The sequence below is a fragment of the Ursus arctos genome, unplaced genomic scaffold, assembly GCF_023065955.2.
Source record: "Ursus arctos isolate Adak ecotype North America unplaced genomic scaffold, UrsArc2.0 scaffold_9, whole genome shotgun sequence".
Taxonomy (NCBI): Eukaryota; Metazoa; Chordata; class Mammalia; order Carnivora; family Ursidae; genus Ursus; species Ursus arctos.
The window spans coordinates 69,789,487-69,933,665 of NW_026623111.1; the positions used below are offsets into that span (position 1 = coordinate 69,789,487).

The 144,179-nt window shown below is 40.5% G+C and overlaps 1 protein-coding gene across 1 annotated transcript; it reads right to left on the minus strand.

Annotated features, from left to right (window-relative positions):
• Positions 1-53,252: 53,252 nt before the first annotated feature.
• Positions 53,253-114,687, minus strand: GPRIN3 (GPRIN family member 3). Its single transcript, XM_026509726.4, has 2 exons — positions 114,365-114,687; positions 53,253-57,336 (listed from the first exon to the last, which is right to left on the minus strand). Exon 2 carries the CDS (start codon positions 57,220-57,222, stop codon positions 54,877-54,879), a length of 2,346 nt encoding a protein of 781 aa, XP_026365511.1. The 5' UTR covers positions 57,223-57,336; positions 114,365-114,687; the 3' UTR covers positions 53,253-54,876.
• Between the last annotated feature and the right edge of the window lie 29,492 nt (positions 114,688-144,179).

The following is a 144,179-nucleotide window of genomic DNA, read 5'->3' on the forward strand; positions in this document are numbered from 1 at the left end:
AATCTGGCGGTGTTATTTTTAGACTCAGGCAAGGAACCTAACAGATGTGAGGAAAATTTTGTTGGCTTTTTTGTTTGTGTGTAAACTTGAACTCATTGTGGGAAAAACATTAAGAAGGGAAAGCAGAAGTAGCAAGAAGGAGAGAGGTTTTTTCCCCAGAGTGAGAAGGGCCTAGAGATCTTTGGGGACCCAAGAGGAGCAGAAACCTGAGCCCAGATCCATGGTGGTGGGTGTGGCTGGAGGGGGCATGAGCTCAGTAGGCACGTTGCAGTGTGCTCCTCACAGGCTGGACGCACACACCCAGCCTCCCGGCTGTGAGACATCCCCACAAGCAGGCTGGCACAGACAAGCTAGGGCTGCCTGTTTTCAAAAGACCAAAGGGTTTGAGCAATTTTATGAGTGTTTATGATGGCAGCAATAAAAATGGACCAAGGAACCAAGAAGCTGTTTCCTGTTTTCTGGAAATCACACAAACTGTACTTATTTTTGGGTGACCCCCCCCCCTCCACAGGGAAGAAGTACAACTCAGTAATGATTGAGATCGAATTTCCTAATCAGTTTCACAGGGTTGGGTTTGGTATGTAATCCGATTTTAAAAATATAGATATATAACTCTTTTTTAAAATGCCAGGTTTATGTACATAGAACACTCAGCACAGTGCCTGGCAAATAATAAAGCATTTAATCAATGACACCTACTATTATGGCATCTTTAATTTCTGTAGAAAGACATTTTTATTACCTTAACCATCCTAAAGTATTAGCTGTGTGGAAAGCTTGTGAAACTTCCCGTGCAGCATTAACCACCAATATCTGAGTCGTGCACGTGCTGCAAAGTATTGTAGAACCGATCTAACGTCCAGGTTGTAGCATAACAAGAATGTAAAATATACCATGTTCTGTTTAAGTAGGGTATTTTGAGTACGTTAAAGATATGGAATGGGAATTGCCAGGTATCTGAAGTCATCACCCCACTGTCAGCTAAGAGTCCAATTCGCGTGCTGATGTTAATGAGTCAGAGCTTTTCCGAAGATTCCGGGACAAGGCATTGAAGAGATCTGTGTGTGTTTCTCTGGTGTTTCTGGCCATCTAATTGAACTTTGCCTCCCTATGCTGGAAGAGATATTATGGGGGGAGGGGGGGACAGAATAAATCCCCAAGGGTTCTAACCAAGTCCAAGTTTAAGCCAGCTGCAGGAAAGCTCACTTAACTTGCAGATCTTTGCATTTGCTTCTGACAAGCTCTTCCTTCCTGAGGACTGTATTGTCAGCATTCATTCCTCACCCTCACCCAGGGAATGGTCCTCTGACACACATCCAGGAAACAGAGAAACACAGAAGTGAAATCCAATGGCTGTGGCACTGCCGATATGGAATCACCAATAGTCCAAAAGTCAGAATGCTCAAAAAAGAAAAATTTAAGAACTCTACTTCCATTGTTGCTCAAATTACTATCTTTGAACACTTTTGTCTCTGTTGGACCTGATTAAAGTAAGAAATGTCATTTTGTCAAGTGTTTCAAAGTTGGTAATTGCTCTGAAAGGAACATTTGGGAAGCTTTAAGTTGACTAAAATCTTCTCTTTCTTCTGTACAGGTTGGTACAGGTTTAGTTGGAGAGACAGTATTGTTTTTAGGAAGGTCCAGGGTGGGCAAATCTGACCTGAACAGAGAGGTGAGAAAATGGAGGCAAGCAACTTGCCCAAGGTCACGCAGGTCAACACTGGCAAAGCACACGTGTGGATGGGACAGTACGTCTCCAGAGCTCTGCACTCAATCACTGTGCTATATGTGTGTTTGTTATTCGTATTTCACTTTGTGCCCACTGCTTCTTGTTCTCACATCCTCATATCCTCAGAAATACGTCAAGTTCTTGGAATGTTAAGCTTTTGCCAAATACTTGTTGCAAACATTTTCTCCAGTTTGTTCTTTATCTTTTACATTGTTTGTGTTTTGGGAGTTTTAGAAGTATTTTGTTATTTAAATTTTTTTTCTTTTTTTAAAATAAAGATTTTATTTTTTTATTTGAGAGAGAGAGAGAGACAGAGCAAGTACGAGTAAGGGGGAGGGGCAGTGGGAGAGGGAGAAGCAGACTCCCCCACTGAGCAGGGAACCCGATACAGGGCTTGATCCCAAGACCCCGAGATCACAACTTGAACCAAAGGCAGACACTTAACTGACTGAGCCACCCAGGCACCCCTAAAAAAATTTTAAAGGCAACATCAGCCTTTCAACAAATTTTGAAAGCATTTTTACTACTCTTAGATTGTAAAAACTAATATTTGCATTTTGCTTTTACAAGCTTTCTTTCTACTTTAATTCTCTAATCTCTCTGGGATTCATTTTGGTAAAAGGCAAAACTCCAACTGAATTTTTTTTTTCCCAAATGACTATGCAGTTATACAAAAATAAGTATTGGTTAATAAATCTTGTAACTCTGATTAAAGCTACAACTTGTATTGTATATTTAATTCTCATACATAATTGGGTCTCTTTCAATACTATCTCTCCAACTAAACCTGTACCAATATTGTGTTATTTTATGATTTTGTTTTTATACACTATAATATCCAGTATGAAAAGCCTTTACTTCATTCTTCTTTTTCAGAAATAAGCTGCCCTTTCTGAAAGTTTATTATTTCAAGGGAATTCAAGAATAATTTTATCAATAATCTCCCCCAAATTCTACTGGAATTTTTATAGAGATTGTATCCATTTCGTAAATTAACTTGGTGAAACTGAAATCTTCAAATTATCAAGATTTGTCATCCAAGACCTTGGGTCTCTCTAACCACTCAAGTTTTTTGATAGTTTTTAATCAGGTAAGTATTACATATTTCTTATTCAATTTATTCATAGATCTTATCTTGTGTAGCTGTTGTGAATAGTTTCTTTGTATTTTCTAATTTGGTGTTGTTTGTACAAAGTCAAGTTTTTTATTTTTATTTTTTATATATTTGTATTTTAGCTGTGTTACTGAACTCCCTTTCTATTTCCAATAATTTTTCAGTAGCTTTTTTTGTCTTTTCAGGTAGACGACTAGACTACTTGCAATGCTGGTACTTTGCTGCCTATATATATTTATAGGATTTTAAAAACATAATTTTATTGATTAGCATTTCTAAGCCCACCATAAATGAGCAGCCCTGTCTCTATCCTGACTTCAATCAAATTCTATTAAGGTAGCATTTTTAACTTTTCCTTTTCTTTTTTAAAGAGTCATTTATTTATTTGAGAGAGAGTGTGTGTGTATGTGTGTGCATGCACACGCACAAGCCGGGGGGTGCAGAGGGAGAGAGACTCTCAAGCAGACTCCATGCTAAGCATGGAGCCAGACTCAGAGCTCCACTGATCGACCCTGAGATCATGACCTGAGTTGAAACTAAGAGTCCCACACTCAACCAATTGAGCCACCCAGGTGCCCCAAAATTTTTTAACTTTTCAAAAGCCAAAGCCCCTAATTACCTTATCATTCTACCTTTTGCATTTCTCACACCAAATAAAACGTCGATTTTTGCTTTCTGGTGTTAAAGAAAAATTTAATTATTCACAATGCTTGTTAAAGAATGATCAGGCAGACTATTCAGGGGGGCTATTGCAATAGGTGTAGGGAGCACCACCATGGGATTTTGCAAGGGTCCAGAAAGATTGGGCTCAACTTCAAATATGACAAGGAAAAGTGGAAATTTATAGCCAAGGAACGGGGCGGGGGGAGTAGTGGATGGACAATTACCAAGAGGAAACATCAGGAGGAACGGGAGATTCTGGCTAAATCAGCCTCACAAGATTCTTGCTGAAGGCAGACCTGGGTGATCAGACATACCCTGGGAGATAGAGGAAGAAGAGCAATTTGATCAGATATTGAGGGTAGGGGATTCTCACTAAACTGACTTAGCAGAATTTTTGCTAAAATTGGACAATGTAGAGACAAACATGGAAGCCCAAAATCAGGGCCTAGGTGAGAAGAGAGCTCAGATTGAGCCTGACTAAGGTTTGGTCAAGGAGAGATTCTTTGTCACCAGCCCTTTTTTTTTTTAACTATGAAAACAATAGATTGCATATAGATAGATAGAGCGCATATATATATACATATATATATATATATCCGAAACACCCTAGCAGACCAAGTCAGAGGCTATGGGTCAGAGTCACTGTTCAACTTTTCACCATATAGTCTGATTCCAGTGCCTGTTTGCCGAATCTTTAGTTATTCTGAAAGGGTTAGTACATAGTATTAGTCTATCTTATAATCTTGAACTATAACCATATTACTGGAATGCACCCTTTATTTATATGATACATTGTTCTTTCAATATAGTGTGACACTTAGGGGTTTTACTTTAAAGTAAGACATTTCCTGTAGCCCCTTACAGCATGTAACAAATCATAAATCTCTTAGAAAAATGGTTATAGGCAAACTGATTCAAATAATTGATTAGATACCTAGAATCAATTTTTGATCAATTAGAAGTAAAAGGAAAAGCAGGAATTCTGAAATTATAAAAAAGAAATCTGATTTACAAAAATCTGAGCTGCTTACATTTTCTATGCATTAAATAGCTTTGAATATAACTATTTGAGGGATAATTCCCCAAATTAAGCACTTTGATGGGTTTCCAAAACAAAGCACCCAGAAGTTTGAAATGGTTCTGCTTACTAAGTCTTCAACCTACAGAACAAGAAACACAGTGAAAACTACAAGAATCATGTTTTATTTTAAAAAAAGTGAAAAAACTGTAGTATTAGCTTGGAGAAATGAAAATTTCACGGACATTTTCCAAACCTCTTAACTGTGTTTTTTTTAAGATTTTATTTATTTATTTGGGAGAGAGAGTGTGTGTGAGAGAGAGAGCATAGGCAGGGGGAGTGGGAGATGGAGAGGGAGAAGCAGACTCCTCACTGAACAGAGAGCCCCATGTGGGGACTTGATCTCAGGACACTGAGATCATGACCTGAGCCGAAGGCAGACGCTTAATGGACTGAGCCACCCAGGTGCGCAAAAGCTCTTGACTGTTAAGTTTAAATCAGTCATTCCATCAGGAAGATTGTCAATTACCTTGGCATAATAAAGACTGAGTTGGTCAGCACTTTCCAAGACCGTCCTGTGGTTGTCTTTCTTTAATGGCCCATTTAAATTCTAAATCCAGTTTAGTTATCTCAGACTAGTTTCAATATAATTGTCAGACTACTTGATGTTTTAGTCCAGTCAGGCTGCTATTATAAAATACCAGACTGTGTGGCTTATAAACAACAGAAACTTTTTTTTCCCCACAGATCTGGAGATTGGAAGTCTGTTATCAGGGTGCCTGGATGGTCAGGTTCTATGTCTGGTGAGAGTCTCCTTCGTAGCTCATAAATGTTCTTCTTTTCCCTGTAACCTCACATGGTGGAAGGGGCTAGGGAGCTCTCTGGGACCCATTCTTTAAGGGCATTAATCCCAGTCTCTTTGTCACCTCCTGAAGACTCCACCTTTGGGGGGTAGTACATCTACTTTGAGGGTTGGAATTTCAACATTTGAATTTTGGAAGACAAACATTCAGACCGTTGTATTTAGTTACAGCAGATGGCCAGACGACCATTGTTTATTTTGTCTTGGAGGGGGGGGAAGGGGTAAGAGGGTGAAGAAGTGGAGTACATTAAGGAATACTTAATGCTCTACTTCTCAGAGAAATGGACAATTTTCAGATAAATGGATGCATTTCTGGATTTTAGGATTAAGAGCTATCCCTTCACTTACTTATAGGACCTGGAAGAAAAACAGACAAAAAATAAAATGAAAATAATCTGAAAGACTTAACTTCAGTTAACTCAGTTTACTCAAAATTTTTATAAGCCAGTGTTTTTATGTCAAAGAACAGAGTTTTGTGGTATTTTGACTGATGTACATGCATTTAAGGAAGTTGGTGGTGAAGAACTCATAGCATTTAAAGTGAATTTATTTCAGTTAGAAAAATAAGGAGATGTGGTTTCCTCTTAGCATGATGGGAGGGTGGTATTAGAATCTGGTGTGACAGTACCAGTACAACTTTAGTTGGCGGAATGAAAAAAGAATCTGAAGAGGAAGGCGAAAAGTCAGAAGAGAGAGGAAGGAGTAGAATTGTGAAGAATGTTTTTCATAATGCTATAATAATAAAGAGGACTTCTAAACTCAACGCTGTAAAATATATGAGAATACCCTAGAGATCACTTGGAAATTGTTATGGGCTGAATTATATGCCCTCCAAAATTCAAATGTTGAAGTCTCAATCCCCAGTGCCTCAGAATGTGACTGTATTTGGGAATAGGGTATTAAAGAGGTATTTAAGTTACAGTGGTCCCCAATCCAATATAGCTGGTGTCCATATAAGAAGAGGGGGACTCAGACACAGACATGCACCAAGAGACCATACGAAGATAGAGACAAAAGATGGCCCTCTACAAGCCAATGAGAGAAGCCTCAGAAGAAACCAACCTGGCCAACCCACTGCCCTCAAACTTCCAGACTTCAGGACTGTGAGCAATACATTTCTGTTGTTTAAGCCACCCAGTGTGTGGTACTTTTATGGCAGCCTTAGCAAACTAAAAAAGCAAAGTTACATACCCATCTGTGATAAAAGTGAAAAAAATGTAACAATCGGAAAAAGAAGTGATAAGAAACTACCCTTGATTCCACATTCCTTTTTCTTCCAATGAAATTTCATTTTTGGTTGATTGCTGTTGTAGGTCTTGAGTTGGTCAAGCACCAAATAATGTCATGGACAGGGAGGGGACGATTACACCATCATGATGGAGTCCTCTCAAGCCCAGGATGACTGTGGCCCCAGGTCAGGGTTTCCAGGACTCCACCTGATTGAATCCAGGCAGTCTTCCCTGAGAGGACAGAGGATGCTGAGGATGTAGCACTTTGAAGAAAGAAACCGAGTCTTAGGAAGATCTACAGGAGACTCAGAGGTGTAGTAGCAGCTTGGTGGCTTGCATGTTAGTTCAAAATATAGGGTTCTCTTTGATGGAGCTCAGGACACCCTACTTCAAAATATGGCTCGTTGGCATATGAAACATTTTAAGCTGAAGGAATTTGAGAAAATGGCAGAATCAGGAAAGAAATGGAACTGAATCAGATCATGAAATCCTCATGGGAGAGATGCTCTCCCTATACCTGGAGGAAAGGAACTTCCTTATCTTCGAAGACAAAGCGATACCAAGAAGAATGTGAACAAAGAGGCCTTGCTAAGTTTCTCCCAGTTTAAGACACTCACCTCATACTCCTTAACCTATCACATAGTCCTCCATGACCATTCGCTTTTCATCCAACCTAGTATAAAGCAGATGTGTTTCTGTGTGTCTTCATTTCCTTATGAAGGATCTGGAACTAGATAAATTTGTAAGCTTTTCTTCTGTTAATCTGTCTTTGACAGTTTACTTTTCAGACCCAGACAGAGACCCTCAGAAGGCTGAGGAAAACTTTTTCCCCCTCTACACCTTGATATCCTTCACATCTAAGTAGAGCTTTTTGAACTTAGAATTCCTCTAAGAGAAACAGCTTCCTCATCTCTCCTGATCAAGAAAGGGTGCTGAACACAAATGAGTGGTAAGAGCACCGGCTTCATCCATGTTCCTCCCCCTTTTTCTAGAGACACCACCCAAGGTAAATGGATTGAGGTAAGAGGGTGTGTTTTGTCTTATTGCCTTAGGAAACTAAGTCAGAGTGGTATCTGTAGAAAAAAAGGTTTTCTTCTGACCCTGCTGTGCATCTTCTTACATCTTTTTCTGTTGACAGTGAAGACTGTCTTTGTAAAAACAGAATTCTTGCAATATGGGTAAGTTGGTGTGACCTTCAATGACCTGTCAAGTAGATGTCTGTCTCATTAGACAAGTTTGCTGGTCTGAAGGCAAATATGTGACAGTATTATCTGCTCATGCTGAAAAGCAAATAGAACATGGGTGACTGTGCATATGAAAAAAGAATAAAAGGAGGCTTTGACAAGGCACCTGCTTTGTCAAGCATGCTGTGCTACCTACCTGTTCTGCATTTTTAGATGCAGAAATCTGGGTTACTATGGCTTCCAATAGCAGTAATAAAATACAAGTTCTTGATGTATGTTTGCTTGTAATAAAATATAAATATACATATTTTCTTTAAGCACATCAGAGTAAGGGGCTCCTTCTATTTAGGTTTTGCTAACACTTTTGCAAACAGTCGTCCCCTTTTTAACAAACTTACCAGGCAGCACAACATGATCGCCAGCAATAGCCAGCCTGTGGCACCCCCTCTTAGTTCACATATTTTCTTGGTTTTTAGACTATTTTTTGTGCTTCTTAACACAGACTTTATTATAGTAACCCAAATTGGGATTCAGGTTCTGACTACAGGCCAGCTTATAATAGATACTGAAATACTACTGGTGCATTAAATTTTCCCTGGAAATATACTGACATGGAGAAAATTATACTCATCAGAATTCTTCCTAGGGAGGGGTTCCGTATGCAATTGGAAACATACTTTGATATCGCACCCTCCAGTTAGCCATGCACTTTGCACTTGCCAGGCTGCCTTTCAGAAGGGTGGCCCTGGTCGAATGGAAGATTTGATTTTGCTGAGTGGGGTATTAAGTGGAATGCTAGAGATCATAAGAGAAAGGCCACCTGCTCTCCATGAAGCTTTGAGCATCACTTCTGTATGACTATCAATGAATATGAAAAAATATATATGGCCCAATAGAAATATAGAGAAAGGATATCGAATTGGCAGATCCCAATTCCCCAAGAACCCAAACAGCAAATAAACACATGGAAAGATGCTCAACTGCACTGGTCATCAGAGAAATGCCAACTAAAACCACAGAGATATCGTTTTGTATTCGTCGTATCATCAAAGTTAAAGCTGATCATATTAGGGTAGACAGAAGTTCATTACGTTATTCTCTATAAATTTTGCTTTGTTTGTGAAACATTTCAGCATAAATGGATTTGAAAAAAAAAAAAAAACACCACCTGATTTGAAGGGGCTGTCACGATGCCCAGGTGTCTCAGTCTGGCTCTGTGCTAACCACTTGTTTCATTTGACCTTGTATCACGGCAGGTGTAGGAAACACTCTCACCAAATTCTCTCACTGAAATGCTTTTAAAGCACAAGCATTTTAGGTTCCAGGCATTTTTTAAAAAAGATCTTATTTATTTATTTGAGAGAGAGAGAGAGTGAGCACAAGAGGGGGGAGGGGCCGAGGGAGAAGCAGGCTGCCCACTGAGCAGGGAGCCCAATGTGGGGGCTCGATGATCCCAGGGTGACCTGAGCTGAGGGCCGATGCTTAACCAACTGAGCCACCCAGATGCCCCAGTTCCAGGCATTCTGTGAGTAGATGGGGTCTTAAGGCTAAAGGTAAGGGCGCTAGAAATAGAAGGAAGTTCCCAATAGGAGACTAAATGTTTTCTTGTTTTCTGTGAAATTTCAAAAAGAGAAAGTTAGAGATTTTGTGTTGGGTTGCATATCTTTATGATTCTTAAGAATTGTTAAGTAGGTACTTAGAGCTTAAGTGAGAAGATAAATGAAAATATACTAAAGGCCCCAGTAGGAGATTATTGCATAGTCAACACTATATGTTCACCAAATCATTTTGTTTTCCTTCTGGGTACAAGGAGGCTATAGTTATGCCCTTCTTTCTAGCTACTTGTGAGCTGGTGACTGAGTTCTGGCTGAAACAGTAAGTGGAGGTGATTTCTGCCACTTCTAGCCTTGGCCACGGGCCATTTTGGGCCATCTTCTACCCTATTTCTCCCTGTCCATGTTCCTGGAAATGGAGGATTGTGAGATGGTAGAACAATCACATGAAAAAAGTCTGGGTCACTGAGTCACCACTTGGAGGAGACCACCCAGGAAAGCAAGATAACTGGGGACATCTGCTTTGGGACTGGGGGTGTATGCAAGAAGAACATCTTTCTTGTGTTAAGGTGCTCAGATTTGGGGGCTGTCACTGAAATGAACCTATTTTGACTTTCCCAGTAATTTCTTATAGTAAAATACAGTTACTTAAATGTCTCAGGAAGCCCTTCAAATGTGCCAGGACAGCTATCAGCTAACTTAGAATTGTTTTTATGATTAGCTAGACATTTAAAATAAAGGACTTGAAATGACTCAATCTGGTTTCCTCCTGCCATGGTCACTATAGGGGAGAGACAATGCCAGGAATTTGACATCCTTTACGAAGAAGTGACCAAAAAACAAAAAACCTGAAGAGGAAACTAGATTTTTTTTTAATCTATTTTATATGTATACAGAATTAAGCAGTGGAAACAAGCAGAAGTATGTAACATGATGCATATAAATCTCAGTATACATTCTTTAGAATATACAGGAAATTTTATTTATAAGGAAAGAGAACCTTATTGCATTTCTTTGGGCTAAATTTTCTGACACTAGAGGGGGTTTAATCATTCACTTGTGACCTCTCTTTCTTCATTTCATTTCTTTTTTCTTTTAAAGATTTTATTTATTCATGAGAGACACAGAGAGAGAGAGGTACAGGAGGGAGAAGCAGGCTCCCCACAGAGCAGGGAGCCCAATGAGGGACTCAATCCCAGGACCCTGGGATCATGACCTGAGCTGAAGACAGACGCTTAACTGACTGAGCCACCCAGGCACCCTCTTCATTCCATTTCTAAAGAGAAACTCTGAAAGAGGACTGGACAGAGGAGCAAATCTAAACTACCTTGGAGGAAACTAGATTTTTTAACTCCACTCTATTAAGGTTTGGTATTAGTATAAACTTCCTATCTCCTTCGATGTGTTCTGTGCAGATGATTTCCTGGGGCATGCATGGGTCTGTCTGCTCCTGTTCTTGCTAGTGGTGGTGGTTCACCCAAATACATTTCTGACCGATTTGACTTCTTAAATTTTATCAGAATTTAGCTTTGGATTATAGCTGTGACTAGGAGTTGGGATTTTAGTTTTGTTTTATATGGGAGGGGGGTTCACTTTTCAAGTTGGGTGACAAGATTTGAGAGGTAGTGAATTTTTAAGGATAGATCTGAGCAAATCACACCAAAGTTTAGATATTGACTGGAGCATAGTTCACCTGAGACCGGAAGGGAATATGACTCACATATCCAACTGCCTCCTGAGCACCTACCCATGGATGCCTAATAGTCCTTTCAAAACTACATGTTCAAGCACGGGATTTGGTTCCCCCTCCCACATACTGGTAAACAGCCACTTCATCCACCTCCTTATCATCCTTGACTCTTCTCTTTCTTTCTCCCTTCTCATCCACTCTGTCAGGATAGTCTGTGGTCCTTCTTTCAAAATATATCCTAAATTAAACCCTTTCTCAGTCATCCCTTCCACTATTTCTTTCCTGGATTATTTTAATAGCTTCCAGACTGTTCTGCCTGTTTCTGCCTTCGTTCAGGGTATTTCCCATGTCACTTGGATAAAGCCAATGCTTCCGGGTTTTACCTCATCTGTGCCCTTCTGTCCTCCTAAGCCTTCTCTACCTCATCTGATCCCTCACTCAAGCACTCACTTTGTTCCAGCCATGCTGACAGCCTCGCTCTTTCTAGGACATACCAGATGTGACCCATAAACCTCAGGGCCCTCTATTTGCTGTTCCCCCTATTTGGAACACTCTTCCCTCATTTATCCATGGAGATTAAATGTCACTCAAATGTCACTTCATTGGTGAGGACTTCCCTGACCTCCCTAAACCTAGCAAATCCTTTCTTCAGCACCCCATCCTCTGGAGCCCATATCCACCCTGCCAATAGGTGCTTCCTAGCTCTTCCTACTTGGTTTATTTTTCTCTGTAACACTTATTCCCATCTGATATTCTTATGTTTCCATTTGTCTTTTTGGGGTTTTTTTGGTTACCATCCTAATCATTTTTAAGTATACAGTTTAGTAGTGCTAAATATATTCACATTCTTGTACAATAGACACAGAAAACAGAAAGGTTCTTTAGAACTCTTTCATCTTGCAAAACTGAAAATATCCTCATTAAACATTAGCTTCCCCTCCCCCCAGTCCTTAGCAACCACGTTTCTACTTACCGTTTTTATGATTTTGACTACTTTAGATACTGTGTATGAGTGAAATTATATGGTATTGTCATTTGTGATTGGATTATTATGCTTAGCAGTAATATCTTTGGGAGCATTTGTGTTGCTACATGTGATAGGACTTCCTTATTTTTTAAGGCTACATAGTATCCCATTGTATGTATATATATACAAACATATATATACATATTTGCTTTATTCCTTCATCTGTCAATTGACATTTGAGTTGCCTCCCCCTCTTGGCTGTCGTGAATAATGCTGCAGTGTACGTGGGTGTCTACATATCTCTTTAGGATCCAGTAATTCTTTTAGATTTATATACCTAGAACTGGGATTTGATGCTTTTCTTTTAAATCTATTATCCTACTATAGAATGTAAGCCCCAACAGGGTAGGAATGCTCTTTTATTTACCACTCTCTCCCCAGTGCCTGGCACACATAGGCACTGAAAACATACCTGTTGAAAGCCAAATATTATCTTTTTGTGTGCTGTCTGCCTCTACTAGACTGCAAGCCCCCAAGGGCAGAATCACTGTTTTGGTCACTGCAACAGCCTTGGTGCTTAGAACAGCACTGGGCTTCTGGTAGCTTGTCAATAAATGTTTTTAAAATGAATTAATTAAGTTCTTGACATGGGCAGATAGATAGTAGAGAAATAAATTTAAGTTGCCACAAAAATATGGAAAAATAGTCATCCTCGCCAGTAATAAAAATGCAAATTTCAATAACATCATTTTGACCTATCAAATTAGCACTTTTTCAAGCATGTTTTTTAAACTTCAAACTTTCAAGAACAGTACAATGAGCACCCATATACTCTTCAACTGGATTTGCCTTTGTTAGGAGTATGCCAAATTGGTTTTTTTTTTTCCTCTTTCCGTGTGTGTGTGTGTGTGTGTGTGTGTGTGTGTGTGTGTATAAACAAAAAAACAAACAAAATTCACTCTACCATTTGAGAGTTTGCTGTAGACATCATGCTACTTTATCCTTAAGCACTTTGGTCTGTGTCTTATAAGAAAAAAAAACACTATTCAAAACCACGCTCAGAACATTTATCATTAATATAATGCTACTATGTAACATATAGCCCATATTCAAACATCACTAGTTGCCCAACCATGTTCTTTATCAGTATCTTTTTCAAACTAAGATCTAATCAAGAATTATGCATTACATTTGCTTGTCATATCTCCCCAGTCTCCTTTCATCTAAGGCAGCCTCCCACCCCTTTTCTTCCTCTTTCATGACACTGACATTTTTTTTTTTAAAGATTTTATTTATTTATTTGACAGAGATAGAGACAGCCAGCGAGAGAGGGAACACAAGCAGGGGGAGTGGGAGAGGAAGAAGCAGGCTCATAGCGGAGGAGCCTGATGTGGGGCTCGATCCCATAATGCCAGGATCACGCCCTGAGCTGAAGGCAGACGCTTAACCGCTGTGCCACCCAGGCGCCCCATGACACTGACATTTTTGAAAGTCCAGGCTAGTTGCTTTGCACGATGTCTCTCAATTAGGATTTGTCTGAATGCTTCTTTATCATTATATTCCAGTTGATCAATGTCTTAGTCTATTCAGGTTACTATAACAAAATTGCCATAGACTGGGTAGCTTATGAACAGCAAAAATTTTTTTCTAATAGTTTTTCACAGATCTGGAGGCTCCAGTTGATCAATGTCTTAGTCTATTCAGGTTACTATAACAAAATTGCCATAGACTGGGTAGCTTATGAACAGCAAAAATTTTTTTCTAATAGTTTTTCACAGATCTGGAGGCTCTAAGTCCAAGATTTAGGTGCCGACAGATTCAAATCTAGTGAGGAACTGCTTCCTGGTTCATATACAGCTGTCCTCTCATTGTGTCCTTATGTGGCAGAAGGAGCTCTCTGAAGCCTCTTTTATAAGGGGCCCAATCTCATTCATCAGGGCTCTGTCCTCATGACCTACTCACCTCCCAAAGGCCCCACCTCCATCACATTGAGGTTAGGATTAATTTTGGGGGGTCATATTCAGTCAGTGGCAATAATTTTGGGGGAAATATTATCTAATTGGTATTGCATCCTCAGCACATTCTATGAGGAGCACATAATGCCAGTTTGTCCCAAACTAAAGAACGATTAACTCCAGGCTTAGCCAGAGTGCAGTTTATAGACTCATATACTGCTGTGCATAAAGCTCACCGATGATGTCCACATTATCAATTTTTTAAAAATTGCATGAATTTTAGATAGCATATTTAGCAAGTAGATCTTTTCTTTTGGAAGAAGCAAGGTCAATTGTTTCTCCTCTCCTCTGGTAACAGAAAATGGAAAAATTTGCCAAGCAGACACTGCAAATGTTAGCTAAAGGAATTATAAATCTGAGATTCTGAGCATTGTAATAATTCCTGTCATTACTGTCCTTGGACAAGTTATTTAGTTGTTGGTCACCTTTTTCATTTTCAAAGTAACGGAAAACCATGCTTGCTGCTTACCTAATCTATCTCACAAAGGTTGTATGGTCTGGGCCAAGCAAAGGCATTAAAGGGGGCACCAATTTTGTAATTCAAATGAAAGACACACAGAGAGGCAACACTCCAGTATTATACAGACTGTTTTCATAATTAGCTTAACAGCATTCCTTGGAAACTGCAATTTCAATACATTGTACATTTACTAAAAAAGTAAGCAACAGATGAGACTGGGACAAGCATATCGTCAAGAGAAAATAAAACATTTATCTCCGAAATCTCTCCTACAATTAAAAAATTACCATCTAAAATACAATCCTGTAATTAAAATGAAGCCCCTTTTTAGTAAGTTTTTTTGTATAAGAGTAGTTTATAAGATGAATGGATCAAATTCTGCCAGAGTAGATATTCTCATAGTCCCAAGTGTCAAGGCTTTGTTGCGGGGGGGGGGGGGGGTGGCAAGGGGGTGAGAGTGGGGGTGGCAGCATTGCAATTGCAATTATTACACGGGAATCTGTAGAAAACAGACACCAGGTAGTTGAACAAAATTAACCATGTTTTAGCCACTTACTTTCTGAGATAAGGTCTATATATTTTTTTAAATTGCACCCAACTCACCTAACTATTCACTGCCTTGACCAGAATTTGATTCTTGACAGAGGATATTACTTTCTATGCAGCGATTTGTTTTCCCAGATCTCATGTTCCAAAAGGTCATAAGTGAGTCTGACACTCTTCTGGCTGTCCTTTGCTTCCAGACTTTGGCAATTCTACCTTTGTGAAGCTTAGGCATCTAGCTAGAACCACCAAAGTCCCTTTTCTCTCAGTGACCTGACAAGCTGGGTTTCCCAGGAAGCAGGTTTGGAGATGCAGATTAGCATAGAGGTTTATGGGGATTGTTGTTGGTGTGACCACTGGGTAGGGGGAGAAACTGGGTTCTGATGCAGTTTCAGTAAGGACCTCCCTGGCACCACAGGGAACTCTGACACCAGAGTGCCCTTTAGGGTTGTCCTAACTTGAGGCAAGGGACCCAGGCTTCTATATATAACTGTTAACTGTTACCAGATGTGAGATTCCCCAAGAGAACAACACAGCCTTGGGAGGGCTGACTCCAGCCAAGGAAATTCCATAGAGAGTCTACAGCTGAGGGTTATCTCACAGCGGTTAGGGGAATCTGGGCGGCACACTACAGCATCCCCTACAACTATCCACCCAACCATTTAGCCCTTAATTCTTCAAGCATTATTCTTTTACTAACCTCAAAACATTCCAGGGTAATTTTTCATTGTGTGGACTGGCTTCACTTTAGAAATCTTTACGTCCTCACACCTACTGCTGTGGCTGAGTTAATAAAAATTATGTTTGCCACACAATTTTCTCTTTCTTGGGACAAAGAAAGTTACCTTTCCCTTGTATTTACGTTGAAACTGAGTCCTTGTCAACAGAAATTTGAGTGAATATAATGTGTCGCCTCCCATTTGAGACAGTTAAAGGAAGGTGTGGGTTCCACACACTCTTTTTTTTTTTCCTATTAATTGGATATAAAGATCCCCAGGATGGCAGAGGTACAAGATAGAAGCATTCCAGGTCCGTGGGTCACTTTTGGAAGGCACCCTTCAGGGACAGTTGTCTCTACCATCTTGGACTGTGATGACAGTGACTGAAACACTGCTTTTCCACTTAAAACAAACAACAAAGAACATCAGAAATAAACTCACATTTGTATGGTCAATTAATTTCAACAAAGGAGCCAAGAACATGCAATGGGAAAAGACAGTTTCTTTAACAAATGGTGGTGGGAAAACTGGACAGGCACATGCAAAAGAATGAAACTGGATTACTTACTTACACCATACCCAAAAATAGACTAAAAATGGATTAAAGACCTAAATGTGAGACCTGAAACAATATAAATCCTAGAAGAGAGCACAGGCAGTAATTTCTCTGATGTCGGCCATAAAGACATTTTTCTAGATATGTCTCCTGAGTCATGGAAAACAAAAGCAAAAATAAACTATCAGGACTACATCAAAATAAAAAGCTTCTGCCCAGCAAAGGAAACGACCAACAATTCTAATAGATAACATACTGAGTGGGAGAAGATATTTATAAATGATATATATCTGATGAAGGGTTACTATCCAAAATATATAAAGAACTTATACAACTCAACATACAAAAAAACAAATAATCCAATTAAAAATGGGCAGAAGACATGAACAGTCATTTCTCCAAAAAAGGCATACAGATGGCCAACAGGCATATGAAAAGCTGCTCAATATCACTCATCATCAGGGAAATGCAAATCAAAACCACAAGGAGATATCACTTCACACCTGCCAGAATGACTAAAACCAATGACACAAGAAACAACAGGTGTTGATGAGGGTGTGGAAATAAAGGAACCCCGTGCACCGTTGGTGGGAAAGCAAACTGCTACAGCCACTGTTGAAAACAGTATGGAGTTTCTTCAAAAAAGGAAAAATAGAACAACTATATTATCCAGATATATTCTGGGGATTTATCTGAATAAAATAAACCAGTGCTTCAAAAAGATATAGGCACTCCTATGTTTATCGTAGCATTATTTAAAACAGCCAAGACACAGAGGCAGTCCAAGTGCCCATCAGAAGATGAATGGATAAAGAAGATGTGGTATATACGATGGAATATTAGCCATAAAAACATGAGATCTTGCCATTTGCAATGACATGGATGGATCTAGAGGATATAATGCTAAGCAAAATATGTCACTCAGAGAAAGACAAATACCATATAATTTTACTTATATGTGGAATTTAAGAAACAAGCAAGGAAAAAAAGAGACAAACCAAAAAACAGACTCTTAACTATATATAGAGAATAAACTGATGGTTACCAGAGAAGGTGAATGAGGGGACGGGTGAAATAGGTGAAGGGGATTAAAAGTACACTTATTGTGATGAGCACTGAGTAATGTGTAGAATTGTTGAATCACTATATTGTACACCTGAAACTAACACAATACAGTATGTTAACTATACCAGAATTTAAAAAAAATAAAAATGAATGACTTACATTTTGGGTTTTTTCCCCCTGCCTTGCCTAGAATTCAATCCTCAGCTCAACTAATAAATGCAGAAATTAAAAAAAAAGACAACCTACCGAATAAAAGAAAATATTTATAAATCATATATCCAAGAAGGGGTTAATATCCAAAATATGTAGGTAAAAAACTCATTCAACTTAATAGCAAAGGAACCAAACAATCCAATTAACAAATGGGCAGAGGATCTGAATAAACATTTTTCCAAAGAAGACATATGATGGCTAATAGGTACATGAAAATGTGCTCGACAATATTAATCATCAGGGAAATGCAAATCAAAACCACAGTGACATAATCTCACACCTGTTAGAATGGGTATTATTAAAAAGATAAGAAATAACCAATGTTGGCAGGAATGTTGCATAGGGAACCTTTGTGCACCACTGGCAGAATGTTAATTGGCAAAGCCACTATTGAAGACAGTGTAGAGGTTCCTCAAAAAAATTAAAAATAGAACCACCATATGGTGGTTCCAGCCATTCCACTTCTGGATATTTACCTGAAGAAAACAAAATCACTACTTCAGAAAGATATAGGCTCACTGCCACATTATTTACAGTAGCCAAGATATAGAGGCAACTAAAGTGTCCGTCGATGAATGAAGGGGTAAGGAAGGAGTGGTACAAATGTACAATATACAGCCGGAAAAAAGAAGGAATCTTTCCATCGCACAATATGGACAGTCCTTGAGTGTGTTATGCTAAATGAAATAAAGACAGAGAAAGACAAAGACCACATGCTCTCACTTGTGCTGTGGAATCAAACCGCCAGCAACCCACCAAAAAACATTGAACTCGTAGATACAGAGAACAGATTGGCTTTGCTGGAGGCAGGGGTAGGGTGAGGCAGAATGGTCAAGGGGGGATCAAAAGGTACAAAGTTTTAGTTGTAAAATAAATAAGTCATGGGGATGTAACATACAACAAAGTGTAGTTAATAAGACTGTAGAGCATATTTGAAAGTTGCTAAGAGAGTAGACCTTGAAAGTTCCCTTCACAAAAAAAAAAAAACACTCTAACTCTGTGTGGTGATGGATATAAACCAGACTTCTTGTGGTGATCACTTTCCAAATACAAATATCGAATCATTATGCTGTATACCTGAAACGACTATAATGTCACATATTAATTATATCCTTCCCCCATCCCAAAAAAAGGAAGGGAATTAATGTGCCGTCTGGTTTGAGCTGCTCCACTTTAGGGCCTCTTCGTTATCACAATTTAGCTCATACTCTAATCCATGCCATTCATTTATATGAATTATATTTTAAATTATTGTAAATGTTTTACTTATAAGTATTAGAAAAATACATTGTTTCCAACTCTTTGGTGCAAATTCATTGTGAGGCTACACATTTGTATTCCATTATGATTTGCCATTATTGTGTCACTTCCTTAATAAGGATATATCAGATTTTAAAATATGAGACTTTTATTTTAGGAACAAAATACATTATGTTTAATAGGGAAAAAAAAAGAAAAGAAAGAGGCCACCTCTTTGGAAAGGAGAAACAAAGCACAAATTTATAACTTAGTTGCATTTACATCTATCCTGCTTTCCTTTCTCTGGGTTTAAGGTAATGTAGTAATCCTGACTTTTATCTTATTTTTTTCTCCCATGAAAACTTGATCAGGAATGAATTTTCTTTTTGTAGCATCCTCAACACTTCTCTCTTCTTTACTCATCCTAGAAACATGTCTAAGTCTCACCCTATCTAAAAATTGCCCTCCAACTGCATGTCCTTTTGAGTATTGCCCACTTCTCTTCTCATATCCAAACATCCTCAAAGAGTCCGTGTTCACTTGCTTACATTCGTATCCATGCCTTAATACCAGCTGTCTTCTGACCACAACTGATTGAAAGTGCAGTTGTTAAGCTCACTTGTGACTTCCAGTTGCCAATGCCAGTGAAAACATTTTAATTCTGATTTGGCTAGACTACTTCACTGCATTGGAAATTGTTGATTAGCAATTTTTCTGGGAATTCCCTATACCATTTCTATTTACATCCATAATCTTTCTTTGACTCCTTTGCTGGCTTGTCTTCCTCTGGAATTAAAAAAAAATGTTGGTGAGTCCCAGGAATTGACCAAAAATCACAGTTTTCTCATTGTATTTGCTCTTCCTGGGTGACTTTATACATTCTCTTACTTTTTTTTTTTGAAATTGGTAAAAGATGGTTAAAAAATTTATATCTAATATCTTTTAAATTAGAACACCCAGGGGCGCCTGGGTGGCTCAGCCATTAAGCATCTGCCTTCGGCTCCGGTCATGATCCCCAGGTCCTGGGATCGAGCCCTGCATCAGGCTCCCTGCTCCACTGGGAGCCTGCTTCTTCCTCTCCCACTCCCCCTGCTTGTGTTCCCTCTCTCATTGTCTCTCTCTGTCAAATAAATAAATAAAATAAAAAATCTTAAAAAAAAAAGACAAAATAAAAAATCCATACCTTTAAAAAAAAATAAAACACCCAAACCTGAGGTCTCTGCAAAGGTTCAGACTTTCATTTCCAGTGGTCTCTTAGGCGTTTGTGCTAGGTGAGGAACAAACTTACTCTCAGAAACCCATATGTAGACATATGTGGCAAATTCCTAGTGCCTTATGATGATATTGGTATATTACTTAAAAATACTGTCTCATAGATACTGTGAAAGTATATATGTGCTGAATATTTTAGAGATCTTGACCAAACGTTCATAAACAGAGCATCTAAGTTTAATGAGCCTTATAAACTGTAACTTTTGGGATGGTGTTCTAAGTTTAAGCTCTAAAGTGGCCCACAGACCTCAGATAGTCCAGATTCTTTGACACCATATATTAAAAAATAATAATAATAATTAGCCAAACCCTATCTCTGGAATGGTATTACACTTGCCTCAGGTGAAGCTTTTCATGAAAAGTATTTTTGGAGCAACAAAAAGGACAAAGAGCTGAGACTTCATCATTCTTAAAGAACAGGTTACATATCTCTGTTGTGCTGGTTTGCTAATTAGTGGTAGGTTGTATTTTCCATGGAAGACTAAATAATCTGTAATGTGACCTTGTCACTCCCCCATCAAGTTACAAGAGCTTGTTTCTTCACCCCGTTGAATATGGATAGGCCCTGTGGCAGCGCTAGTGATAGAATATGGCAGAAATGACTGTGTACATGGGTAAAGCCTTTAGTTGCCCTACTTTCAGACTCCATGCTGTGGGCAACCCACACCACATAAAGAGGATATGCACAGGTGTTCTGGCCCTGGCTGAGCTCCCAACCAAAGCCAGCATCAAAACCAACCATGTGAAGAGCCACCTTGGATGTTCAATCCATCTGTCTCCAGAGCCCCAGGAGACAGGACTCCTGAGAGGCTCAAAGAAAAAACCACCCAGCTGAGATCAGTCATACCTCAGAATGATGAGAGATTAATAGTAAGATTGTGTTTTCAGTCCCCTAAATTTTAGAGCCATTATGAGAATTGATAGCCTAACACTCATGCCTGCATTTACAGCAGAATTTGGTCTGAGACTTGCTTTCCTTCTAACCTGGTGTTGAAGTAGTGGGGAGACTTAGCCTTTATCCACCTACCTCCAAATATCGTTGGCTACTGAGATACAACAGAAAGAACCTAAGCGTTGTACGTGACCCAATGGACTTGGGGAGATAAGGCATTTCCACCAGTGCTACCAGAGCCAGGATTTCAAGGCTCAGAACCTAGACATCAGGCCTGTGCAATGTGGTTGTGGAATAGCAGAATGATAGCTTCAAATGTTACCCTAAGTTGCTGGGTGCTGACACGGCTGGGAGTAAAAATGTCAGTAAGCCCAGAGATCTAGAACTCCTTTGTCCTTGTGGACGAAGGGTCCCTATAGATTGCTGAGATTCTACATTTGCACTGCATTTCCTTGAGGTAAAAAGAAGACAACGAGGAACTGTATCAGCCATTTTCATCCTTATGTTTGCATTGCTAATTTGCTGCTTCCAGAGAAAGCCAAAGCAAGAGCAACCCTGAATGTGTCCAAGTCAATATTCTCATCCATCCTTAAACCTGGGCCAGGTGGCCTGGTATAATATCTCCACCTGAACACTCCACAGGCATCTCAAATGCATTGTATTCCAAACTAAGCATATCAAATTTCCTCCTGAACCTACTGCCATTACTACTGTCTCTGTCTCAGTAGGTATTAATCTCCATCCACCTGTTCCCCAGATTTCTCCTTCAACCTCTCCTGCCACGTCCAAACAGTATCTGAGGACAGCTAATATGACTTCCTTAGCAGTTTTTAGGAATCTCTTCCTAATGTTTCAAGATTATGGCCTTGATCATGTCTCATTTGGATCTTCTGATTCATCTCCCTGCTCCAGTCCTGTCAATTTAAACCTCCCCCTCTACTCTGTTAGCAGAGAAAGCTATCTATGATGTAAATCTGACCATGTTATATCTTTGCCCCAAATCTGCTATCCTGACAGCGGCACATGGCCTCCTTGCTCTCCCCGTTGGCCTCACTTCCCACCACTGCACTCAGAACACAGAAAGCATACTTACAACGCTGCCCTCTCACAAAACCGAAACCTGTCTTAGGCGTCACATACCAAAATCTTTCGTGCCTTTGCCTAAGCTGTTCTCTGCCTGACATACCTTCTCTCCATGCCTGTCCCCACCTTCTTTGTTTTCAGCCTGGTTAATCTCTGCTTATTCTTTAGAATGGTAGAGCTTGAAAAAGTGCTAATGCCTGGGCAATACCCCAGGCCAATATGACAGAATTTATGGGATGGCTCCCGGGACTGAGTATTTTTTCAAAGTTCCCCAGGTGATTTCTGTGGCAGCTAAGGCTGAGAACACTGCTTCAGAGTCATGAAGCTCCTGTTCTCTCCAGATTGAAATGCTCTTTTACGATCCCATAATGTTCTGTAATATCTCTATTATTGCACATTTCACAATGCATTCTAATGAGCTGTTTACAAGTTTGTCTTCCCAGAGGATATGAGCTCCTCTAGGGTAGGAACTGTGTTTTTTTTTCAAATTTGTATTTTCACTATTTAGCTTACTGGCTGGAAGGTGCTAAACAATCAATCGCTCTTTATGAAGGAATGAACGAGAAACAACGAATGTTAACAAACATTTTCAGAGTAATATTCATATAAAAAGGGAAAATCTCATCCTATTTAACACCAACACTACCCATTTTTTGTTAAGTCCCAAAGCACAGAGAGGCATGAGTAGGGTTAGAATACACAGTTTGTTTTATGATTAAGAATGACTGTCTTAACAAACCAAAGCAAGCATGGCAGATTTTGAGTGGGGTTCCCTCGAAGAGGTACTGACAGGCGCAAGAATGTGACACAGGATAGTGAGCAGGCCGTGGGAGATAAAGTTGCTTCAAAGACAGAAATAGAAAAGGGAAACATTTAGGGCTTACTCAATAACTTTGTAGGGGGAAAAAAAAAACCACTCTTCTCCTACTTACTGTAGTTTGATGAGAAACTTCTGTGGGTTGGGCTAGATATGATAGAACATGAATGTGAACCGGGGATGTACTGTATGGTGACTAAGATAATATAATAAAAAATCATTAAAAAAAAAAAAGAACATGAATGTGTACTTTTGAGAATTGAAAACACCATAAAGAAGACGATAACAATTTAGAGCAGAATACTGAATAAAATCAGAATGACAAGCTTTTGATACCTGTAGAAACACATTCTGAAACCATTTCAATTCACTAACCCATTTCTGAGCATCTGCATTTCAAGTTTCTGTGAACTTGAACAAGAAAGTCCCTGACACCAAGAAACCTAGTCTAGTAATAATGATAATGGGAACAATAACATAAATAGCTTGAACATTACTATGTGATAGGCTTTGTCCAAAGATCTTTATGCATATATGGCATCTGACTGTGGTTAACTAATTATTTTTGCTTTTTTCAATGAAGAAGCTAAGGCTAAGGGAGATTAAGGCATTTGCCCAAGTTTGGTAGAATTAGGATTTAAATTTGTTGTTGTTGTTGTTGTTCTAACCCATTCTGCCTGCCTAATAGGGGACACTGAACATGTACAGAAGTGATAAAAGTTAGAACATGATATGTGCTTAAGGAAACAGAAGGTCATGAGGGTACATAATGTCAGGGTTTACCCCTCACCACCAGGGTTGGGGAGCGGATCAAAGCCGACATCATGGGGAAGAGATCTGATTCAGCTCCTACATGAGGAGTAAAATTTTGTTATTGTTGTTCTAAGTTTAGTAGCTGTCCTCAAGTTTTTTTTTTCTTTAGTTGGTTTTATTATGAAATATATTTAGATTTACAGAAGATTTGCAGAGATAGCACAGATAGCCCCCTGGCACCCTTTTCCCAATTTCCCCCACGTGAACATCTTACGCACCCTTGGCACAATGATCAAAACTAGTAAATTAATATCGATACAGTACTGTTTACTAAACTACATCTTTTATTCAGATTTTCCCCACTAACGTTCCCTTTCTGTTCCAGTCTCCAAGGAATAGAATTTGATCAGAAGATGGAAAAGGAAAATATTCCAGGAAAGGAGACATCCCTGAACAATGAAAACCAAAAAGGTCCAGGGCACTTCTTCTAAGATGATCAATAACATTTATTAAATTGAAATTATTGTTCTAGCAAGTGGAGAATTCCCCATTGCTGTTTTCCTTCCTGTCAGTCAGCTCTGTCTGGCTGAACATAAAGTGATAAATAAAGAGGAAAATAATTTGTGTTATTCCCTTGCTGTACTTTCCTTCTGCATCACCAGTAATGCAAAATGAGGCTGTGCACATTTCCGTGTTAATGCACTCTCAATGGCTTTTCTGTCTTGCTCTGACAGCTCTAGCTTCACGGCAACATATCACAGATCTGAGAAAAATATGCCAGTCTATGCTGTGTTTCCCCAAATAACTTTTTCATTTTGCAGGGTAGAAGGAACCTGCTCTACCAAAAAGGATAAACAAAGCTATTAAGTTCATTGTAGGTCTTTTAAAAGGCTTTCAAAACAGCCATATTAAAAAAACAACAACTAAGAGCCCCATAGGGCAGTAATACACTAGACATAAATTTAGAGAATGTCTCCATTGAAAACAACTATGACAGAAACATTCACCTAAGTCTCTGGGAAAATATAAATGACGGGAACTCTTAACTTTGCCAAGTTCTATGTGAAGAACCCAAAGAGTACTTTCTCAGAGAAATAGCAAATATGTCTCCAACTAAACTTCCTTTGTTCTTATTGGATTTGATGCATTTCAGCCACATTTACCTACTTTTCCATGTTGCCCTGGAAATGGATCATCGGTTTATATAACTGTAAAAGTGAATCAAGAAAAGTTTATTTTTTAAATAGAAAGGTTACTGTCAGCTTCCCTTCTTTGACTTTAAAACATGTGACGTATTCTGGCATGATCCAATGCAAAGGCAGGGCTGCGAGCCAGGTGGACCCACGTTATCATGGACAATGATTCAAAGGTCACCAGACATCACTGTTTCCTGTTGTTGGTGAAACTGCAAACGGGCACATTTTTAGCGACATTACTCATAACCACACTATGGTTGTTTAAATTGGAAGGAATGATAATGAGAGTAATTTGTGGGTAATTAAGCCTCTCTTTTCCACCTGTCAGTTATGCAAACTACAAGGACACGAACAGCATAGTCAAGTGTTGCTTCAATTAGGAAAAATTTCATGAGGACTTTGAATAACATGGGGAGTCTACTGGAATGTTAAAGAGGAAAAAGGTCAAATCTGTTACACTTTTAAAAAGAGTTTTATTGAGATATAATTTACATATCAGAATTCACCCATTTTAAGGAGATAATCCAATGAATACTAGTATGTTTGCAGTGTTGTACAATCATCTTGCATAATCTAAATTTCGAACATTTCCATTGCTCTAAGAAAAACTTTGTGCACATTTAGCCACTCCCTTTTTCCCCACCTCCAATGCTTAGCAAACCGCTGGTTTACTTTCTCTATAGTTTGCCTTTCTAGGACATTTCACACAAATAGAATCATATGTGTTGATGTTCTTTTGTGTCTGGCTTCTGTCACAGAGCATTTGAGTTTCGTGCATGTTGTGGCACACATCAGAGCCTCATTCCTTTTTATCCCTGAGTCGTTTTCCATTCTTTGGATTTACCACATTTTATCTATAAACCACCCGATGGACATTTGAGCTTTGTCTGCTTTCTCACTATCGTGCATCATGCCGTTACGAATATATATGCACACGTTTTTTTGTGTCGACATAAATTTATTTCTCTTCGGTAGGCACCTAAATGGTAAGTCTGACTTTTTAGGAAACTGCCAAGCTGTTTTCCAAAGTGGCTTACTTCATTTTATGTTCTTACCGGCAATATACGAGGATTCCGGTTCTGGCAACCCTTCTTATTGTTTGGTTTTGAGGTGTACTCATCCGAGTGGGTGAGAAATGGTATCTCCTTATGGCTTTGATAGGCACTTCTCGAATGAGTAATGATGTTGAGCATCCTCTCCTGTTTCTATTGGCTTCTCGGTACAGTTTATTGGTGTAGCTTCCTTGGTTCTGTGTCTATTCAAATCTTTTGTCCATTTTAAAATTGGGTTATTTGCTTATTTCATCTCCCTGTCTCCTCCTGGAGGACAGCCCTACCTCAAATTTTAGGGCTATTATTCCCTCACACCTAAAAGTGTTTTCATAATGTATTGCATTGAAAAATTATTTTATCATGAATTCCTAAACAAAACATTGTTCGGCTCCATCTTAAGTTTTAAAAAATGGATTTATGTTGTATATAGTCTTCATTAATAGAATCTTAAATGTTATAAATTCAATTTTCATGTTGGGTAAAACGAACTGTTTTCCAACAGTGGTAGTAGAATATTTAGCACAGAAAGTTTTTTTCTTTTTCTTTTTTCTTTCTTCCTTCCTTCTTTCCTTCTTTCCTTCCTTCATCCTTCCTTTTTCTTTTTTTTAAGTAGGCTCCATGTCCAATGTGGGGCCTGAACTCACGACCTTGAGATCAAGAGTTACATGCTCTACTGACTGAGCCAGGCAGGCACGCAAAAGTTATTATTTCTTTTAAAGATTGTATTTATTTATTTGACAGAGACAGAGACAGCCAGTGAGAAAGGGAACACAAGCAGGGGGAGTGGGAGAGGAAGAAGCAGGTTCATAGCGGAGGAGCCTGACGTGGGGCTCGATCCCGCAACGCCGGGATCACGCCCTGAGCCGAAGGCAGATGCTTAACCACTGTGCCACCCAGGCGCCCCCAAAAGTTATTTTTAAGTATATATATATATATATATATATTTAAAAAAAGAGTATAAATGAGAACATGTAGCAGCTGATTCTTGTCTTTTGGAAGATTTAACAGAGTTATTATAAGTGACAAAAGTTGCCCCCAGATGCCCCTAGAATTTATGAACATCAACTACTGTACCAATTTGTTATTAGAATGTAAAGCCATTTGCCTCTAAATAGTCCTATCTTCCTGGGGATTTTTCAGTTTGTGAGACTAATTTTTATAGTCTTCTCATCTCTTTTTTCTCTGAATCTGATAATTGCATCGTTTAGTCCTCTCACTGCTTTCAACCTGTTTCCTACCTGACATAGATTTAAAAAACAGATAAGCTAGAATTAGATTCAATGTTTAGGCTCTGATTAAGAGCCTGGGGGATTCCTTTGGAGATGAGTTAATACACCTTAGTGCATAGATTATGTGAAATATATCTTGGTTGCTGAGGCGTCTTTTTATTTCCTTCTTCTTAGTTTCTTCTGAGGAGAGATTTCAGACTACAGGTTTGAAATTGGATTTGGCTTTGAATTCTTGCTCTGCCATTTGATCAGCTGTGAATAAATGACTCCATTTCTTTATCCTCTAATGAGGATAGAGATGTGTTTATCACAGTATGACATAAAATAAGAGGGTATCTCTCAACAACTAATATAAGCACTCAGCAAATTTGTGGATATTATCATCTTTTTTTATAATAATAAAGAAGCTTATTAGCAATATCAATCTCTCAAATTGCTCTTTGGTGATATTGGAGAGTAGGAAAACCAAAAACAGTGTAGACAATAAAGACTGTACTTCATAGAGAAGATATTTAATGCATGTTAGGCAAGAGAGGGAAGAATCGAGAACAAGTTTTGGATGGTGGGAGGTGGTAGTGGTAGGAATGGTGATAGGGAAGAAGTATTTCAGGAAAGCCGATTAGGAAAACTCCCACTTCTTCGTGAGGACAAGTTAATGCCAGGAGGACCGTACCATCAAGAAGGTCCTGAAAGGGGGCTTAAGCATTATCCAGCTCAGACTTCTCAAATTTTATCACCACCAAGATTTTCTTTTATTACTTCTTCCTCCACTGACTCCATTGAGTAAATCTGTTCACCAAGAGATCTGATGTGCCAGTGAATTAACTAATTTGTGTGGCTGAATGGAGTTTAGAGAGAAGAATGATTTTTCCCCCTTTCTCCTCTCCAGAGAATGAAGAAGGGGTGAGGTAGGGCCTCAGAGACTACGGAAAGCATGGGGACTCTTCTCTAGCTCTCAGCTTGGCTAAGGTCCATAGCTCTATCTGAGCTTTATACAAAGAAGCCATTCCCCCTCCTTCTGTGCTGAATCTGGCTTAGCCTAAGTGCAATAAAATCTATAAAGTATATGAGCTTGTCAGCAATTCAAGGAGACAACCTCAGGAGCTTGGCAGACATCGCTAGAAAGTGTCTGCAGCCAGGGTGGTGGTGTTCGCAATCTCAGACAGATTTGCAGATAGCAGACACCATCTAGTTGACAGGAGGACAAGAACAGGATTTCACTGGTTTGTGGGCATTTGGGAACTCCCCAGGTATTCTCAGAAGTAACTATGGGAGAGATGATTAAGGAGGTAGCTGAAAGCTATACAGATGAGGGTGACAAATCAAATAATTTTTGGCTTCAATGATAACCTATAGTCATTTAAATCCACAGAGAGATGAGGTTCCAAGATTTTTGAATTAAAATTAAAACAAAAATAATCAAATGTATTAATCTAGGATAAAATTATTTTATATATTTTTTATTAAAAATTAGATAATTACAACTAAAGTCTTCAGAATTATAATGTTTTAGTTAGCATATGCATTGTCATTCATGCATAGGCCCTTGGAGTTCATAGATCTTTTTATTACATTCTTGGATCTCTAGGGGTCTAAGGACCTTAAATTGGGAATAGTGATTTGGTTTCCATTCAGACATGGATAAATAGGGCAATGATAAAGTTAGTATTAGAACTCAGCACCCTTTCTAACTCAGTGCTGTTTTCTTTTTCAGTCTCATACTGTTTCTTCTAACCTTTTTAATATCCATACCCCATAGTTGTGTGTTACAAGAAAGTAACTCAGCAAATGGATAGAGCAATGAGTGAATTGTACAGCAATTGTAGCCCATGTCACTCATCTCAGCTGTAAAGATGAAGTATTTTGTTGTTTTGGATGGAGGCGGGGGAGGGAGAGATGGAGCAGACTTGTGGCAGAATGTAACCATGATTAGTAATTAGGGAAAGCAGGAATTCCAAGGTTTCCTTACTTAACGCTGCTTAGGAAGCCACAGTACAGATCTTGGGAGAACAGAGAACCAGCATGGTGGCAAATTGGAGCAGGGAGAATGGAGACAATAGCAAGTAGTCTAGAGAAAATATTTATGGGTTTAGTTGGCTGAGGGAGAGTGGAAGAGAACTGGCATCTGGTGGTCCCAAGGAGTCGCAGAGAGGCTAGCCATCCCGGCCTTTCCGGTAGAGAGCAGTCACAGGTTCTTTTTCTCAGGCAGCTCTTGGTTTCATTCCTTGGCTTTCACTACCAGGTCTGAGCTAACTCTGGAGTCCAGGACCGGGTGGAGGATAGTTCCCTCTCACGCAAGAGGGTGGGGGTGGTGTCTTCCCCAATCTGTAGAGGGGGAAAGAGATTTTTATTGGGGTCTCAAATTCCAAAGAGGATCTTGGTGGAAATCTGGCTCCATTGTCTTGTGCGGGGCATGGAACTGAGAGTCCATCCATACAGATTTTCCTTTTGCTTCCCTGCTTCAAGTTTGATCAGCTATTTGGAATATGTCCATTCAGCCTTCAATGTTTTAGACAAAGGCCTGACTGAAGATATGGTTGCTTAATTAAAAGTGTCTTGCAAGGGAGAAAAATATAAAGATGCTTGAAGGTGGACATTTTTAAGTATTTTAACAGATTTTTTAAAATGTATGAAAAAAAAACCCAAAACCCTACCTGTTGAAGACTTCAGACACCCAGGAGGCACTTGTTTAAATAAGTATTTGGTTGTGATTCTTGATATTGAAGGGTAGCAGAATATGCTATTTAAAAATATGTCACTTTTAGTATATTGATTATTTCCAGCTGTAGGCACTTGAAAAACAGCATACTCAGGGAAGGGCTTTCTCTGGATGCTCTTTGCCTAAAGACAGATCTTCCAAAAGGAACTCAATTATCTCTTTCCAGGAGTCTTGTAATGTGAGAGAAGAGTAGAAGTCCATATCATTCCCAAACCAGCTTTCTCACAAACTATCAGATTTCTCATCTATTCTTCTAAGGGACCATTCATATTTCCTGTATATCATTTATGCCCTCGCCTAAAAAGTCTACTATCCCCCTTTTCTTTTCTTATTGAGATGATATTTAAGCCTGAATTTTAAGTCACCTTGGAGAGTTACTCATTTTTCCCCGGGTTTCTCCCACATAGGTATGAGGTATATGTGTTAATAGCATTTTTTTCTTGTTGATCTATTACTAAAGGGGTCTCAGCTAAGAACTCAGAAAAGTAAAGGGAATATTACTTTTCCTTCCCTATAATAACTTACTTAAGTCCACAGTCTACAACTCTGTAAATTAATTTTGTATTTAAAAATAAGAAAATGGAATGCTATGCCATTCTTACCAGCAACTAGGTTTTAGATCATTATGTTGCTTAAAATATTTCAATCAATTCCTGTTTCTTTCTCTTATTTGAATTTAGGTTTCAGTGTGTATTTTAGCCAAATTATTCACTCTTTTTTTCTGATTCTAAAGGGAAATTAATTCAAGAGACTCACCTCCAATAAATTGCCAAGCAGTTTATCATAAAGTCTTAATTATTGCATTCTTAATTGGGTACATTTAAATGTTATTCTTTTCTTGCCGTACTTTCAGGATGGATATAAAGTTACTAGTTACTGATGCTAAAACACAGTAAAGTAACTCTTTGGTTCCAAATTGTAATATATCGCAAGGGTTCTACACCCAATTACGGGCGGGGGGGGGGGGGGCTGTTCCCTACAGCACCAAGCAACTGGGATTCCAGCTGAGTGTTCTGTAATTCAACTCAATTCTGACACTATCTGCAGATAGCATCATATCCCACAGGTAAAGGGCTCAGTCTACAAGATTGCCCCCTTCCCCTCCCCTTTCAGGTATGAATTTCAAGGCCAAGTTTTCACCGGTGCTTCTGACCAACTGGCTATAGATAGAGGTTCCAAACAGTCTTTCCTTGGGTTTGATTAATTTGCTGGAGTGGCTCACAGAACTCAGAGATACATTTTACTTACTACCTCACCAGTTTTTTATAAAAAGATATAAATCAGGAACAACCAGATGTTAGAGATATATAGAGGAAAGTATGGGGAAAGGGTGGGGAGATTTCATTCCTTTTCAAGTGTTTGACTCTCCTTGGAAATTCCTGTGTTCACCAACCTGAAAGCTTGAGCTCTCAACTGTCCTCTTGGGTTTTTATGAAGGCCTCATTACTTAAGCATGATTGATTACGTCATTGGCCACTGACGACTGACCCAAATTCCAGACCCTCTTCCCTCTCCAGAGGTCAGAGGGTGGGACTGAAAATTTCAACCCTCTAATCACATGGTTGGATCCCTTTGTAACCAGCCCCTGCCCTTACAAGTTGGGTCCAAAAGTCCTCATTAACAAAAGAAACCCTTATATTTCTCACCACTTGGGAAATTTTGAGGATTTTAGGAGCTGTGTCTCAGTAATGGGATCAAAACCAAATACAGTTGACTGTTGTATAATACTGGGGGTTAAGGGTGCCCATCCCCGGCAGTCAAAAATCTGCATATAACATTTGACTCCCTAGAAAATTAACTACCAATAGCATACTGTTTGACCAGGTTTACTGATAAGATAAACAATTAGCCATATTTTGCATGTTATATGAAATAGAGAAATAGGCAAGAGAAAAAAATGCTATTTAAAAATTCATAAGACTATGGACTATGAGAAACAAACTGAGGGCCTCAGAGGGGAGGGGGGTGGGGGAATGGGATAGACCGGTGATGGGTAGTAAGGAGGGCACGTATTGCATGGTGCACTGGGTATTATACGCAACTAATGAATCATCGAACTTTACATCGGAAACCGGGGATGTACTGTATGGTGACTAACATAATAAAAAAACATTAAAAATAAATAAGTAAATAAATAATAACCCTGATTTAGCTAGGAAAAAAAATTCATAAGAGAAAATACGTTTACAGTATTGTACTGTATTTATTGAAAAAATGCATGGGTAAGTGGATCCAAGCAATCCAAACCCATGTTGTCCAAGGGTGAACTGTATGTATTTCTTATTATAAATCACAATACCACAATAATCCAATTAGAAACTTGAGTCCACAATCTATATCCTAACTCTGACAACTCCTAACCATAACCTCGGTTTAAAGAGTCCCATCGATGGATTTGGCAGAAACAAGTTTATATACCTCCAGCTGGATATAAATATACGATTTTAAATTTTTTTAGAGGAAATGTTTTGTCTATTCTCGTAAGGAGATGAATATGATTATTGTTCCTACCCTTGAGTAGGAGAGAAAGGCCATTATATTTCTACGGACTGAGCCCTCCGTGCCTTGGAGGGAGGGTGTGACAGATTATAGATTATATTCAATCTCATATGCTTTTCTTACAAAGTGATTAACACTCCTCTCAATGAGGTTTATGCTTCCTTCCCTCCTTGCATTTGGGCAGGGCTTACGACTGCCTCAACTAATGAAATATCTCAGAAGGGATTCTATTAACTTCTAATCCTAAATCATAAAAAGGAAACAGTTTATTCCTCTCTCTCTTCTGGAGGAATATAGGAGTTGTGTTCCCAAGTGTAGGGCGTATTGAGAGAGGAGTGGCATTGATAGCCAAAAACTTCAATATTTTTGAGGAGCCAACTTATACTGTAGGTAGCATAGAAGCTCAAAGGACTTTGGCATTAATTCTATTCATGTTATGAGGGCAAAAACTCTCTGAAATCTATAGATTAGTCAAATAGTGAAAAGAGGAAGCTTGCTCCTCACTGGTCCTTTTAAATTAAACTGAGTTTTCATTTTGAAGACTCTCCAATATCCTAAGAGTAGAAGTAAAGACTGAGAAACAAAACCCAGGCCACGGTAACCTTGTCTTTCTCAGTGACTAAAACGTGGTACACATGAGATAAGCATCATGAGATAGAACTGTGCAACCATTGACCATTTAGCTCAAGGTCAGAAAACAACTGTGATGTCTCTCAAGAACTTGAAAGGACATGTTAGAGAGTTTTCAATTAATGGCATAATTTTTTATTTATTCCTGTTGCTTCTTGGAAACTCATTTTGAGGGTCAACAGGCAAGGCACAGACAGTGAGGAGCCCTGTCATCTGAACGGGCTGCTAACATTCACTGGTATCTTTTACTACACTAGCATAGTTGTTAAATTACTCCTGCCTTAAATCTTCACGTACCAAATTCTTGATGGCTGTGTATGGACGGGAGGCATACTGAGGAGGTCCCGTAATTCCTAGGGGGCATACTGAGCATCTTGGGGTATATTGTACTAGAGAACCTTAAAGCTGAGCACAATGGGAAGTAAACATTCCTGTTTCACTCCATTTTTGTGTTGATCCACATAGCTTCTTCACTCAGGAACATCATGTGATTTATTGTTTTTGTATTAATAAACATCGAGCACTGGCAGGTCATTTTTGTATTCCTGCACTGACATCTGGCATTCTTTGTTATGCTTATGTTCCAGAGATCTCAAACACAATAGATAAACGTGAAAGAAAACAATAGTCCCCACATGTTGTATAGACAAAAAAACAAAAACAAAAACCAAAAAAACCAAAAGGATACTCTTAGATATTATTTTTGGCCAGATGTGTCTTTCTCAACTACTGGTTCCAAACACGATTTAGGAGCTTTGCATAATGAAGTTTCATCTATCTCTTCATATCATATCTCATCCTATATTGTCTCCTCATATTTTATATCTACGCATATTTTATACAATATATATAATTCTATTTTTTTTTTCAGTGTTCACACAATGATTTCTTGGGGTACTATCACTTAAAACTATTACATCTCACCAATTAATGTGTGACTAAAAAAATACATTAAAATTTACCAATATGGCGATATTATACATCTAGTGGCAAATAATTTGTGACATTATAGTACATGATACTCTACACAGTAGTGCAAATATACACTCTCTAATATTCTATGCACTGTCTTTTCCTATTTCTATTTTTATCTTCTTGACTGAACTCTATAAGCAGGGGTTAGCAGTTCATCTTCTGAGCTCCTACAGTAACTGAAAATTGCTTTTTTGTGTGTGTTGGTTTTTTGTTGTTGCTGGGGATTTTTGTTTGTTTTGTTTTGTGTTTTGTTTTTGTTTTTGCTTTTGTTTTTGATACTGTGGTGTCTTATGGTTTACATATCTGGGAACCTCTGAAAGGCAAGATCTGCGTATCATTCATGTTTCTAATACCCGCATGTCACATATGTGCTTGGTGCAGATGCTTAATTTATGTCTACTGAATGGGAGCATGGTTCTTTTGATGTCATTTTGTTTAAATCTATTTTGGTTTCTAGGATTAAGATTCTGTTTGACATTTAACTTAGTGTAGAAAAATTCTCCCAATTAGAGGCAGAGTTGGTATGCCCTGCAAAGTTCTCAGAAGTAAATATAATCTGTTTCTGCTTTTACAAAATTGAGAATTTATCTGCCAAGTCATCTGTGTCTGTGCTTATTTTTTCTAGAATTTCTATTATTTTTCTGAGAAGAAGCATAAATATATTGTGTCTGTGCTTCCTTTCCTTCTTTATCCACAAACTTATTGATGGTTCCTGTTTTATTACATATAACTGATTGAAAGATAAACTAAAACCTTCTCAAAATTAAATGATTACATCACATATAAATTCATAGTGACTTTAAATATCTCAGTCCATACATCTGGCCAATGTTATGAGGATTAATATCTTTAGATGAGCATTTCACCTTAAGGGGGAGAAAGTTACACCAAGCTTAGGTTCTTTCATAAAGGAAGCTATAATTAAAAATTTATACCTTCCAATAATTTTATTAATTCTCTCAAAATATGCTCAAGGCTTGTTCATATGTTTTATGAGTTACATTTATAAAGTTCATAAAAATTTAATAATTAATTATTAAAATACTTTTGAGGGTAGAAAGCAATCTCATTTCTACAACAGATAAGAAATAACTTTCAGGAGAGTAGATCCAAGATGGTGGTGTAGGAAGACCCAGCACTCCCCTCTTCCCACAGACACACTGAATCTACACCTCCATATGGAGCAATTCCTCCTAAGAAAGAACCAATGGCTTCCACACAACAAACAACAGAGGGCCCACATGAAAAGGAGGAGATATGGAGACACAGTAATAGTTGGAACCCCAACCCTAATGCTACAACATGCAGTAGGGATGCATATCACTGAGAGGCCTACACACAGACTTGCTTGCCCTAAGGCACACTGAAAAAACAGTGGTCTAAAGGACAGCTAGATTATAAGTGAAGGAAATGCATTTATTAACCTTTGACTGTCTGCCAAATGGATGAAGAACTGCTGGATTTCCCTCTGGGTTTGGAGGTGTCGGTGAGCACCATTTTTACATTCCCCCTTTACCTTGATAGCACAGGTGCCCTAGTCCACACTGCCCAAGCCCACTCCAGCTCCAGCCTTCCCATCAGGGCACCGCTGGAGTAGCACCTTGGGACACTTCCAGGCTATACCTGCTCTGGACCCAGTTGTCCCACCAAGGCAGTGGCAGTGGGTTCTAGTGAGTTCTAGGAACCCTCCGGACCACAACTGTTTTGGCTCCAGCCACCCTGACAGGGTAGCCCCAGTACAGCATGCCTGGGGACCCCCTGACCTGTGCGCACTCCAGTTCCACTTGCCTTGCCAAAGCTGCCAGGCACATGCAGTCTACAGGGGATGAGCCTATAGAATTCCACTCCTTCGAGACTAGGAGAGGTGGCTGTTCTGTCTAATTTGAAGAGACAAATGCAGAACGTCAAACACAATGAGGAGACAAAGGAATATGTTCCAAGCAAAAGAACAAGATAAAACCCCAGAAAAAGACCATAATGAAATGCAGAGAAGTAATTTACTTGATCAGGTAGTTCAAAGTTAAAAGTCATAAAGATGCTCACTGGACTTGGGAGAAGAATGGAGGAACACAGTGAGAACGTCAACAAAGAGATAGAAAATATTAAAAAGAACCAGTCAGAGCTGAAGAATACAATAAATAAATGAAAAATACACTACAGGGAATCAATAGCAGATTAGATGAACAAAGGAATAAATCCATCATCTGGAAGACAGAATACTACAAATCACCCAATTAGAACAGCAATGAGAAAAACAAGAAAGTGAGCGTAGTTTAAGGGACCTCTAGAACATTAAGTGTACTAACATTCTCATTATAGAGGTTCCAGAAGGAGAAGAGAGAGAGAAAGAAGCAGAAAACTTATTGAAACAAATAATAGACTGAAAACTTCCCTAATCTGGAGAAGAAAACAGACATCCAGGTCCAGGAACACAGAGAGTCACAAACAAGATGATACCAAAACCGGATGATGGTACCACAAAAAAAGAATATTACAGGCCAATATCCCTGAAGAACATAGTAACAGAAATCCTCAACAAATATTAGTGAACTCTATTCAAAAATAGATTAAAAGGATCATTCACCATGATCAAGTAGGAATTATTCCAGGGGTGCAAGGATATTTCAACATCTGCATATCAATCAGTGTGATACATCACATTAGCCAAACAAAGGATAAAGACAAGGATCCCACTCTTGCCACTTTTATTCAACATAGAATTAGAAAGTCCTAGTCACAGAAATTAGGCAAGGAAAATAAATAAAATGCATCAAAATTGAAAAGAAGTAAAACTGTTGCTATTTGCAGATGACATGATACTATATTTAGAAAACCCTAAAGACTCCACCAAAAAAGTGTTAAATCTAATAAATGAATTCAGTAAAGTTATAGGATGCAAAACTAATAAACAGAAATTCATTGCATTTCCATACACTAATAATGAGCTATCAGAAGAGAAATAAAGAAAAAAAATCCCATTTACAACTGCATCAAAAAGAATAAAATACCTAGGAATAAATTTAACCAAGGAGGTGAAAGACTTGTACTCTGAAAACTCTAAGACGTTAGTGAAAGAAACTGAAATGACACAAATAAATGGAAAGATATACCATGCTCATAGATTGGAAGAATTAATATTGTTAACATGTCCATACTACCCAAAGCATCCTAAATGTTCAATGCTATCCCCATCAAAATACCAATGATATTTTTCACAGAACTAGAAAAAAGAATCCTAAAATTTCTATTGAACTACAAAAGTCCCTGAATAGCCAAAGCAATCTCAAGAAAGAACAAAGCTGGAGGTATCAATCTCCCTGAGTTCAGACTATACTACAAAGCTATAGTAATCAAACCAGTATGGTACTTGTAGGAAAGCAAACACTTAAAAGAATGTAATAGAATAGAGAGCCCAGAAATAAACCCATGTGTAAATGGTCAATTAATCTATGACAAAGTAGACTAGACTATACAATGGGGGAAAAGACAGTTGTTCAATAAATTGTGGTGGGGAAACTGTACGGTTACATGCAAAAGAATAAAACTGGAGGGGTTGCCTGGGAGGCTCAGTTGATTAAGCGTCTGCCTTCAGCTCAAGTCATGATCCCTGGGTCCTATAATCGAGCCCTGCGCTCCCTGCTCAGTGGAGAATCTGTTTCTCCCCTCTCCCTCTGCCTCTCCCTTCGTTCGTGCTCTCTCTCTCTCTCCCTCTCAAATAAATACATAAAATCTTTAAAAAGAAAGAATAAAACTGGATCACTATCTTATACCATACACAAAAATAAATTCAAAATGGATAAGGACTTGAATGTAAGAGCTGAGACCATAAAACTTCTAGAAGAAAATAGTCAGTAAACTCTGACAATATAGCTTTAACAATATATTTTTGGCTCAATCTCCTCAGGCAAGGGCAGCAAAAGCTAAAATAAACAAATGGGATTATATGGGGTTTACAAAGTAAAAAACTTTTGGGCAGTAATAGCAACCATCAACAAAATGAAAAGACAATCTATTGAATGGGAGAAGATATTTGCAAATCATATATCCAATAAGGGGTTAATATCCAAAATATATAAAGAACTTACACAATTTAAAACAAAAAAATCCAAATCCCATAAAAAATTGAAAAAAAAAAATAAAAAAACCCAACCCCCCCCCCAAAAAACCAAAACAATAAAAACAAGGGTTTGAATAGACATTTTCTCAAAGAACACACACAGATGGCCTAGGCACATGAAAAGATGCTCAGTTTCACTAATTGTCTTGGAATACAAATCAAATCCACAAATGAGATATCACCTGACATTGATCAGATTGACTTTTATCAAAAAGACAAAAACTAACAAGCGTTGGCTAGAATGTCAAGGGAACCACTGTACACTGTTGCTGGGATTGTCGATTGGTGCAGCCAGTATGGAGGTTCCCCCCGAAATTAAAAATAGAAATACCATATGACCCAGCAACTCCACTTCTGGGTATTTATCTGAGGAAAATGAAAACACCAGTTCAAAGAGATATTTGCTCCTTTACATCCATTGCAGCATTATTTACAATAGTCAACATGTGGAAGCAACCTAAGTGTCTGTCGAGACAAAAGGATAAAGATGATGTGGTGTATAAATACAATAGAATATTACTCAGCTATAAAAAAAGTGAAATCTTGTCACTTGTGGCAACATGAATGGACCTACACGGTATTATGCTAAGTGAAATAAGTCAGACACAGAAAGGGAAATACTCTATGATTTCACTTACGTGTGGAATGTAAAAAACAAAACACGCCAAACAAAAGAAGTAGAAGCAGACCCATAAACACAGAGAACAGCCAAGTGGTTGCCAGAGGGTAGAGGGTGGGATGGGCGTAATGGGTAGTGGGAGGTACAGGCCTCCTGTTATGGCAAGTGTAAGTCATGGGGATGAAAGGTACAGCCTTGGGAATATAGTCACTGGTATTGTAATAGTGTTGTATGGTGACCGATGGTGGCTACACTTGTGAACATACCATAACATATAAACTTGTAGAATTACTGTGTTGTACACCTGAAACTAATTGTATGTCAACTATACTTCAAAAAAAATTAAAGTGATAAATAAGGACATCATTTATTGAGAAATTGAAAAATTCATCAAGATATAACAATTATAAATGTTTATGTAGTAAAGCGGTCCAAAATATATGAAGAAAAATAAAATTGATAGTTGCAAAATAATATTTAGAAACTTCAATATCCCACTTTTAACGAAGAGAAAAACTAGAGCAAAGATCAATAAGGAAACATAGGACTCCATAATAAAGTGATAATTCTCACTTACAGATTGGTGTATATAATATAGTATATTACTATAAGTTTTGAACTTGAGAATATCAATTTCAAGTAAATCACAGGCTCATAAGAAGGAAGCAATATTCATTGTCTGTGACATGTAATTCTGTTTATGGGTAAACAATTCCTCTCTATGAACCTCACATTTTTCCTCTGTGACATGGTTTAATAACCTGTTGTAGATGTTGACGATCTAATGAGCTAATTTGCACAGTATCACCTTTATAACAAACAATAAACACAAGTTAATAAGTATACTATTATTAAAATAGTGGAAAATGATGAAGCATTGCTGCGCATTCTGCAGAACTCAACAATAAAGAATACTGGCCACTAAAACAAACAAATAACAAAAACAAACAACTCCCCCTAACAAGAAATAGCTTTTAGTCAATTTGTGCAAGTACTTCAGGTGACAAAAAAAATAACGCCTTAATACATTGAGATCTTTTTTCTTGTCCCCTGAAAAGGATAAGTAATTTTATAGTTTCAGTAGGTTTTTTTTTTTTAATATTTTATTTATTTATTTGACAGAGAGACAGCCAGCGAGAGAGAGGGAACACAGCAGGGGGAGTGGGAGAGGAAGAAGCAGGCTCATAGTGGAGGAGCCTGATGTGGGGCTCGATCCCATAATGCCGGGATCACGCTCTGAGCCGAAGGCAGACGCCTAATGACTGCGCCACCCAGGCGCCCCAGTTTCAGTAGGTATTCTTATTTTTTTTTTTTTTTTGCCGCCTTGGCATACAACTAATTGTTGTTATTGTGAATATGAGATTTGAATAGAAATTGGATATTTTAGGGCACCTGAGTGGCTCAGTCAGTTAAGCGTCTGCCTTTGGCTCAGCTCATGATTCTGGACTCTGGGGACTGAGTCCTAGGATCGAGCCCCAAGTTGGGCTCCCTGCTCAGCAGAGAGTCTGCTTCTCCCTCTGCCCCCACCTTGTTCATTCTCTCTCTCTTGCTCTCTCTCTCTCTCAAATAAATAAAATCTTTTAAAAAAAGAAAAAAGAAAATGGATATTTTGATACCATAACTTGTTTTTTTCCTTCCTTCTTCCCACCACACTATTTAGAGGAAATATATTTGAGTAAATCATTTTCTTCTAGAAGTAATTGTTTCCTTTTTTTTTTATACTTCACCCTTGACTTGGAAAGATTTGTTACTTTATTAGTGATGCAGCAAGAAATACTCTAGCAGCAGAGTTAATAAAACTTCCTAAGGGCTAAAGGAAGAATGAGTTAGGTCATAATAAGAAAACCATTACGTTTTATTGAAGTGATATCTGATATCCTGTCATGAGCATGTCATGTACAGTAAAGCAGCCATAGTGAACTAGTTAGGTAAACAGATGATGACACCAGGCTTGAGTGGCTTTTGGTCATGCTGCCACCACTGACTTGGTATATGTAATTAACCTCTCTGCATTTCAGCTTTCATTTGTAAAATGGAAAGGTAAATAATAATCATGCTGACGTCATGGGGTAATTGTAAAGAGCAATAGATAATGTATATAAGTACCTTAGAATGATGACTAGTATATAGGAAACACTCAGTATACCTTAGCTATTATTATTAACAGTCCAGAATACGAGGGTATAATCATTTATATACAAATTTAATTGTAACGGAAAAATAATTCCAACTATCCCATTTTGTGAATGGGGAAATTGAGTTATATAATGTCTTTATATGTTTATCCTAAAAGCCTTGACATAAGCACTAGGCCCTGGAGACATCTTGTAACAACCTATTACAGCCTATTTCATACCAGAAGGCTTCGCCTTTACTGAAAATGACATTGTATCACATAGTAAAGAAAATCTTATATGCATATGATCTACATTATTTACACCAAGAAATGTTTTTCAAAATAGAGTACTATCCCTAAACGTAGGTGAGAATAATCAATAATACTAGAAGCCGAAGGGGCATAGCTAGAAGAAGCCAGCCCAATGAGAGAAATTTATCCGAAATCTCGTTTTATCATTTAAAAATGGTGAATGTGTCCTTTGACTCCTCTATCAATCGGATTCTGGTAGGAAACATTTGGCATTTTCAAACTGGGTAATTGGGAAGAATTTTACAAAGAGCTTATGTATAAAGGGTAGGTAGGCTTTAGGGCAATCACAAAGTAGTACCATGGGTCTAGTGACCTCACGCATATCACTCTGAGGCCTGAGAAGTCCAGGAAAGGAGGAGTAACCAGAACCCGGCCTCGTGGAAAGGTCTGCCTGGTAGGGGTTCTGGCTTTGTTGAACACGACACAGACAGCACAAAGCACCCGAAGGGGTGCATCCGGGATATAAGTGTCCCAACCTTCCTTACTCCTCCCTGCCACCCATCTCCAGCCTGCACCGCGGAGAGGCCGAAAGCACTGGGTCTAGCAGCTTGGCAAGGGGGCCTGTGCGGCTGTCTATACACGTCGGCCTGTAAGCGCACACAGCGAGGTGCGTAAGGCTGAACGCGGGTGGACAAGAGCGGCCGGAAGATCTCCAGCACATCGACGTACATTTATGTTTGCTTCAACATCAAAGGGACTTCAGTACTTACCCGTCAAAACTACCATCTGGCGTTTCAGGAAAACTGATTCTTCAGGACGAAAGGGTTCGTGTGTCCCGGTTCGGGGAGCATAGAAAGAAACAAATTCTTGACTGTGAAGTTGATCTTCGCAATTTTGAATCCCTCACTAAGTGCTGTATTAGCTTTCTCTCGCTGTGGAACAAATCACCAGAAAGTCCGCAAATTTAAGCAGTACGTATTTGTTACCTCACAATTTCTGTGCTCGGACGTACGGGTGCGGCATTTCCGGGTTCTCCCGGATGCAGACGTGGGGGTGGGGCTTGCCTGACAGGAATCGGGGTGTCGGGTAAGGGCTGCGGTTTTCACCTGAGTGTGGGGTGTCTCTATCCACGCTCACTGGTCGTTGGCTGAACTTATTTCCTTGTCGCTGTAGAGCCAAGTAGCTGTTTCTCTTCGGGCTACCAGCTGGAGACTGCTCTCAGCTCCTCGAGGGTGTCCGCGGCTCCCTGCCATGTGGCCGCCATTAGCAGTTTGCGGCACGGAAGGCTTGTTTTCTTACGGGCCCGCTGGAGTGTCTCTCTGACTTCCGGGACCAGCTGGGGAAAACGCTCCTCTTAAAGGGCTCAAGCAGAGCCTCTATTTTAGGGTCAACTGATTTGGGACCTGAACTACATTTATAAAATCACTTCACGGCAGTGATTGAGTGAATCACTGGAGGAAGGTGTGTGTACGTCAGGGGCCAAGAATTTTGAGGACCATCCTAGAATGCTGCCTACCACTGTGGGCCCCAGTACATCAAAGTGGAATCATCTGGGACTTTCCTACCACAAGCTCTGCAGGGTCTAAAATGTATGGGATTTTGGGGTCTCCAAACTAGCAAGAGCTGCAAATGCAGATGCTTTCAGGGGCCAGGAAGGTAGCAAGGCTCAGTCACATCAATTTCCAGTATTTTCTGTTCACGCAAAGCTTCATGTCAGGTGGCAAGGTCATGATTAGTGACATCGTTTATTTCAGTCTTGCCCCGCCCCCCAGATTCAACAGATACAGGTCGCTCAAAATTGTAAATGCAGTCTCAACGGAAATTTAAAATGCCCAGTGTCGTGTAATCACCCTTATTTTGTTTATAAAGTTCTCTTTTTATCAGCCCCACAGATTCACATGAAGAAGGGGGTTGCAACTGGGATTCTTGTTTCTTTACACCCCTTTGAGATTCTAATTCTGCCAAATAATCTGGTTGAAGACCAGGGAGAGAGAGAGAAACAGTGGATCTGGAAAGGTCATAATTTCCTTAGTGTTGCACACCCTGGCAGGTGTTTACATCTAACCTGCTCTCATGAGCTGTCTGAAGATTCTTGAGAGAACCCTCCCCCTCCAGTCTCTCCTCTGCCTTGAAGTGTGCATGGGCGCTGCTCACAGGTTTGTGTGCAGGTTCACGTGCCCACACACTCCTCCCTCCCCTCCTCACTCACCTACACACATCAGCGGGGAGCTCCAACTGGCAGATCTCCTAGTGCAGGTGAAGTACTATCTTCTGGCTCTTGGACATAAAGCTCCTAACTCAGCCCCCAGGCATTTGGAAGGTTTCCTCCAACAGCATTCAGCTGTGGGGGATAGCGATTTGTTAGTGCATTGAGCATATTTTCATACATTTATGATGCTTGCTTATAGGGTTTGACAAATCTCTCTGTTGTATTGTTCATCTTTTTGTAACTGATTTGGAGATGTTCTTCCTATTTTTCTAGATTCTACTATTTTGTTATGTACATGACTTCTCTTTTAATTTACATACGAATCCTAGTTATCTAAGTGTTCTAGTGTAAATTTACCAATTGTTTCCCTTTCCCCTCCTTTTTTGAATTGGTAATATTTTTTATTAGCATTTAACTTTTTATTTTAAAAATCATATCTGATATGACCAAGTAAACTGAATCAGAAATCTTTTCCTGGGGCGCCTGGGTGGCACAGCGGTTAAGCGTCTGCCTTCGGCTCAGGGCATGATCCCGGTGTTATGGGATCGAACCCCACATCAGGCTCCTCCGCTATGAGCCTGCTTCTTCCTCTCCCACTCCCCCTGCTTGTGTTCCTTCTCTCGCTGGCTGTCTCTGTGTCTCTGTCTCTGTCGAATAAATAAATAAAATCTTAAAAAAAAAAAAAAAGAAATCTTTTCCTAATTCTTAGAGATCTGACAACTCTAAATGCTTCACTGTATTATCCTCGTGCTTTAAACAAAAAGAGAAATGCGTTTGAAGTCGCAATGTAGGTATTTCATAGTAACATTAAAAGCATTCTTACTATTTATCTAGATTTACTAAATAGAAGAAAGTTTACTAAATAGAAGAAAATGGCAAAATGCCAGCCTTTTTACAACTGAGTGATAAAGTTCAAGCAAAGAAGAAAGCAAAACTGGGAGGAGTAGGGGAAGGAACTCACGTTTGTTTTGCCTATGTTATTGGATCCACCATGCAATTTTGCAAAGTAGGTACTGCTATCCTCAATTTACAGATGAATGCACTGAGCCTCAAAAAGACTAAATGACTTGGCCAAGGAATTTAGCTTTAAAGCTGAAATTTGAAACCAGGTTTCCCTGACTCTAAGCCTGGGTATTTACCGCTATATCCCTTTGACCATCTGATTTATATGTCTCAAGTATCTAATCTGAAAAAAAAATTGACTGGAAAACAGTGTGCATTTATATACAATGCCTCCCAAGAGTGAAGACATATGTGAAAGTGCCCAGCAGAATATTTGGCACATATTTATTATTCTTTGTATTGACTTCGGGCAAAAAGAACATAGATAACAGGCAAATACTTTACAGCCCTTTAAGAAATCTTATCTTGCTTCTGACTACCAGTAATATCTTTGACAATGACATTCTGCTTAGTTTTTCTTTTCTTTTTTTTTTAAATGGCAGGCCAAGGTTCCTGTGCGTTTTGATTGAGAAGTGTCAAGTGGGACTACAAAAAGATGTAGGGAAATAATCATCCCTAAGATGCCAGTACTCCCACCAGAAATCTTTCGAGCACTTTCAGCTTCCATACTGACAATTTGAATTTCAACTATGCTCTATGGTATATTTAGAAAAACTGGCTGCGGAACATTAAGATAGTTCTAAGGGTCTAAAGATTTTAGAACTCTGTACATCAGCTGACTGATAGTCTAGGATGGCGTTGAGGAAAATTAAACAATGTTGGTATTCATGAGTTCATAAAGAATGTGGTAGACCGAATGTGATCCTATGTGGTTTATAAAGGCAGATTCTTTACAGGAAACAAGAGGTATCTTGAGTTCACAATCAGTGCAGTGAAGTCAGATTATGTGAAGAAGGCTGCTCTTGTATTCACTACTCAGCATTAAAGATGTGGATGGGTGAGAACAGTTAGCTGGAAATGGCACCTAATGAGATGAACACCCGGTCGGTGGGACAGAAACAGCTACAGGCAGAAGACAAACTCTCTTGGCCCCCTGAGGACCTTTGTGGGCTCTAACTTTTCCACGAGTAGTATTTATAGCTTTGGAAATTCATGAGTTTTAATTTTGCCAAGAATGAACGTCTATGTATACCAGAGTTAGAGCATGGCAGCCCTATCTTAGGCCAAAATAGTGTGTATTTATACCCACAGAGCAGTTTGAAGTTTTGAAACAGTCATTGTTTAAAGTTCATAGAAAATTTCCTAAATCATTTTTTGAGAGTCTGGGTTCATAAATCTTAGCCCTCTCCCACTCTACAGCTCCTCGATGAAGACAGATTCGAGGAGGCACAAAGGGATCTAAGTATAGTGTTAGTTTTATAATGGTTAAGCTAGATTGGAGGACATGGCTGGGCTTTCTATCTTCTTCTAGGAACTTAGACTGCAGGAACCCAACTTCTTTAGCCAGGAGTAGGCAGAAAGGCTGGAACTACACAGCGCATACCTGGGTGGCTCTGGGCAAGAGGCAGCTAAGCCTAGATGCGAGATGATACCAGCTTTGATATAGGTGCTCCTGCTGCCACAAGAACAGATGCACCCTGTACCCTACCCCCTCTTGTATTTCCATGAATGTCGAGCTCTCACCACTTTCTCCAAGCAAGAGCAAAAGTACCTACGCACGTACGCACGCATGCACGCACGCGCGATAAGCCAAGCACAGGAAAAAGCGCTGCTTCTGATGACCTGCAGGTGGTGGTGATTCTACGCGGATTCTATTTTAATTAAAGGGGGGGAGTTCATTGTAAATACTTTCAACTCCGCTGCAGATTTCTAGCAGACGTGTGTCACGTTGAAAATCAATTGATTCTAAACATCTGGAGTTAAAAGAACATTTTTGACAGCAGTGGCAGAAGCGATAACAAAAAACAAAGTCAGTAAAATTTAATCTATAGTATGTTTATTATGGAAAATGAAATGCAAAAAAAATCATACTTAAAATTTTTTGAGGGTAAAACTAAGTCATCCATTGAATTTCCTCCCTTCATTTATTCAAAAATCAAATCCAAATGAGAGCAGAAGTGTATATAATTCCAAAATCTTGATCTATCCTTATATAAATCTTGACATTCCATCTTTTTTTCGGAAATGAAATTTTATTTGTAGGTCAATTTCTGGAGGATGGGGGCTTTCTTGAATAAACCATTTTATGACTTTCATATACAGACTTCATGAAAAGACATACATTTAGATTCTAATATTGATACATTCATAAATGGAATACATTTTGAATATTACTGTTTCTTCAGAGACTTAACATTACACTATACTTTTGGTCTTTCTCAGCTGAGCATTTACACACATAAATGATTTTCACATTGACAGCTATAGTTTTTCTGGGTGGCATTTAAATTAATACACATCTTACAAAATAATTACGTGAATTTATCTTTTAAGCAATAGTAAATATTGACAAACATCAAGATTTCAGGTAGCCTGCTCTTATAAACAAGTATGTTTTTAGCAGTTAAAAAACATAGCCAGCTGTAGTTACAATTGTAGTGCTATTATTGGTTAACCTTTTATTTTTATCTAAGATATAAAGATGGCACATTCATTCTCTAAAATGTAAGTTTGTATTACATATCATTAATTTTCTACTGAGAAGTGGTTATATTTGCACTTTGCCACACAGAATTCTCTATTAATGGCAACTCTCATATTTCCACTTATATCTTCTACCTAATACCCAGCCAACATAATTTTTGGTGTCGGGGAATCAGGATCAAATTTTATTAGATTTTAGAAGCCAGATCAGACTTTTTGATCTCTAATAGAGTATTTCTTTTTAGAACAAGTGGGAGAAACTCAAACACCATCAGTTCACCAATTGGAATTGTGATAAATCGACAAATGTTTTCCAGTGTTGACGTTCGCCGGCTAATGTCTCTCATCTTATCTAGTCCACACAGTATTACCTGTTATCCATAATAGTAATTTATTTGGGTCCATTTAAGGAACTCCCGAATGTTCATATTCTTTTATCCTACCAACATTATCTGTAGTTTTTTGAAAAAATTTTACCCTGACTTCTCTTTGGTGTTGCTAAACATTATTTTGCCAATCTCAAGAGAATGCCTACTGTCATTTTCCACTTCAAGTGATTATACACGGTTCTGAAATCTAGGGATAGTTCTCTAAAAAAAGTAGGGCTTTTACCAGCCTGTGCAAATAAATACACTAATCAATGCACAAATGGAGCCTACGAAACATAATTGATTTTCCCCAGTGTTGGTTATTACCAGATATAAAATCAGGTGCTTAAACAATAGCATTAAACCTTTGAAGCTGCTCCGGTGCCAGTCTATGCCTGAGTAAGACACTAACTAGATTTTCATAGTGAGGCTGGGCTTTCCTAAGCACCAAATCTGCTACCGGGGAGTATAACACCATTTAATGGGGAGTATTTGATTCAATATTAATGTATGTAAAACAGAACAGTCATGGAAAGATGCAGTTTTCAATTAGTTGTTTTAATTTGTGATTTATTTAAATATTAACAGTATGAATAAAATGCATTTGTGTGTGCGTATATATATATATGAGTAAGCTATTTACAGTTATGCCATGTATACATTTTTATGTGTAGAAAATGAAAATACTCATTGATTAGCCCTTTTGAGGCTTTTGAACAACTTTTTCTTTTTCCTGCTTTCTTATGACTCTTGGAGGATTTAGATAATTCATACAAGGTATGTACACAATCACACCCATAGTATGTACATCCTAGTCACACACTTAACACGGAGAGGATGTGTGAGGAATGTAAATCATCGCGGTGGTCAAAGAACTGACCTTACCTGTGACGAATGGCATGGTTCATTAACCTGGCGTATTTAGTAACATGCCAATGTACTGCCAACGTATTCAGCCTTTGAGATAATTATGTTATCGACTCTCAGAGATGATTAAAAAAAAAAACAACCCAAAACAGCCCTTTCTGACCTTCAAAAATGGAAGGACAAATTCTGTTACTGAAGACATATGCACTTTTCCGTTGGCTTTATTCATTTTTGTACATGTGCCTACTTGATGGCAGAACTGGGTTTTGAAATGGGACACAGAATGTGATTTTTTTTCTACACACAAAAAGAGAAAACCAACCACTCACAGACTGTACACACTTACAAAATGTATTGACATACCACGACCAGCTACAGTATTATGCACGACATATTGTTCACACGTTAATACAGCAGAGATAAATACATTTAGAAATGTAGTAATTATTAGTATATTTCTTTCTTGAGTTTTCAGGCCCAGTTGACCTTTCTCAGCCCCAGGAAAAGCTATCTCCAGATGTCCTTAAAACAAAAATTAGTCTCTCCTCTCCTCTAGGGATGGAGAGCGTGACCATAATACTGCAATCTTCTGATTTACCAACATCGTTTTAAGATGTGATGGAAAAACATTATGAAAAATAATTTACTCAAAGATGTGGCCTAAAATAAATGCTAAGGAATCTCAACTAAAATCATTAAGAGATCCCCATAAACCTGGGTACGCCCCTTCTACCCATTCAACATAGTTTGCTCTATACATAGTCTTTACATGATATTAAAGCAATGATACGAATGAGAAAAAAAATGTTAATTGCTTAAAAGTTTTGTTAAAGAATAGACAATTTAATTTTTTAAAGTAACAAAGAGTAATGCTAGCCACAATGTCAAAAAGCAAGCTATAATTTTCACCCTGCAAATAAATGGATGACATACCCACATCATAAGAGATCAAGGAAGTTAGCATTTCTCTCCCATTCGTTTCTCCTTAACACACTTAAATCAGTAGGGTATTTCTCATCGTAATTATTATCATGCTGGTTGGTCATCAGAATCTTTTTCTGAAGTGTAAAATATGTGACTTATTCCTACTGTTTTGCAGCCAATCGATTCTGAGCTTGAACTGAAAAAAGACTCAATGTAGAATAGTACTTAGAAACGCTCATCTGGAATATCATTTTCTGTAAGGCATTATTCGAGGCCCCTTTTGAAACGAGTACTCATGTTTTAGTTATTTTACATTTGGAACCCATTTTTCCATAGCTAAGGCTGGTAATCCTCTGGGCAGAGTTAACTGAATTGCTTTTCTACACGCAAGTGTCCAGGAAGAGTAATTATGTCTAACCCCTCCATTTCAACAAAGTTTCAGGTTGGAGCTGTCTTGAATTCTAAGCTAGCAAGACTTCTGACTCCTTTTCTGTCTTGGCCAGAATTAAGACAGAGATGTCAACCATATCCCTGCTAATGCTCACCAGTGCCGCACCTGTTTATGGAGCTCCTAAACAAGGTTTTTTCTAGCAAGAAAGCAGAAACTATGCCTTTGCTTAGTTTATCCTGTGGGTTACAGTCAGTCCTCATGGAGCAAACCATATTATAGAACGGTGTGCCCACATAGATGCACTTGCTGGTATAACTGCCTCTTTTGGGCACATTATTGCTTGGCTTTAATTTCATTTTCAACAGTCTTTATTCTCATGATGAGTATCTGAGATATCTGGGTCTTAAAAAAAAAAAAACCAAACTTGTGAATAACATCTTGTTGCACCATTCTGGACTCCAAGGTCATTTCACCAAGGCCCATGGTGATTTAAATGTTCTTTAGAATTATCATCACCTTGATTTAACTGATAGTCGACAGTAATTTTTCAGGATTTTTTGTTTTTTCTATCTACACGTATATACAGATGTACTGGATTTACTTTGAGAGAGGTTATTTGGTTGTGGCAAGTGAGTAGTTTAGCTGGTGAGTGTTCACAGTTAAAAGTAGCTGTAATGACCTCTGGCAGATGTCACTGATTACTTGTGAGACAGAATTTTTCCACCTCAATCCATCTTCATTTATGTCCTTGGTCATCACAAATCAAGTTTATCTGATTTCTGTAGCCAAGGAGAAATTTTTTTTTCCCCAAGAGTAGGATAAAGTTCATGGAAATGTCTCAGTATTTACAAGACTATTTTTTCCCCTTTTGCAAAAATGTCTAAAATTTTGTAGACATCCTTAAGCCCAGGTGTCTGCACGAATGACGTTTATAATTACTCAGCAGTTGCAAAATTTCATGAAGAAGGATATAGTTACAAGAATGGACATGAGATTCAGCATATCACCTGTTACGTGCCAGGTGGCAGCAGCTGACCCACGTTTGGAGAGATTCAACCAAAAGGGCTACACGTGGCATCAAAGAACATTGCTAACAGAAAACAAAATGCTCAGATATCAATATAAAATAGCAAACACTGAAGCAGACATGGACAAGACTTCTGATTCACTGTGTAGACAAAACAGGGGTGGGGACAAGATGGTTAGCTCATTTATCCAAGATACTGCTGAGTTCACCGTGTTATTATCACAGAGGGAAATTCACAGGCCTCATTTCTCAAATACCACTTAGGACAAAGCAGGAGAGAGTAAACAGCATCATCTCCATGGCAGCATTGTAGATGAGGAGTCAATCAGACAGGTAGAGGCCTACACAAGGCTGCAGGGGCCCAATTTTCAGTAAAAACACATATACGTATATGCAAACTTCATCCTAAGGTATTGTTTTTCTTTATACTGATTCTTAAAAAGTAGACAAGGGATGTGGTGAATTATATGGTACTAGAAATGGACAAATTTTTTAACACCTGCACAATATGTAGGAGGAATAGAAGATAATTTTTCACATTTTGGCAGCAAAACAGTAACAGAGTGGATACAGCAAAGGCCAAACAATTTACATTAACAGCATACTCATATATATCCTCTGTAAACAAATTTTAAAGTCACATTATATTATATTCTTCATGTGGTATATACAGGTACTCCCAGAATGATGGGAGCTCCTAGAAATGAGAGGGAAAACATTGGAATAAACTAGGAACAATAAAACCTCAATACTCTCGGATGCAACCAAAAGTCATCTTCTTCTTCTGTTTTCTACTTTAAAATGGCAAGCTCCTACCAAGAATCCGGTTCCAAAATTCAGTCTCTAGTGTATATGTTACACATGCATATTCATACAGTTTATTTAACTTTTGATATGTAAGCATTATAAGATGAAGAATACTGGTATCCAAAATAACAATTATCAGATTAGTCTAAAGATTAAGAAATCATCAAAAATCAAATTATATTCAATATGGCTGAGCTTGTCAAGGTAGGAAAACATACTAATATATTTTATAAATACTTCATTTTGGATGCAAACAAAAAGGTTTCTTTGACCTAACAAAATATTCAACTTATGCCATTGGTCCAAAACACAAACATAAATGAGGATTTTACTGTATGTAAAAGAGTTGGTCTGTGGCATCAAAGCCAATAATCCAGAAAGACATAATTAGGAAAGCACTGAAGATAAACATATGACAGCTGAAGCAATGACATTTTCCTTGTGGTCATTAAAAAAGGAAAAAAAATCAATATTTAAATTCTAGTATTCTCTGGGTATGACGTATAATGTCTTAACATTTTAAATGTCTCATTATCTTCCAGACACTGTGTTCTGATTCATCTCTCTTTTACTACTGGCTTAAGAAATATTTTATATTTATTTACCCAATAAGATATCTCCTCCATATATTGCAATGACTAAAAAGCATTTAGGAGGAGCAAAACATTTAAAAGAAATTAAGGACAAAACCAACCTTCAACCTGTTCTGCGTCATACGGGTAAGCTAAGATAGAGCCAAGCAAGCTCCAGGAATCTGCCACGAAACTGTTTTGCACTTTCATTTGTTGAAGGAACCTAGGGAGTCACAACCGACGTACTGAACGTCAATGCTGTGTCACAGACCGAAGGGAAGGAAAATCTTCAAGTCAAGGTTTTATGCGGTGAGTACCTAGGGTATCATACAGCAAAAGCATGGCTGGCTTCAATAGGTTCCTTATTTCGCCATTGGATGGTCTATTTCATTACTGTTTTGAAAAGCTCTTCCTTCCTTAAGAGTCAATAAACAACCAAACAAGAAAGCTTTTGTACTATTTTGTGACAATCTCTGGAGTGTGGGAGAAGTAAGCATGAAGAGTTAAACAATTAAAGGTTAAGGAGGAAAGCCTAGTTCCAGTACCAAAGACAACCAGTTAAAGGTACTCCATCAAACATGAAGACTTAACTTTGAGAGGCACAACCGCAACGCTAAATTTAGTTTTAAGGAATTCAATGTAATTTTCTTAATTGGTTTGTTTCATGCGCGACACATGCCGACAACTCTGTCAGGCCTCTGCTTCATTTTTAACTTGGACTATTTATAATTTATAAATTTCGTAATTTATAAATTTAGAATTACAAATTTATAATTTAACTTTAGCTATTTATAATTCACGTGCTTACTCCAAACTCACGAAAATAAATATTATTACCAGGTGCTAAATTCTTCTTTCTCTCCGATTTTAATGCGGGAACAGCCTGTTCTAGCCACTTCCCGGCAGAGGATTACCTGGGGCCCACCCATCTGGAGCGGGTACTGCCGACAGCTGCTGCTGTGTACACAGGGTGTTCTCTGCGGATACCCAGCACGTATGCCAACGTGGGAGGGAGACAGGCAGGGAGGAAGTGGGGGGAGATTACATCCTGGCCGAGGCAGCTCCAACAAAAGCCACACGAACACTACTACGAATGGGTACTCAGGGCCAAAAGAGAGAGTTTTAGACTAAATCTCTAACCATTAATAATAATTTGATTGCTAATTTGATGGCAATTTCTACCTCAGGTAGTGTTCTTAAAAGAGGCCAATTGGTAAGAAATGGAAAAATGCACCTCATTAAAAACTCATTGTAAGTTCCAAGGATAACAACCGTAATTTTACCATTCTTAGGCTCGGAGCGCTGTGACTGGAGTCTATTTAGGCAGTCTTCATACACACTCCAATTGCTTTGAAAGAAACCAATGGCTATATACTAATTTGGGTTGTGCCCAGTTTAGCATGTGGTGTTAAAGTTCAGGTACGATTCTTCCCTAGATATGCAGAATCTGCAAAAGAGAATTAAAAAAAAAAAAAAAAAAAGGCCAAAACAGAGAGCGTGAGCTTCCTGCACCAATGGCATTTGTGAGTCTCCAGAAAGAATACCATAGCCAGACACTCTTTTCTGGCTCGTCAAGGGGAACAAGTTCAGACAAGGCAACCGGCGAGCACCCCTCCCACATTGAACAATCTGATTTTCTAAATGCAAGGTGGAGGCCAGCGATCTCTCTACAGTGAATCTAGGAGGGGAAACTTTTCCAGGGCCCTATCTCATTTCCCTCTTCCACACTCCCCCAGCTCTCAAGCCACTGCTGGCCATCCCAGCCCAGTGCCCTGCAAGACACGCACTGGTATGAAGGACACGCTCCTGAGGACAGGTGCAGGCTGCGCTCAGACACTTAACGTTCTCAAAAACTATAGCCCGCCCGAAGCTCAAACAACGTTTTAGTAAAGGCCTCTGTTATTGAATTTGAAGGATGGAATATGATGGTATTTCTCTTAAAATCAGTTAAGTTCACACAGGTTACCTTTGTACTACAGATTAGAAACTTAGCAATTAGATAATATTCGTCTGCATAACAAAAACTGTGAGGAAGCTCGTTCTATTTGGTGTTGACTACATTTCTATTAGAAGCTACTGAACAAGTAGCTACTGACCAAGCAAGTCAAAAGAAAAATAGAAACTGCATCCTGTTTACAGGAGTCGAAATTAAATATATTGCTTTTGTTAGTTCTTTTTTTCAACACAGAAAAGAGAGTGGTAAACTGGCTATTTATAATTCCTTATTGAAACCTTAACAGTTTCAGTAGAATGTTTTTGGAGAACACCTGTACAACACAAACTTTAGTATTATTAATAATTCGATGACTCCTAAGAATTCGGTCGATGTACTTCCTCTAAAGAAATATGAATTTAATCTAGTCAGAATCATAGAGATGTCCCTTGCCTTCAGTGCAGGGGATATCTGTATATATAAATTCATGTTTTAATGTGGGCAGTATTCATATTCAAAAGCTTAGCTAATTTTCCTAACATACCTTTCTTACATTTATTAACGGTATAACAAGGTTTACAAAACAGTTATCTGCAGATGTTTACAAATATTAATTCATGTTTCATATTTTATGCATTTAAATACTTTCACTTAACGTCATCTGGCCTAAGAGTGAGTCAAAATTTGTTTCACATTTTTTACATTTTAGTTCTTATCATCTATTTAAATTTTCTGTGGTCATGGCATTCTTATTGCAATATGACTAGAAAGTCTAACAGTGTTTTTGCTAGTAGTGTTTTTGCTATTTTTAATATTAAGCAGGGATTTCAATGGAAACACCACAGTGTGATAAACTGAGGCAGTAATACAAAATGACACATGTTTAATGACAATGCTAGTTCCAGAAGCAACATCAGAATAAAAAAACCCAGTGAATATTATCTCCTCTTAGTTAAGGTCATTAAACTTCAGTGAAGCTTTCTTCTTTTCTCTTGTTCTTTCTTTCGAATTGAAATATTTATATTTATTGAGCCCCAACCGAAGGACCCAACAATGCTTCATAGCAACCTCCTAGAGTTAATACTTGCTTTCTCCTCCTGGTCTCCCGGAAAATAACTAAGTGAGCTCTGGCATACACAGACACTCGGGAATGCCGTAACTGTGCACAAAGGCTCCCATACACACGTTCCTTTCAATCTAACACAGAAGAAGGGGCAGGACGGACACAGCAGTTGGGGCGTCGAAAGTTCTGCAGCATGGACTGCAAGACGCTGTGCTGCCTTCCTTTGAGCTTTTTATTGGAAGAAGTATCTGAGGAAATGGATCTCCGGGTCTGGCCGCTTTGAGCTTTGATTAATTTCTCGTGTTCCCTGATCTGTCTTTGTAGATGGTTCTGGATCGCGATACCCAGGGACTCCGGGTCCAGGGAGGCGCCGTACACTTCCCAGGTCATGCCCTGCTCGTCCCACACGACGTCCCTGACGCGCTTGGACTGTTTGAGCTTGGAGTCGGCGCCCAGCTGCTTTTTCTTCTCTCCGGGGGTGAGTCCCACCTGCGCGGCCGCCGCCGTCACATTTAACTTCTGCTCCTTGAGGAACTCGCTGACGCGGCTGGCGCGGCGCGGGCTGGCTTTGACCAGGCGAGAAGGGGTCCGCTTGCCGGAACCTGGACTGGAGTCACCCAGGGAATCAGACGGCAGGCTCAGGCTGGTGGCCGGCTTGGTCTGCCGGTTTTCTTCCAGGGTACCCTCCTGGTTCTTCCTGACCGGGGACGGCGTCGGACTGGCAGCTGCCCCCGCGCCGCCACTGTCTTGAGATGCAGGATTGAGCAGCAGGGTTCTGGCCTCTGCGCCGGCCCTGGCATCGAGGCTAGCGGGGCGCCGACACTCCTGTTGTTTGTCTGCGTGCGGAGATGCTGCCTGCTGCTCTCTTGCATCTCCTTTGTCCGCGGGAGCCCAGCTCCCGGGCTGGTTGGCTTTGCTGGCAGGGCCGCAAGAGTCAGAGGGTTTGCAATCTGGGTTTGTTTGGGGACCATCTGTGGTTTTCACTGCAAACTCAGATGGCCTGGTTTCAAATTTCCCCAATTCACGATCTGTTTCAGTTTGACTTCCCGCGCGGATGGAAATCTGGTCAGTGGGGCTAGCCTTCCGGGCGCCAGAATTCCCACCTGGAAGCTGTTTGGAGGTGGGCTCCTCCCTCGTCGGCGTCATTCCTGCGGACCTCCCGTCTTCCTCACACAGACCCCGAGCATTCCCGGGTGCCACAGTGATCGAGGAGATTTGCAGGCGCTCACCTGGTAGGCTCACCAGTTTACATTCCCCTTGGCAAGCGGTGGAAACCGCTGCCTGGATGTGCACCTCTGGCATGATGCCAGGGGACTGGCTCGACTCCGGGGGCGCTAGGATGTCGTCAGACAGCTCCAGTGTGTGGCTCCCATGGCCACCGCCGCGGCAAACGACACGCAGCCGCTCCTGTAGCTCCACACGCTCAGGAACGGGGATCTCCTTTAAGAACGCAGTGAGGATGCTGGGGCTGGTGGAGACGGATCTGCTCTCGACACTCGCCACCGCCTGCACCTCGGCATCTTGCCGAGCCCTGCTGGGAACTTCCCCGACCTCACCTGCAGCGTGGCTGGTCATTGTACTTGCTTCTTTGAACCTTGACACCTGGTGCTGTGAGGGCAGCGGCCCCTTTCCCAGATCTGGAGGAAATGTGGACCCTTGGCTAGTGAGGTGGGGTGGTAGAGGTGTCACAGAAGTCACAGCCTGGCTGTCCGAGGGGGTGGCCAAGGGCTGTTTGTGCCCAGAACATGTGTCTTCTCTTGCTGGAGATTCACAGGACCTTGTCTGGGAGTCGTGAATGGCTCCCGGCCTTTCCCCTTCAGGTCTGCCAACAGGAGAGGAGGTGTGGCTCAACTCCCTGGCCACTGTATTTGCAGTTTGCATCAGTCCCTGGACTGTTTCTTGAGAAAGGAAATCACAGGGCACTTGAGCTTTGCTGTTGCCCCGGCTGCTGCCCACAGGACAACTTGACTTTTCAGGCTGCTCCCCATCTGAGGTTTTCTGTGTTTTCAGTAGTGTATCCTCAGGTCCTGCTGAGGGGCTGGCATGGAGCTGGTCACCTGGGATGCCCTGCTGGGTGTGCTGATTGGCTGGCATTGTAAATGCTTCGTCTAGAATATCCTTTCCTGCTGCAGAACACGGAGCTGGTGCTGTGGGCTCGCTGCTTCCTGGCAGCTGGGTATTGCCAGGAGAGTTGCATGGAGGAGACGCCTTTTCCACCTCATTGAAGACACCAGGAGAAGACATGTCTGGCTGGGTGGTCTCATGCTTGAAGGCCTGCATCAGGGCCTCAGCAGCTGCCCTGGGGCTGAGGACTGGCTCTTCAGGAGGGCCAGAAAGGCCATTGGTGTTCTTACAGAGGAGGGCTGGTTGAGGCCGAGGTGAGGCAGGCTGCACTTCTCCTAGATCCTCTTCTTTTCCAGAAGCTGTGATCAAGGAAGTTTTAGCCGATCTCAAAGGGTCAGGTACAGTCCCCATGGAATTTTTCTTCAGGAAAACCTCAGAGCTCTCCCCAGAGCAGTGCTCCCTCTGGGAAGCAGTATTAGCTCAGAGCGAAGCCTCAGTCAGGGATGATTCATCTGAGGGATCAATCTGCAAATGAGAGAAACAGTATCATTAATATGGTACAGCAGTTAAGGACCGAAAATACACCAACTGGTCATTTGTCCAAGATCTTATAAGCACATTAAAACTTTTTCTCCTATATCTGTTGATATAAAAATAGATCTTGGGAAGAAAGATTTTGAAAAAACTATTTTAATTATACAAGTCTTATTTCGGTACATTAGTATCTGCTTGCATCCCATTGCTGTCTAGGAAATAGGTTTTTAATGTATTTACTTAAGCATATGGTAACTACCCAAAAGTCATTTGTGCAGTCTGATTTACCTGCTATCAGAAAATCCTATAAAGCTACTGTAATCAAATCAGTCAGTATTGAAATAGGCCTAAACAGATACATGAAATAGAATATCTAGAAATAGATCCACATATAAACGAAGATTTAATATATGACAAGAGAGGCATTTCAATTTAGTGGCAAAATGATAGATTATCTAATATAAGGAGGTGGCAAACTGTTAACACACCTGGAAGAAAAGAAAACGAGATCTTTATCTTACACCATCTCCCAAAACAAATCCTAGATGGATTTAGATTGATTAGAGGTTAAAATGTAAAATAAACAATTAAATAAACAAAAATCCTGTAAGAAAATCTAGGAAACGTAAATACAATCTAGGGGCAGAGAGAGTAGGTTTCTTTTGGCAAGGGAGAAAATACAGAAATTATAAGAAAAACCAAAAACATAAGTGATTGCATAAAACCCAAGAGTTCGGTATGGCAAAAGATACCATAAACAAATACGATAGTTTTGGAAAACAAATGTTTAAAACCCTAGAGGACAAAATATGTATAATATAGCAGAAGCTCTTAAAAAGTTACAGGAGATGGGGTGCCTGGGGCTCTGTTGGTTAAGCGTCTAACTCTTGATTTCGGCTCAGGTCATGATCTGGTCATGAGATTGAGTCCCGTGTGGAGATCCACACTGGGTATGTAGTCTGCTTAAGATTCTCCCTCTCTCGGGGCGCCTGGGTGGCACAGCGGTTAAGCGGCTGCCTTCGGCTCAGGGCGTGATCCCGGCGTTATGGGATCGAGCCCCACATCAGGCTCCTCCGCTTTGAGCCTGCTTCTTCCTCTCCCACTCCCCCCTGCTTGTGTTCCCTCTCTCGCTGGCTGTCTCTATCTCTGTCAAAATAAATAAATAAAATCTTTAAAAAAAAAAAAAGATTCTCCCTCTCTCTCTCTCTCTCTCTCTTTCCCTCTGCCCCTCCCCTCCCAACCCCTCTCCCCCACTCGCACGCTGGCTTGCATGTGTGTTCTCTTTCTCTTAAAAAAATTTACAGGGAGACAAAATAGTTCGTTGGAAAAATAGACACAGAATACAAAAATGCAGCTTGCAAAACAGAAAAGCCACACAGCAAGCTCATGGAAGATCAAATTCATTTGCAGTCAAAGGAATGCAAAAAAATAACAATGAAATTTTACTTTTATATCAATAGCACTTGCAAAAACTTAAAAAAAAAAAGAGCTATAACATTATGGCCTGGGGAGACCTAGTGAAAGGCAGTATTTTTAATAATTGTAGGTGCAAACTGTGTCCTGTTACAGCTTTCTTAGGGAAGGAGTTTAGTTTTTAAAATGAAAAATACACATGTCCTCGGTGATCCCAACTCTATCCACAGAAATAAAATACTAGCATGTCTAGATAGAGATCCAATATGCTTGAAGTACTATTTGTAGGGGCAAAAAACTGGAAACAAACTGATCTCCACGAATAGGGGGACTACTGGAACACATCATGACATATCTCTACTATGGAGCGTTATGCAACCATTAAAAGAAATAGCTAATTAGGCTGTAAGTTTTCACTTGGGAGGGATTTCCCCTAGGTCTGCCTGAGCAAGCAGGGCAAGGCAAGGAAAAGAATATATAGGTTTTCATTTTTGTAAAATAATGACCTAAAATACTACACTAACCTAAACACACAATGACCTAAAATACACGCTGTGCGTGTGGGCAGACATATTTGTGTATGAGTATATAAATTCTAAAAATATTTAGAATGAGACATATTAGGTCTTAATGGAAGGCGTGTGATGAGTTGAAGACAGAAGAAGAGAGATGGAGGTACTGAAGGTGGGAAAAGACTAAATTTTTAAAAGTATATCTGAATTTTAAAATATATATCCAGCTTATTTTCTCCTCCAAACAAGCTCTTCCTTGTAACTTCATTATGCATATGAACCGGTTGAATATCTTCCCATCCTTGATCTTGACTACTTTCTGCTCACTCAAACCCTTGCCTCAGGTTTATATTCCATTTCTTCCTTACCGGAATTTTCTGTTGCAATCACTTGCTGGGCCCCAAACCCATCTTCTCCTCTCCTTTCTCACCTGCCTTTAGTATGCCTTTCCTCCCACTCTCTGTTCTCATGCTCAAAAAGCCTATCCCTTCTTCAAGACTCCACTCAGATCTCATTTTCTTTCTGGAGGCCTCTAAAGCTTTCAAGTCATAAAGTTTCTTTCTCTTTTTAAAATCATACAGCTGTGGTTATCTGCATCCTCCTTAGGCACTGTTTTCGTACCTTTGTTACTGGTATTTCTCCAAAAGGACTTCAAGTTCCAGGAGGGAAGGGTACAGGCTTATTGATTCTTTTCTGTTCACTCCACAGGACACAGTGCAAAGTCTTGTGCATAAAAAGGTGTTAATTGATCCCATTTCCCTCCAAAATGGCCATTATTAAAGCCCTGCCAAACGTCCAAATAATAGGATTTTAAATTTTAACCCATGACATGGAATATTAACAAAAACACAAAAGAGTGCTATTTTTGAAAGAAAACGGTTATATCTTATTTATGAAACTTTATCTGCAATTCAGGGTTAGACAATTAAAAGCAAGGACAGTGGACAGCTGCTACAAAAGCTGAAAGGTTTCATGAAGCTGGGAGTACAGAACATCTCCTGTGTTCTATAGCGGGGGCCAAGAGACCTGGTTTGCCAAAGACGACTGTGAAACAGAAACAGCTCAAAGTTCAGCAAGAGAAGTTGGCAGACTTAGAAAAAGACGACGGATTTCAGAAAACTCTCAGAATTCACTGCACTGACTTCCATTTTCCACAGATAGCTAGCTGCTTATACTACTCTAACTTTGAAAGGGTGTTTTCTTTTATTTGTTAATAGAAGTAAAATTATCCAACAGCTCAAGAATCAAAAAGAAAAACCCGATTGCTTGGCTAATACCTGTAATTTGAAATCTCTTGATTCATGGGTAGATAAGAAATCAACATTTCTCTCAAACAAATCTGCTAAAGTAATTGTCACAGCATCTTCATATACCCAGAAAAAAACCCACTTCCCCTCTTTTCCCCTCCTCTCTGCAACCAAAAGCAGAAATCTATCGTCTCCAGTAGGTTAGACAAATAGGACATTTAAAAGTGTAATCACTTGGTGGTTTAGAGTAAGGAGTATTTATCTTTTAAAATCAAGCTGAGTCCATTAAGGTAAGGTTTAATAACCTCTAAAAATGAAATTACAAACAGGTAGTCCACAGGCGGAATAAATCCCTGCTGCAGGTGTGTGTGTGTGTGTGTGTGTGTGTGTGTGTGTGTGTGTGAGTGAGAGAGAGAGAGAGAGAGAGAAGGATAGCGAGCGAGCAAATGCACACATGCGTGAGGGCAGGAGGCCGGGTGTGTACTGCATGGTTTCCCTTTCTCTCCCTTTCTCCCCACCCCCGCCCTGTCTCTTCCCCCCTCCCTCTCCCCTATCTATCTTTCTTTCTTTCTTTCTTTCTTTCTTTCTTTCTTTCTTTCTTTCTTTCTTTCTTTCTTTCTTTCTTTTTCAAATTGAAGAGCTCTTTCATAAAAACTCAGATTTCTCTCTTTTTGTTAATCTTTAAAAACTCAGAAGGCATACATTACCAGACAGCAGCCACTAGGTGGTGATGATGAGGGCTGGCCACCCTGATGAGCTGGACTTCCGGGGTGATGCATTCCCCACCTACCTTGCTTTCCTAGTTAATATTACTAACCTAGGCTTGTGAGGGCAGCTACATTTGAGAACTTTGCTCTAAGAACACTGACAGAATAGACCTCCCAACCTAATTTTTGGTCCTCTGAGGGCAGGTTGGCATTATGTTTAAGAACATGGACCATGGGGCCAGAATTCCTGGATTAGAGTATCAGTTCCACCAGCTAGCTCCAGCTCTGTGTGTTTGGGCAAGAAATTAACATCTCAGGGAAGCCCTTTAATCTGTAAATTGAGGGTAATAATAATAGCACTGCCTCACTGGGATGTTGTGAGGAACAGATTATTTATTTTTAAAAGATTTTATTTATTTATTTGAGAAAGAGAGAGAGAGAGCATAAACTGGGGGGAGGGGCAGAGGCAGAAGCAGACTCCCCACTGAGCAAGGAGCCTGATGCAGGACTTGATCCCACGACCCTGGGATCATGACCTGAGCCGAAGGCAGGCGCTTCACGGACTGGGCCACGCAGGCGCTGCACAGAATAGATTTAGCATTTAGAACAAACAGCATCTTGGCACATATTAAACACCTCATGAGCATTAGTTTCTTTTGAAAACCTCGGTATTTAGGCTTTGATCTGTGGTAAAGAAAAAATTATTCTGACATTTGTGAAAATGGTAAGGAAGATTTTATTCGGGACTATTGGGATAGGTGTCAAGACTATTGCATAAGGAGAGAAAGATCAAGTTCAACTCCAAATACAATTGCAAGAATAAGTGGGAATTTATAACTAAGGAGCAAATGCGGGGGGTGTCAGTGGATGCAAAATTACTGAGAGGAGACATCAATGGTAGGGGGATTCTTACTGAATGCAGGCCAGATGATCAGCTATCAACTAGGGGATAGTGGGAGGGTGAGAAATTTGATCTGTTATTGAGGATGTCAGATATTAAGGGTAGGAGGATAAACTGGCTTAGCAGGATTCTTGCCAAAACTGGACTCTGCAAGGACAGGCATGGAAGCCCAAGACCTAGGCCAAGTAAAAAAGGCTCAGAGGGGGTGCCTGGGTGGCTCAGTCAGTTAAGTGTCTGCCTTTGGCTCTGGTCATGATCCCAGGGTCCTGGGATCCAGCACCACTCGTTGGGCTCCCTGCTCAGCTTCTCCTTCCCCCTCTGCCCCCCACTCGTGCTTGCTCTCTCTCTCTAGTGCACGCTCTCTCTCAAATAAATAAAATCTTTAAAAAAAAAAAAGGGCTCAGAGGAGACTGACTAAAGTCAGTCCAAGAGGAAGCCCTTTTCGTCTTTGTCATTTGCACTGGTGAATATGAATGCTCTTAAGAGACTCTCTGTAACAAAATGAATTCTTTCTGAATTGGCCACGAATCGCATAGGAGCTAATGGCACCTCTGAATTTGTCTTTAAGTTTGATGGGTACTAGACCCTTAAGAGCATGTCCCTTTGCTCCTTCTGCCCATAAAATCATGAGCAAGGATTTAAGGCCTTGTTGCAGCAATGCAGCAAGCCTGCAAGGTACCCATTATCCACCTTTTACAAGGAGGAAACTGAGGCTCAGGGGTTAAATAACCTACTCAAGGCTGAAGACCTATAATTTCTTTCTTTCTTTTTTAAAGATTTTATTTATTCATTTGACAAAGAGTGAGCACAAGTAGGGGGAGCAGCAGACAGAGGGATAGGGAGAAGCGGGGAGCCCGATGTAGGGCTCGATCCTAGGATCCTGGGATCATGACCTGAGCCGAAGGCAGATGCTTAACGACTGAGCCACCCAGGCGCTCCTACAGCTGTAATTTCTATTGAACTGAATTTTAATGGATGCAAATGCCTGGGCTCCTTCTGTGCTGCTTCCTTATTATCCGTAACTGTGGAAAGAAAATGGAAAGAAAGGGGGGGAAATATATATATATATATATCATCTCTAGAGGACAAAGAGACTTCTTTTTTGCAAGTGGTTACAACTCAGGGGCAGCCTGGATGGCACTGACACAGAAACAATGACGTTCCTAACTGGTCACTTTATGAACAACCTGCCTTGTTGAAGGCTGCCACAACCACCATTCATCCTGAAAATAGTGGGTTCCACTACTATGCCACGCTGCCTATTTTCATAACAGACACCCACGCTTAATAAGACAAGCAGCAGGGAATCTCAGCCCTTTGTGATTTGCTCCAAAACTGCTCTGGTGGAAAGAGCATTAGACAGAGAGAACGGAGAGAGGCTTGGCCGGCTTGGACCAGCAGGATGCCGATAGGCTGCGGGTCGCGGGGGTAATCCCGTGGGCAGCAATTAGCCTTGCCTCCTTCAGAACTGCCGCACTGCTAGAACAAGGACTTCAGGATGTCATCGCATCTCTTCAGTGACATTTTAAGCAAGTGTTACAGAAACCTTGGTGATACCTCTGTCTCCAGGCATCCGACAGCAGCTTTTAGCCTTCAGGTGGGTATGCAAAGATGCTTGAAGAACAGGGAGGCAAGAGGTAAGAGACTATTAATCCTTAAGAAAAGGATAAAGAGAAAAATGTCATCTGGCATCCTATTCAACCTGATTTTTTCTTCTCCCTTTTATCAAGAAACTTCGCCTAGATATTTGCATTCTGAGCCCAGCAGATCCTGCCAGTGCACAGTTTTAAGGAGAGGTGATTCAATCCCAAGAAACACCCACAAGCTAGGAAAAGCAACTCATTCTTTCTTTAAAAATTCATACCTTCACACTAACAGCTGCCTCAAATGCACTTCAAAGATACTAGCTGAAACACTGGTTCTTCCCTTCGAACTGCATCTAAAGCAAGTCAGAATGGCTGGAGAGACAAGAAGGCGGCTCGGCTAGTGCCACTCACCGCGCCAGGTAGACTTTCAACCCTAATGGTTCCTGTAATAAAGGCGCAGGAAAACAAGCTCCATTCCTCTGCCTATTCAGTTTTTTTGTTCAATGCTGTTCTAGAAAAACAAACGCACGGCTTATTATTACCTCATTGAATCCCACTGTAAGCAGGGCCCGATGAAAACCTAGAAGGAAAAGAGGGCTCTAAGAAGCATGAAGACCCCAAGTCTATCCCCCCTCTTTTGTCAAACACAAAAACCGGAACAGGCGGCTTCTAAATTCACAAGGGACAGAATCACAGGTATCAGCAGGCGCCTACTGATTTGCTTTCTGTCTTCCAGACACTGTTCTGTAGGTGAACGTGTTTGATCCTCAGAATAACTCTCTGAGGCTGGACCTACTAGGAGTCCCACTTTGCAGGTCTGGAAACTGAGGCAAGACCACACACGTGACCCTCCAACTCCAGAGTCCACAGAAGGGGGCAAACAGGGCACTTTTCATGGAGGCAAGTGCCATGAACCGGGGAGGAAGCATCATCAGACAAGGGAAACAACACAAAACTCAGGAAACAGAGCCTTGAGACTGATGAGGGAGCAGAAGGCAAGCTGAGGGCAAAACACACGCTGACACTCCAGCACATCCCCCCTCCCAGGTGGGACCTGTGTGACATTCCTCAGGCACTGCCCGCTGCCCTAAAGCTAAGGAAAGAAAAAACAGTTAACTTCTAGAGATTACAGTCCTGCAGGACAGGAGTCTCCCTCAGTTTACAAATGTCTTAGCATTCTTATCAATGGCCTAACTTCCAGAAGGAAATGTAGATAAAATTAAATGTCCTTATAATCTGCAGCCCACTGACAAATACTTGAGGCAGGAAGCTCCCAATGGTCTTAAGGTTAATATGCCTTGCTAGAGGGAAAAACAACCTTAACTACAGCAAGGCCTCCAGGATCTCGTAGGTCCTGTTTAGCATATGAAAGTTCTTTGAAAGTTCTTTTGAAAACGTCTCTTTTCCTTACCCCCAACTCCCAAGTATATAATCAGCCACCCCTCCTGACCTCGGTGCTGCAGATCTTTCCACCCGTGGGTCCTGTCCCTGTGCTTTCATAAAACCACCTTTTGCACCAATGACATCTCAGGAATTCTTTTCTGGCTGTCGGTTCCGGACCTCACCCCATCAAACTTCACCGACATTCAAAACTACACCACTCCCACTCCTGAGAGCTTTCCTGTATCCTTGCGTAATAAAACAGTATCGCTTTGCTCACTCTCCTTTGTCCACGAGATTCTTTCTTCGACTCCATGAGACCAGAACCTTGCTCTCCCGCTCCAAAACCCTATTCCTAATTCAAACGAACAGAAGTCATTTGGACATTTTAAGGGCCACAGACTTTTCTGAGAAGCTGATGAAAAATAAGGACCCCTTCTCTAGAAACACAGATGTTCACACACACACACACACACACACACACACACACACACACCTGCAGATAATTTTAGGGGGTTCACGCCTGGAAATCGTCCCCAGACCATCCGTTAACATCCTTTTATCTGAGGAAAAATTTCACAAAACTCAATTTACCTGCCTTGCTTTACTGTTACAGCATTTAAAAGAGATAAAGACAGAGCATAGTTTAGGGAAGATAACAGATAATTATGAATAATTATTATTTTAAAAATTATTATTTTGGCATCATTTACCTAAGAAGGCAGGAACTGTGCAATATATTTTAGGAGTCTGTTTTAAATGGTCCAGCGATAATGTTTACTTTTTATATTCTCCTAAACCCCTGTCTAAAGAATATCATTTGAAGAAGAAACTTTTAGCTAATTCAAAAATTAACACAATAATGAGGTTTTCCTTTTTAAAGCATGTGTGTGTGAGACATGAACTTTTAGGTTCTTAGCAAAATCAAGACTCAGGTTTTAATGACCTGAAAAAGTAACCCATGAATAGCTCCATTTTCCTACCTGTGGAGATAACTCATAGCTAAATATCAAAGCTGCTGTTTAAAAAAATGCCTAAAGTAAGTTTTTTTTTTTAATTGAACTCTTCTGGGGAAAAATGATTAAAACATTTGTTTTGTTATTGTCTCCCTTCTCTAATCAAGCTGGCTCTTCTCATTTCCTTGGTCTGCCTGATAGATATTCAAATCTGAATGTTTTCCTCTTCTTTTGCAACTCAGCTTTGAGGGACTTAGATTGCGAGCTTATTTTAATTGCAAAGAGAATGCAACAGGATCTCGGGGCTAACTGATGGTTAAACAACACGCTATTAGCAATAAACTAAGCAGCTCTGCATTTGCATTTTAAAATCCTATGCGAGATATTATCAAAGCTGCCCTGCATCCCAATATTCTCAGGATAAATTTAGCATCACTCAGCCTTACAAACAAGTACTCTTGTCCTTGCTTCGCTCCTCCCTGACCTTGCCTTTTTCCTTGGCTGCTGCACTTCCCCTCTCACACACCATGGTGATCTCATTAAAACCAGGCCTCCACTCCACCTGCTTTCCCTCTGGCAAAGGCAGCTCCGGTGTGTGTGGAGCGGGAACCTAAGCGGAGACCCTTGTTACCCAGCTGCAGGCTGAAAGCTTATTAGTGATTTCTGCTTTTAGCTCACGTCAGACACGGGCCAGGAGTCTCTCCTCCCACACTTGGGTCTTTAATCATGTTGAACGATGGGAACGTGCCTGGTGGCAGGGCTTGCGGTGAAGGAAACAGAAATGGAAAAAAGCTGTGCACAGAGCTGGTCAGCTGGGGCTCTCGTGCTCCTCGAGAGAACAGGGAAACCAGGGAGAGGGAAAACTCTGAAGGAGACAGATTCCTCGGAACCTCACGTCTGGACCTTCTGCAGAGCTGCCTTTCTGGTGTTTGTAAGGAGAACCTCAGTGCTCTTTGAGAATGCACAGTTTTCTTTGCTGAGGTCAGAATCTTCTTTGGGTTTGGTCTGTGAGTTGTAATTAAAAAAAAAAAAGAATCAAGCAGCCTGTCACTCTCCTGCTTTACAGTCTGTAAAACACCGCGTTAGGCCTCATGAGCTACTTACAAGTTTTGATTTTTGCCCTTAGGAAGATTTCAATCCATTTGACGAGACAAGACAAATGCAGTCAGAAGTTATAAATGAGCAAGATAGTATATAATTAAGTGACTAATACTGTGGTAGGTAATAAACTCTACAGGAGTTCAAATCAGGGGAAAGGCCAATACTTTTTTATTTAATTGACATTTCCTGGTACAATGTTTTCGTAGGCTAGAAGAAATTGCCTGTGTAGTCTAACGAAAAATGGACATTTGAAAGTAAGAGAAAGGTGAAGCAACTAAGAGTAAAAAAAGAATGGTCTTTGATTAAAAAGACTATCATCCCTTAAGTCACATTGAGACAATTAGGAAGCACTGCTAAATCCTGTCATTCTGTTAATATAAGCCGAGTGCCTTCTTTGTGCTAGACATTCGGGATCAAATATAAATAAGACATAGTCACATTTTTGAGGAGCCCAAAATTCCTGCAAATCATTAATTTCAATACAATATAAACGTTGTAACAAACAAAATATTTAAAAAATGTACTATGGAAGCACATCATTTTATCTGGCAGAGAACTTAGGTTAGAGAGAATGAAGAATTCCTAAGGTTGAAAAGACGTATTTAATGTGATGGAGAGGAAGTCGATGTGTATCTAGGTCGGAGTTGCTCCCGCCCGCACCACTGACATTTTGGACCAGGTAGCTCTGTGGGGAGGGCAAGGTGGGTGGACTGCCCCGTGCACTGTAAGAGTTTCACCGCGTCTCTGGCCTCTACCCACAAGATGTCAGCAGCACCACCACCCGCCCATTTGTGGCAATCGAACATGTCTCTGGACATTGCCAAAGGGCTCCTGGGAGGCAAACCTGTCAACCACAGACTGAGCATGTGAGCTTACTCACCTGTGATAATAAGGAACATCCCTAGAACGAAGACCTGTGTGTGAGTGGGTGTGAGAGACTTCGGACTTACTCCAGCTAGGTAGAAATTAATGATGTAGTTTTCTGCTCTCCCGTCAGAGACAGTGTTCTTTGTATTCTACCTGTGAGAATGCAAATTAGTACAGCTTCTACAGAGAACAATATGCTAATACTTGTCAAAAAATACAAGGTCACATATATACACATTGACTCAGCAATTCCACATTAGGTGCTAACCTTATGAGTAAATAAACGTACTTATTGAAGTACGTACAAGGTTATTCATTGCATGAAATAAAAGATTAGAAGCAATCTAAAAGTCCACTAATAGGGAGAGAGTGACTTATAAAAATCATGGTACTTTCATATAATGGTATACTAAGCACCCATATTTAAGAAGGGAAAACTCTTTATGTATTGATATAGAATAATCTCCAAAATATATTAAGTTAAACAATAAACACCCAGGGATAATTTTTAAAAATCTTAAGATACAAAGCAGTATGTTTAATATGCATTTGTATTAAAAGGGGACAAAGAATATCTTTTGCTTGTGTATACATCAAATTATCTCCGCAAGGGTAAGAAATTGCTATCAGAGGAGGGGAACTGGGTCCCTGGGGGACAGGATGTGTGGGGAGACTTTTCACTCTATAGCCTTTTGTACTTTTTGAATTTTAAACTATATCAATGTATTGCCTATTCAAACATAATAAAAAAATTAAAAGCTGGTGCTTCTCAACCGGGCAAAACTGAACATTGACGCGCGCTGAGGCTTTTCTATCAGTGATGATGGACTTATGCTTGTCTCTCCTCCCACACTAATTCTATCTGCTCTTTGCTATGCGAGCAGGTTAGCCTGGCCCTGAAACTAGTTAAAGGAAACCAGGATTTCCTTATCTATCCTGGCTATCTATAAGCTCCAAGCTGAGCAATGTAATTATTTTTCAAAGTCAACAGCTGAAAAGTGCTTTTTAAAGTGATGCCTGTTGGGCCATCAAAAAAAAAAAAAAAAAAAAGTTTACTGAAGTTTCTTTTCCCAGACTCTCTGACTCCTGTTTATCAGTTGATTTCTTTTTCAGCCTGTTTCCTATTGCAGGTAGCTCTGGCGGCTGGTTCTCCAATTATATACATCCCTCAAGCAATAAATCCAAGAATGGCCTAAAGCCAAATTCTACGAAATTAGGTCAAAACATCGATGAAAATGATTATTTATTTTGTCTGTATGATGAGAATTAATTAAATGTAAGGATATAAAGTTTAGAATACATATTTTAATTGTCAGTTGTCAAGTCCACCTCTTCAAACGCCACGAGGCTTCCCTGAATGGATCGTATCTCACAGCAGGGCAATATCAGGCCACCTTACCTGCTCTTGCTTCATCAATTCCCAAAAACTTGCCCTCCACTTGCTGCTAATGTTATCTTTCTAAAACAAACATACAGATACGACCCTTCTCGGTGCAAAACAATTTAATGGTTCTCCATTACCTATAAAATAAGATACACTCTCCTTAGCCCAGTTTAAAAAACTGTCCCTCACTCTCTGATTCATTTCCCTTTCATGACTGGTGTCCTCTCTCATTATCACTTGCCAGACCTTCTATGTTACTTTTCTTCCGACAACTTTCGAAGAAGGTTGATCTTAATTTTTACAGAGGAGAAAACTGAGGCTCTGAAAAATCCAGCTCACCCAAGTTGCTTGTTTAATAAGTGGAAGAGTTGGAATTCAAAACCAAGTCCCAAATCCAAACTCTATTGCCTCCAAGAGCATGGGAATGGGAACTAAACATGAACTCATTATATATGCGGATAAAAGAGAAGATAGCAAGTGAGTAAATTTGAAAAGCACTTTTGAAAGATAGTTCCTCCCTAAGACCTTCTCTGATAACATCACCCAAAAGCATCTATCTGGTCTCTCATCTCCTGTAGCAGCTTCTTTATTGTTTTAGTGCCCTCAAAGCACTGAGGACATTTTGCCTCATTCTTGGTTCTCTAGGCAGGAGGCACAGCCCGTCCCAAGGCAGGAGCTTGTGGGGAAGAGTGAAGAGTTCAGCCTGACAGCTGGAGCTGTGTAGGAGGGGAAGTTAGAGAAGGAACATGGAGGGATCACACAGGGCTTCTTCAGGTCTTTGTGCATGTGTCTGTCACCCTCTCAGGGAGGTCCCTCTAGACTAGGCTACTGCTAAGTTGCAAGTCTTCAGACATCCCACTCTGTCACTTCGGAAGTTCTATGCATACTGGTTTATTTTTTTTCCCATAACACTAATCACTTTTTTTTTTTTTAAAGATCTTATTTATTTATTTTGACAGAGAGAGACAGCCAGCAAGAGAGGGAACACAAGCAGGGGGGGTGGGAGAGGAAGAAGCAGGCTCCCAGCAGAAGAGCCCAATGTGGGGCTCGATCCCAGAATGCCGGGATCAGGCCTGAGCCGAAAGCAGACGCTTAACGACTGTGCCACCCAGGCGCCCCAGCACTAATCACTTTTTAAAATACTGAAACATTTACCCACTTATTGTGAGTATCACATGTTGACTGTCTTCCCCTGCAGGAATGCAGGCTCTAAGACGGCACCACTTTTATCTACTTTTGCTCATTTACATACCCCAAATGCCTAGTGAAATGAACGGCCCATAATAAGCTCTCACAAACACGCTGAATGAATGAATGTTGCCTTTTACATTTTAGCCTACCTTCATCGTATGCCATAGTTTCTATGATTTTCATTTAGTTCCTACTAGCATTTGAAGACAGATTTTTCCTTGAGGACCTACATATATAGCCAAGGTAACCATATATTCTGGACATTTTGGGGGAGGAGTGTAGTTAAAAATACTGAGATATAGTGCTACCATAAATAATCTTGTACATGCCTCAATTTTCATTTAAGAAGATGTGATCTTAACAAAAAGGGAAAAACATGATACGTATATATCTTTTGTTCTTTTCTCCTGTTGGCTAATTTAGACAACAAATTCTATTCCTCCAAAGACATCCACAGTGTACAGAGATGGGCATCTCCTAATTCCAACCCTAGATGGGGTACCTCTTATTTGGGGACTTGTAAGTAACTGATTACAATGTCTCTTTTTGCCTAAAATACTGAGGAAATCATGTAATATACAAATAAATTAACAGAAAAATACCAAGCATTAAACACAATTGTTTCAGATATGTCTTTCCAACCTAGAGAATACTTCTATTTGCTCTTCAGGTCTTTTTTGGAACATTTAAAACATCTTAAAACTTTGTGATCAATTCACTAAGGTAATAGTGGTTTGGAATATATGCTAACACTAAAATCCCAGATCACTATGATTTGGTACAAGTTTAAACGCTGAAATGTTTCTAATAACATTTCAGCTGATGCTTATTTACTATACTATTGTTGGACCAATCTTCCTTCCTTCCCTTTTTCCTTCCTCTTCTCCCCTTCCCACTTTTTTTTTAAGCTGGTATAAATCTAATATAATTTATTTGCCTATATTTTATAATAAATCATAAAGCAAGAAAATAAATTAATATGCTGCTTTTCATTACTTACATTATAACCACCTTATATACTTCGTAGCCAAAATTATAAGACATGAAAATTTTTAAGAAGCTTCCTAGGTAAAGCTGACAAGTCTACAGAGTTAAGAACCACTGTATTATATCATAATATCGTCACATATATTAACACAAAACACCATATTTGCTTATTTAATTGGGAAAGATTAAAAATAATGTTCAATGTTTGCAAGGGTGGGGTGAGAATGCCATTCTCAGTCATGTTATAGGTGCACAAATTGATGAAGAACACTGCAAATATCTATACTCTTTGAACCAATAATTCTACCAGGAATTGAGCCTAAGAAAGCAAACAAAAGAACCGTAAAGGGTTTATGACCAGTGGGTTTCAGTAGGCTTGTAAGTAGAAGCTCTCTAAATAACCTCCACCTAGTTGATGAGCTTTCTACTCCCAGTGTAAGATTTACTGATGGAGCTCATGACTCATGGAACCTTGGCAGTTGGTGAGTCTGCCTGGTTCTGCTCCTGTTACTCATGCTATAAGAAAACTGAGTCAGTGGCTCTTCTTGAATTTGTACCAGTTGTCTTCGTTCTTGTCACCACGTAATTTGACTAGATTACATTTAAAAAGGTGAAACTAGAGTGCAGAAGTGTTTTTGTTTCTTTGAAACTAAGTTGAATGCTTTGATAAAAATCTGACAAAGGTGGGTCCCTGAAAAAATGTAGCTATCGAATTAGGAGTGAGACAGCTGTAAAAGAGGAAAGTAATTATAAACACTTAACAATCTTATTCTTAATTAGGGATACTTTGCTTCACTGTAAAAACTGAAGTAGAAAAATATTGAGGGTCCATTCTAAATCTACGTAAGAAAGAGTATACAAAACTCCAACCAGTGGTTCCATTCTCAAAGAAAATATCTGCCCTGTGTGCAAAAGCTAGTGAATGATGCAAATTCAAATGTTTTAAGTTGGAAGAAAAATCTTGAGAATACATGAATTGTTTTTGTAATTCCTCATTTTTCTCTAATTGCTGATCAATTGTATCAACAAATTATGATGCTATAGGCTGCAAGAAATATACATCTAATATAATATGCAGAAAATATATACAAAGAAAAATATTAGAAGGAAATATACTAAAATATACGGGGCTGATTCATGGTGAGATTATGGGTGATTTTTAAAACTTTATTCTTTTATAGTTTTAAAACCTTGTAAATGTAGTCTTATTTCAACGGTGTAAAATGTAGCAAAAAATGTAAAGAAAAGTAAGAACAGAGAAACCAGATTCCTACCAAATTGGACCCCAAAGCCCCAAGGTTTCACATTTTATAATCTGTGTTAAATCTCCGAGTTTCCCCTTGCTAAGAACATTCACAGTGCAAAAAGTGGGAAGGTTGTTCCTTCTTGAAGCTGCACTTCTACATCTTGTTTTATCTCAGTGTTCTCTCCCAGTTTTCAGATATTACACCTGCTCTTTGCCTAACCCAGTTCTGCATGAGTCCCAAGTATATAATTAGACTCCACTAGGTGTGTGGGAAGAAATCTGGGGTTAAGCTTGCTCTGCTGAGATAGTCCTATACGTTGCTGCTTTAGAGAACTTAACCAGCTTTAGAAGGTCAACAATCACCCTGACCTAGAGGCACGTGATGGCTCTGATTCAAGAACATTAACATGCCTTTCCTGGGGGTTGCTTATCACTGCTTCTCCTTGGTCCTTGACATTCTTTCCTATCTGGGCCCCAGTCAGTCTCTGGCATCTGGTTTAAGCCATTTAGATGCCACAGTTACTTATTTTCTACTTCTGGCTTTAAGAAGTACTATCTTCTCTGTTTTTTAATGTCCGTAAGTGCTCCATGCTTTGACCTTGAACGACTGGGAATCTTTGAACTGTGCGGGGGAAGGAATGCAGAGAAACTCACAAAGAGAAAGGTGCAGATATGGGGAGACTATACCATTCATTTAGGGAGGGCAGGGGTTGCCCTGGAAGTTCAGGCACAGTGTATACTCATCAGCAGGGGTATCACTGAAAATATGTATCAGCTAGTACACACCCGGATGTGCCTGACTTTCCAGCTTGGCTGCTCTTCCTGAAACAACTGATACTGGAATGGAGTTACATAAAAGCGGCTACTGGGAACTAAAAGCTGAGATGTTAGATTGGCAGAGACCGGAAAGTCTTAATGGCATTGTTAACAGATTTGGGCTTTTGGGTAGGCAGTAGGAAGTTATTACATGATTTCCAACAGGCCAGTGAAGCAATTAGGAAGTTTCTAAAGGAAGCAGATTTTAATTTGTACCCACCAGCAGGGAAGAGTCCACAGGTAGGGAGATCAATTATGAAGCTATTGCTACATAAGAGGAAAGGAGGAATCCATTGATGTTGTGTAAATATAAAGAAAAAGGGATAGGAAAACTATGGCTGAGGTGGCACTGGAATGTCTAATGATGGGTGGCATGCAGGAAGCCAGGCTAGGAAAAAAAAAAAGGATGATTCCAAGATTTCAAATCAGTGATTAGGAGAATGTTCAGGGAGGCCACCAAGATGACTCAAAACAGGAAGCAAAGCTGGACTAGATTCCTAACAGATGGCTGTGGGGAGGGTCAGTGAAGCCACTCTTGCCCTGCCGTTTTTCTCTCTGTCTCCAACTCACTCCCAATACACATATAATCCAATAAAAATAGTGCACTTAATATGCAGCTTCCATTTCCAATTTCGTTGGTCCTGCAATTCCCTTTCATATAAAAATTCTGCAGGGCGCCTAGTGGTTCCAACGGTTAGGCGTCCAAAGGCAGCTTTGGCTCAGGTCGTGACCTCAGGGTCCTGGGACAGAGTTCCGCATCGGGCTCCCAGTTCAGTGGGGAGTCTGCTTCTCCCTCTCCCTGCTGCTCCACCCGCCCGCCCCCCGCCCCCTGCTCCTGCTCTCTCTCTCTCAAATAAAATCTTAAAAAAAAAAAAGAAGAAGTAATGACTTTCTCAAAACCTTAAAAAAAAATTCTGTTGCCATGACTAGGGTGCATGAGCAGCGAATGATGGAAGTTGTCGGCTTACAGCCACAGTGTGCTGGAGCTGCGCACACAACTGGTTGTGCCCATCCCTTCCCTACGCTGATCACGAGCACCATCTAGGTAGCCTGAAATGGACCAAGGAGGGAATATTTACACCAAAGAAATTGGCAAACTGCAAATCTGGATGTTTTTCTCCCAGTGAGACTGTTGTTGAATATTTATACCTCTCTTGAGTAATCAGCTATGACATTTTTTTTTAAAGTGAAATTTTATAAAAGCTCTTGAATGATTATAAGGCAACATTTAAAAATATCAGTTGGAAGAAGAAGGAGCAGCACATATGATCTGAGGTATGCTTGCTATACATGGCTATCAAGGCATTTACTCCCACCCAGAGGGATCTCTGAACATTTCTAAGTTAGCCACTGGTTCCCAGAGGGAAAATCTCCTGATTTTTCAAACAGTATTTAATACTCTGGCACAAATTATGTTTTTCAAAGATGACCACCATGGGTGGTTCCTGCTTTCACGTTCCCTATTGCAAAGGTCCTACTGGGTTTCCTCTACAAATCTGGTTAACAATTCAACAGAGTAATAATGAATTTTTTTCAGTGGGCTAGCATGCTGAGTGTGTGAAGCAGTTATTAAGGAGCAAATCACCTCAACACTGTATACCACTAAACGTTTTCAGGGCGCCTTTTTGGAACTAGGTGTGTGCTAAAATGCCCACCGTACCCCAATACAACCTCATCTTCTTGGTCTTCTCCCTCGTCCAAAAGGCTACTGTAGTTTGTATGCACTCCTTATAATGAATGATTTCTAATGCTTAATTCCTCAGCTGTGAAATTTACCACAGAAATTGTTAATTAGAGCAGGAAGGATATAAAAGGTGATTATGCCTGAATGACATTTTGGTTGGATTAAGATAAGATACCCATTATTTAGAACCATAATCTCCTACCCAGGGCAAAATGCAGCTCTTCAAGCCTACTCAAGTATTGGAAAAAACAACAGACTGTGCAATAGGGATTCCCATTTATTCTCAAGGAAATTATTAGGTGCTACAAAAGAATCCAGTCTCTTGCTATGTGGTTTGATACATAATTGTGCTCAAAAATGTTTCTGGAAAGAAAGGAATATTTTTCTGTAGCAGTAGGGCTCCACTGCACGAAGCTTTAAACAAATATTTGAGGAACGATGGGAATAAATGTCCCTTTTGTTTAAAATATTGTTTTAGAACTGTCAGATAAATTTAATCAACAACATGGAAATCTTGAGCATTTGTTCATTCTCTCAGTCACCTTCAGTATCTTTATTTCTCATTTGGAGAGAAAGTATTTCACAGGATTTGTTGATTAATCATTTTAAAATTACCAAAATAGAACAGATAGTGACATTAAAAAGTTAAAGGAAGTAAAGAAGGGGAGGGGGTAAATTTATTCACCATAAAAAGGACAAAGGAGTGGGAGAAATACGGAGAAAAGGGCTTCTGCTCTGGCAGCGATAGTACAGCTTGCGTTCCGGGGATGAAGAAGGTGGATTAACACTGATGACTTCTGAGATTTATATAAAATCTGGTGACTAGATAAATCTCCCTGTAATTTGCTTTTATACCAAGGAAACAAAGGTCAGTTAACTAGAACCAAGTAACTTACCAAAATTGCCAGACAAATGTAGTATCTCACTGACTTTAGGACTACAAATGGTTTATCTATTCTTATTCTTGCAAACACTTTGTTTTTCCTGTATGTATTTCACCATATTTGGCATTTTCAGATGTTTGCTTACCGTGGCATCCATCCTACAAATCTCATGCATAATCATACACACAGGAGAAAGAATAACTAATCACATAGATTGCTAAGGGCCAAGTGAATGAAACAAAACATGAAGTACAGTGCAGAAGATGGAACTAGGTGCAGCTGAGAAAGATGTGTGCACTGCAGAAGTGGCAACGGAGGGAGAAGGCAAACATGACAGAGGCTGCAATGCTCCGGGATAGGTACACTGGTCAGGCTGTGAATCAAGAGGATTTGACTGATATTGTGAATACAATATGTCAGCCTGAGGAAAGTTGAAATATTGTCTTGAAGAGCGTATGCTCCGTCGTATAGGTTAGCGATGTGTTATCGATGTGGAAACATATTTTATTAAGCACTTAACTATGCCCCGGTTTTCTTATGTCCTAAAGGCTTCATGAGCATTATCTCATTTAAAACCCACAATAACATTTAAAACCCACAATAATTTTATGAGGTAGTACTCATTTAACTCACATTTTGTAGTTGATGAAGCTCAGGAAATTTAATTAACTTACCCAAAGTCAATAGCTAATATACGGTATCACTGACTTCAGAGTTCAAATTCTTTCAGCTCATGGAAATGCTAGGACAAGGAACGAAGTGCATACGATGGGAATGGCAGCACAAAGACCAGTTGGCAGTACATGGGAAATATGGGACATATTAGGGGGAGAGGAGTAAAAACGATGGACAAGTGGTTAAAATAATAGTCTGGACAAGCAGTGAAAACAGAAGTGGAAAGAGAAAAACATGGCTGCAGCACATCTTCTGAAGGAAGAATTACCAGGACTTGGACTCTTACTGGTTGGGGAGGATGATGGAGAAAACAAGGACCTGGAGCCTGGGCCTGAATGTTGGTGGGAAGGCTGTAAAAGCTGTTTCTAACAGAAGACTTCAGGAAGTGTTTCTAATTATTTTTAAATAATTGTGATTAATGGGAATTCTGCTTCATTGGAATATTTAGGATATCACAATTTTTTTCTGTAAATACATCAGTTATATATATTAATCTATAAGACATATATTAATATATAAATATATAAAATTATATAAAATATATAAAAAATTGTATCCCAACCCAGTACACACATTCATATCCAAATGCTTAGTCTACTAAAACAAAATGTTACTAAAAACATACTTATCTTCTGATATTTTCTATTTAATTCCATTCCATTTAAAAATGCTGACTAAAATGTACCAAACTGATATCCATAGTGAACCACAGATAGAAAAACAGGGAGATTAGGTCAGAGCTCCATATAAGAGGTAACTATGTGTTTAGCTTGAGCCTCTGGTGCGTAGCACAGAATCTAACACACAGACCTTTAGAAATGATGAAAACAAGGAAGAGGGAGGGAATCATATTTTTTTGGTAGGTCATTTATTTTTCTTAATTTTTTAAAAAAGATTTTATTTATTTGAGAGAGAGAGAGAGAGCACAAGCTGGGGGGGTGGGGGCCGCAGAGGGAGAGAGAGAAGCAGTCTCCCCATGGAGCTGGGAGCCTGATGTGGGGCTCAATTCCAGGACCCTGGGATCATGACCTGAGCCGAAGGCAGATGCTTAACCGAATGAGCCACCCAGGTGCCCCTATTTTTCTTAATTTAAAAAAGATCTGGTAAATCCATTACATGGCAATTTTACTCAGTTTATTTCATCTGCAAATTTAGTAAATTTGCTCCCAAGTCTTAAACTCAAGTTAATGGATAATCCCAATTATAGCATTAGTCCAACAGTCACTACAAATTGGATTTTTTTTTTAAAAGATTTTATTTATTTATTTGACAGAGATAGAGACAGCCAGCGAGAGAGGGAACACAAACAGGGGGAGTGGGAGAGGAAGAAGCAGGCTCATAGCAGAGGAGCCTGATGTGGGGCTCGATCCCAGAACGCCGGGATCACGCCCTGAGCCAAAGGCAGACGCTTACGACTGAGCCACCCAGGCTCCCCTACAAATTGGATTTACATCTCCAGAAGGTCATGGACCTTGGATGGGAGCTATAGTTGTGGCCACAGGAGCTGTAGTCTCTTCGGCAAGTACCATGTCCTGGTGACTTCTACATTTACCAGTAAGAGACTGGGTAAACTGTGTGCATGCGTGTGCATGTTGCATGTGTGGTGTGTGCACCCACACATGGGACTATAGGGGTGGGAGTGGAAGGCAAATAATCTAAGAGTAAAACAGTGCCGCTGTCTAAGAAGAGAGCTTGAATACAAGATAGGGTTGGCCCTCTGATTTGAGTAATAGAACAGAAGCTGGATATCTAATTTTAAATTTTTACCAATGATGTCTACATTTTACTATTCAAGATATTATAATCAATAACAAAATAATAACATCCTGCCTAGAGCCAGCAGCCACTTAATGATAGAAGGAATTAGCACATTCTTTGACCTTTGGTTGTATTTGAGTATCTTGGAATCAGTAGAAAAAAGGAGTAAAAACAGAGATAAAAGGCTAAAGGATAACTTTCCTCTTCCTTCCTCAGAACAGATTCCTTGACAGTTGGATAAGATTTGCTCTGGCAGTTTTCTGCCCCGGCCAACCTGATAATAATTGCATCCATTTTTGGAGGAGGAGCGGAATGCAGCCCTCCTTCCTCCTTACTCCCTTCCTGCCAGCTCCTCAAGGAACTGCAGAAAAAATGATTGTGCAGCCCCTTCCTTGGTTGTTATTTATACCTTCCTTAATGAAATAGACCTTTGTTTGCCTCCTTGTCCACGTCACCAGTAATGACGAACTGTAACACCGTCACTGTAATGCAATATGGGATCTTAATCAGACTGGTTAATATTTGCAGATACATTTCACAAAGAAACAGGAAAAACAAAACCCCAATCTGTCTAACTGATCTTAGCAGTGGACCAGTTTTATGTAGAGCTATCAGTTCCATAATGAATAATGTCTACAATTAACCTAGGCCAGGCAGACAATTTCAAGGGAAAGTTCTGTGAGCCTTACCTGCCTCAGGAGAATTGAATTCCAGGAAATTCTTGCTTAAATTAGAACAGGGGTAAACAGTGTGACCTGTCTTGCTGCCTAGAACTATCTTGTCCCCGGGTCACTTAGAAAATTACATAGAGTATTTTTTGATACTAAATAATGAATTTTGAACACACCAATCATCCTTTCACAAATATTTACCGGTCACCTATTATGCACCAGGTATGATCGTGTATAATTACATTTTATACAACTTTTACTCTTATTTATTCTGCGAATTGTCTATACTGTGACCTTTAGGTCCCTTTGGGAATATTTATTTTAATTCAATTATCATAGCTTTTGCTAATGGTATCCTAATGCATATTTTAATGCAATCTTTCTTAATTATAGATCCCCTTCATTAATTACTATTGTACTAGCCACTTCTATTATTATCTAGAATTTGAATTTTCCTTTCCCTTATTATTTATACATGCAAAGAGACTAGATGAAAAGATGCCATCAGCAGTTCATTTCTTTTAAAAAAATGTTTACAACAGAAATAGATACTGATATATTTGATATGATACCCTTTTTATAGGAATTTATAAAACGGAAGGATGGGCCCATGAGCAGAGGGATAGAAGTGAGGTAGAAGGATAAGGATAAATTAATCATTATTTATTAACTAAACAAAGAGGGTCCTTTATAGGACAGGGCTCATAAACCGAATTGAGAAATATGATTAATTCAACCATCAGCAATATGAGGAGAAGGTACAGAGATTTCCCACGTACCCCTGCCCCACACATGCACAGCCTCCTCCACTATCAACATTCCCCACCAGGCTGGTACATTTGTTACAACTGATGAACTTAAATTGACACATCATAATTACCCAATGACAGTTGTTTACATTAGGGTTCATTCTTAATGTTGTACATTCTATGGGTTTGGTCAAATGTATCATGACATATATCCATCATCACGGTATCACACAGGGTATTCTCACTGCCCTCGAAATCTTCTGTGTTGCACCTGTTCATCCCTTTCTTTTTTTTTTTTTTTTTTAAAGATTGTATTTATTTATTTGACAGAGATAGAGACAGCCAGCGAGACAGGGAACACAAGCAGGGGGAGTGGGAGAGGAAGAAGCAGGCTCATAGCAGAGGAGCCCGATGTGGGGCTCGATCCCAGAACGCTGGGATCACGCCCTGAGCCGAAGGCAGACGCTTAACGACTGAGCCACCCAGGTGCCCCTGTTCATCCCTTTCTTTACCTCTCCTCTGCCCCACCAACTCTTGCAAAACAACTGATCTTTTTACTGCCTTCCATTATTTTGTTTTTCCCAAAATGTCAGATAGTCAGAATCCTACAGTATGTAGCCTTTTCAAATTGGCTTCTTTCACTTAGGTATATGGATATAAAATTCCTCTGACTTTTCATGGGATTTAATTTCTTCTTAGCGCCGAATAATACTCTGTTGTCTGGATGTACCATAGTTTATCCATTTACCTACTGAAAGACATCTTGGCTTCTTCCAAGTTTTGGTAATTATGAATAAAACTTCTATAAACATCCATGTGCAGGTTTTTGTGGGCATATAAATTTTCAGCTCCTTTGGGTAAATACCAAACAGTGCAACTGCTGGATTGTATGGTAAAAATCTGCCAAATTGTCTTTCAAAGCAGCTGTACCATTTTGCCTTCCCAGCAGCAATGAATAAGTTCCCATTGCTCCATATTCTTGTCAGCATTTAGTGTTGTCATTGTTTTGGATTTCAGCCATTCTAATTAGTGTATGATGGTATCTCATTTTTGTTTAAATTTGCATTTTCTTGATGACATGTAATGTGAAGAAGCATCTTCTTGTAAGCTGGTTTGCTGTCTGTATGTCTTCTTGGATGAAGTGTCTGTTAAGCCCTCTGACCCATTTTTCTGATTGTTTGTTTTCTCATCGTTGAATTTTAAGAGTTCTTTGCCTATTTTGAATAACAGTATTTTATCAGATGTGTCTTTGCAAATATTTGCAGTAATGTCGCTTATTAAATCAAATATCAGTCTGTGTCTTGTCTTCTAATTCCTTTGACATTATCTTTTGCATAGCAGAAGTTTTTAATTTTAATGAGGTTCAGCTTATCAATTCTTTCACGGATGATGCCTTTCGTGTTGTATCTAAAATGTCATTGTTTTACCCAAGATCATCTAGGTTTTCTTCTAGGGATTTTGTAATTTTGCATTTAACATTTAGGTCTATGACCTATTTTGAGTTAATTTTTGTGAAGGATCTAAGGTCTGTGTATACGTTCATTTTCATTTCTTTACTTTTTTTTTTTTTTTTTTGCATGTAGACGTCCAGTTGTTCCAGCACCATTTGTTGAAAAGACTGTCTTTGCTCCTTTGTATTGCCTTTGCTCTTTTGTCAAAGATCAGCTGACTATATTTATGTGGGCCTATTGCTAGTTTCTGACAACAAAACAATTTTTCATTGATCTATTTGTCTATTCTTTCACCAATATCAGACTGTCTTGATTACTGCAGCTTTATAGTAAGTCTTGAACTTGGGTAGAGTTAGTCCTCCAACTTTGTTGTCCCTCAATACTGTATTGGCGATTCTAGGTCTTTTGCCTCTCCATATAAACTTTAGAATCAGTTTGTCGATATACACAAAATAACTTACTGGAATTTTGATTGGGATCGCATTGAATCTATAGATCAAATTGAGAAATGACATCTTGACAATGTTGAGTCTTCCTATCCATGAATAGGAATATCTCTCCATTCATTTAGTTCTTTGATTTTGCTCACCAAGTTTTTAGTTTTCCATATATAGATCTCGTACATACTTTGTTAGATTTATACCTAAGTATTTTACTTATTTGGGGTGCTAATGTAAAAGGCAGTTAATTTCTTTTAAAAAGCTAGACATCTCTCTTATTTCCTCTACAGAAATCACAGTAATCTGTTACACATGAGAACTATATCCTTCCTTCACCCACCCTAAAGCCTTTAAGGATAAAAGCAAAGAAACATAAATGCATTAAGAAAAAATGTGTGTGCACTGCAAAGTGTAAAGAAATGAGGAAAAAAGTTACAGATTATTACTGTCAGGCATATTGACATAGTGCAGTGTTTTCCAGCCTCTTCCCTATTACTCCCAAGATGGGAGTTCAAGGGTGACGGTATCATTTCTCTTACTCTCATTTGTGGAGTGGGCATGTTGGCTGGGTAGAGCTCTGCCTGCTGAGAATCCAGCAGAAGATGGGCATCTGCAGCTCTAGATGGAACCCATAATTAATATTCTCATGGTGGGGATACCTGGATCACTCAGTTGGTTAAGCGTCCAACTCTTACTTTGGCTCAGGTCATGGTCTCTGGGTCATGGATTGAGCTCCCCTGTTGGGCTCCACACTCAGCATGGTAAAGATTCTCTCTCTCTCTCTGCCCACCTCCCCCCCGCCAGACTCCATGCACACATTCTTTCTCTCTCTCTCTCTCTATCAATCAATCAATCAATCAATCAATAAAAAATTCCCATGGTGGGCGGTAAGGAGAATATGTTTATGAAATGATAGCTCATAAGGACATGTGTCAAATATGCTTGTTTAGATGGACCTAAGTATAAAAGTTTTCCATTGTAACAATTTTTAATGTCCTTTTTTTTTTTTCTGTTCAACAATTCATTCTGATACAGAAGCTTCTCACGTATCTTGGGAAGAGCCTTCAGCTCAAAGAAATTTTTTTCTCCTAGAACCATTTTTTTTTTTTTAATTTTATTTACTTGAGAGAGAGGGAGAGCACAAGCAGGCAGAGGGGCAGAGGGAGAGAGAGAAGCAGGCTCCCCACTGAGCAGGGAGCCCAATGTGGGGCTTGATCTCAGGACCCTGGGATCATGACCTGAGCTGAGGGCAGATGCTTAACCGCTTAACCGACTAAGCCACCCAGGCACCCTTCTTCTAGAACCATTAAACTTAGTGAAGGCATTGTGGCCTCCCAAGAGTTCCTTCTCCATCGCAGTGGCTTTTGAGGCCAAAGCTGGGTTCTCAGAATGGTTCAGGAATTTTAGATCCCAGCCCAAATGGTGACCATTTGGCCAGTGTTCCCTTTATTTGTGAGCTAAACCCCTGGGAGAAGTGGCAGATTCTGCCCTTGTGGGCCCTGTATCTGGGTGAGGGGCAAGATGATCCTAGGGGGAGGCAGGTGAGACCTGCAAGAGCAGAACACCCATCACCACGGTTCAGTCTGCAGTCTACAAACTGGACAGGCCAGGGGAGGGGCCAGGACCCCCAGAAAAAGCAGTACTGAATTCTTTCCTGCTTCAGAACCACTGGTGCTTTGCTTGTGCTGACCCAGAAGTCACTCCATGTGGCTGCCTACTTATCATCACTCCCCTAATCAGATCTACAGCTTAGCTTTGCCCCCTTTATCCAGAAACCTTGTAGAGTCAGTCAACAATACTGACTTTCAGATTACTTATCTCCAGGAGATTGTCCTGTCTGCCCTGTCCACCGTCTCCCGGGCAACCTGACATGGACATCTTAGTCATTCCAAATGCCTTTTTTCCATTGTCTGCCCTTGGGTGTCTGAGGCCCCAGGATGTATCATCTTGTCACCAGTTGCCCATTATTTGACTCGTAAAACCCAACCTTCATCACTGGATTCCACCCAGTGTCATAGTGTGATCCCTGGTAACCTTGAGGTGGATGGATCCAAAAGACTCTGCTTTTACATTAGTTGGCTTCTTAGCCATATTCAACACATGCCTCTTTCTTTTTGAAATACTTGCTTTTCATGGCCTCCATGACCTGCAGTCTACTGGGTTTTATTCTTTCTGTCTTGTTCATCTTGGGTAGCTTTTTGTCCTCAACTCTGAATGCCAGAGTTCAGCAGATTTATTCCTCGGCCTTTTCCACCACCCTCTTCCCTCCCTGCGTGAGGCCACCCCACAGCTTCATCACCCACCTTATCAGTTACCTATTGCTGCAAATTGCTATGTAACAAACTACCCTGAAATGCAGTGTCAGACACCAGTGAGTATTTTCAGAGTGAGAAAACTGAGGCTCTACGAGAAAAATTCTAGGAGACATAAGTGACATGAGCCTCTAAACCTGATTACTGCATTTTCCACTGTCTTAAGAGAGCTTAGAAAGAAAGAAACCATCATAGCCACCTTACTTCTATCGACAGCCACTGCCAAGCAATCACAAGTGCCTTTAATGTCTCTTGTTAATCTTTTTTATTTAATTCTTCAATGAGAACTTTCATCCATTTGCCACAACTATAATATATTCAACTTTCCTTCTTTCTTCAAACCACTGTAAATGGCCAGTTCCTATGGAATTATTCATTATATCTACATTTTCAAGTTTGGTATAATAAAATGTGACTCATTTGGAATAAAGGAGGTATCCGTTAGGATTCCTTGGTAGCACATAGCAGTAAATGATCCTGGCTAATTTACAGAGAAGAGAACTTTGTTGGAATAATAGTAACACACACCTATCACATTTACTCTGATTAGCCACTGTTTTAAGCATTGGGCTCATTAATTCCTAGAAAACCCAAATCCAAGCTGTGTGGCCTATCCAAGATTATGGGGAAGTCTTAGAATTAAAGGGAAGGCTACAAAGATAGATTCAGAAGACGGTAGAAGCAAGGGTCTACCCCTGATCAGGGATAAATGGACTCTAATTACGCTCCAAACACCTGTACCAGTTAAAGGCTCCAGACTCACAGTCCTGGGAGAGAGACCCAACTAGTTCTTAAATAGGACAGGGCAGGGCACCTTAACTGATAGTTCTCCTAAGGCTGCATGAAAAGGGGAAAAAATCAATTCCCCAAGAGGAAATGGGAGTGTTGTTATAAAAGCATGGGGATTTGGGAGAAGTGGGCAGTAAAAATGTCCATTACTTGGATCTTGAAGGAAAGAAGATTTTTATTCATATTAACAAAAAGTTCATGGTGGCATTCATGTGAGAGATCCCTCAATTCCTTTAAGAACATGTCCTCAGTAGACAACCTTGTTTGGAAGAGATATCTGTACTCCTTTGCTGCTACTACCCCTGCTCCAAGCCCACTCTATGGAGCCCAAGCTTTCCCCTTTGAGCTGGATCACAGAATGGTTGAATATCTTTCATCACTGAATGAAACACTCTTCCCTAACCCCATGCAGCTACTGATTCCTATATAATTCTTACATAGCTCTGCTTCCTTCACAGTCCAACTTCTTGAAAAGATAGGCTACAGTGCCTGTATCCCCCTTCCTGCACAGTTACTCCCCAATCTACTATCGTCTTGATTCTTCCTTTGTCATTCCTGCATTCTGTCAACACTGCCCTTGCTAAAGTCACCAAAGACTGGATTTTGCCAAAACAAATAAACACCTTCTCTCCTTATCTTGACTTCTCTGCACACAGCATTTGATATTTTGAGCACTCTGTCCTTCTGGAAGCTCTCTTATCTGTGATATGCTCACTTGGTTTTCCTCTTTTCTCTAAGTAGTCCTTCTTAATGCCATTCTTTGGTTCTTTTTCCCTCAGTTCATTTCCAAAATGTTGGCATTTCCTAGAACTTCTGCTCTTCTCACTTCATAATTCAACCTGGAGGACACAATTACTCATGTATTCATCAATCTCAAATTCATCTCCAGCCAGAACGGGAGACCTCACAAAATTTCCAAAAGAGCAGCTCTCCACTTAGAAGTGTTACTGACACCTCACATTAGGTATGTCCAAAAACTCATCCACTCTTACCTCTAAGCATATTCCTTCTTCTTAATTATCTCTGCCAATGTTACCTTCATCTTCTCACTTGAGCCAGAAACTTCGAGACCATTATTGCCTCTCTCTTCCTGTCTCACATCTCACTAACCATCCAGTCTTACAGATCCTTCTTTTTTAATATCTCCTCTATCTACCACCTCTTCTCTAGTCTCCCTACTGCTGGCATAATGCAGGCACTTATTATTTCTTGCCAGAATTGTTTTAAGGACTTCCTATATAATCTCTCTGCCTCCAATCTGTACCTCCTTCAGTTTTCCATACTGCTGCCAGAGAGATTTTTCTAAAATGCAAATATGATTATATCGCTTCCAGAATTAAAATCCTTCTCTGACACCCACACATTCCGCAAGGAAGTTCATATTCCTGCACTCAGCACACAGGTTCTTTGTGATGAGACTCCAGTTACCTCTGAGGATTCATAACTTGGTAGGATCCTGAGGGTTTCAATCCAACCATTAAGAAGGATCTATGGTTGGGGCGCCTGGGTGGCACAGTGGTTAAGCGTCTGCCTTCAGCTCAGGGTGTGATCCTGGCGTTATGGGATCGAGCCCCACATCAGGCTCCTCTGTTATGAACCTGCTTCTTCCTCTCCCACTCCCCCTGCTTGTGTTCCTTCTCTAGCTGGCTGTCTCTATCCTGTCGAATAAATAAAATCTTTAAAAAAAAAAAAGAAGGATCTATGGTTGCCCACACATGTCGAAGTCTCTCCACCTTCATCCATACTGCTTCCTGTTTCTTGAATGTCCTGTATACTGGGTTGAACACTGTCTCCTAAAATTTAGGTCCACCTGGAACCTGTGAATGTGACCTGACCTATAAACAGGGTCTTTGTAGATGTAAGCTAGTGAAGAGGAGGTCATTCTGGGTTAGGGTGGGTGACTGGTGTCCTAAGAAGAAGGAAATTTGGACACAGACACAGACACACCGGAGAGAAGGTCCCATGAAGACACAAGCAGAGGCTGGAGAGGTGCATCTACAGACCAAGGAACACTGAGGATCGCTGAAAAGCATCAGAAGCAAGGAGAGGGACGTGGAACACTTTCTCCCTCAGAATCACGGGAAAAAGCCAACCTGCTGACATCTTGATCTCAGACTTCTAGCTTACAGACCAGTGAGGGAATCAATTCCTATTGTTTGAAGCGACACAGTTTGTGGTGTTTGATTATGGCGGCTCGAGGAGACTAATGCACCCTCCCTACTCTTTCTCCTTTGCTAACCTCTGTTCGGCTTAGCATCTCTCTGGCAAGCCTCCCTTGTGCTTTCTCACACTCAAGCCTTGGATGCCTTTCTTCTGTTTTCCCATTGCATCTGTGTGTATCTCTGTTATAATCCATCACTATGCTGTCATTGTTAGGTATTTGTTCTTTGTGTTTTCTTTGTTAGGTGATAAGCTCCAAGACAGTTGAGAGGCTGACTACCTGGCAACCCCAGGATCTTGCAGGGTACTGGCAAGAAAAAAAGGTGTGCAGTTAACATTTAGTGAATATGAACATGCCTCAAAAGAAGTGTGATTTTATTTCCTTCAAATGGAATGTTACAAATCATCAAGTAGAGAGAATATAAGTAAATGGGAAAAATAAGATCTCACATTAGATCAACAAGGTGCAATGCATTGGTAATGAAATTACTTTAATTAACGTGAAAGAAGAGCTGTTTGTATTACTGAAGTTAATTTTATTTACTAGTACCAATGAGAATTGTGTTCCTGCTATCTCAAATTATGAATTATTTGCTTTGCATTTTTTTACTAGAAGTTTAGACTAGCAGTTTATAATAAGAATAAATACCATATGAATATCTAAGTAACAGAACTACCTTTCATGAACAATAAAATAAATGGAAGTCAGGAAACTCGACATTATGCCATTATGACATTGGCCAGCTGTGATCTCACCAGCTTCAGGGGTGTGCACTCTTTATTGGGTAAACCCACAGATTTACAGGAGCTCGTTAGGGAAGCATCCATCCAAAGTGTGTAGGATGTCAGCCTGAGACTCACTTGTCAGAAGTGTCGGCACTTTATTCACTAAAAATGACCTCTTCATGGCCTGAAGTGGCTTTGTGGGCTCTTGCTGCTTTGTAATTACGGGAATTATAAATCGGTCTCAGCATTTATGTGAAAGACCTCACAAATATGTGGAAATTTGCCTAATAAAGATATGAAAAGCTGGACTCATTTACTTTGAAGAGTTCATTAATCTACTTATTTGCCATCCATACAGTTACATATCCCTCAGACGGTAAGGCAGGCCAACTTTTTCTAAAAGCGATAAGAACATCACTGGTCTCAGAAGACCACCTGTGATTAAAATTCACAAAGGTTGCCAAGGGCTTTAGTATTCGATTGTAGATCTTGCTTAATTGAAGGCTATGAGATGAGATTAAAGCAGGGCCTTCACAATAATTACTTTTTTCTTATTCACTCAACTGTTGTGCAGGTAAACAAAGGGCCTGAAGGACCATGAAATAGGTTACATATTCCGGTTCTGACAACTTGTTGAACACAGACCAGGCTGGGGGTCCCAGAGAGCCACAAAGATGAGCAAGACTCAATCCCTCCCTTCAGGGGCTGGCATCTGCTGGGGACAGAGGCAAAGATTTCAACAGTAACAGAGGAGAATGACTCTGTCCATCTTGTGCAGTCAGGGAAGGCTTCCTGGGGACCCTGGGGAGATCTGCGACAATGCTGAGAAGGAAAAAGCTTCCGAAACAGTGTAAACAATCCCACAGATCATGGGACACACAAGACAGGCTTTGGGAACAGCTGCAAGTTTACTGAAGAGTGAGGAGGAAGGAGAAATAGTAAGACATCAGGCCTGATAGGTGGAAATAAGGTTATTTAGGTATATTTTATATATGTGACACTTAAACATGTATACTGACTCATTAACTCACTCATCAAACATTTATTGAGTAGTCGCTGTGTCCCAGGCACCGAGGATATGATGGTGAATATACCAGTCTTCCCCTTCAGGAAGTTCTCCTCTAGTGGGGGAGGCAGACGCGGAAAGGATTGGTCGGAAACAAGCTAGTGAGCCCCTTGAAAGAGGGACGTACAGGGTGTTCTGAGAGCACACTGTTAATGCCTCTGACGGAGCCACCCAGGGCCCCGGAGTGTAAACGACAGCAAAGCCGCCTTGCGAGTCCAGCAGGAGTTTGCCGGTGGCAAGGACTGGGCATTTCAGGTGCACATGAACGACAGCGTGCAAGCAGATGTGCAGAAGTGAGAGAGTGCCTGCTGGGAGGAGTGGCTGCAGGTGGGGTGGGGTTGGAACCATAAGTAAGCGAGCATTGCTAGAGCTCCAGATGCAAGGCTGGTGGCTTAAAGCAGCCATCTGTCAAGAGATGGGGCGAAGGGCAGCAGGCAAGGGAGACTGTGCTGGGCGGGGATGTCTTCACCCCAGGTCACGGGCTGTCACTGAGGGCTTGATGGGGCAGGTGTGCAAGGACTGGAAGAAGGGGGACCTGTGGGAAGGCTACTGCAGAAGGAACTGTGAGAACTAGGGCAGTGATCGCAGGAATGGAGAGGAAGCAACGCATCTAGCAATATCAAAGGTCAAGTCACCTGTGCACTCTGATTGAATGTGAAGGAGGAGACAGAGGGAACATCCATAGCTTCGAGATGAGGCAGGACGGTAACAGGATGCCATGGTCAGTGCCGCGACAGATGTATTCACAGAGTACCCCGCTAAGTCTGCGAGGGAAGGGACCCAGCCTACCTTGAGGAGAGTTCTGGAAAGCTTTGCTGAGCAAAGTGATCCCTGAGCTGAGATCAGACGGATGTAGAGTAATCCAAGCAAAAGGGAGGGCTGATGAAAGGAGGCCGCCCAAGGCAAAGGAAGCAGCACGAGCAGAGGGAGGAGACCGAGAACAATACATTAGAGAATGATCGGCAGTTCAGAATTCCTATGTCCCTTACCTTCTGGAAACATTTCTCTGCGTGAGAGGCTATACTGACATGGTGGTTAAGAGTGTGCTTCTAGGATCAGATGGCTTGGATTCACACCTAGCTTGCCACTTACCAGCTGTGTGGCCCTGGGGAAATGCCTTAACTCCTCAGTGCCTAAGGCTTGTAGCACCTGCAACGCAGAGACGAAAACAGCATCTACTTCATAGGGTTGCTGTAAGCTCTCCGAAGAAAGCCTGGCGCTCAGTGTTCACGAGCAGGCAACAGCAGTACTGCTGAGAGAGGCAGGAGAAGTACTTGCGTTTTCTTACTCATATGAACTTACTACCAGGTCTACCTTGCAAGTCACCTGTCTCCACTGTATCCACCCACTGTATCCCCCCCTTCTCACCCTCCCCTCTCCATAGCAATGGAATAACCCAAGGATTAGGGGTCCATAACTCGAAATTTTAATTTTGAAAAACAAAATGTGTTGGAAACCTCAGGCTACATTTGCAAAACTCTCAATTCTCTACTCTGATACAATTCACTTCTTTTTATTTTTCTCAGATCTTACTAACTCCTTTCTCCATAGATGTTCCTAAAACAAACTACTCAAGATTCTCCCGTGCGCAGAGTGAAACTGACACTGACGGGAAGAGGCAGATGAAGCACGTCAATGTAGCCAAGAAGAACAACGGAGGACGGGGCGCCCGGGCGGGACTCATTAGACAAGCCGCTTGTTGGAAGGTCCACGCCGCCTACATCTTCAACTCGGCTGTCCCAGCTGCTTAACTTCCCTTCGCTGGAAAAAGAAGTAATACACTAGTTTTTCACTTAAGTTAACCATTTTCTAGGTTGACTTCACCAGTTGCTCATATTCTCCCTCGCTCCCTTTTTCTTTTGCAGAACCTATTTTTTCCCTTAACTTTTAGACATTTTCCATTTTCTACAGGTGGCTCAACCACACTCATTTTTTTCTCAGATAGAAGGAATATGTTTTTCTTATGCATACAGACATAAAATCAAGAGAACACGATGTTTGAGGAGTTGTCGTATTCTCTGAATGTGTTAACAAGAGCGGTAGGAGGAAGTAGAAGTTAGGCCGAACGCTGATTTGCAAAATATAAAAATGCTCACTTCAGAAGCCCAAATTCCTTCAACGGAACTATGGTGTCCGCTAATCTTGTTAAAGTTGTACAGATGATAGTGTCAGGTGGGCAATGCTCATTATTATTATTATTATTTAAAGATTTATTTATTTATTTTAGAGAGAGAAAGAGAGAGAGCGAGAGCAAGCACAAGTGAGTGGAGGGAAGGGCAGAGGGAGGGAGAGAATTCTGACGCAGACTCCCTGCTGAGCCTGGAGCCCAACTTGGGGACCGATCCCATGACCCTGAGATCAGTACCTGAGCAGAAATCAAGAGTCAGACGCTCAACTGACTGACCCACCCTGGTGTCCCAGGTGATGCTCGTTATAACCACCGTATAATAATCATCCCCCAAATCATATACTCCACTTTTTGATTTCTTATTCTCTGTCTGGGGCTTCTTTAAAACAGCGTTGATATTTCCGTTTCAGCCAAATTTACCTTTCAGTGATGCTTTCCTATATTCTGTTTTTATCGCATCAGATATACTTTATTTTCATCTGAAAATCCACTTCATATTCAGAAGCTTACTTTAGAAATACTACAGTTCTTTTGTTTTTAGAATGTGACTCCAATTTCAATTTGTTTCCATCTCCTATGTACATCTCTTCTTCTACATTAATTTCCTGTCTTTCTTGTAGTTTTGGTCATTGGTTCCAGAAGCTTCTTAACTTTCAGGATGATTTGAAAATAAAAATCTCAAAGAAGAAAAGTCACAGCAGGTACCGACAGGAAAACTATGTGCTTTCTCTCATGATATTACATATCATAAATACCTCAGATACAATAAAGACACTTAAAAAAAATCCAACAGTTAACTTTACAAGGATTTGCAAGGTGGTACCATACAAATACTTAACAAAGCAAGTTATTTTTTAAATTGCCTACTCCAGCCTCAAATTCTTAAAGAATTCAATACTGAACCCAATGGAAAATTGAACTGATTTCAATAAAATTTATGGAGGATTCCCATGTACTGGGCATTGTGCTAAGCTTTGTGGGGACTATGCAAATATATAAAAAATATATAAAAGCTGGCGGATGTGCTTCAAAGTTGAACTTTTCAGGGACAATATCCCCCTAAAAATGGCTTGTACTAGACATGGAAAGGAAAGGGCTTTGGGAATGCAGAAGAGCAAATGTCCAATTAACACTAGGGTGAACTTAAAAGGATTTTTGGAGGTGTCAGTAAAGACTTTAAGAGAAATACATAATACTTCTATTTCCCTAAGCCATTGAAATTTGGGGTTTATATGTCATTTGAAGTTACATTACTGTGGCTACTACATCGAAACTGATCAATCTGGACTGTGCTCTGTTTCCTAGCCCAGGGTAAAGATTTGAGTTAGGTTTTAAAAACTGAGCATTTGGGGCAGAGGGGGAGAGCCCAAGCAAAAGATTCGGAGACAAGAAATCATAGACTTACTGTGGTCCATCATGGACCATCGTGCCTGGAGCTTAAGAGCATATGAAGGAGAAGAGCTGGGTAGGGGTGTAAATGGGGTCCTGGTTGATATACTCGTTGGGAAACATGGCTCTAGGCCCAAGTCCTTGATGAATAGACTTCAATGCCAGGTTAAGGAATTGAATTTTATTTCAGAAATTATTTCAAAGTTCTATACCTTGAAATATGTGGAAAATGAATGATTCCATTAAGTAGAATGTGGAATGAAAGAGGAAAAATAAATGTGTGTGTTTAGAAGAGTTTTTGAATGTTAGGAAAATCATAATAAAACCTGAAGTTAAGAAAGATTTGATAGGCTGATTCCTGATAACTTTGATTTTTAGTAATTATTGCAAATATAGAAGAAAGTTTGCTCTGGTCTCAGTGTTGGACCAGCAAACATGTGAACTGATGAGGGGGGGAGTTTTATCAATTTCCTTGGGAGTTCACACAATTTTTTTTTTTTAAAGATTTTATTTATTTATTCGACAGAGAGAGACAGCCAGCGAGAGAGGGAACACAAGCAGGGGGAATGAGAGAGGAAGAAGCAGGCTCATAGCAGAAGAGCCTGATGTGGGGCTCGATCCCAGAACGCCGGGATCATGCCCTGAGCCGAAGGCAGACGCTTAACCGCTGTGCCACCCAGGTGCCCCTACACACTTTTGATTAATAATTTGAACACGTGGAATGATGTGCCATCGAATTTCAGAGCCATACAGGTCCTTAAAGGTCACAGAATCCTGCTTCTTGCCTTGGATAGGTTTCCACAGGATAACTGCCGTGGTCCCTGAGCCTTTTCTGCTTTCTCACTGCGTGTCCCTAACTGCATACATTTTCAAGGTTGCTGATTTGAGGTGAGACAGAAGGTGTGATTCTGGAAGGGTTTTTCGTGTTTTTTTTTTTTTTTTTCTCTTTAAAAAGCAAAGTGGTTCTTATATGAATCAAAGCATAGATGCTCAGCCTCTTAGATAAAAAATTTAAAAAGAATCAACACAACACAAATAGATTAGATAACGGTTCTTGGCTGTCTTGGTCACTTATTCGTAAGGTACCGTGTAAGTGTGTATATCAAACCAATTCTCTTTTTCCCATTCCTTAAAGATTTTCTGGGTCAGCTAGGTTTTCAGTGCCACCTTCAGGACTGAAATTTAGCATTAATTCCATACAAATGGGGGCGCCTGGGTGGCGCAGTCGTTAAACGTTTGCCTTCGGCTCAGGGCGTGATCCCGGCGTTCTGAGATCGAGCCCCACATCAGGCTCTTCCGCTATCAGCCTGCTTCTTCCTCTCCCACTCCCCCTGCTTGTGTTCCCTCTCTCACTGGCCATCTCTCTCTCTGTCAAATAAATAACTAAAATCTTTGAAAAAAAATTCCATACAAATGATGCATTCTTCATTAGGGCAGATGAGCAAATTCTTCTTACCCTGTGTAACTTGCGCTCCTTCAACATTGGCCTGGATAGGCGAATTTTGTTTTTCCATGCAGGGCACCCTAATGAGAGTTACTGAGAAACAATACGCTCTTGTAAGAACGGTATGGAGCTCTTCTAAAACTGGGATGGAGCTACATTTTACCCTTTAAAGGTCAGGAGACGTTATTATGCAGCAAATTTAGCCTATGATTTATCTTTTAGGAAGGCAACAACCCATACATACAAAACCCACAAGGTTTGGGTTACATTTTAAAAAATCCCTAAAGGATACGGAAAATGAGAATTAATTTCCAATAACAGCACAAATAATAGCTCCAATTTTTAAGCCTACTCTTTATAAGATATTAGACTTAGTACTGTATCTTGTTTACTCTCCACAACACACTAGCAAGGAAAGTATTATTTTCTCAATTTTAAAATAAGGAAACTCAATTTTCTTCCTTATCCCCCTTGAACTCTGGCTCTGTTTTCACCACTGATCCCCTCTCCCTGAAACTGTCCTTTGAGACTTTCTTTCCCACTTTTGGACAGTCCTTTTGTAGCCTTAGACCAAACTTATTCCTTTTCTGACCCCTAAATCTGGGTGTTAGCAGGAATTTTCCTCTTCTGTCCTCTTCTTTCCTGTCCTTGGAAATCTCTTCCACACTTGGGCTATCTAATGGTGCTGATCTAATAGCTGTAATTCCTGGCATCACCCTCTCCCCCATGTTCCCATCCTCCTCCATTTTATTTATTTATTTGACAGAGGGAGAGAGGGAGAGCACAAGCAGGGGGAATGGCAGAGGGAGAGGGAGAAGCAGACTCCCCGCTGAGCAGGGAGCCCAACATGGGGCTCCAACCCAGGACCCTGGGATCGTGACCTGAGCCGAAGGCAGATGCCTAACCGACTGAGCCACCCAGGCGCCCCCCACCCCATTCTCCTCCATTTTAATACCAGCAGGCCGGATATCTGACATGCATGTCATGCCGGTATCCTAAATCGCGTCCCACCCAGGATTCGAAATCATTCCGCCAAAATGAACTTTTCCTCCTGACATCTCTATTTCTGTTAATGGCACCAACGTTCGCCCAGTCAGATCTGGCTTAGAATCCTGGAACCGTGTTGACAACTCCGACTGCCTCGACCCTGATGTTTATGTAGTCCCGATTCCTGTCACATCTCTGCTAGAAATATCTGCAACTTTCTTTCCAATAACAGGGACTCAAGGAACACACCTCTCACATTTTATAGCTTTTAAAAATATGAAGAAATTTATGTGATTTGTCCCACAGTTTCGAAGCGGAGTTGGGACTTGATCCCAGGGCTTCTGAATCCTGTGTTCCAGGTGGAATATTGCAACAACTGCCTCTCCAAGTCCTGCTCGAGCTGGTACAGCTGCCTCAGGCACGATCTCTCTCCTTGGCTCCAACACAGCTTATACAATCACTAACCGTCACTGTCTCATATCACTGACAAACGACCTCATTGAAAAACACAGATCTGATCACCTCATGCTCAGCTCAAAATCCTTCAGTGCCTTCCTCTACGGAAAAATGTTCCAATTACTTAACCCGGCACTGTAGACGCCCTCCAGTCTGATTTCAACACAATTTTGGAACACTGCTTCCCACAACCCCCCCATACTCCAGATAAATACTCAGGGTCTCAAGCATGCTTGAAGCATTTGCCTGCATGCTTCTGCTCAGGCAGATAATCCATCCTCCTTGAAAACGCTGTCTTTTCTTTCTTTCATTAATTAATTCCAAAACATTGATGTATGAACAGTGTATCAGGGATTGGGCCAGACATGGTGAATAAGAAAGGATCCATTTCTTGGGGACCTTCGAATCTACTGGGTTCTTAAAATTCAGGACAAAGGCCATACTCTTGGCAAAAAAAAGTCCTTCCTGATACCTGTAGCAGGAAGTGATGGCTTCTCCTCCCAACAGCCATAGTACAGTGAGAAAACCTATTGCAGGATTTATGATAATCTGACTGAATGAAGTTATTGAGTCTTATCTCTCACCCTAGGTTGTAAGCTCCATTTTTGATAACGGTTCTTGGCTGTCTTGGTCACTTATTCGTAAGGTACCATCTAAGTATCTCGTTATTTAGCCTTCGTAGCACTTAGTACAGGACTCCGCATATAATAAGACCTCAATAAATGATACTGGAATTAACAATTTCTCTCAGAGTCTGTGAATACGAGATTGTGGAGAGAGAGCAGCACACTGCATTCACACACAGTCAACAGAGGACACAGCAAGCTCACACTCCTCTCACACACCCCCACCAGATGGTTAACATAACATGATTTTAGGCAACAGAATCTGTCAGCTCATATCCAGGGTCCCATGACACTTGCCTTCCTCCATTTAAAGAGAGTTTTGAGACCAAAACTAACCCAAGATTTCTGGACATCAGAGCACAGATCTGTTCAGTCTGCACATTTTTCTGTGTCAATAAGCAGGAAATAGGATTAGCATCATCCCCATATGGTCTGCTTTTCTGACTCCAGAACCAGGAGGATGCTAAACTCTGGACCACGATTCTAGGCCGAATTTGTTTCGTAAGAATTAAAAATAATCACATATGGCTATATTTACTCTTTTTGGTGTACAGTTCTAGGAGTTCTACAAATGCATGGTTGTATGACCACTGTCACGATCAAGATACAGAACAGTCCCATCTCCTGCTAGAGAAACACCCTTGACTATTCCTTTGTTGTCAACCCTCCTCCACTCTTCGCCACTCATCTGTCCTCCACTCATTTCCGGAACATCATGTAAATATAAAAGTACATCATTGTTTCAGTCTAGCTCCTTTCATTAGCATAACATATTTGCAATTCATCTGTGTTGTTCTGTGTATCCATAGTTTGTTCCTTTTTATTGCCTAGTAGTATTCCATCACACGAATCTGCCACTGTTTGCTTATTCATTCTCTAACTGAGGGACATGTGGGTTATTTTCTGCTTTTGGTGACTATGAATAAAGCCACTACAGACAGATTTTTGAGTTACCATCGGTTTTCACATCACTTAGGTAAACAGGAGTGAAACTGCCAGGTCACATGGGAAGTGAATGTTTAATTTTACAATCAACTGCCAAAATACTTTCCATCGTATGAGTGAGAGTTCTAGTTGCTTCACATCCTTGCCAATGCTTGGTATTCTCATGGCTTTTGTTGTTGTTGTCGCTGTTTTGGTCTTTTGTTTTTGTCATTCTAGTTCTATAGTGAGATAGAATTTTAAGACTTCTTTTTAGAACCATAATGTATTTCTGCTTCCACATTAGGCCACACTCAATACTTCCTCCTCCCTCTTCACTTGGACTTTGTGTTATCCTTCCCACGAGATGACGGATTCCTTTGTGGGTAAAGAACAAGTCTTCACCGTCTTTGTAGGTAGGATGTGCTGTCCTGCCACCCCAAGTGCAGGGACTTGCAACAGTACAGGGACTTGCAAATAACACGTGCTACTGAAATAAATGCTCCAATGTGATCAGATTAGATCAACACATACCGCCACGACTCATGTATCCAAACCTAATCTCGTTTGCCCAAGTTTATTACTTGTCTGATGACATAGAAATTTAAAAAAAACTATGCACTTTCCTCCCTTTTCATGGATATTGGCTATTTCCATTTTCATTTGTTTTTGTGGATACTTGTCTAAATTACAGATGTCTATTTTCTTGCTTTATCAAGGGGCAAATTAGAAAATATGGTTAGGACGGTGAAATATTTGAGTGACAGATTTGTGCCAACATGAAAAACAAGATTTTTCTTACTAGTTCTTAAGTAAGAGATTACGATCTATTTATTTTACAAATCAGATCACTTACTTGCATTTTTTAAAAAATGAGCTATAATTGACATATATCGTTACAGTTGTTTCAGACATATAACATAATGATCTGATGTTTGTATATGTTGTGGAATGATCACAACAGTGTCTAGGTAACATGCATCACCCTACTGCTATAATTTTTTTTCTGGTGATAAGAACTTTTAAGGTCTACTCTTTTAGCAACTTTCATATATGCAACACAGTATTATTCACTATAGTCACCATGCTGTACAGTATATCCCTAGGACCAATTTATTCATAACTGGAAGTTTGTGCCTTTTGACCCACTTTACCCATTTCACTCCCACCCCCACCTCTGGCAACCACAGTCTGTTCTCTGTATCTCTGAGCTCATTTTTGTTGTTTTTGGTCTTTCGTTTTATTAGATTCCACTTATAAGTGAGATCATATGATATTTGTCTTTGTCAGACTTATTTCACTTAACATAATGCCCTCAAGGTCCATCCATGTTTTTGCAAATGACAAGATTTCTTTTTAATGGCTCAATAATATTCCTGTGTGTGTGTGTGTGTGTGTGTGTGTGTAATCACATTTTCTTTATCCATTCATCCATCAATGAGGTAAGTTGCTTACCTTGATTACTGCAAATAATACTATAGTGAACACGGCAGTGCAGATATCTTTTCAAGTTAGTGCTTTCATATCCTCCAGATAAATACCCAGAAGTAGAACTGCTGGATCATATGGTACTTCTATTTTTAATTTAGTTTTTTGAGGAACCTCCATACTGTTTCCCACAGTGCCTGCACCAATTTACAGTCCCACCAATTCCGCACAAAGGTGTCCTTTTCTCTATATCCTCTCCAATGTTTGTTATTTCTTCTCTTTCGTGATAATAGCCATTCTAACAGGTGTGAGGTGATCTCATTGTGGTTTTGAATTTGTATTTCCCTGATGATTAGTGATGCTGAGCACCTGTTGGTCATCTGTATGTCTTCTTTGGAAAAATATCTGTTCAGATCCTCTGCCTAGTTTTTTAAAAATTGGGTTGACTGTTTTTTTGTCTTCGTTTTTTCCCACTTACTTGCACTTCAATGTACTCTTTACGTAAGAAAGAAAAAGTTGGAATTACAGGGGGGAACGTGTCTGTAAACATCATTTATCTAGTGAGTTGTGGCAAAAAAAGAGGTTGAGAGTCACTGATAAAGACTCAAAGAATCTCAAAAATGGATGTGTTTGGAAGTGCCATAGGCCAACCTCTCAGTCGTTAAGGGAATCCTGACCATGGCATCTGGTTGAACAGCTCCACCAATGGGAAGCTCACCACTTCATATGGCACCACTGCGCACACCCTTACACCCAAGAGTTCCAGAACAGAACGACTAAATAAGAAACACAGGGAAGGCAGTTTCTGTTTTTCTGTAACATTATATTACATTAACCTCCCGTAGCACCTATGGAAGTCTAAAACTGGAGTTTGGAGGGGGGCCTGGGTGGCACGGCGGTTAAGCGTCTGCCTTCGGCTCAGGGCATGATCCCGGCGTTATGGGATCGAGCCCCACATCAGGTTCCTCTGCTATGAGCCTGCTTCTTCCTCTGCCACTCCCCCTGCTTGTGTTCCCTCTCTTGCTGGCTGTCTCTCTCTCTCTGTCGAATAAATAAATAAAATCTTTAAAAAAAAAATAAAAATAGGGGCACCTGGGTGGCACAGCAGTTAAGCGTCTGCCTTCGGCTCAGGGCATGATCCCGGCTGCGATCGAGCCCCACATCGCGCTCTTCCACTACGAGCCTGCTTCTTCCTCTCCCACTCCCCTTGCTTGTGTTCCCTCTCTCGCTGGCTATCTCTGTCAAATAAATAAATAAAATCTTTAAAAATAAATAAATAAATAAAAATTTAAAAAATAAAAATAAAAATGGAGTTTGGAGTACACTGTGGCAGAAAAGATGTTTGTCCTTGCATCATCCAGCTATGAGCAGGGTTAATTTCACTAACTCTTACATTGCAAGATGAGATATAGTTTGAGGAGATGAGCTCAGTGGCTTAAAGGACATGAATCTTGGAAACTTTTTTTTTTTTTTTAAGAAATAACTCTTTCTGAAACTTTAGTTTTTGAATGGAAGTAAACCAACAACTTATAGTTGTACGTAGAAGAAAATTAATATAAGTCTACAGAAGAAAATGTCTTAAATATCATCAACAAGCAGACCGGACTCTGAATCCTTCAGCGGAAAAGATTCTTGCAGAACTCCAAAAGAAGGGACTTTCTAACATTAGACCTTTCTCTATTATCTAGTTTCTGGGGTGGTTTTGTACTAAGTGTCCACTTAGCTCAGATGGAAATCCATTCCCAGAATTCCCTTCCCTAAATAATCCTTCCGTCTAGCTGGCTACAAGGGCAAACGGCGTGAGACCTGGAGGCAGAAGCGGGGCTGCAGCATTACCGGGCTCGGAAGGGCGGGGCGGTGCAACAGCGGCTGCGCGTGGATCTGCCCGCTCGCCGTGGTGACGGCACGCCGTAGCCAGGCCGCCGGTCCTACCCTCCCACCACGTCCTCTCCCTCAGCCTCTGCCCCCGGGGTCCCCGAAGAGCTCTGCAGTGAAGCGGGCCAGCTCTTCTACAGTGCTCCCAGGTCACTGAGTTTGGAGGAGACAGAGGAGTCCAACATGGATTCCGTTTTGTGTTTACACGTTCCAGTTTGTTTTGCGGGTTCCAATTTGTCCTTGCTGGGCTCCACTTCCTTTCCAGCTTTTCTTTACCACTGCCAGCTCCGCGAACCTACGATGACTTCAGGCCTAATACCAGATGCTTCCCACAGACTTTTTTTTTTATATAAGTTCCCAGGATCGTGTAAGGTCTAAAACTTATAATAAATTCATTACTCCATATCCACCGTAGTGGTTCTGCTTTCCTAACTGATATGGCTTCCATTAAATTGTTCCTATTTAGAATAGGTACTTGGTTACAAATATTCTTTTTGTGCATGGCTTTCTTTTTAAGAAAAATTACGATAGTATCAAAAGCAAATAGTACTGATTTATTCAGCCTAAACATGTCATTTGATCTTACCTTGTTTTTGAGAAAGAGACTTGGAATATGCTCTCTGCTCAATTCCTCTCAAAACTACTGGGGCTGGGGAATTGGGAGTCTGGTCCATGAGGAGAGAACAGAGAAAAACTAACAAACTGATTTGAACTTTGTTGCAGTTACTAGAGTTAAAAAACCACCTGGCTAACGAGCTGTTTCTTCAAAATACATTTTAATGTGACATTTGGAAAATTATATCTACTCACGAAAAAACATGAACATTAAAAATTTGAAAAACAATTCCAAGTCATCAATTTTCATCACAATGTACGTGCATTGAGAGTAGATAAATACGGTCATGAGAGCTTCAACTTTTTTACTTTAATATTTCTTAATAGTAAGATTTTATGGTCTTTAAAGGCAGAGAAGCATCTTCTCATCTTTACATCCTTACGTATTATCACATAGATAAGACCTTATTAAACATCGACGGATCTAAGTAAAGAGCAAATTTCAGCTTCCTGTTTTTTACAAAAAAGAAAAGAGCAGCCGTGCATGAGCAAACAACCACAACCGACTGCACCCTCTGATGCTTTTCTCACTATTATATAGAAACTTCGGCAGGAAACCACAGCTATATCCTTTTCACCAGTATAGAAAAATCTTATGAATTGCTGGCAAGCATAAAACACCTCTATTGACTTACACAGATAGTGGAGACAATTTCTACTCACCACATCCAGGTGCTTTACAACATTTCCACAACGTTTCTCAAGGACAAATTCCCAGGAAAAAGGAGTCATAACAACCTTATACTGTAGCCACTTGTTTAGGGGTAAATTATATAGAAAAACAACAAACGTCATTGAAACGCAACTCCTCCCTCAATGTTACTGATTTTTTTAAAAAACTGATAAATGCTAAAATTTTTTCATTTCACTCAAACTTGTAACAATTTCTAATTAGCCAAAGATGCATTATTCTGTACTCAAAAATCATGACAGTACTAATTTTTCCCTTTATATTCAAAAGAGCCCAAGAATTAGACCTCTCTATCAGTGAAATGTACAAACCCCTTTTGTCTATTCTCACGTATCATTCCATTCAGGAGCTGCACCGCACATGTTTTAAATTTGTAATATGAGCCTTGACAATGTGTTTTATCAATGAAGGGACTTTCCAATGAAGATCTCTTAGTTGTTTAGGAAGTACAAAGAAAAGATTATGGCAGAAGTTCAGGGCTCCAACGACTTTAACTTCAATGGGAATCACAGACATCCAGACCCATTAAACACAGAAGTCAGCCCCCTTGCATGTCTACAACAACTACAGAAAGTCCCCACAGGCTGTTTGTTCTATGAATACATGTGTAAATAAATGAATGCGTAAGTTCTCGGTGGTGATGGAGAGGGGGGATAAGAGAAGCATCTCCAAGTATCAGAAAAGGCTGAAGAGGCCCCAAATGCTGAAAACAGGCCCAAGATAGAAGGAAAAAAATGAAAGACCGTTCCTAAAAACCCAGACATTAAAACTAGAGCTGTTCTTAGGAATTTTTGGACCAAGCTTTCCATTTCTAGAGAAAACCGGAGGTGCCTTGGGCAATGACATGACTTCAAGTACCTCTTTCCCAGATTGCGACATTTGTGTGCCACTTTCATGATTTTTGCCTTATGGTGCTTCTTCTCTACAGACACTATTTTTTACCTAACCTTCTTTATTCAATTGACTTTAACTGGTGTACTAGTTGAAAATATTAGCCTGGTCTTAAAAAATGGTAAAACCACATGTTTGATGTGCTAGTAATATATTTTTCATAAAGCACATAGTATTCTTAGTATACGGCATATTTTCAAAATACAGCATATTTTAAAAATATACTTTTAAATGTATTCTTAATATATTTATATTAAAACAATTTCATAACTATCAAAATAAAAAGTAAATCTGTATACTATCTCAGATCGTCTTGCAGGGCACCGATCAAAAACTCCCACATTTTGAGAACTGGTGCATTTTACCATGCCATCCCTCAGAACAAAGCATTCGGATTTTGCAACCACACGAAGTGGTAAAGACATTCCAGATTGATGACAAGAGTCCAGTAATAAGACCAATGCCCGTAGGTGACTTTGGCCTATTTTTTTTTAACTAGAAAAAAAATCAATTGCTTATTAAGGAACTAAAAATAAATTAAATCAGAAGTCATGGCTTTAAAAACAATTAGTGGATTTTCATCTTCAAAATGGACAGAGATGATCTATTCATCCTCCTGTCAAGTATCATTAATTATTAGAAATATAGTTTTAAGAAGGAACTTGTCTCAAATGAGCCTTCTGTACATAGACTGCCTTTTTTTCAGCCTTTAATTAGCAAGTAGAACACTTAGCTGTAAGCTATAATGAGGAATTGCTCAACTTTCATAAGTAAATGAGTATCTATGATTAAAGCATCAATCACGGAAACACTAGTTCTATAAATAGTGTCTGAGTCCAAAGTCCATAGGTAGGGCTAAACACAGGCACATGCTTCGTTGTTCTTGTTCTCTGTGTGTCTGCGAACGTGTGTGTACACGTGACTATCTGATATGTATTTGGTTCTTCTCTCGAGAAACAAAGAAACGTTGTTTGCTCAACATATGTGTCACCTGGATATTTTGATAAAAATTTTTGTTTTTCATCTTAACCGCCTATACAATGATTTGTAAAGTTTTAACCTAAAATGTTTGTCCTTGAACTCACTCTGTTTACTTAAAGAATGACTTATCTCTGATTTAGAAGCTTTCAATTTGGTTTTTCAGCACTTGCAATCCGAGATAAAAGAAATCTGTCTATAAAATCCAACCTTTTCTGCTTCTTTTGACCCAGTGGTGATAATAATTAATAATGTTAATGCATTGCAGTGTGGCCCAGTAGTGAAGCCTGTGACCGTTGAAGTTGGACAACTGAATGTTCACACAGCTCGGCTGGTTACTATCTGAGGGACCTTGGGCAGGTTTTTAATCTGTTCCCTCACCTCTAAAATGCGGGAAGTAATAGTACAAACCTCATAGATTGGTCTCGATGAGAAATGGGTTTAGCAGGATATCACTAACAGAAAAGCCTAAAGAATCCAGTTTTGAAAGAGTTGGAATTCATTAACTATACAGATCTGTAGTCTCTCCATCTCCTGTGTCCTTACAGTGTAAAGTAGATGGATGAAGAGAAATGTACTAGGGTTCTCTTACGTCCTAGAACCAAGATGGCAAAAGTTCCCTGAGTGGTTCCCTTAGGCTCCTTCTCTCCCCTTTACCCCACTTTACATCCTTGCCCCCATGTGTTTGGCTGGTTTCCACTTATCATCATTAGTTTGGAAATCTAGGTGCCACCCTCTTCTCTTATTTCCCCTCTGCCTCAAGAAAGGTCCCTTCACAGTGGGGGGTGAATACACAAAGGTAGAATCACTCACCAAGCATTCTAGAGACATGAATTACCGCTTGACCTTCCAGGGTCTTAACGCGCTGAAGAGAAAGACCAGGGAAGAGGGTAAGGACCACTTTAGAAAAAAAGGACAGAATGAGGACATGGGGTATTTCACGGAGCAATTATGAAAACACCCAAGTGTTTTCAGTACCCTGAAATGGGCACGTTATCCAATAATGATCTGATTCAAGATCATTTTCCAAGGGTGGAGGTGATCATCGAGGGTCTCAGCAATAATCCAAAACAGTGGCCTTTGTCTTAAAATACACTAGCCTATCACAAACCATTTATGAGCAATAGTAAAGTACCACTGACAGCAAGTGATTTATTAAAAGACTAATTTAGAGCAGTTTTCTCTAATGTCAGCTACGCTAATCTCAATGATAAAGTAATTTCTATAAAAATGTTACTCTCATTTATCTCACTTGCATTTGTAGATGTTTTCTCGAATAGAAGAAAAAGGGAGGGAATGAAGTTACATTGAGGTTCTGGTATACTCACAGGCAGGAAATTTCCTATAGCATATAAACCAGCTGCCAGCAGAAACTTACAAATTTTCTTAATCTTACACCTGCCCCATCTTGGTCCCATTTGCGACCCTCTGTGTCTTAGTTGTTTTTAGCAGAATGAAGTTGAAAGTACATATGTCTACATTTTTATTTTTGACGACATTAAGGAAGTATAGTGTGGGAAAGGCTTCCTCTCGTTTTCAAGTTGGCCTGGCTGGGAAGGAAGGAACCAGGTGTGGCGAGCAGGTGGTGAAGCTGCGAAGAGGAACAGAAAGTAAGTGAATTGCTAGGGTCTCGAGGAAGGAAGAGAGAGGTTCAGAGGTGTCTGTTTGGGACAGAGAAAGAAGCCTGCTTGTGAGGCTGCTGGGGGAATTCCCAAATCCTTGGGAATTGGGAATTCCCAGGAAGAGAGCCCACTCTAACTTTGCTGAGCCATATTTATGAACATGTGTATGTAGGCCAGGAGTCTGGGAGATATTTCAGAGTTCAGGCTATATTTTATTCATTTTTGAATCCCTAGCACATAGCGCAGGGCCCAACATATATATCAAGTACTCAATACAAATCTATTAAGTAATCCAAGCATCTGCCTTTCTTAAATCAGAGCTTCAGCCAGCCCCCCTTTCACATTCTATAGTTCATCTCTTAAGTAAATTCCTATTTCCAGTTTGAGGACTGCTTTTATTTCATTTGCAAAGCAGAAGTAACTGATACATCCCCAATCCATCAAGCTCACATTATCAACTTTTATCATCCCTCCCTGAGAGTTAGACTCACTACTCAAAAGCCACAAACCCCAGAGGGATGATCTTTAAAAACTCATCATTACAATATTAAACATCCATATAACCACCAGGGGAATAGAAGGGTTCTTCCTACAAGCATGAAAGTTTCAGTGTCACTAAATCTATGTTATTTAAAATCACTGAGGAAAAATGAACTTTATCCCTAAAAAATTTTAACACCCGTGGTCTTTTATATATTACCAATACATTTTAGGTGATAGGAGGCCTAATACTTACAGACGTGGACATCATCCTACAGGGAAATGCACCCTGTCCAAAGCAAGCATGGGGTCGAGGTGGCGCTGTGTCCTCTGTTGGCTTCCACGGCTACTATTCTCAGCACCGTCTTCTTGGAGTGAAGCTGCCAAGACGGCGGCACTCTGGGATTAATAATTCGATGTGAGGACGTTTTTAGAAGCGAGGTGGGAGGCATGATGTGGGGGTGGCACGCAGCGAAGTGTGCACGAGGAGGGAAAGAGGCAGCACTTGTTGAGAAAGACTGAGATTGCAGAGAGCTATTAATTAAGAGCTTTCTCTACGGTAGAGCTCTGCCTGAGTTTTTCATCTTATTGTCTCAAAAGGGCATCTGTCTTTATTTACAACACGAATGGATCAACTCTGCCACAGTCAGCTCGCGGTGGGCCATGTCGGCAGCGCAGTTCCACGGGAGCCAGGGGCCAGACTGTGCGGCGATCTGGGCGATGGCTTGAGAGCCCAGCCAACTGTCATCATTAGATGAGCATTTCTCAGCTGCACAGACGGCGCCACAAGTGGGGATAGGAGCTGGTACTACTTCTGACAGTTTGTTCTCAACCGCCAAGCTGACTGAATGGAACGCACCAGTACTTGAAAGATTGCGATATGCTTTGGACTTCCAGGAGGCTATGCAAGTTTGGTATACACCGGAAGAGGTGTCTATAACATAAACATATGGTGCATTTGAAAATACACTGGGACACCCGGGTGGTTCAGTGGTTAAGCCTCTGCCTTTGGCTCAAGGGCTCAAGTCATGATCCCAGGGTCCTGGGATGGAGCCTGCTTCTCCCTCTGTTGCCGCTCGCCCTGCTTGTGCTCGCGCTCGCGCCCACTCCTCTCTCTCTCTGACAAATAATTAAATAAAATCTTTAGGGGCACCTGGGTGGCTCAGTAGGTCAAGCGTCTGCCTTCAGCTCAGATTATGATCCCAGGGTCCTGGGATCAAGCCCCACGTTGGGCTCCTTGCTCAGCGGGGAGCCTGCTGCTCCCTCTGCCACTCCCCCTGCCTGTGCTTGGCACGCTCTCTCTGTCAAATAAATAAATAAAATCTGTTTAAAAATCTTAAAAAAAAATAATAAAAATACATAAAGCAATCTGATGTAAAATTGTAGTTGTTGGTTAAATTAAAGGTTAAGTTAAAGAATAAATAAATTGTGGTTTAGACAGTTCTTTTTGTTTGCTTGTTGCCAAATGTGGACGGTAAACAAACAAGCAAACAAACAAAATTCCCTATTCTCTTACTAACAGACGGGGTCAACTCAGTTTGTATCTCCTAACCTTTCACAGAATCTACATATTTTGATGATGGAAACTTTTTAGACTCTCATTATAGTTTATGGGAGTTAACCACATTCATGCAAGGATCTCTCTACTTGGTAGAGGCACATCCGTTTCCTGAGTGCAGTCGCAGCACTGGAGGGCTCGATGATACTTAGGAAACATCTAGTCCAGACGTCACAAACTCAATTCCTATTAAATGAAGTTGTTGAATACAAGTGACTTATATGAAGCCTCAGTATCAGAGAGACGGTAGGAAGTAGTGGGGACTAATGTGAAATAAAGAGATAGCACATACTTATTTAGCTCCTACCCAGAGAATAAGCATCAGTGTTTCATTTTGTACAATATAGCTCTTGATTTTTAAATACTGGCTGAATTAAAAAGAAATACCTGCAAGCCAAATAAAACATGATCTTCCTGCTGGGCCCACAAACTGCTAGCTTTTAATTTCTGATCTGGTACATACATCTTCAAACCCGAGCACTGGACAGGTTAAGTGAAGTGCATCAGGTCTCTCAGATGCTCGCAGCCAGGGATTCTTCTGCTCTGAGAGTCTGTATGTATAGACATGAAATCATCCCCATGTGAAAGGAGACTGCATAGGCATTTCACTCACTTAATGAGAGCTCAGCCCCTGACCCTGACATTGACCGATTTCTGTTCTCTGACTGCTTTCAGAACATGTTCAACATGGAAACAAGACCAACCCTCCACACCCATTTGTCATAAGCAATTTTGACTCATTCAAGGATGCAAGGGAAAACGCACATCCATTTATTAACCTTAGCGCTGATTAAAATTCTCATTAGCATTAAAATTCTAGTCACTTCATTTTTACCTGCATTTTTCAAGGAGAAATAATTTAAGGATTCAAAGAAAGGCATGCTTAGGAAACAATATAACTAAGTATAAATTAAAAATTCTTGCTATGTATAAGAAAATCGTTAGAGACAGGGCATAAGAATCACGGAGGGTTTGCTGAAATAATTGATCTTTAAACCATGTTTTGACGGGCTTGAGAAGCTGATTTAGGATGAAGGACTGAGCATTCCAAAATGATGTAATGGCAAAGGCAATGACCAAAATCCAACAAAGTGGAATCCACAACGAGTCAAGTACCTCTTGCATTTTTGAACAGCAGCAGTTTTAAAAAAGTGTATCAAGAGAAAGGAAATTCACATCAGAGGAAAAAAGAAGGGAAACAATGAAATAATTCTATATAATATTCAGCAGCCCTGTCCTACACGGCCATAATTCAGAATAAAAATCTGGAACTGATGCAAAATTCTGAATCCTGATGATATCTGCCGTATTGTACTTATTAAGGCAGACGTATAGTCACAGACTATTACATTTTAGACAAACTGTCAACAGAATTGAAACAAAAAAGATGCTCTGATTACTGAGAAAATACAGGGAACACAAATGCTTAACTCCCTCAAGCATTTAATTTACCCAAATTTGTACATTATAAAGAAAGAGAAGAGTCTCCCATAGACCTAATATGATTGTTTTAATTTCAGGTTATTTAGAAATCAAGATCCTGAAAAAAACAATCAAGAGTCTATCCCCATAAAACATCTTGATTATTCCCCCTAAACCAGATCTCCCACTTTGCTGGACCATTTGCAATTCAGGCTTAAAAAAGGATCCTCTGCAACTCCTTTTCCCCAGAAAATTAGTAGATGCAAATGTGATTTTTTAAGGAGCTCTGGAGCTCTCTGTCCAGCTGTCTGTTACTGAATTAGCAAGAGCGCCGAGGTCCCTGGAGGTGCCTGTGACTTCGGGAATTTTTATTCTCTAGCCTTGAGTTTTTTCAGGGTTTGCTTGGGTCTGCAAGTGTCACCAGCTGTGACTACTGACTAAAGCAATCTTTCCAGGGCTGGCTTGAGTATCCACTGGGTTTAAGACCCAAGAATTAACATTTTTAAATTGAATTTGGTGTGTAAGGCCAAGAAAGCGCCTTGCCTCAGATCACACAGCTGATGCCCACAATTTTCCTGCCACATCAGACCCCTGGGACAGAGATCACTGCACTGTCACTTAGAAAGGCTCACTGCATTGACTCTCAATTTGGGAGGAAGGGCTGCAGGAATAATTAGATTCCCTTCCCCCTACCACTCTGAAACCATTCAAACCCTCCCCTCAGACCCTGTTCCTTCTGCCCTTAGCAGAAAAGCAGTAGAGAATTAGAAAGAAGAGGTCTAGATTTTAGCCCCAGCTCTAACAATGATTAGGACAAGTTATTCACTCATCTGGGTCTCACCCGTTATCTTTTTATTTCCCTGTAAGCAAAGGCAGGACTAAACAGGGGTGTTCAAGCCTGGGTATTGGAATCACTTTAGGACCAGCATAAAATATAGATTTCTAAGCCCTACCTCCAGATTCGGATTCAGAGTCAATGGGTCATAGCATTTAACTTTCCAGCTAAGGGTCAGTTATCATTGCCTGAAAATAATAGTTCAGCCCCCCAATTACGCTGCTAGCTTTAAAATAAAGCCGACAATCTAATTACAGACATGAAAAATTAGAAAGCTGTTATTGTGTTGCCAACTCCAATAAGCCCAGATAAAAAGCTGTGAAAATTTTCCTCACTGGCATTCAAGACAGTAAGTAATCTAAATGGTACGCGCGTTTACATTTTCCCCCATGAAATTCAATAAATGTCTTTTCAATTCAAATGAAGCCTCTAAACGTTTTTATTATTCTGGACTTGACTCTTATGCAAAAAACTTAGGTTTTCACTGATCTAAACATTCTGACGTGGAGAAGGAAGATGAAAGAGGAGTCCAGGACATCTTTATAAAAAAGTGAATCTCTATATTAGACTCAACTCCAAATCAACTAATTTAGGTACCTGGGTCTCTTCTTCTGGTTAAAGCTCTTATTCAAAAGGGTATCAATATCATAACATTGTTTGAGTCCACAGGAAAGACAGCACGAGCTGAAAGGAGCCCACCAAACATCTTAAAAAACACTTCCGCATCAGATTTTATCTCCTCGAAATAGCTATCAGGTTGCAGCAAAACACACTATGTTAACTTCTGAAAATGCATACGATCATATTTAAATATTTAACTAAAATGATGAAGAAGTCATAGAGCAACTGAAAAACAAAATCTGCCAGGTTCTGCCCTTCCTTTTGGGGTTGTGAGTACCAAGCAGTCTGTTTCATCTTCATGAAGCTGTGGGTTTCTAGCACAGGGCTTTATACCCACGAGGAACGCGGGAAAGGAGACTTAGAGAAAGAACACAATAGAAAGGTTTGCCCGATTTGTGACAGTCACTCGATCACCCTTGACCCTCTGTGCCAATGATGGTACTTGTGTTCTGAGAAATGAAATGCTCATGCTACCACGTGGTGTATCACGTGATTTCAATTGTTTATTAAATTCAATTGAAACGAGGTCTAGCCAGTAAATTATTGCAAAAGAGATTTTTTTAAAGGCAGGAAATGACAGATGTATGACGTGATGGCCATTCTGTCTAGATTTTCTTAAAGCAGTAGTATTAGGAAAAGAAATCTTAGATATAAAATAAATAGCAACTCTTGAGTCAGATTTTAGTCTAAACAGAAATTCTGCTGCAATTCTCTCCCCAACTCGATAGTATTTTTTTCTTTTCTAAACGATTCTTAAATAAAGCTCACATCACCCCACCTCATTTTTTACCTCCTCCTCCTAGAACAGCACCCCTTCCTCACGGCCCACCCAGACCCATTCACTTTTCATAAAGTAGCTCACATTCCACCTCCTCCTTGAAGGCTTTCTAGATTCATGCAGTCTGAAAGGTCTCCTTCTCACCTGACTTTACTGCCGTGAATTACTGGTACGTCGTCATGTCTTGCCTTTCTCAAGGCAGTTCGGCTCTTCAGAATATTGTGTAAATGCTTGTTGGGTATCAGATCTCCCGGTTGTCTCTTGGGGTCTTACAAACCGGGAGCATCTCTTCTTTGTCACTTAAAGCAGTAGCTTTTGGACTTTTTGGAACATGATGCATAATCAGATATACATTCTACATCACAGTCCAATGTGTATATACACCTATAAATAAATATATATATTTAATTAAAAAGTTCCATGAACTATACTTACTTACCCTTCCATTCTGCTTTACTCTATTTTATGTTTTTGAAAATGAAAATGCCAACAGACCCAGTAAACTGACTTCACAATGGGTTGTGACCAGTTCTGGAAGGGCGCTTACTGATTACTATGGGACCACTGTATATATTTCCCTCACTTAAAATGTAATTTGAAACTTGTAGGAGACCTTTTGGCTCTCTTTAGCACGTGTTTCTGAGTTACTTTTTTTTTTTTTTTTTCCATTCAGTTTTTCAGACCATCATGCTTGTGCCTTTTGGAGTCCTCTGGGACAATTAAATCCTTGGCATACACCATATTTTCCACCTTTTCCCCCTGAGCACTGTTATCATAAAAATAAGATTCTCTGCATTTCTATAAAACTCCCATCTCCATTCTCTCATTCCCTTTTATTCTCACAATACGCGAAGTAGGGAGTAGACATTTCGTGGATGAAGAAATGGAGGCTCAGAGAATTACGACTCTCTCAAGGGCACGTCTGTCTTTCAGTCAGGTTATTACAAATTAAGACAGGAGGTTTCTAGATATTTGAAGGGTATAAAGTTGGGTGACGTGAACAACGGAGCGCCTCCATATAAATGCTCCTACCTACTTGGCCAGGCCGGACGGTTTACTGGGCAGACGAGTCAGCGGCTCGGCCGGACTTCAGTCTGAGGGTCGCACAGCTTCCTTTCAGCCTCATCTTTCCGTCTTTGTCTCCTCGCAGTTTTTCACCCACCTGGAGCTACTTGCTCTTCCCGGGCCTAGTCACCCGTTGGTCCCTGTACCAGGACTGCTCCTCTCTCTTTACCAGACCAGCTCCTCTGGTCCTTCAGGTTTCCGGGCGCTGTCCTTGTCCTCTACCTCCACAACCTGGCTTCCACGGCACCCTGTGCAGGCCTTGTCAGAGCACCTAACTAGCTGGTACTCCCGGTCTCCCAAGTTTTACCAGCAGAGGCTGTGTCTCGCGCACTCTTCTATTCCACAGTCTAGAACCACGGTGAGTTCTGGATGAACAAATGCTGGATGCATGAATGAATCAATGAATGAGTGAGTGAGTGCCCAGAGGGCAGAAACCGTTACCACTGAAGGAACTCAAGTGTGAGCTGGGGCTGGAATGCTGTGTCCTGAATCTCAGAGGCCAATCTTTTAGGATGTGAGATTCCATGACTGATATTTTAAGCCTTCCCCATCAGCTGTACATTTTCTGACTGGAAATTCATACAGTGAAGGAGAGTTGTGTCTAATATATTCTTTCAAGTATATTTGAGGCACAACCAAGAAAATGTCGCAGGATCAAATAATTTAGGCAAGTGTATTGAGGCAATGAAAAAACACCCAAATTTCAAAACAGCTTGTTGGACCCCACCCCGACCTCCCATTGAGACAGATCTGAGTCCGGCCAGGCTTCAGGCCTCCACTTCCCATGTGAAGCTCTGCACTTTTGATTTTGTCCTCGTCATCTCCATCCAAGTCTAGTTAGTGATTAGGTGAAGTCTCGCCACAACACAACACACTCTGCACGGATCACCATGAGTTCCTCTGCTCTGTTTCCAAAATAAATCCCAGGGATATAACATCTAGACTTGCAATGGCAATTACTATTTTTTTTTTCTGTTTATGAATCAACAACCCATTTCTCCCCCCCCAACACATACAAACTTGAAAAGTGCTCTTTGTGATTCTATTTAAAGAACATTCTCTAATACAAACTCCTGTCATTCGCAGATAGCGACAGAGCAGATTTTCTTCTCTATGCTGTGACTCATGTGTCTTTATTCCCAGACTCAGGGCAGGCCAATGGTGAACACAATGGAAAGAAAGAATAGTTTATAACTGGAAAATAAGCACATTCGAGAGAAGTACACTCAAAGCATTATCAAAGTAAAATATGCAGCAGCACCAACAAGAGCAAACAAAAGCCCACGCAAGAGATGTGTAAATATTTCATGAAGCTAAGCCTTAATCAACTCTCTCTCCAAATCTTGCTGGTGTTGTAAACACTTCAGTTTCTTTCAGTCCCATCATGACCCAGATTCCTCGCAAAACTAAAATGAAAATATGGACCGATGGTTCTTTAACAAATGTGTTGTGAAAAATATTCAGATGGGCCATAACCAGGTATTGCTTTAGCTGGAAGAAGATACCTTAACCAAAGGGAGCTGCTTCTTGGTGACTCTGAGCCTTTTTCTCCCCTCCTCCCCTAAACCCTTGCTTGCCTTTTCCCCACTGCCTCTGCTGCTTTCTGGACACTCACATCTTAACCTTGAACTGCCTACACTTCAAGCAGTGCTTTCTCCCAATGCTTCGTTAGGAGGCCCTTTAAATCCAACAGTGATTTTCTGTCTTCCCACCACCCAAAATTCACTTCCCAGTGGCCAAGCCCCCCCCCCCCCCCGCTTCCCCTGCACCCCCCCTTTCATTGTCCATTGTTGCGTCTGAAATTTTGCGTATATCTTTTCGATCTGCCTGGATAGGATGAAAATCTGTTGTGTGTATTGGCTGGCACTGTTCAGATCTTTTCTAAAATCCATCTCCAAAGAACCATTTATAGCCTCTAGTCTCTACCCTGATTTAATGTGGTTCCAAAGTTCACCTCTAGATACTGAACAGGTCTCTACAATGATTTCCCTTTTTCAACCTCTGCCTGCCCTCCTTCTCTCGCCACTTATTTCAAGAAAAACTATATATGTAAATGTGCGCGTGTATTAACACACACACACACACACACACACACACACACACACACACAAACTATAGTGTTTTGACCCTAAAGAGAATATGCATGAGAAAATGAGAAAAATTCAAGTATAGTATTACCAAACACACACAGACACACGCACACACACACATCTATTTGGATATTCACGGTGTGCAGACCCGATTGATTATAAACCCCCCCGCCCAAGAACGAGAACAGCAGGCATCTGCTCCCATTTACCTTCAAAGCCAGAGCCTAAGGGAGCAATGACCTTGCAGAGAAATTCATCACCTGCGAGAAAGACGGCCGCTCCTGGAGCGCAGGATGGGATGGGGACAAGAGCAACAGGCAAACGATCACCGGGCAAAATGTGGGACTGAACCCACCCCCCGTCAGTACGGAGCACACCGCAAAGCGCCGGTCCCACGGGTTGGACGCCGGGCAGAGGTGGCGCGGGGGGGCGTCTCCTCCCGCGGCCGCCGGTCGCCTACCTGCTCTCGCCCGGTTCTCCCCGGCGCGGCGGGGCCACTGCCTGCGCTGTGGCGGGGCTGGAATTCCCGTCGCATATCCCAAGCGGCGGCTCTCGGCGCCACACGGATGGCTCCGGCGGGCTCTGGAGCGGCGGTCCTTTTCAGACCCGTTCCGGGAGCGAGCTGGGTGCTTGCAGGAACTGAAATTACTATGCAAAGAGCAGAGGCGGCGCGCAGGAGCCGGGCGGAGACCGCGGGGGCCGCCCCCACCGCGGGGCTGCAGCCGCCGCTGCCGCTGCCGGGCACGGAGCCAAATTGGAGGTGGGCATTCACGTGCCCGACTGCTCCTCCGTCAGGCCCGGCAGGCGCCCACCTGTCCACGCAGGGCAGCGCCGCCCGGCCAGAGCCTCGGAGGAAGGGGCTGCAGCTTCGCGGGCGGCGGCGGCAGGACGCCGAGCTCCGCCCCCGCCGCACCCCAGCCCAGCCTTCCAGGTCCCCCGGGAAGGGTTTGCGGCGGCGACTCGCTGCGCGCCAGGGGCGTAGCTGGGTACAGGCTGAAGGGTTACGGTTCTGCTGCAAGGTGACCAGAGGCAGATGGAAGTTAAGAAAGAGATTAAGGTAGAGGATGGGACCGAGAGCGACTCAGCGGGAAATCTGGCCCTTGCTCCTTCCCACAGGTCACCAGACTCCATGGCTGTGTCTAGACTCCAGCAGACGGTTTCTAATCAAGCCACGTGCAGTGCAGATCTGAAAGCAAGGAATCCCCCGACGTTTATATGTGTTGCAAAATGTACAGTGTCCTGCGTATTTGGAGATGGCATTGCGGACAGTTTTCTTGTCCTTCCGCACTCCCCCGCCCCCATCCATGGGCGTGGATGGCTTTGAAAATCGTCCCTGCTGAGCGGCTTCAGTAATACTAAATGGAGGTGTAGTATGGTTAGCAGCTGTAGATGGTGTAAATGATACCATGAAAAGCACTATTATTAACTGAATATTGTTGGCAGGCACTATGCAAAATGCCCTATATGTGCCTTCTCTAATTCCCACAACAACTCAGTGAGGGGATTATTATTCTCCACTGCAAGAAAACAGGCTTCCATGATTTAGACGCTTTGCTTGAGGTCACACCGTAGTAACCTGCCCGGCTGAGATTCAAACCACTCCAAAATATATCCTCTCAACCACTGCACAGGACTCACCCAAGGATCTTGTTGAAAGGTGGATTCTGATTCAGCAGGTCTTGTGTGGACCTGGGGATCTGCATTTCTAAGAGGCTCACAGTGATGTCCAAGCTGCTGACCAAACTTTCTAAAATACTAGGCCAGTGTTTTGAAATAAATTATTTCGTGCCCGAGAGCAGCTTTCTTAAGGTGGATTAAGAAGATCTCTAAGACTGTGTCTTGGCTCTTGGTCAAACAATGCAGTAATCAGTTCATCATGTTCAATTTGGTTGATGGAGAGAGGGTTGTGACAAGTGAGCAGAGTGGCCATCCCTGCAGTAGGCCCCTTCTGAAACAACAGGGTGGTTATGTTTTTATGGTGGTTATAGTTTACATTTTCTCATTTAAGGTATTGGTGCACCAAGGACAGATGTCTTTCTTCTAGTTCTCACCCTCACTAAGAAAAGCTTTGTCAAAGTTTTACACCTAACATTTGTGTAGCACGAAACACTTTACAAGTGCTCACATAAACGATTTTATCTGTCTTCATAACAACACTGTAAGGCGGGGATAATTTCATGTTACAGAAGAGAAAACTGAGGTAGAGTGATTTTTCCTGAGATTAACAATTAACATGCAGGCAGTAGGGGCTAGACCGTGACTGATTTCGAGTCCAGGAGTTGTTTCTACTAAACCACTGCCTTGGTTCCTTCTGCAGCTGTAACAAATTACCACAGATTTAGTGGCTTAATACAGCACAAATGTATTATCTTACAGTTCTGGAGGTCTAAAGCCTGAAAAATAGGTATTTATAGGGCTAAAAATCAAAGGATCAGCATGGCTCTGCATTCCTTCTGGAGGCACTGACGGGATAATCTTTTCCTTCCTTATGGTTTCCAGCGTCTAGAGGCAGCCTACATTCCTTGGCTTGTGACCACATCACTCAGATCCTGATTTCTATTGTCTTACTTCCTTTTATTCTGATCCTCCTGCACCCCTTAAATAAAGACCACTGTGATTACTTTTGGTCAACCCAGATTATTCAGAATAATCTCTCCATTGCAAGATCCTTAACTTAATCACATCTGCAAAGGCCGTTTTGTCGTGTATGGTAAAATATTCATAGGTCCCAGGGATTAGGATGTAGATGTTTTTGGAGGATCATTATTATGCCTACCAAGACCTCATTTAGTAGTTATCCTATAGTTTCCACTATGCCTTACTCATCCCTCTCTTCTGCTTGATTTCTCTAACTGCTGGAAATTTCTTTCAATGGAAAAATTCACTTGAAAGCCTTCAAGGGACCATAAAAAATGTGTAGTTGCAAGAAACACCCCAAGAACATGAAAAGGCCATGAAGATCCATAAGAATATGGTCATGAAAAGGACATAGAGGATTAGGGCATGCTTATTGGTCTGAATGACACTGAGGTAATCCCTAGGGGACGTCCTAACCACCATGAAAGGCCCTCTTTAGCAATAGAGAATTTTTCAAAAGTCCGCTTCTCAAAGAATACACCGTTCCAGGATAAACAAGGCAAGTCAAAACTGATGCAAAATTGAGTATGAGATTTCAAAGTGATGAGATACTTTAAAACAGTATGTCAAACAAGATCAATAAAAATTATTGAACACCTTTTATGCTCAAGGCATTTACAAAAACACTCTGATATAGAAATGTTTATTATTTTTTTGGGACACAGAATTTATGAAAAGTGGAATAATAAAGGATTTCAACAGAAGAAATAATGGAGAAGCAACAGGAGATGGTACACAATTAATTACCAAATGCATTAGGTAAATTTGGAAGTTAGGTTTATACAGGAGAGTGGATATAAAAACTAAAAGGTAGGTTGGAAGGTTGTGTCACTCAGGATCTTAAATGCTAAACTAAGGAGTTTAAACTTCCCCTGCAATATAACAATGATAATAACATTTTATGCTCACATAGTGCCCAGTAATTTACCAAGCACTTTTTACATGTTTTCAGTCATTTGACTTCCTCGCCTAAGCCCCCAGAAAAGCAGGCCTGCGCATGCGCATGCAAGCGCACTCCCCCCGGCCTCCACACGCCTGTGCACAAACACCCACAGGGAAGGAAATGTAAGCCTCTTATCCAAGAGATGTTCTTGACCATTCTATGTAAAATTGCAGCTCCCCTCCCCACTTACCTGCCACTCTTTAATCCTTCTTACCCGCCCCCCCCCTTTAGATTTTTCCACTGGGCTTACCACTGCATCTTGATGGCGTCTATATTTGTTTATTGATATCTATTATCTATGAGGGCAGGGACTTCGTCTCTAGTTTACTTCTATATCCTTATCACCTAAAATAGTTTCCAACACTTATTAAGTGCTCAGGAAATATTTGTTGGATGGATCATTATCTCCAATTTACAGATCAGGTGTTCAAATAACCTTCATGATGTCCCACAGCTAAAGTGCCTTTCCCAAGACTGAAGCCCAACGTCTAGCCCAATGCTTATCTGATGGTATATTTCCTTTCTGAGTGAAAGCTGTTAATCGTGTTTAACCAGGAGCAGCAATGTATTTTTAAAAGATGAGAATTTGAGACTCGAATCTTCTCTAAATGTCACATCTTTCCTAAAAACCTCGTCGGTTTAGCTGGATTGGCAAGAAGCATTGGAAGGACCGAGTTACGGACAGTAGATTCTGGAGGGCTGCCATCAGTGAGTGCTACATTAGTCGGCACTGAGTAACACTCTAAGTTGTTTTCTAATTGTTCTCTGTTAATTCAGGTACATGTCTTGACACCCTGGATTATAGACTTTTTGGTCTCAGGTACCACAACTTCAATTTCTTTTATATCCCTGCATTCGGCCCAGTACTGGGCTCTAATGAGACTTACTGCTGCGTGGCTACAAGAAGGCTGCCAAAGCTACGCGAATTCTAGCATTACAAACTACATTCAGAACACTGTAGGGGATCCGAATATGCCACTGCAGAATATGCCCCTTTGGCAATAAGGATTATTTTGAGCTGGAGGCCAATGGGAATCAACAGATGCAGAAAGAAAGGCTTCTTGGAGCTTTCCTTATCTGACAAAAAGCAAACTTCTGAGAAATGAGGAATGCCATAAACCCCCTTTCCTGGGGAAGTTTTATGGCCATGGAGAAGATGGAGAACCCACTCCAAGATGGGTCTGCAAACAAATCTTACTAACATAACCCTGGTCTTTCATTAGGCTCCCCTCATATACTCACCTTCCCACAGTTTGCTGTCCCCAAAAGCCTATACCTGCCTTTTCGTTTGTCTTGTCACTTCTCTATAAACTCATTCTTCTGTGTTACGATAAGCCCCCTGGTTTGGGTTATGCACCACTGAGTTTCTACTGCATCGATGCAGAGTGCACATGCAAAAAGTTCTGTTTCCTTTTCCCTTGTTAATTTGTCTTTGAAGTCTCATTTGTAGGGCCTCCGCTGGAGAAGCTAGGAGAGTAGAAGGAAGGGATTTTTTTCCTCCTCTACAACAGGAAGAAAACAATTCCTATGGAAAAGGGAATGTCTACTTTTTTCATGCAAGAAAAATAATTTTCCAGAACCCACTCTCCTAGTATTTGGCCAGAATTCAGTCACAAGATCACCCAGGGGGGTCTAAAAATGAGCACCTAGGAGGGAGGAATGGGCTCCCCTTGATTTTTTTTTTTTTTTTTTTTAAGGCTAAACATCCTGGTGCTCCAATCAAAACTGAGGTTCTGTCAGTAAGAGAGAAGGAAGATCGTCTCTGGGATCATCACTTAGCAGTGTCTTTCACAGAGAATCAGTATAGAAACACTGAAGATTCACATTCAGGTCCATTTTGATGTTACCTGACTGCGTTTGGATTTCTGAATGATCACAGCAAGGCACAGAAGTCAGGTTCCTACTTATCTTCCTCCCTCCCCTCCTTCTTTCCTCTCTTCCTCCCTCCTTTCCACCCTCCCTCCCTTCCCAACCACCTCTTTCTGTCCAGGCTCTTCTGATACTAAATAGCCTTCTGTAGCATTATTCCTTGCGTCCTTCGTATTCCATTGTATATTTAATCAATATCCTCTTGCCAAATGTTTAGATTGTCTTTATCTCGAATATTCTTAAACTAGTCTTGTTCAGTTGATTGGATAAGAGAAACTCAAATCACTGCTTGTCCTACTGGCATTATCTCTTGCTGCTCCCTAAACTCACATTTTCTATTCCTGTAATAGTTTTTAGAACACACTAGTATACTGTCCTACAACACAAGGACTTTGCTTTTATTTGTGCCCTACTCCCACCCTCCCCCTGAAATGTCCTTTCCTTATAGCCACTTATCAAATTCCTATTCACCTGTCAAAATTCGGTTTAGCTTTCACCTCCTACAGGAACACTTGCCAAAACCACCCATTCTCATACTTAATTATTTCCTCCTTTGTGATATGCCTGTATCAAGTATCAGTCTTTGTTGTAGTTAATAGAACACTGTACTATAATTTGTGTTTTTGTCTGTCTGTCTCCTTAATAAACTCAGAGTTCTGTGAGGACCAAGTCTTTGTACTATACTATTTTCTTTTTTTTTTTAAGTTTTTAATTTAATTTTTTTAGTAATCTCTGCCCTCAATGTGGGGCTCGATCTCACGACTGCAAGATCAGGAGTGGTGCGTTCCTCTGACTGGGCCAGCCAGGCGCCCCTGTATTATACTATTTTCTATTATCAAACTTAGCACTTTGCCTGTTGATTGTTAACATTTGTGGAGTTTAAGGCAAACACTTTTTTAAAGAACTGGCTCTGCTCCAGCTGTTGTGCTAGGCATTTTAAAATCAATTACTCTAATTAAAGTGAGAGAAGACAGAGTAGTCATTTCATAACAAAAGATTCTAGCTAACTCTAAGACAAAGGAGGAGTCTAAAGGACTTTAGGCTCGGAAACCCGGGTTGTGTCTACACTGTTGTCATGCGTATGCAATGTAGAAGCATTTCGGGTTTTACCTTTGGCCATTTTAGTTATATACACTTGCAGATAACCCTCACCTTCTGCTTAAAAACTGCACGACATACATGGAAAGTCTATTTCATACAGGACCATTTTTCAAATGATTATTTCTGCTAGGTATTTTTAGGCTACAAGCGATAGAAATCAGTCTCAGTTCACCTTCGCTGCTGAGAACTTGTTTAAAGGGAAATAAGGGTGCACAGGGAACTGTCTAGGGAAGACACCTGTTGTTTCTGTCCTCTCGGTGTCCTTTCACCCCTTGCTGATGACTGCTTATCAACTTTACATAGAAGAGCCGCATACCTCAGTCCATGTGATTAGATGGGGCTGACCCTGACCCCGGGGGTAAATAATGTGACTTAGGGTGGAGCGATAGGAAAACCACGTGTCCCCGGCCACAATGATTGGTTCATGGATGGATGCCAGACCCAAACTAATGGTGGACCTCTTGGGAAAGATGGGGTCCCCTGGCTAGTAAAGTGTAAAAGTGGAGGTGTTAATCGGGACCATTTTCAGACAGATTGTATGAGGGAGACACGAAGACGAAGGAAAGGAAAGCAGAGCTGGGAGATGGAGAGAAAGTGAAGCACTTCTTTTTCTGGTGATATAGTTTAAACCATTACATTCAGTCATCCTTGAATTCAAGTTCCGCCATTGACTTTTACATTGGTTAATCATTTTCAAATTGTGTTTGTCTCCCACAACTGAAGAGTTCTTATAGGCTCTTATAGGCTCAATAGCTGCATGGAAAAACTTTATATATTGTTCAGGATACAGCTGCAGACCTATGATCGACAGTGACGCTTACGGTCCAGTGAGAAATTCTCTGGTGACTTGGTCACACTATCCCTTTAGAAGCAGCCATCTGCTGGTGCTTCTCTTTCTGAAGCCTCTGAACAATCTTTGAAATACTTTTTTTTTTTTTTTTTTTTTGCCCCTCTGCCTTCACCGCTATTACCTGAACCCTTCTTTTTTCTCTGCACACATTGCGTTCAAACGTACCAGGGAAGAGAATCTGATTGACTGCTTGATACATTCTATCGAGTGCTTCATACATTTCCTTAAATGTATTTTAAATGTATCGAGTGCTTAAAGGTATCGAGTGCTTTCTTGCAAATTGTTCCCTCTGGCATGATTTACCACTCCATATCTACCCCCTTCATCCCTTCATTTGGCTTAAACCTATTTAACTTTCAAGTCTCAGGTAAAGCCATTTTCTCTGGAAAGGCTATTCTAGTCCCTGGGATTGAGTTAAGTACTTCCACTTTGTGTTCATAAAGCACCTACCTGTTCATCGCTGGGAATTTCATTGCTTATTTACTTGTCTGCCTCTTTACTAGACTCAGACTGTAATTTCTTTGTGGCTAGGAATTTTTTTCTTGGTTTATGTTTAGCACCTGGCACAGTTCCTAGCTCACAGTAGATACAAAAAACAATGTTGGCTAAGTTCTGAATAAAATATTTGCCCATGAGATTATGGTCTATCCTAAGTCTCTATTAAAAATTTCATTGACCAAAATAGCAATGGGACTCCAGAGTCGGTTCTCTCAATTTATCTAGGGTGTAACATCGGGGAAAGGAATTAGAGTATAACTAATGCCAAGATAGCAGCAGAGTGCCAAAAGTTCATACACACATTTAACTTACGTCGATATAAATGCACAGTATTGCAGAGAGGTAGTGAGAAAAATACAGAAATAACAATGCATATAGTATGCATTTGGCATGATATTCCACCATTTTACATTTGACCTGGGAGCCAAATCCCTGCTGTTCCCTCAAGACTGGCTCTCATAATGGGGTCTTCTTAGCAGGCTGGGGATGATTCTGGTATTTAAAGGTACTTTGTTTCCCATACAATATGACCCCTAAACACAAATTAACCATTTCATTTGGTATTAAATCAAAGGTTCACAAATCTGTTCTAATGCTGGAAGGGTCCAAAGGAGGAGTTAGTACTTTCTACTAATGAAAGAAAGAAAGAAAGAAAGAAAGAAAGAAAGAAAGAAAGAACGAACAAAACCCAGATGGTAGACAGATAAGCTAGTGTTGCATGTATCTTTTGACTGAAGAGGTTTGGCTGTCCTTGCCTTTCTCTTGCTCCATGTTACCTCAGGTTTTCCCCTATACGTCCTCAAGATTTCCAGTCCCCAAGCCAGACTCACATCCTGCAGCTGACGGCATATGGAAATAACCTCACTGAATTTCCATGTCTGACATGGAATGACTGAGGTGGGTCACAAACCACCATATCTGCAATGATGATCAATCTTCCTCCCTGTTCTTCATTACGTTCTCTTTGGTTCATATGGTCCTACTTCTGCTTTCTCACTAAAGCTTCATTTGCTGCTACTCCAACATGCTTGTCTGAGACCCTGACCCTTCTTAGCTCCTGCCAGCCCTTTTTCTCCAATAGCAGTGGGCTGCCCCTCTACGTGGCAACTTTTTTTAGGTACAACTTTTTCTGGTAATTGGGTGGAGTCCAGCTCTAAATTGGATGGCCCTCCTAGGAAGAGGAAGCAACTAGCATGTGGTTTCAAATACAACCACTATCTAGAGACTGACTGCCCTGCCTCATTCACTTCTAAGTCTGCTCTCCCCTCCTCCCACCTTAATGATATTAGCTGTATGAAATTAAATTTGCCCATTCTTTCAAACACCATTACTTTTTTTCTGAGTCAGACCAATAAATCAAGTTAGTTTCCCTAGCCCAAATTTTTCCCCTTCCCCATCTGCTGAGATCACCAACATTCTCCATAAAAACACAAAAATTATTTCATAATACTCATCACCTGATGAATGGATACATATAATGTTGTATATCTATACAATGTAATAGTACTTGTCGATAAAAAACTTACATGTGTTCCAATTAAAAAAAAAAAACAGGCAAAGGATCTGAATAGACATTTTTCCAAAGAAATACAAATGGTCAACAAATACATGAAAAGACGTTCAATATCATTAGCCACAATTAATGGAGGTGCAAATCAAAACCACAATGGGATACTACCTCATACCCATTAGGATGTCTACTGTTACACAACAGAAAATCCTGGCAAGCATGTGGAGAGATTGGAATGTTTATAGTTGCCAAAGGGAAATAAAGATGGTGCAGCTCCTTTGGAAAGCAGTTTGTCATGTCCCCAAAAGGTTAAACATGGGGTTACCATATGACCCTGCAATTACACCCTAGGTATATACCCAAGAGAAATTAAAACATATGTTCATACAAAGACTTGTGCACAAATGTTCATAACAGCATTATTCGTAACAGCTGAAAAATAGAAACAACCCAAATACCCATCAACTGTATATATCCATAAAATAGAATTTTATTTGGAATTTGAAAGTATTGATATAGGTTACAGCGTGGATAAACTCTGAAAAAATGCGAAGTGAAAGAAGTCAGTCACTTGGGGTGAACAGATAGAATTGATTTTAGCAAACTGCAAAGCTAAACACCTGGCCTGTGTTAGCCTCATACAGGTACGATAGCCCCAAGAGACCCTGCCTAAAATAGCCAACCGGTCAGCCAGCTGGCCTCTTGCTCTTTCTTTTGGACAGCTCTAACCTACAATATATTGCATGGAATATTATTTTTCAATGCAGAACTATAAAGATTCCTGTTGGAAATGTGCAGTATTGCATCACAAAAGAAAAATAAAACAGAAAGAAATTAAAAATAAGATATAGTTCCTGATTTTGTTTTCCGTGATGGATATGAAGCCCTTGCAAGAATAAACAGTGACTTGGGATTTAGCATCACCATTACATCAGTCATTAATAAGGGCTGAATTAATGAATGAATAAACTCACGTTATAATCACATTGTGGATTGATGAATGTATTCAGTTTTTCCAGACTGGTTAAATTGATCTAGTTATAAAATTGCACAACTCAAGGAATATGACTTGTATTCTATACAAATGACACCTGGATTTGTGCAGAATGGAAAATCTGATTTATCTAACAGCTCTTCTAGAATGGTAGTGGAACTTGGAACCTCAAAGGAAAAATGGGTCCTCATATCCTATCTTTCCTCTTACTTCACCTAAAGTAGTAGGATTGTACCATGTATCTTACTTCACTTCCTGAAACCTGAAGTCCCTATAGTACTCATTATTGACAAGTCAATTGTGTCGATGCCTATTCAAGATGCCAGAGAGATTTAGGCTATCTTTGGCTCTTATGGAATCATATTCATTGATAGCTATGTTAACATTGTAATAGCCAGTTAACTTAATTGTCTATGGCTGGTATTCACCATGATGTGATAGCTTACACGTTACTGATTTTTAGGTGAGGATCTAAATCGAATCCATTTTATGGATTCACATCCAGTTTGGTTGCCATGTCTTAAACCCGCTCTTTCGGCATGGGGGAAGATGGGACCAAACACCTAATTAGCCCATAAAGTGCAAATAACATGGTAGAACAGAACTTCTAAAAGTCATGATTCCCTTTCCTGGGAGACATGGTTATTGACCATGGTAAACATGAAGAAATTTTATACACACACACACACACACACACACACACAAAGTTATTTTCTATATATAGTGATATATATATTACATATATATATTACATATATATATGTTACATATATATATAAGGATATATATATTACATATATATATATTCTTATGTATACAATGTATGTGTGTATATATGTAAGAATATATTTGTGTATGTATCACAGAAAATATATACATATACACAAGGGATCCATAAAGCCTAGATATATTGATAATATGTTCTATTTTTTATAGATTGAAAGTATCACTGATAAGATTACATTCTTCTAAGCATTACCAAGACTTTTCTAGTTAAGAAAAATATTTGATTTTCCTAATCACCAAATTGTTCACTGTTTCTATTTGTAATTTCCAGGATGACTTATCTCCCTAATGATTCATTTACTATAAGGAATCTCTCCAATTCTTTCTATATAAGACAGTTCTAAAAGTCATATCAGAAAGCATATTAGTATGAGGGGCGCCTGGGTGTCTCAGTCAGGTTAAGCATCCGCCTTCAGCTCAGGTCATGACCTCAGGATTTTGGGATGGAGCCCTGCATCAGGCTCTCTGCTCAGTGGGAAGTCTGCTTCTCTCTCTCCCTCTGCCTGCTGCTCTGCCTCCTTGTGCTCGCTCCCTCTGTCAAATAAATAAGTAAAATCTTAAAAAAAAAAAAAAGCATATTAGTATGAAATGGATCTTTTTTCCACATAGCAATAAAACTACCATTAGGCCTAATTTCTCTGATCATGAATTTAACAACAAAATGATTCAGAATTAAAAACTAATGAATACTAAAATCTCTACAATCACTTAAAATAAGATTATGTTCTAAATTCTATAAAATGACAAAAATAGGACGTGGGGTACATACACCCTGAAGTTTATAGCAGCGTTATCAACAATAGCCAAACTATGGATGAGCACATCAATTATTCAAGGGATCTCAAAATACTAGGTACATATACAGCAGCATATTACAACTCTATTATATTGCTGTATCATAATGACTTATTTAAAACAAATAATCCAGCTTAATAGCCATTGCGCTAATTATACATGATTCAAGGAATAATTTTATTTGCATTCTTACGATTCAGAAGGAGTTGGGAGGAGTAATGCTTTGCCAAATTCTTAATAAAACTGCTTAGGGAAGTTTGAGTGGATATTCCTTTTTCTCCTGATAAGTTTTTCTGAAGCAAGAAGTCTTCAAAATCATCGAACAGTCCTGACAAGCAGATATTTGTTAAGATTCTCCCATATGCCAGACACGGTACAAAGCCATGAGGACACACCGTTGAATAATACACAGCCCCGCCCAGGAGGGATTCATGGTTCCGTGGGGGAGACAGATGCAGAAGCAGTTGATTTCCACACAGGCATGAGCTAGCAGGAGGGACTATGGAACACGGGGCAGCTGGCGTTTTGAGAAAAGAGAAGATCCGTGAAATGAGTCTTAAATTCAAGATGGAGAGGAGGTAGTGGGATGAAGAAGTGGAATGTAGGAGAGATATTTCAAAGACAGGGTGCCCTGGCCGGTGCTCAAAGATAGAGCCTGTGCTTAGAGGGTAGAGCCTCTGCGGTGTTTACCTATTTCAGGTCCTTATTAAGAAACATAGTTCATTCAATAAAATGCGTACTCAGTGTTTTATGATGCATCGGGCAATGTTCTAGATGCTCCAAATACAGCAATGAACAAAACACAAAATCTCCAACTTTACGAGCTTACCCTCTAGTAGGGAAACACATAAAAATGGAATAAACAAATACCCATTATAATGGCAGATAGTGATGAGTGTCATAAAGGGGGGAAAACAGAGTAAGAGACGGAGAGGCAGGGTGCTATTTTAGATGGGTGGAGGTGGTCAGGGAAATCCTCTCGAGGTGGTTTGGAGCAGAGGGAAGTTAGGGGGCAAGCTGTGTGCATATCTAGGGAATAGCTAGACAGCGTTTCAGACAGAAAGGCTCTGAGGCAGGACCTTGGCTGGGTACATTTAAACATAGGCAAGAAGGCCAAAATGGCTGGAGTACACAGATGAGGGAAAGGACGACAGGAAATAAGTTGGTGGGGGTGGCCAGAGGCTCACTTCCATAGAGCCTTTATCTTGACCAAATCTGTTTTTTCTACCTCCCAGTTCTGTAGCTCTACTGTGGTCCCCAGAACTCCTTGCAGTTAGAGGCATGCAGCCATAAGAAAGAGTTCTGACTCCCAGCGAATGGTGGAAGTGCTATCTACCACTTCCAGACTTACTCACATGAACGCCCCGCACGCCTCTCTCTTCTATTGATTTCATGGGGGACTACAAGGCCCTGGGAAGTCTTGGGCCTCTGACTAACCACACAAAGACTGACCACTGATTAGGAACATTTACTTGGGATTTTTTTTTTTTTTTCCATAAGCACAAACTTCAGTTAACTCTGCTAAGCCACCAAGATTTAGGTACGTTACAGCAGTCATTGACTCTCACTAATACAGCTTTGCTGGCTGGTGGCGTTTGAGAAAAAGGCATCTATTGAATTTGATATTTGAGTCCATTTTCTTTTCTTCATTCTTTATCTTATATCCACCACCCCTCAAATTAGGAAAACTTTAAAGAAGCAAAGTGGCCATAGAAGATCAGTCTGATGGTTCTTTTGTTGTTGTTGTTTGTTTTTTTAAGATTTTATTTCTTTATGAGAGAGAGAGAGCACACAAGCAGGGGGAGGGGCAGAGGGAGAGGGAGAAGCAGACTCTCTGCTGAGCAGGGACCCTCAACACTGGACTCGATCCCAGGACCCTGAGATCATTCCCTGAGCCGAAGGCAGACCCTTAACCGACTGAGCCACCCAGGCGCCCCCAAAGGCTTTTGTTTTTAAGAGAGGGGAGATAGTTACCCTTCTTTGCATAGCGTTGCTGAGGGATGTGGCCATGAACTTCAAGGCTTGTAGGAATCATCAGGTTCAGCCTTTTTCCCACAACAAACCCTAAATGATCCCCTAATTCTTTCCCTGCCCAGTTTCAAGAGGAATGGCAGGAGAGATCAGAAGTGTAGAAAAAGAAAACCTAGTTAGTTATTAAACAGAACTGAAGTTTAGACCACCTCATTTATAAATAACAAAAGTGTATATGAGAAAAGGACTGCGTATTGGAGAATTTGGCTCAATAATTAATTTACCTTAAAATTTATATAATAATTCAGATGTAAACATGTGGCTATTTTTAGAGTTCCCAACAGCATTTTAAATATTTTTTTTTCTCCTTGTAGGAACATTCCTGTAGTTTTTTAACTCTCTTATCTTTCTGAAATATCACTACTAAGACACTCATTATTTCACTGTTTTTTAATTAAGCATATTCTCTGCTTCTGGCACTATTCTAGGTGCTAGCAATATAAAACTTCTGCTCTTGGGGACGCCTGGATGGCTCAGTCAGTGAAGCATCTGCCTTTGGCTCAGGTCTCGATCTCAGGGTCCTGGGATTGAGCCCTGCATCAGGCTCCTGGCTCAGTGGGGGTCTGCTTCTCTCTCTCCTTCTTCTCCCTCTGCCCCTCTACTCTGCTTGTGCTCATGCTCTCACTCTCTCTCAAATAAATAAGTAAAATCTTGAAAAAAAGTAAAAGTTCTGCTCTCACAGAGCTTGGGGAAGAAATGAAATTTGATTACAGTATAACTTAGCTTGGTGTTACTTATATTAGTTTCTACAGTTGCTATGTTAAGAAATTACCACAAATTTAGCTTAAAACCACACAAATTTAATCTTACAGTTCTGGGGATTAGAAGTCTAAAATGAGATTTAGGGGACTAAAATCAAGGTATTGGCAGGGCCAGCTCCTTCTGGGGTCCCTCGGGGAGAATCTGGTCCTTGTCCCTTCCAGCTTCTAGAGGTTCCTGGCATTCCTCTCCTGGCAGCCAAATCACTCCAAACTCTGTTTCTATCATCACAGTACCTTCTCCTCTGTATGGCTTCTCATCCTTCTTAGAAGGACCCTTGTGATTTTATTGGGCCTCCCAGGGTAATCCCGCCATCCCAAGTTTATTAATTTAATCGCATCAGAAAGTCCCTGTGCCACGCAAGGTAACATATTCACAGATTCTAGGGATTAGGATGTGGACATCTTCGTGAGGGGGCACACTTGTCAGCCTGCCACACTTTTTCAGTATTTGAAACCAAAGAACTTACTTCCTTTGTCAACGTGCACTTGCAGCTTTTTCAGTTTATCCTTCTCAGCCCAGCTCACTGAACCATGAGTGTGTTTTGTGAACTAATGTGATTTGAATGAGGCACGTCACTGAGCCCACACACATGGCTTGCTTGTTTCAGGACAGTACTTCCCTAAAGCCATGACTCCATGTCATGATCTTATCCGTTGTATGACAGACCATGAGTTCCTTGAGAGCAGAGCTCATATTTTATCCATTTCCTCATCCCTTATGCCTAACATCACACAGTAAGTGTTCAGGAAATATTTGTCATTTTAAATCAAATGTTTATTGATGCCAAACTCATTTTATTTTCATGAAACCCACATTTCTTTCTATTTCTTTCTCTATTAGTTATATCAGTCTCTAAACCACATCCAGGTTTGAAACTGTGATTATTTATATCAGGGGTCTACAAACTATGGCCCTTGGGCCAAATCCAGCTACCACCTGTTTCTGGTGTAATTAGAACATTGAAAAGTGGAGTAGTTGTGACATTGTGACAGAGACTTCATGGACTACAAAGCCTAAAGTATTTACTCGTTTGCCCTTTACAAAACATGGTTGCGAGCTGTTGACTTATGTGGTAATGCCCAACAAGTCATCTCCTGGGGTGGGAAAGATTTCTGTCCATACTACTTTCTTAAATGTGGCCTCGTCTCACAGATTCTTCCCCATCTCCTCCTCAATCCCCACTTAGACCAATCCCCACCTGTTGTCGAAACCTTCTTAAGTCTTAAGTTGTGATCTTCTCTAGGCTTTCACGTAGATTTTCCGTGTAGAGACAAGAACTTCAGCAGATCCTACCTGCAGGTTCCTGCAGCTTTTCCGGGCTCATTAAAGGAGAGGATGCCCAATGGGCAAAAAGGCCCAAAAATGGCATTGTGGAAAACAGAGAAAATTAGGCAAAGGGGTAAGAATAAAGTACTTACTGGTTTTCTATTGTCCTTTTAGTGATTTTAAAGTGTATTGCCTAGCAACAAAATAATCAATAATAAGAGAAGAAAAATCTATGAAGCATGGAGTGGTATCTTGTGTTTCGTCTTTTACCTAAAATTATATATATATATATATATAATATGAAAATGAGTACAGCACAACGTTGCTTGGTAAGAAAGACCTCTCTTATTCTGGACTCACTGAGTGCATTACTGACCACACAGGTTAAGATGGATGAGATCAAATATTTTTTGTTTTTGTTTTTTGAAAGCTTTTATTTATTTGTTTCAGATAATGAGCATGAGAGAGCACGAGCAGGGGGAGGGGCAGACGGAGAGGGTGAAGCAGGCTCCTGGCTGAACAGAGGAGTCCAATGCAGGGTTTGATTCCAGGATCCTGAGTTCACGACCTGAGCTGAAGGCAATCACTTAACCAACTGAACCACCCAGGCGCCCCAAGATCAAAGGGTTTAAAATGTTTCTTTTTCTGAAGCCTCCCCAGATTCTGGCTGGAAGAGCTGGTCTCCTCAACCTCTACACTGTCTTTGGATGAAGACATAAAACCGATGATATCCAACTCGGATATTTCCTAATATTCTACTGACCTGATGACAGAGAAATCTAAGCTTTCACAGGGCTTCCTGAAGTGGACAGACACCTCTTTGATGTTTAACTTTAGCACTTTAAGCACGCCTGCAAGCCTTGGGACATGTGGGACACATTGTAGCCAGGGGCTACAAAATCACATTAACAACTACCAAGTGCATCAAGAAAAACGAGCTCCTCCCAAACCTGAGCCACCTGACCACCGCACAAAGAGGTGAGAAGACAACAAAAGTTATCTCAGGGTGAGAATGGTCTGTCGGGGTGACACAGGGCAGAGTAATCATTTCTGTGGGGGGTTTTGGTATTTTCTTCTCTGTTTGTAGCAACACAGATTAATTTTGTAACTTATAAGATCTTTTAATACCACTCCTCCCCAAGATTACAAATAGTCATAGATGAGCCTGGTAATGGGTATTTAAAAATTCTGAAGTCTAGAAATATTTCAGTTAACCAAAATTTGATGAAAATAATAGAGTGCACATGCATCACACCGAGATACTTACAGACGTGTGCGTATGTTTGCCCCCACCTCTCTCTCTCTGTTGATCGTCTACCTATGTATTGCTCTATAGCAAATGGCCAGAACAGTTATTGCCAAAAATGTATAGTTTTAAAAATATAATTACAATAGTGACGACATCTGTAAAGGACAGTGTGAATAGTAACAATATTTCCTTTTATATGTTGCTTCATAACTGAGTCCTGGAAAATCAAAACAATACATTTTTTACTTACAGATTACAATGTATATACTCGTCACCTTTTTGTCCACGATGGCTCATTATAGTCTTTGAGAATAAATGTGCCACTCCTATTAGGGTAAAGATGAGAGTTTAATTCGTCACTATCATAGGAAAAAGATACTGGATTCAGAATACTAGTTTTACACAAATTTTATATATACACCAACTCAATCAATAGTCTCACCCAAAACATAAAGCCTAATTCCTTTTGAGTAATATCTCCATGTCACAAGATTGTTGAACAACCCTGGACAAGATTGAAGAGTCCATGTTAATATGAAGAGGGTCAGTTTTTATTGCTGGAAGAATCAACATAATTATGTAATATTTTACAAAGTTAAGAAACAGTAACAAATCTCTGATCTTTTGAGTCTCTGTCTATACCTTGTTCTAACCTAGAAACTATTCCGCTGACAGCTCATGTTTAAATCTTATTAGGTATACACTTAAAATTATGCCAAAACTCCACCCCGCCAACCACACTATCACCCTCATCACCTCCTACATTCCTTCTATCTTACTTAGTATTTCTAAAACCTTTTTAATCTTATTGTTTCCTTCTCCCACTCTATCCCATAGTTAGTACTTATTTTTGCTCCACTTTTTGGATTGAATATTATTCTGATTAAGAAGTGTCAAGATTCAATCTCCAAATTTTCCTTTGCTCAAACATCTCCTAAGCCCACTCAAATGCTTATCTCACCAGGGTCCCCAAATGCCCTGCTGAGTTTTGAGAGTCGAGTAATGTGGATTCCACTATTTTTCTTATTGAAAATGTTGACTACAGGTTAGGTAAAAAGCACGACTCAACACAAGTCTCATTTTGGCCTTCTCCAATTCTTCTTTGTTATGGGGGCCCTAACAATAGGAGGTGAGCAAAGCATCTCCAACTGCCAGAGCAGGCGCCATCTCTCCGAGGTTGGGCACCATTTCCACACCTCCAGTTTAGATGTCATACAGTGAGAGCATGGGGACTGTAAAGTGGAGTAGGATCTGAGGAGAGGAATGTGTAAAGACCACCTGGCTCTGTGGAGAGGCGAGTGAAAGCAATCTCGTTCCTTAACTTACCTGTTAAGTCACATTTTGTTGACTTACCTGTTCACTGACCTGTTAGGCAAATTCTGGGCTTCTCAGACGCACCATCTGTAAAGGGAGCATCATGAGATCCATCTGGTATGTTTGTCATGAGACTGGGTGTCATGTATGTAAAGCGCACAGCACAGTACCTAACACGTAAGTGGAACTCACGTAATGGCAGTTTGTGTTGTTAGTTTTTACTTTGGAGAGATTCCTGCTTATCAATGAATTGAGAAAGAGTTAAGTTTTTCGGAGACACTGGCAAACACATCCTTATCCTGCAGTATCAAGTGAATGTGAGAGGAGTTTCAAGGGCTTGGCTGTGACAAGATGTGTTTTCCAGCACACAGTTGGAAAGCCATCAGCATCACACCCACTCAATGCTTTTCTCACTGACTCTCCAAACACCCTGCCACGTCTGAGAGTCTACTAATATGGGTCTCACGGTTTTTTCTGTTGAAAGCATAGGGCTCGTGGGTCTTAGTTTGGGCAGAGATGAGATACCTTAAACAATAAACATTTGTTTCTCACAGTTCTGGAGGCTGGGAAATCCAAGACCAAGGTGCCGGCAGATTCAATGTCTGGTGAGGGCCTGTTTCCTGGTTCCCAGACAGCTATCTTCCTGCTGTATCCTTCCACTGTGGAGAACGCAAGAAGGCTCTGTGGGGTCCTTCGTATAAGCGCATTAATCCCATTTGCGAGGTGCCTTTATGACCCAGTTGCCTTCCAAAGTCACCATCTCTTAATACCATTACATTGGGGATTAAGATTTCAGCATACGAATTTTAGCGGAAAAAAACATTCAGTCCACTGCAGATAGGTTAAGTAAAAAGTACAGCTAAAAGCAATGGTGTCTTTCTCTTGGTCCATTAAGTACTACTTGCTCCTTCCCTAGGACATGTTTTCTTTTTTAGCTAAAGAGTGACATAGAGCTATGCACCAAGGCACCTGATAACCTCTACTTTTCAGCTGGAGTACTAGGCTGTACTTATGACATCTGCCCCAAACGCAAAATATGGCTCTGTTCCTTCGTGTGCAACAGGAAGGGAGACGTGAGAAGAGGTTAGTGTGTTTTCTTTGAAAGGCCAATTAATTAGGTGGCCATCATTAACTCAAGGAATTTAGGAATGGCTTGAGGATCTTCATTTTTAAATAGTTTTACTCACTTCATTTGGAGAAAGTTACTTACACAGGACTTTGTCTGAGAGACAAAGAGGTGAAAGAGCCATTGAGTCCTCAGTAGTTGGCCTTACTTTCCCAGGTCCTGCTACAGAGAGCTTGTTGACTTCTGATGACAGTGGGGGTAAGGGAGAAACACCACTGGATTCTGTTTTCCCTCTGACAACGCATATGACTTCAGACAACTCAAAGTCTATCTGGGTCTCACAATTTTCATCTAGAAAATATGGGAGTTGGACTAGATGACTGCATTCCTTCTAGTCCTAACATTATATCAACATCGTTATTTGAATTATTGTTCTGATCCTTCACATCCTCCAGGGACTCTGGGTGGAGGAAATGAAAACTGGACAGGAAGTTAGGAGTCCTGCTCTCTTACTGGCTAAGTGGGGTGATAATGGCTACCACTCTCTGGGCCTCAACCTTCTTTTCTGAAATGGGGTTCAGTGGAGAGCAAAGCAGGCATCTTTCTTGCCCACAGAGCAGGGCTGAGGGGCATGAGCAAAAGAGCATAGAGCAGATGATGTCAAGATTCTTTCCACCTCTTAAATTCTCTGAGTTATCTTAGACATTTTTGTCTACCATTACTCAAGCAAAGCTAAAGTGAGAGGATTTTATGGAATCTAAATTCCTGTTTTTTGTTCTGTTAGGTTTTTTTTTTTTTTTAAAGACTGACTAGTAAGAAGAACACAATTCCTAAAAGTATTTTAAAAATCCAGTGTCCTGATAATATAGATTTCTTATAAGCCAAGGAATCAAAATGATTTATAGAAAAACAGGATTTAGCCACAAAATTATTTTCTTTCTCAACTATATTGAGTGCATGAGTTTACTGAGCAACACTTAACATTACTTCAAATTCTTGCCCTTATTTGTTAAGAACAACAAAGGGCAGAAAAACCCACATTGTGGTACTGTATATTATTAACCTTACAGATTGCTATTTCTGAGAATTACAGGGGAAAATTCATCTTAATGATTAAAGAAATGCAGTGCATTGCCCTTTACCATGGGGTAATTTGTATGAATGTGATTAACTGCCCTTCCCAACTCAGAAAATCCTGCAGGTTAGAGAGGACATGCCACTGTTTTCTGTTTAGTAGATGGAGATTGGTAAACCAGAAATCAGATTATTTTATGTTCACATTTCAATTAAGCAGCAAGGAAGATAAACAAATAAAACTAAATATAGCTTTATAGGAAAAAAAAAAAACACTTTCCAGTCATCTTCTTTAAAATTTCCCAAGCTCAGACCACTGTAAGAAATACAAACTCGAATGCTTTCTTCCAAATTGTGTATCAAGAGTCACTAGCTCCCATTTTGTAGATTATCTGGGATCAGCTCAATTGAGTCATTAGTGGATAAAGACATCGTATCTGTATATGAGTAAATAAACAAAAGAATACGTGGATACAATCTCTAGGCTATGACTTTTTAAAATATGGTATTTATTCATTATGAATTCCTATGTTTCCACAGCATATAGCAAGCACTAGCCTAATGAATTCTTGTTGCTATTACTATTGTTAATTTCTCTGTTGTTTTGTTCTTGGCCCATTAACATCAAAGTCCAAATAGCTAGAAGTGTCTTTAAGTAAGGTCTCGATATTTTTTAAAAGTTAAATGAATAATTCAAAATTCTTAGGATTTTTCACATCTAACATAACATTTTCATGTAACATAACCTTTCATTTTAACAGTATACTCATAGCACACTACAAAAAAGAGAGAAAATAAAATCATGATTTACCTAAGACAGAAAGCTGGCTTGGATGCTTTAGTGACAAAAGCTATTTTCCTTGAATGAACAAAATATTGCTGAAGATTTCCACTTCATAAACTTGGTGTCTTTTTCTCTAGTACTTTCTTTGGAGATTTATGACTAAATCACTCCCTGATGAATTCTCTTCAGAAGACATCTGACGCCAGGTAAACTGAGAGTGGACCAACATCCTGCCAGAAAGAAGCGAGGCCTTCTTCTCACTGTGTCAGATCAGCACAAATGGGTCGTGAGCTGGGAACATGCCTGTCTCGCCCTTGCAGCATAAAACCATTATTAACAGAGCCTTGAATGGTCGACCTTGAGAGGGCCTCCAAGACATCCCGAAGGCAAGGGTATCATTGAAAAAAAAAATGCATGAGCTCATTTAGAATATTCTGAGGAGTTTCCATAAATATGAACTAGTGTGCGTGAAAACCCATATGCAGCTGGGCTTGGGATCACGGAGGGCACTGAGGACCTGTATAATAATTCCAATTATTATTCCTTGATTTCTCTGCCCCTCCGCAGAATTCTCAGTGGGACCCCGACTGTCTCCTTTCTTTCCACCCTCACTTAAGTGTTCTGGGGACTTCATGTTCTTCCCCAGTGGCTGCTATAACTTTGCTGCTACAGAAGCCCAGATCATTCTAGGCCCCTCAGTGTTACTCCTCCTGTCGTTCTCATTCAACATTCTCATTGTTTGCCTTTCTGGTCACTACTTTCCCTTGCCTTCGGAACCTCTGCCATTGGTACTAACAATGATGGAGAGAGGTTTCTCCATCATGGATTAGTGCTTTCTAGGTCCCCAAGGCTCAACCTTACTAATGCTAAATTAGGAATTTTGAACACGATTGCCAGAGCCCAATGGTAGCACAGCAAATGTACTCCTTGCCAGTGATTTCTCAGTGACATAAAATGAGGCACATATTTTGTCAGACCGGTATCTCTGCCTTCTTTATGCTGTATTTCTCTCCTCCCATCCTCCCTCTTTGTGTGGGTGTGCTAATGTAATTAGCTTGAAGATGAGGCCCACAGTTTCCACCCCTAATGCCCAGGGGATCCTGCTAATAGAGTTTCTGGTGGTATGGTCTGATTCCCCAGACTCTGCAAGGCAAATAGAGTGATCAGAATCTGTATTAGTTTTCTATTGCTGCTGTAACAAAGACAACACAAATTCATTACCTCATAGCTCATAGGTCGGGAGTCTGGCATGGATCTTACCAGACAAGAATCAAGGTGCCAGCAGGCTGTCTCTTTTTGGAGGCTCTAGGGGAGAACACCTTTGCTATTCAGACTGTTGGCAGAACACATTTCCTTGTAGTCATAGGACTGAGTTTCTCCTTTTCTTGCTGTCTCCTGGGGATCATTTCTAGCTTCTAGAGGACACCACATTTCTTGGCTCATAGCCTCTCTCCTCCATCTTCCAAGCTAACAACAGAGGTGACTTCTCCTCATGCTTAGAATCTTTCCTCATTTTTCTTCCATTCCATTTCTTGACCTCTTTGCCTCCCTCTTCTGCTTTTAAGGGCTTATGTGATTAGATTGGGCCATCTAATCCAAAGGTCTTTATCCTTAATCACATCTGCAAAGGTCTTTCTTTCGTGTAAACTAACATATTCTCAGGTTGTAGGGATTAGAATGTGCCCCTCTTTGGGGGGAGCTCATCTTTCTGTTTACCACAGGATCTGCTCAGTGATTCTTGTCTTGGTGTTTTCGAAATCTTGACTAGCACCTAATAGAAAGTTATAGACTCAGATTATACTCTGTATTAGAAGTCTTTTGATTGAACTAAGAGATAGTGATAAGAGGGGAAGAGGATGTTCATTAAGTTATTAAAAGGAAAAATCCAAACGGCTTCAGATACAGATGGATCCAGGAATTGGTCTTTCTTTATCACGTGATATGCCATTCCTCTGCTAGTTACAAATTCAAGCAGGTTGTTTCTTTGTCTCTAAGCTTTTGTCCTGTCATTCTAGCACCATAGTGGAAAGGAAAGTTCTCTTTCTCAGGGTTCCAACAAAAGTTGGGAGGATAATCTTCATTCACTCTGTTTGGTCATATGACCAATCCAAGATTGGAATCCGTTACGCTGTAGTCAGGATAATGCAGTGCTTTGATTGGCTAAGCATGGAGTCAGGCCCACCTTAATCACATGGAAGGGAGTGGAAGGAGGTGCTAATGCTCAAAGGGGGTGTGAATCCTGGGCAGGAAAAAACAACAGATGTCTACCATTTTTTCTCAGAATTTTGGGGAAATACTACATAAAGATTTAAAATCTAAAGATTAAAATAGAAGTTGCAGGAGAAAGAAAAAACAGAAGTAGGTGATCTTTATACAATGCACATTATAAAATATTCATGTGAATAAATCAAAGTGACTTAACTTTCAGGTAAATATTGCACATTTATGGGTACCCTTCCATATATTATCTGTATGATTTTATGCAAATTACTTCATCTCCTTTCTCATATGTAAAATAAAATAATAGCCCCTCCCTTTCACAGTTGTTGCAAGGACTATAGAGAAGGCATGTGAAGAATCTACCACAGTGTCCGGCGTCTCGTTGATGGTCAATGAATGGCAGATATAGGTATTATCACCATCATTTTAATAAATCTCATCCTTTCTCACTGTCAGAAGAACAGTTTAAGTTACAGCACTTCTACATTTAAGTCTTCCTTGAGGGCAAGTAAGTTACTTGTAATGCTCCGCTTTAAATGTCAGACTTTAAATGAAATTTTGATCAATTTGTTCTGAAGCCATTAGACCTTCTTATTGATTCAGCTCTGAGGAAAACCCCAATAGTTTTAAATGTATGGATGCTGGCTGAAGTTAATTTTAATTTAACATAAACCAAAGGCAAAGTGAGGTCAGACTAGCGATGTTGCCAACATGAAATTTGCACCCTTCTAAGATTTCTTTCCCTGCTGCTCTCCATTAAATCAAGTATCGTTTTCTTAGCCAGGATGGATAGCATCCTGAACCTGTATGACTCCCTTCTCAATCCCTCTTCCTTACAGAGGGACATCTCCTACTGATATATAGGATTGTCGGTAAGTTTTTTAATGGCATGGAGTGTTTCTTATTCACTGTTTTATCTGTCCAGGGGCCCTGTGCTGAGCGTACAATTAGCTGCTCACTAAGAATTTCTAGGATACTTGTTTAGAAGTAAGAATGCGCAATATACATGTATGTGTTTGTAGGTGGTTCGATTACGAAGTTGGGGTAAGTATAAGTGAACTGGGGTGGGAGAAAAATGAAGGAAATATTAGAGAATGATAATAAAAAGGAAAACGATTTTAAACTAACAATTAGAAATCAACTTGGGGTCCATGGCCCGTTTCAGGGGGTGTCATGAACCTTCTGACATTCTGACAATTTCAAGCATATGTTTGTGTATGTTTTCTGGCAGAGGATTTTCATAAACACACAAGCTATCCAGGAGGGGTGTTTTTTAATCTGGCGTTACAGGGCAGGGTACAAGGATCTTATGTCGTAAAATCATTTTGGCAAGTGCCCTTCAAATGATTTATATTGTTATTCAGATTTTCTTTAGAGGCTGAAGGACAGAGGAAATTCTCCTGCACATCAACAACCCTCCTCCCCTCAAAGGATTCCTAAAGTGATAGATAAATCCGATGTTCCCTAAGGCTTGTAGGAATGTCCTAGCCCATGCTATAATCAAGAAGTGTAGGGGCGCCTGGGTGGCACAGCGGTTAAGCTTCTGCCTTCGGCTCAGGGCGTGATCCTGGCGTTATGGGATCGAGTCCCACATTAGGCTCCTCCACTATGAGCCTGCTTCTTCCTCTCCCACTCCCCCTGCTTGTGTTCCCTCTCTCGCTGGCTGTCTCTATCTCTGTCAAATAAATAAATAAATTCTTAAAAAAAAAAAAAAAAAAAAAGAAGTGTAACGTGGTCAAGAGTTTGCACTTTGCCTATCAAATACTTAGCTCAAGATTCTAAATCTGAGAGTTCATATTGCTTCTGTTGTCTGGGACTAGCCTTGTTAATGAGGAGCCCGGAGAAGCATGCTACCTAAATAAACTGATGTGTGGGCGACTGGTGAACACAGGTGTTGAAAAGATGGAAACGGCCCAGACTGGCTGAGCCAGACCCAATGGGAGTAGAGAATGAGAGAATTAACCTGATCCTACCTGCTGCACCTGGGAGGAGGAGTTCGCTGGTGCGGGATATTCCACGTGTAAATAAGGAGGGGTGGAATAGGTAAGAAGAAACATTCCAAGGGACAAGTAATAGTAATAGTTAACGTTTAGTGCAAGCTTATTATGTGTTGTACACAGTTGTAAACATTTTATCTGTATTTTCTCATGTAATCCTTCCAAAGCTTTGTCAGGTAGGTTCTGTAATACCCTATATTTTGCGGTCAGGAAACAGGCCAGAGAGACTAAGTGACTTGCTCAAGATCTCATAGCTAGTAAGCACTAGTGTAGAGTTTGAACTCAGGCAGACGGGCTCCACTGCCCACCCTCATCATCACTACACAATATACCTTCTTATTCCCCTTGTCCTATTCTAGCTCTTTCCTTTGGACAGCAAAAACTGGGCAAACACCAAAAGCTTCAGCCCCTCTTGAGCCCCATGTCAATGAAAACAGCACTGAAAATATAGGGGAACTTCTTTCTCTCTTGTACTTGAAATCTTAAAAAGTTTGCCGCTCCCTCTCCCGCTCTCCCCCTTGGTCCCACTGGAAGAGCCTCACTCTGTTCCAGGTCCTATTGTAGATGGCGTCTCTGCTGCTTCCTCTTCTGCCTTTGTTCTTTGCTTCTCTTGGACAGGAGCCCTGTCCTGGACTCCCTCCCCATTAGCTGAGGCCCTAAAACTCTCACCTTCTCTTCACTTAGCTTTTTAATGCTTCCTTCCCCTAGGAAGTGATAACTGCTGACAATATTACTTGTGTAGCCTTGAAACAAACCCACCCAAGACCTCACTGCACTGCTGGACAGAAGTCTCTGCAAAGGTTCGGGGTTAGATTGTCTGGGCTCACGTCCCAGCTGTGTAACGATAGGCCAAGTAATTACGTTCCTGAATCCTCAGTTTCCTCATTGGTAAAATGAGGCTAGTAAAATACCCCCTCATCGACATTGCCACGAAGATCAAATAAGATGATGCAGGTAAATTCCTGGCATAAATTGAGCACTCAAAGAAATGTTAGCTATTATTTCTGTCCTTCCACTAGACTAGATCGTAAGAAGTTCAGCTTTGTGGCCTGTGATGTTGATTCTTCCCTAAAAGGGTTTGGCTTCTCGGTTCATCTTTGTTCAGACCCCGCTCTCTGTCAGTACGGGGCCCTCTTTTGCAGTGTGTTTTGTGGCAGGATTTACACAAGTGACAGCAGTCGTGGTTCTGAAAGCTGGGGGCTGGTCAAGATTGGACCAATGGGGGTCAAGATAGCTCAGGGTTTACAGGAGGTCCACATGGATTAGGGGAGGAAGAAGGAGTGGGTAGGAAGTGCTATGGATTCAAAGGCTATAAAATCATAGGGTTTCTCTCCAGTGAGCCTTTAATGGGTCACGCTGAGGGCACAATTTAATTCAGGTTCTAGTAGAGAGTGGAACTGAGGGTCTTCACACATTTCCTGGCCTTTCCATGTCATTTTCAGGACCAGGTAAGGGGTTGGGCTCGCAGGGGGATCTTGTAGCATATGAGTATTAGTTTTCTATTACTACTGTAACAAATTGCCACAAATTTATGGCTGAAAACAGCACACATTTATTATTTTACAGTTCAGGAGGTCAGAAGTCTAAAATAAGTCTGCAGGGCTGCGGTCCTTTGGGAGGGTCTACATGAAAATCCACCTCTTTGCCCTTTCCAGTTGTGTTCTTTGGCTTGTGGCTTCTTCCTCCATCTTCAAAGTTAACAAATTTTCAAATCTCTGTCTCTCTGCCTCTCTCTCTGCCTGTTTCCTTGGTCACATCTCTGAGTCTCCTGCCTCCCTCTTTCACTTGCGATCACACCCTACCACTTGATAATCCAGGGTAATTTCCCCATCTCAAGATTCTTAATCACCTCTGCAAAGTCCCTTTTACCATGTTAAGTAACAGGTCCTGGGGTGGGCTCCTTTGGGAGGGTATTCTTCCCTGCTTTGTGGAGCAGGGCAAGCTCATGCAGCGGAAACAGCAGGCTCTGACAGCCTGGCCTCGTAGGTGTCTTCCAGTGAGAATCTTCATTGTTGCCATGGCACGTGTGGCACCACGGTCCTACTAACTGTGCTTAAATTATAACTCTACTACTAGATAAGGAGACTTCACATTATGCCAAAGCTTGCAAAATATAGGATTTAGGATGTTTAAAATATGTGCCCATCTTCAAATGCCAACAACTCTTTCTGGCTATAAAATGAAGTGTTGATATTTTATATAAAATATACTCACACACAGCACACATTTTTTTTTAACAAACAGAAGAAAACCCATCCCAAATATAGACTCAGAAATTTACTTCAAAGATAAAAATATTAAATTCTTAGAGAAAAATTAAATTGCCAGAGAAAGCAAGAGAAATCACAGAAAAAGGATAATTCCTACGTAGAAATTTAGTCCCTGGGATCCACGGTGTGGGGGATAGGTCCTATTGCAATGGCAGTTTTTAGGACATTTTTCCCCTTAAAATGACCCATCGGTGCCCTGAAGGGATTGGTAGATGTGGGAGAAAAATTTGGCAGAGAGGGTAGATGTAGGTGTGAAATTATAAAAACTTCCTTGCATATCAAGGTCATCTATGAGCATAAAGGGCACCTTCTATTCTACCCAGACCCCAGTGGGGGAATGTGTAAATTTGCTGGTGCTGCCATAACGAAGGACTACGGACGGGATGGCTTAAGCAACAAAAATCTATTTTCTCACAGTTCTGGAGGCTAGAAGTCCAAGATTAAGGTGGAGGTAGGGTTAGTTTTTTTCTGAGGCCTCGCTCCTTGGCTCACAGACAGCTGACTTCTCACTGTGTCCTCACACGGTCTTCCCTCTGTTTATGTTTTCTCATCAATCTCTTCTTTTTATAAGAACACCAGCCATATTGGATTAGGGCCCACTCTTACATCCTCATTTTAACTTAATTACCTCTTTAAAAGCCCCATCTCCAACTACAGTGACCTTCTGAGGTAATGGTGGTTAGGACTTCAACATACGAATTTTGGAGGAACGCAAGACAGCCCATAACAAGGACTGATTGAATTTATTCTTTTACATTATTTTTTTGGTGGGGTAATTTGTTCCAGCTGTGTCCGTCACTCTTCCTGGTGAGAGAAGGGTAAACTTAGAAGTAAGGGTCCTTGCCAGTCACCATTCTCAACTGGGAGCAGTCACCAGTTACGTCACATTCAAACCAAGACCAGATAAACCCATTCTGGGTCCATGTCTCTGTCAAAATCATTCAAAACCTTGGGGATTTAGAGGTTACCACAGAAAGTTATTTAAAGCCATCCAAGCTGTTATCTGTTCCTTATTTTAGCATTTCATATTAATTCACAATCCTTTTAGGACAAAGGGGTAAATTCTTTGGCTTTGCTCTGTTTCAGTCATTTTCTTCTCATATGTCCCAGGGTTTATATTTAAAGTCATCGCTGAGAAATGCAGAAATGTAATTTTATTTTCTGTGGCTGAACTCAACTTGCCCATGAGCTCCCCAGTCTTGTCGGGAACTGGGCAGACTTTAAGTTGTCCTTTCTCGTTTTCTTAGCCACTCTCAGTTCAAATTTCCCTCTTTTCCATTGTAAGGCAGTGTTACAGCTCCCTTCCCTGCCCCCAGGATGGGATCTAGAACTCCAGGGAAGGCCACTGGGTCCTGCTCTGACATCCTGTCTCCCTTGGTGTCGCCTGAGGTGTTGAACTTACAATACAGATCATGAAGCTTAAACTTCAGGGCTTCTCATTCAGCTTCTTTTGAGCCCTTGGAGGGGGATACAGTGAGGGGTTCGCATGCTCACTGATTTTGTAACATTTGCAGAAGTAAAATATTTTAATAGCAAGTAAGACCACTGTTGCTTGCCATTGATTTCCACTCCACCAAACTCTCCCTCCTATAAGTGGCTTTGGGGTGGTTGTAGGAATTTTGTGGATCTGACTAAGGGAAAATCGAGATAAGGATATATTCGGTTTGTATTTAGTGTGATACACAATAGTTCAATTGTATGCTGGTCAACCTTGGGTAGAAATGGCCTCTAGAAATATCCCTATCATCTACTGCACCAAGTCAAAATCGCGCAGGGCTGGGGGCACCTGGGTGGCACAGCAGTTAAGCGTCTGCCTTTGGCTCAGGGCGTGATCCCGGCGTTATGGGATCGAGCCCCACATCAGGCTCCTCTGCTATGAGCCTGCTTCTTCCTCTGCCACTCCCCCTGCTTGTGTTCCCTCTCTCGCTGGCTGTCTCTATCTCTGTCGAATAAATAAATAAAATCTAAAAAAAAAAAAAAAATCGCGCAGGGCTGGGCTGGTATCAGGATACAGTGCCTGCAAATGCCTGGCACTAGAAGTGTATGGGGAGTGGAGGAGAAAAAGACTTGGGAAAAAGCCTCTGGAAGATTCTTCCAGTTACCAGAGGGGTAAAATTGTAAGCAGAGGATTTAATTCTCATTGACAACTCAACATAGAAATTTTTCAGGTCAGAAATACACTCAGTAATGCAGCATATACGGTGATAATTATGACATATAAATATTGTTTTATGATGGAAATCACGCAAAATAGAACTT

Bases quoted from the DNA above. Each gene is read 5' to 3' on its own strand.
- GPRIN3 (XM_026509726.4), bottom strand. From the start codon at position 57,222: ATGGGGACTGTACCTGACCCTTTGAGATCGGCTAAAACTTCCTTGATC.